The following is a 144,179-nucleotide window of genomic DNA, read 5'->3' on the forward strand; positions in this document are numbered from 1 at the left end:
GAAGTGTGAGACGGTGGAGAATTTACACCAGTGTCCTGTTATACTTTAGATAGCAAGGAGCAGACGGCTGAGTTTATTAAACTCCACTGAGACATCGGTGACGCAAATCTGAAGGCTAGACTGTCCCATTTCACAGCCTCGCACTTCTGGGCTTCTCGGTCTTCGAAGGACCCGGCCCACGTAGACCGTCCGCGAAGGCCGGGTCCTCGGAAGGATGCGGCCTACGTTTTGGGAGACAGCTCCTATGTGGTGTGTTCAAGGAGCGTCAGCATTGGCATGGTGAGTTCAATGATGTAGGACAGCGGTCCCCAACCCCCAGGCCACGGACTGGAGTCGTTTGGTACCGGGCCACGAGAGTTAAGGCTCGGGTGTGAAATTTATGGTTTTCAGGGTTTTTATCGTTAACTCGGTTTCCCTGGGTCTTTTCCCGTGTTGTAGTTGTGTCTTATTTTGAAAGAAATATTTACACGTTACCATAGCGACCAGAGAGCATTAAGGGGCAGAGAAGAGGATGTTACTCACACAGTGAATTCGTGTTTATTATTATATTTACAAAATACCACAGTTTTTGTCTTGGTCGGATCAGTTTATTTTATTGTATTTATCCGAGACACCTTAAAGGCTGGTCCTTGAAAATATTGTCTGACATTAAACCGGTCCGTGGTGCAAAAAAGGTTGGGGACCGCTGATGTAGGACATATCAATGTCTATGGCAAAAATACTATCAATAAATGAACCATAACACTCTAGCCAAGTAAACAACATGTAAACAGTGGGCTTTCTAACAGCAAAGAAGTGCCATTTTGCGTTAGAGTGGAGTTTACTAAATGCTAGCTTTTGGTTTGCTAGGTGAATTACTGATGCACCTTGCTAACCATGTCAGTGCTAGCCTTAGCTTACCCTTTGGAACAGGATGCACCAAAAAGAAAGAACCAAAATGCCAAACTCGTGGATTCTAAACTTGGTATATATGTCAGTCACAATGAAACTCAGCTACCTGCAATTTGTTTGATGTGCTAGGAAATTAGCTGCTATGTAGCCCTGAATTACTAGCCTGAAACTAAGTAAGTGTGCAAATTTGATCACTTCCTAAATTAGCTGCAATAATGACTCAAGTGACGCTACTTAAAACACTTAACAGAGTTAACACAGCTCCCTCTGGATCCATCCAAGTCTTTACATAACTTTTTAAATTGTCATACTGTTATATAGTGATGTTTAAAACCAAAAGAGCTCCTTTTAGTGCCCTGATGAGAGGTACACATCTGAAGCACTTTCAGCATTGCTCTAAATTAATGTACTTTTACCAAATGTGTGAATAAAATCCAAGAGATGTTAAGTTTAGATGTTTTTCTTGAGACAGTTTCTACGCTTTTCATAGTGTACAATGACAAGCAGGATTACTCTTTGGAAAAAAAAATGCTTTTAATAACAGTTTCCCTTGAAACTTTATTTCCTAAATGCTCGAAACAGCATGCTGACTTGTCTGCTGTTGATACTGGCACATTTATATCGTGCTATTTGGAAGGTTAACTCAACTGTGAACAAAATTAAGCATTGGTTTTGAGTTGAAATAGAAGAAATAAACTGATTATAATTACATGATAGTAGAGGTGCCAGTGAAAACATGGTTTACTCCCTTCGCTTTCCATCATGACCACCGTAATGGCGACATCACAAATAGTTGCTGCCCTCTTTTCATTAATTGGTCATTTGTCATTGAATAGGAAATTATGCATAATGGCACATGCCTTTTATGAAGCCTTTTCACTTGCCTTTATGGCCAAGGTGGACACATATGGTCTGATGAAAAGCACAGTTTTTCCATGAATGACAAGAAAATTGAGTAAATCAGACATTCTCCAGAGGTGAATGCAAATTAAAGGTGGCTGGAAAAGATTGGGCCTTGCTTAATAAAAGGAAAATGCAGTATCATGCCAGAATATTTGCTAGGGCTATAGCAATAAAGAGCAACGTCACAGAGCAAATATGGAATATAGAAACTCGTTCGAAATACATTTCAATACACCTACCTGGCGGACCGTCTATGTTCATGTGAACTAAGCAATTTATTATCAGCGTTGCACTACACCCCATCTCTCAATAAACTCATACATAGTCTAATATAAGGTCTATATGCTTGCGCTGTACTATTCTTTCATAGCGTTGATACTTAGTAGGAGGAGAAGCAAACTAGTAGCTTGGCAACATCATTAGCATAATTGCATCATTAATTGTGAATCCTTTTCACTGTGAGAAATAGTAGCTGGTACCGGGTGTAGCTTGTAGTCAAGCGAAAGGGTCCACACACAGCGGTTTGTAGCGAGCCAAAGAAATGCCTGCTGCCTCATTAGTGCTAGATCCCTGCAGGCCTCCTTTTCTGAATACAGGGGGGGTCTGATGCCTGTGAATGACAAACCCGTGGTGTTTGGTAGAGTGGAAGCATTCAGGTGAAAGTTATTACACTTTTCTTCCCACACTCAGCCGCATAACTCAGCTTTAGTGTTTCCCCCACAGGGACACTCCAAGGTTGATTGTATCTCTCCAAGTAAAGCAGCTACCAAACCTTTGTTTGAAGAAGTATTCCCAAACTGCTGTCTCCACTATAATGAGGACACTCTCCCAGCATTCCTGGCTGCTTTTGCAGCGAAACAGAATGGAAGAAAGACTGTGTGAAGAGGATGAATGAGTGAGTAATTAGGAGTGTAAGGCTGATCTTGAATTAGCAAAGGAATGACAAGTGTGAAAGCCAGCTCTTTATTTTAACACAGAGAGAAACTTAGTGAGTGGGCAGAACACGATTCACAGCGGGCAGCATCAGCTTCATTCAGGCAAACAAAGGAGAATGTGTAAAATTACCCCACAATTAAAGGTTGTTCACATCGCTACGATGCTTTAGCAAAATATTTAGTGCCTTGCTGAGAGTTAGCACAGGTTAAAAAACATACTAATCGAACACAAAGGTAGCTAGCAATGCAAAGTTTTATTTTTTATTAGACAGACATAATTAAACCAGCATAGTTAGAGTAAGACTAACTGTTTCCCTGTCTTCAGTTGAGTTACAGCCTTACAGAAGTTTGCCTCTTGGCATTAGTTCAGTGAAACAGCTAGCTTTGTTGCTTCTGCAGATAACATAATCTGTCTACCAGCACCTCGAAAGCTCACAGCACAATAAAGAAGAAATGTTGTTCACCTTGCCTACTTTTAAGCAAGTGGAGTAACGGAATACATGTACCAGCGTTACATATTTAAAATACAAAATATGAGTAACTGTATTCTGTTACAGTTACCGCTTAAATAGGTGATAATTAGAATACAGTTACTTTATTGAAATAAATGGATTACACAGCGGTCTTTTCTTGTTTCATATGTTAGGCTATTCTCTCTCTAATTCCACACATATAACACACAAAAAGAGGCTCTAATGTAAGCGTCCTGTTAATGTTAGCAGCGTCAATTGCATAGTGAACCCGAAGTCAGCACAACAGAGCCAGCAGTGCACAGGCAGGAGTGCATTTCTTACTTGGAAATTCCGACACCACTTTACATTTAAAAAAGAAAGGGATGGGCCAAATCTGACCGTTCAATGCAAACTCTGTTTGTCAGCAACCAAGCTGCTCTCAGCGTCAAAAGACTCCAACCTAAAGAAACATCTTGCAAGTACGTTTAAAAAACTAAAAAACTAAAATAACATTACCCTGCCGCAATTACCTTGTTTTAGTTGTGGTAGCTATAATCATGTGCAGTTCTGAAAGCAGACAGAAATAAAACATATTACTGATACAAAAATAGATTTTTATACGAGATCACTGCAAAAAGTGCAGCCTTACCTAATGTGCACCCTAATGTTACTCATTTTATATTAAGATTCAAAAATCAAGTTGCTATTGCTTTCAGAGCTGCACATGATTATTTGCAGCTAGCAAGTTGTTAATGCTATCCATCAAGCCTAACAGTCTGCAGTCTATGAACTAACCTCAGCTAACGCCAGCTAACAATGTTAGCTTGGTGGCGAGTAGCCTTCAGTAATAGTAATAAATCACACATCAATATTACATTCATGTAGTTGTAAAGAGCTTGACAATACATCAAATACTCCAAAGTATTCAGAATACGTTACTCACATTGAGTAACTTAACAGAATACATTACAAAATACATTTTGGGTCATGTATTCTGTAATCTGTAGTCGAATACATTTTTAAGGTAACCTTTCCAATACTGCAAATATTCAAGTTAGCATACTAGTACAATGAAGCAAAATGGCAAAACAGCATTCCCAAAAGGACTTTTTGGTCTATTTCAGTGTGCACACACTAATACGGTCTATTGAGAGCGAGATGAACACAAATGTGTTTTGTTAAAATAATTTTGTCCCAAAAGAAATGCAGTTCAAAAACTAAAAATAGACAATTGTTTAGTTTTGGCACAAATAGAAGCATTCTCTTGCTCCTCAGGGCATTTCACACACCTTCATCATTAAAAAAATGTTAAATTAAATATTATTTACTTTCACAAGAAGCATTTATGAGATGTTGATGGTGATTTTTTTTTAACCTTTCATTGAAAACATCCATGTATTGGCTGCAGTTTTTCGCTTGCAAAAGAGTCATACAGGGAGAAATGAATAATCCTCTGGCTCCCTAAAATGAACTGTGCACATTTTTTTTATCTGCTGTGTCAAAGGGTTACACAAGACTGCTGTGATGTTTGGTTCATTATTCACGAATAATAAATAATGCAACAAGTGTCACACTGGGTCAGCTGCACATCGACTTGTGTTTGGAACGTTGCACGCAGTTTGCATTTAAGAACAGTACTTTTGTGTTCCATGCACCGGTGTGGAATTAGGCTTCTGCAAAGTATCAAACATAAGAGAGAAACAAGAGACTCGTGATTTAATTTTAAATACACAAACCTATTCATAATGAACCATGTCCGCATGAGAATGTGGTCTCCAAGTCATGGAAAACCAAGCACACTATAGGCTTGTCTGTGCTTGTGTTGGATGAAGGCTGTGATGAAACACAAGGCAATCTGAGATTTTTGCCAGTTTGTAAGCACTCAGGTGTGGGTGAAAAAGAGCCTTTCAAACACGTCTTGCTATTCTACGGTGTAGATCTTCGCCTCTCAGAAAATTGGTGCTATTTTTTCATGTTCCTAACAAATGGAGCGTCATGCCTACTGGGAACCTTTTAAGAGATAAGCTGCATTTATTTCCCAAATGATTTTTTTTCTTGGTACGAAGCCGTGGACATCTGTTAAAGCTGATTACTGAAGCAGACCTTGTTCATGCATTTGTGCTTTTCTCCCCCGTGTTAACCTTTGGGATTGTTTATCCAAAAAAATGCGAGGAGTGAAAGCAGTGATGGGAAAGGATGCCGATGATAAAACACAGATGGTGAAGCATCAAATTCTTGATGATGATCGTGCAGACAAGTGTGTTTAGCAAGTCAGGAGAGCAACTGGAAACTAATATATTTGATTCATGTGCAGAGGTGCATGCCACAGCCTTGAATCTGGGTGCAACTGTAAGTCATGCTTGATACCGTCAGCTCTGAAGGTTAAGCCAATTTGTTTTAAGCTCTTACTGCTGCAAAGACGTATGCCTTTTGTCAAAAAGTGTGATACCGATAATAAATGCTAGCACAAAAGTCTCACACTACTTGAAGTAGACACAAAATGTAGTTGCCTCTTATATTCAGCCCTGCAAAAATCCATCCATCAATCTGAGAGGCAGGGTACATGCTGAATAAGAGTCATGCAAGAAAAGAATGGTTATTGCCATGTTTGTCCTTGTTTGCATCCATTTTTTAATGCAGTTAATAATTTCTCTCCTCCACTGTACCTTTTCTTTCTACCATAGCAAATGAGTAGAAGGTGTTTTTCTTTTTCCACGATCCTTCTAAGAAACAACAGACTCTAAAACCACAATCACCTTCTGGTAATATTTTCCTTTCTACCCTAAATTAAGCTAACTTTTGCATGTGGCAAACTGTTGAAATAAGATAAGATAACCTTTATTAGTCCCACACGTGGGAAATTTGTTTTGTCACAGCAGGAAGTGGACAGTGCAAAAGTTATATAGCAAAATTAGAATACAATAAGAATACTGTATACAGTAGAATAAATAGAATAAAATATACAATAGGATAAAAATAGAATGCAAATGCTTTATAGAACTGAGTAAAAATACAACTATGTCAGAAAAAGAATATTGCACTTAGTATTATTGCACATGTGTGGATGTGTGTGTTTGATCAGTTAAAGTCTTTGTTGTGGAGTCTGACAGCAGTGGGGAGGAAAGACCTGCAATCTCTCCGTCCCACACCGTGGGAATACAATACTGAAGGAGCTGCTCAGTGCTGTCACAGTCTCCTGCATGGGGTGGGAGATGTTGTCCAGCAGTGATGACAGCTAGCCACCATTCTCCTGTCACTCACCACCTCCATTGGGTCCAGAGGGCATCCTAGAATGGCCCTTCTAATCAGCCTGTTCAGTCTCTTCCTGTCCCCGGCAGAGATGCTGCCACCCCAGCAGACCACACCGTAAAAGATGGCTGAGGCCACCACAGAGTCATGTCAGGAAACCCAAACGACCTATCTCCGCACTACAGCCTGCTCTGCCCTTTCCTGTAGAGGGCGTCTGAGTTATGAGTCCAGTCAGTTTGTTGTTCAGATGAACACCAAGGTACCTGTAGCTGTCCACAGCCTCAATCAATCAATCAATCAATCAATCTTTATTTATAAAGCACTTTTCATACAAAAAACTGTAGCACAAAGTGCTTTACATGAAAGAAGCAGCCCACCCCACCCCTCCCATTCCCCACACTGTCATTAACAGAAACGGTCATGGATACACACATTCCCCCCACACACACACACACTTAAAGAGAAAATTGCTCCATACCTTGGATTAGGGCTGGGCTGTATATCAGAAAAATATCGATATATTTTTATCATATAAGATGTGACAATATCGATATAGTCTATGTTACGTTATAACTATACTTGTGGAGCCGCAAGTTTGCCTCTCTTTCATCCACTTTTGTCTCTGTCACTCACCTCGATCGCTTCACCTGCAGGCAGCGACAAGATGGACACGGCAAATCTCTGTTAACGAACAGAGGGACTGGACGGCGTCAACGTGTTAGCAAGCTAACCATGCTAACGAGCTAGCCACGCTAACGCCATGCACGGCCTGAAATCCTTTCATTTTCCCAAAAGTTGACTGCGCCTTTTGTATGAATTCTGGTTGTGCTTGATGACCGCGAACCGATTTTATGTGATACACAGCGCTCAGCAATCTGTCAAAAAATGTTTTAGTCCGACTTTGATGGCTGCACCGCTGATGGACTGTCGGACATTACGGCTACCGAGGAGCCTCATAGGAGGATCGTTGCGCTTCTCAACGTAATATTACCGTATTGTGTGTGTATAAGGACCATAAATGGCTCCTGTTCAGAGACATGGTTACTGAAGCGGATTTCAAACTGAGGCTGTCAGTCACGCAGTAGAAGTTGGGAACAGAGCAGCTGTGAAATCTGTCTATGTTATTATGCTCAGCGTCTTTTACATTTTGACTGCACAATTGTGAGCTTTTGTTATGCACAAAAACAACATTGTTTTATTTTATTTATAGAGCATCATTATTTAATAAATGCTCATAATTTATTTTTGAGTAATTTTTCATGTACATCTATGTTGTGTATGTTAATAAAAGTGCCTGTGTGACATCTGGGACACAGCTTTGACTAAGAACTCTCTATTTGTTCTTACTTTATTTCTTTAAAAAAAATATCGAGATATATATCTTATATCGCCATCCAGCTAAAAAATATCAAGATATGAATTTTGGGTCATATCGCCCAGCTCTACCTTGGATGTTCAGTGGTTGCAGTGGAGGATGTTTGTGCCTGCGGAAGTCTACCACCAGCTCCTTGGTTTTACTGACGTTGATCTGGAGGTAGTTCAGTCCACAAAGTCGTGGGTTAGTCCTCTGTACTCCTTGTCGTCCCCATCAGTGATGAGGCCGACTATTGCAGAGTCATCAGAGAACTTCTGCAGGAAGCACTGGGTGGAGTTGTGGGAGAAGTCTGCAGTGTAGATGGTGAAGAGAAATAATGGGTCCCCCGTACTGCAGACGACCCTGTCCGACACACAGCCCTGAGTCCTCACATACTGTGGTCGGTCGGTGAGGTAGTCCAAAATCCAGGTAGTGAGGTGATGGTCCACTCCTGAGTTCTCCAGCTTGTCCTTCAGAACCGAGGGAAGAATAGTGTTGAAGGCACTGCCTCTGCAGTATGCAAACAAAAGCTGAGCTCACATTTTGAGTGTCTAAACAAACAATGAAGGACTTAACATTTGACCAGAAAAGAAGCATGATTTCAAAATTAGAGGTCTACATGGTAAAGTTCTACAGCAGCGGTCCCCAACCTTTTTTCACGGACCGGCCTTTAAGGTTCGCGGATGAATACAACAAAATAAAACCAGTACCAAAAAAAAAGAAGATTTATTTAAACACACGGGAAAAAGACCCAGGAAAACCAAGTTAATGATAAAAATGATTAAAAAAAACCAAAAAACCGATAAAAACCAATAAAAACCCTGAAAACCATAAATTTCACACCTGAGCCTCAACTCTCGCGGCCCGGTACCAAACAACGGTTCATGGCCCGGGGGTTGGGGACTGCTGTTCTACAGTATGGACAAGATCAGCATAGCAGCTGGATCCACTTTGGTTTAGTGCAGAATGTGATAAGAAACTCGATCTCTGTTGAGTAATCCGGGCAAAGCTTCTCAGATCTCTGATGCTAAGATCGCTTCGTTAGGTTATCTTCCTTTGATTCGTTGTTTGTTCACTGATAACATCAGGCACATGTAAAGACCTCTCAGAGGACGTTGACATGATGGCAAAATGTAAAAAAAACAAACTCGTTTGCATGTTGGCTCCTTTTCATCTGCTATACAAATTATCCCCCCACAAAGATATTATGTACTCATATGAGGCAGCAGGCACTGTTGAATGTTTGTGTTTACCTTACAGATTTATACAATCATCTTTCCTACAAAGTTCTAACAATTTCAGTTGGACTGGGAACAGAAGATGGTTTGAATCTTTTACTGATTGCAATAGTTTATTTCCATGAAAGCAAACAACAGAGACACACATCATTCCCCCACAGCACCGGTGTTTATGAAACAAAGCCTGTGAGCTGGTTCAGGCCGTCACTTCAAGGCCTTTGCTATTCTCATATAACATAATCTTATGCTATATCTCCAAACAAGAAGATCAAACTTCCAAAACCACAGAATGGAAGAGTGAAAGTTTGGGTGTGGGAAAATGATTCCACTATTGTTTTCTTCAGTGTCACGTGCCAGTACAACGGCACAAATACTTAAACCGTTCTTCAACACAAATCAGTCATGTTGGTGACGGTGCTACAGCATCACAGATGGCCAGTTTGTTCTCCCCACTGACACCTAATGCTTGGTGAGACACATCATCAGTTCTAAGCATTATTTCTCAGTCTTGGTCAGAGGCTATTTTCTTGTATTTTAATATGAACAACATTTTCTGAGGCAGCACGGTGGCACGGTGGTTAGCACTGTTGCCGCACAGCAAGAAGGTCCTGAGTTCAATTCCACCATCAGGCCGGGTCTTTCTGTGTGGAGTTTGCATGTTCTCCCGTGTTTGCGTGGGTTCCCTCTGGGTACTCGGCTTCCTCCCACCGTCCAAAGACATGCAGCTTGTGGGGATAGGTTAATTGGATAATCCAAATTGTCACTAGGTGTGAATGTGCGAGTGAATGTGAGTGTGAATGGTTGTCTGTCCCTGTGTGTTGGCCCTGCGACAGACTGGCGACCTGTCCAGGGTGTACCCCGCCTCTCGCCCTATGACAGCTGGGATAGGCTCCAGCGCCCCCCGCGACCCTGAAAAGGATAAGCGGAAGTGAATGGATGGATGGATGGAACATTTTCTGAGATATGGATATTAACACAAGGGGCACCCTATTAGTGTAACTGGAAAATAATGCTTTTTACTGTTGATTTTTCAAGATACAAGACACAATTACACAACCCTCAGAAGAGTTTGGGTCCTGTCTCTGGCTACTCTTTTGCACCTCTTTTTCCTTTTATTTTTGTCTTCTTTTTCTGTTGTTATTAGTTTGGATTTGAGAATTAAACTTGCAATAATGATGCTCCGTTAGGTTAAGGTGCTAGAACTGCTCGGGTGAGTGTAGACAAAAGGCTATGGTTTGGGTTGAAATGTTAAAAACATCTTCTTTCATTTGCCCTTCTCAGCATTTTCTTTGTTGCCACACTTAGTCTTTCTTGGTCACCATGGTTACATGTTCAGCAATGATGACGAGTACAGTGACTCGCTTTAGTGAATGAAGAATCTGAACAAATGGGTTTAAGGTGACTCTGACACAGCCTGACCGAATGAGGAGTTAGGAGTGTGTCAGGGTTGGAACTGTTAGGTTTTCCTTTAAATTATTGTCGACACTCTACAATTGAAAGTGCCCTGAGATGATTATGAGAGATGTGAAGCAGGGCTGTGGATAGTATCGTGCAAAAGTTTGGACTGTCATTAAAGGACATCCCAAAGCTCTTCTTTGTTGTGTTCTCTCTCAAGATGATCCAACACTGCTTCTGTAATGTTGAGGTCCGGGATCCGGAGAGGCCGATCAATGACTGATAGTGGTGCACTGGCCGTTTGTTAGGGTTCACTGTCATGGTGTAAAAGGGACACCACATTTTGGCTAAAATGCAGGCCCAAACCATGCCTCCGCCATGTTTTACAGATTGTCACAAACACTCACTGTTGTACTTAATTATGCCGATTTAAGCCAAAGTTTTCAAATTTTGATTTATCACTCCATGCGACTGATTTTCATTTCTTGTGTAATCTGACACACCCCAGCCTTTTCTTCCTGTTTCCTGAGAGTTGCCCTTCCACTGAGACCATTTCTGATGAGGCTTTCAACCTAATAGCTCTTTCGATATTGCCTCATTGGTGCTAATAATGCCGTTTTAATCCTGTTATTTTTAGCCTTTTTTTGTAGGTTCAACTAAAGAATTGGGAACAAAATGTGCCTAAAGACACGATTCAAAATTGGTTCTTTGCTAAGTTGTGCCTCAGTGTTAACAAACAACCAAAACATTTCTCTAAAATGGTCTGGTGCAAGGACTAAACTGAAGATGAGTGAAAAAGCAGACAATGTCCAGTGCTCAAGATCAGTTTAGAAAAGCAAAAGAAAGTCTGACTCCTTGGTAGCAAAATCTAAAGAAGGTGGCTCCCACACAGACCTTTGGACAGCACTGTAAATAAAATTAAAACAGATTAATTTCCATATTATCTGACTAGCTAAACTGCTGTAATTGTGGTGGGTAATCTGGTGTCTCAACAAATGCCACTGCATGCGCCTGTGGAACCGCCGAGGAAAAGGCCACCAAGAAGAAAATATAACAACACCCTTGAGACAGCTGCCACGGTGGCAGAATATAATTTTGTTTTCATTTCACCTGCACATTAAATCTTTGTTTAGTCATTTGTGAATCACCATCACCTTTCACATATGGTGTCTAGCACTAAGAGCTTGGAAAGTCTGTCCAACATGGTCCACAGATGTTGATTTGAAGGGTCATTTGCTCTTGAGGTTCTATTAACACAAGCGTTTTAGTTGACTGACCCAGCAGTGATTTATGATCTTCTGGGAATTCCAGGAAATTGTGGTGAACATGTAATTGCTTGGGAACATTTTTAGCACCTCTCAGGTCACTGGACATTGTTGTCGGGTCATAGGTCTGGCAAACCAAATGGCACTTGGATCAAAAGGGTTGTTGGATTCTAGTGAAGCCACACCTACTTACATGCTGTCTACTAATGTATTCAGTCTAAGCAAAGCCCTAAACCCGACCGTAATTCATACAGAGAAAAAAAGAAACCTAGCCGCAGAGCGCAGAGCAGCTCTGCCTCTCCACCACCTCCATCCTCCTTATATATATTTCCACCAGGTGTCTGTCACACAAAGAGCTGCTCTGTGAAGCCGACCGTACCTGGGATAATTACACAGCAGCGCTTGCACAATGAACCTCTTTGTCCAGATCGTGTAGGTTTTGATGTATTCAAAGAAGTTTGAAATTAATCAAGAAAAGATCACACTTAAATTCAGTGCTTATAAGCTCATTGGGGTGTGTCAGTTTCATGTGGAGAAAAAAGACCACTAGCAATGTAACAGTGATAGTAGCACACAGGGTGGCTGCAACTTCTAAACTGTGTTTGCTGCAATACTTTGTTCTTGTCTTGGTCACAAAGCTTGCTGTCCACAGTATCTTTCATAGGTTAAACCACATTTGCAGAAGTACAACAGAGCAAAATGTTTTATATCAAAGATGTTGATGAGTGCACTCTGCGATGACAAAGTGTATTCTGTATGTAAAGAAATCAAACAACCATCCTTAAAACATTGCTAAGATAAAAAAAAAAAAGAGTTACTGTATGTTTCTAACTAACAGAGAAATCTGCTTTGGGTGCAACAGATTTTTAACTAATAAAAAACCACACAAGTTGTAAAACATCAAATCAGTTTTCAATTTAGGGCCAGCAGTATGTGCCCCTAGAAAGTCCTATTAAAGCAGGATTCACTTTTAAAATCCTATTAACTGGTTTAAAACACAAAACAGAATTTCCCAGAAAAATGTAACTGGACTCATCATTATTCAGACAACACTTTGTAACAAAACACAAAGTTATAAAAACAGGCCTTTTTTTAAGGTGATCTACCAGGATATTGTCACAGTCCGGGTGAGTGGCTGGAAAATTCCACTAGGCTCCCGAGTCACCTGCTCTCCACACCTGGAGCTGGTTTGAGGCAATCAGGCCTGGGAGATTTAAGCGGCACGTTGACGTTCCCTCACTGCCAGTTTGTCAACTACCTAACGTTGGTAACCATCTCTAACGAGTTGTGTTGTCATCGCTAAGTATTATACTCACCTTGTTTTCTTGTGCTACAGTTTCCTGGATTCACCACGACTCATACCTCTGGCTCTAGCTCAGCTCTTGGACTTCTGGATCATCTCACCACCTCCCTTTGGAAATCTCTCAGTGCCTCACCTGCCTGCCCTCCTGCCACCACTGTTTCCTGGAACCTGTGGAACTCACCCGGACTCGCATCTCCTTCCCACCGAAGCTTATCTCACTCTGTCTTCAAGTAAGCCATCAGTTTAGTTATACTTACCTTCTCCTGGACTCAATAGCCATTTCCACGCTAACACCTTTCTCCTCTCTCCTCAGTGTGACCACTAGACATTACCTGATTCGCTCCAGTGCCCCTTCCAGGCCCACGCCAAGTTCTCATCACGTCCAATGCCACGTTGTGTCAGTTCATGTTATCATTGTGCTTACATCTAGTCAAATAAAGGTTGTTAAAACTCTCTGCTGCCTCCACTCTGGGTTCTCTGCTCTTGGGTTCAGTTTTGGTACCAGCCATCAGCAGTTTTGACAGATATAGGCATTTCCTAGGACACATGGATGCAATCCGTTTACAAGTGTGTAGTCACAGAAACTGGCTTTTTAAGGTTCCTGGTAAGCTGACTTAATCTAAATCCATGCAGTTAATTCTTTAGAAATAATTTTACCAGAGAAGATTGTAATTACCTCTTGTAGTGTATGTTGCACCACAAATACGAATATTACAAAGGTGACTTCTAACCAAAAACATTATGATTTGGGAACAGTTTAATTGTCTTTGTATTAAATCATTGCATTCCTATAATATGCAACACGTAAGATATTGTTATACAGTCTTAAAGTTTGTCCATATAAAATATGGTAAAACAGGGATTATACTTTTCATGTCCATGATTCCAGTAGTTCTACTCGGGTCCCAGTGATGTAAATTTCATCACGAGACTGTTAGTGTGAGGGTTTGTGTGGATGTGTACATACCTACCTGGTCTGTGGTAAATTTACATTACAATGCACCAACTATGCATGCTACCTTGGCAGTGGACAAGCAGACATCAAGGAAACATAACAGCAATAACTACTCGGCTATCTGTGAGTGTAATCTAGGCTTCAGACTTTTTGTTGAATTCAAGTGCCTGTAAAGCTGCTGACAGCCCTAATATCAATGATGGTAAGAAGTGAACCACCAGTTGTCTCAGTTCCAAAACAAATAAGCAAATATTATTTTACCAAACATCTTCTGATTGCTTCCACGGCACCCTTTTAAGTCTTCCTCCCAGCATGGAATAACACATCAACTCCATTCATGTGATGACTGATATTATAAATGAAAAATTGTTACTGTACACAACATCTGACTTTAGGAGAGGAAAATATGACATTACTCAAAAGAAGAAAAAGTGTTTTTCTGGTGTCTCATGACAGCAGACAGCTGGACCTCACATTGGATCTTATTATTTCAACCCCATTCAATACACAACATGCATTTTTCACAAACCTTGGACGGTGTTCACAAGGCACCGCCTCATCAGTCTTGCGCTCATGCTGTAAATGACCACAATCTACAACTTTTGCATTTGGTATCTTGTGTTTGACTGGTTTGACAACAGATGCAGTAGTACTCTCATGATTAACATGAAACTACTTGCATGGCTGTGAATGGTAAATGTCACACAATCAAAGGCAACAATTACAATCAGTCATGTAGCAAAAAAGAGCATATCTTCAGTTTTTTTGGCCTTTCCATGTGAGAAAAGAGGCTGCATGTGTGTGAAGCTAACTGAAACAGATGTGAATCAGGTGTAATCTCAGCAAACAGGGAAGTGAAATGTGGCTTTGCATGTAAATTGGGTTACTCTTCATTGGCTCAAATATTAACTGTAATGGTTTGTGCATGCTCAAACGTTTAAAGGTCCAAATGCTTTATCGAGACTCTGTCATAAGCAGATTCCAAGTCTTCAAGAGAAACGATGATGGTAAAAACAATTACACAAGAGAATGTGTTGCAGGAAAGGTATTCGTAGTATTTTTTTCTCAAATCTTTTAACGTCTAAGTTGGTGGTCAGTGTCACTGATTTCTAATTCCAGTGGTAAATTGTCATAATCATCAACACGTGAGAATTTCATGTTAAAAGTGTATCAGAAAAGGGAAACATATTGTTTGTATCAGAATTAACAGCCCCCTGGATTTTTCTGGAGCTCAGGCAGGTCCACTGGTAGATGTCCAAACCGCAACTTTGAGAGGTTTTCCATTGGAATTCATATCAGATCTGTCAGGAGGCCTCTAGACTGGAACCCCAGTGCTTAGCGTCCTGAAGCCTATTTGCAAATTACCTCCTTCACCAGTCGAGTGTAGAATAACACATAGCGGCCAGCCATCTGTCCAAGACCAAGCTCCCTGGGTCAGCTACTGCAAGGAGAAGGGATACGGGGCAGGACTAAGGAGGGTGTCAAATCTGGCTAACCAAACCCTATTGATATGAAACCTGTTGCTGCTTTTACAGTCACCCACTGGTGTCCCATTTCTCTTATTATGGGTGTTTTTTGAAGGAAGTGTCCAGAGTTGTTAGCAGTAGACTTTCTTTTACTGGTTTTTGACATCCGGGTATAATAAAGCAGACCATAGGAGACTTGAGTGTGTGTCCGTGTTCTAAATTTGCATGATGAATGGTGGCAGTGGCTGAGTGTGACAGGTTGCCTGCTATAATGGGTCTCTGAGGAACCTAATCAGCCATTCCCACTGCACTAAGGATAAATAATAAGCTGGTCAACTCTACTCTAAGGGGGTCCAGCCACAAAACAGCTGACTGATGGCACTTTTGCAAAAAATACTAAGAACTCTAAAGAATTACATTGATAAAAAATATATAGAGAGAGAGCACACAAACCAAGACCTCAATTCAGTTTGCAAGTCAACATTTTAGAGTACACAGGCATGGATTTGCAAGTACAGAAAAAGACTTCAGCAGAAGGGAAGACAGAATCATGAGGGTAATTATTTAAGCGAGAGAATGATTGCTGTGCTGTGTTGCTTAAAGTATGGCTGCAGTAAACTGCAGAGGAAGGAAGCCGGTTTCTACTGGCCAACATATCTCATTAATTCACTTGTCAAGTGTATGTACAATATGAGCTAATAAAATGAGAAACAGCGCAACTGAAAAAAAAAACCCATGAAAACTTTTTATTAGCTCATTGAGGTCTGAGGTCAAAGCTCTATGGCTGCATCTCAACCAATCCCTCACATCCTCTTGTCACACCACCTGCCACACCAACCTTTTGCATGTTCAGCCTTGTTTTCTCCTGCTTGACTAATCCTGTCACTCTAAATCTTAACAAAGGCACAATGAAGCTTCTTCCGACCTTCTCCATGCTTCTCCATCAACACTCTCAAACCAAACATTGCATCTGTAGTGCTCTTTCTTGGCATGAAGTCATATCAGTAGTAATAGTTACTACAGCTTCTCACAGCACCCTTGTTCTTGAAAACTTTTCTTTCTTAGGAATCCTCTCACTTTTGATGAGTAAATGAAACAGTCTAAAAAGTTCATTGCCCTCTCCCACAGACAAACCAGTCACCTTTCCACTCTTCATGTTCTTCGTGGTTGGCCTCATTTCTTTCTTACTAATCCTCTGCACTTACTAATTCACTAATTTTCCTCCATCAGTTCTGTTCTCTTCTCTAACATACTCTTTCCATGTTCTGAACTCATTCTCTTCACTCGTGATTACATTTCCATCTCTATTCTTAATCACCCTATCCTGCTGCTCATCCTTTCCATTGTGATCTCTCCTTCTAGCCAATTAATTCAAGTCTGTTTCTCCTTTCTTAGTGTCCGGTCTTGCATACAACTCATTATGAGCCTTTTCCTTTTCCTTTGCCACCTCTCTGTTTGCTGTATGCCCAGCCTCCAGTACTCCTGTCTACTTTCTTCATCTCCCTGACTATCAACCTTTTTCTTTATCATCTTCTTCCTTTGAGTGCTTTCCTGTATTTCGTCATTCCATCGCTATGTCCACCTGTCATCTTTGCTTTGGCCAGAGAATACACCAAACACCTTCTTGGCAGCATCCCTCCCCATTTCATTTCATTTCCCAGTCATCTGGTAACACTCCACTTCATCCCAGAGCCTGTCTCAAAAGCATACGTCATGTTGGCAGAAGCTTCTGGAGATAAATTGCGACATATAATTGTAAGTGTCCTGTCAACAGCGATTATTATAAATACCCGAACTTCAGGGGATGAAAATGTGCTTTATGATTTGTTGTTCAGCATTTTGCTTTTCAGATAATATAAGGTACACTTCGTCTAAGACTGTTACGGCTGTAGCAGGGCCTCCTCCTTTAGTTGCCCTTGTGTGGGTGTGTCCCTCTGTCTCTGCCACCGTTTTTGGTACAGCTGACTCCCACCAGCAATTAGAAGTATTTAAGGCCAGGGAAAGGTGAGCTCCAGGGCCATATCTCATTATGTAATAGATGTTGAAAAAAATTGGTGGACAAAGCATAACAATATTTCTTTTTCTGAGACTGTGGCTGATTTAACTTTAGTTTCTTATATGCTCTAGGCAAGTCAAACATTGATCAACAATTATGTGTCTTCATGCTCTCTAGTTCTACAGCCTTCGCCACAGCATACATGTGCATATATGTCACTTTCTATTTGAACTGTCAGCATTCATCCTGCAAGTCATGATGTTCCAGCTCCAATGTACATCTTTTGCACCCATTCTCAAATTAGATTGGGTGCCACCAACAGCTTAGGCACGTAAAAAAACATAGCTGAGACTTAAAGTTACAGATTCTCCATTGACAGTCACCAAGTGGGTGTTTATTGGTGTTTACATACTGTGATTACTTTGTAATGTTTGATTCATTAGGACCACACTATGTAATGGAGGAAGGAGAAATCAGGAGATCAGTGGAGCCTTTGTTTAAGTGGGGTGGCTCTACTCCAGTGACAAGGCTACACTACGCTAGACAGATGGGAAACCTGCCCAGTTGTAGAGGCTTAGCAATTTGCGTCATGAATCACTCGGTGAAAGAACTTCTGTTTCATGACTCAGATACTGGACAGAAATGCACAATGCTAAGGCAGTCAGATACAAAAGGATGACGCATAAGACTAGTTGCAGGTTGGCCGGCAGATGTAAATAAAATATACACAAATAAAGAGACTTGGAACAAGAAAACAATGACAGAAGAATAAAGCCAATCTGGCAAAACATTAGTTAAGAGGAGCTTGTAAATATATTGAGGGGCTGATTAGGTGGAAACAGGTGAGATGGAAAGTAATTAAGATCAGGTCATCTTACTGGAAGGAAAGCAGCTCAAGGGTATTGGCAGGGTTGGAAATAACAATGAAGTAATGAAGTGAAAAGACAAAGGCATAGCAGAATGACTGAGTGCAAGAATATCACTAAATTAAGACTCGAGCTGCCTTCTGAAACTCTATTAATATTACTTAGTTTGTTCTGATGGGGTGCTGAGCTGGAGGAAAGACACCACTTCTTATCTATGAATACACAAAACTATCACCTATCATGTTAGTGCAAATTACTACAATCTGTTTTGGCACAAACACAAATGTTGGCAAATGAAGACACAATACATTTGAACTTATCCTGCAGAATGTGCAGCAGAATGTTGAAAAAAATAATAACTTGCAAATCACCTCTCAGTGGATATTAGGTAGAATAAACAAAGTCTAGGGTGCATATAAGTAAAAACTGTTCCAGGTAAAGAGCTTCTGGCAGCAGCAGCAGTGGCAGTAAATAAGAAACACATCTGCATTCAGATTGGATGTGAGCATAAAGACGTCAAACTGGCTTCCAAATCACTGTAATTAAATGTGATGTTTGTGGTGAACTGGCTGACAGTTAATACAGCAGAAAGACGTGTGACTTTGAATATCCTTCCAGAAAAGATTCACAATAGTTATTAAGAGCGAGTCACTGTGTGGTTACCGTGTCCTGTTACACCCTTCTGAACAGAATCTCATCTGTCACTAAAAATAGTACTGCCTCCATACAGCACTCTTATTCAACTATGGAAGAACAGAAAGGGAAATTACATGTATGACATAACTGTGACAAAAGTACCCAAAAAGTAAATAGATGATAAGGCAAGCTTGCACATTTGGATCTGCAGCTTTTTCTTCAAAGGTACAGTATCAACAGTGTTCCCACATCGCAAGTCTAGGGCTGCTTATGGACCTCTTGCAGTTGACTCTAAATTAAACTTGTGCCAAGAATCAAGTAAAGAAAGTGTTTAGCAATGACATACAGAAAAGAAAACAGTTGATAAAACAGAATCTTCCCAGTTTTGTTAACCTATTGATCCCCTATCTAACGAGCGCTGCAGTGGATTAGTAGCGCTGTTGGTTTAGGCGACCGAGGACCGCCGCTATAGCTATCAGCATGTGTTAAATCACCTGGAATCACCCGGGTCAGATGAGTAATTCCTTTTTATCATGCTGCTGCACAGCAATGAGTTTAGAGCCCACACTGGCTCACACACCACTCACCGATAAATATTATCCCACGGAGTCCTTTCCTCTAAGCCTGTGAGCCGAACATGTGATGGTCTGAGTGGAAATCCAGCTGTGTGGGGAAGAGCCTGTTGTTTTGACAATACACTACTGGATCTTCCCATCTTGTCTCTTTCTCTGGAACTAATCAATCCTGACATCTCGATATGCACAGACCGCACCTGCTTCCTCCTTCGCCTCCACACAGACAACACACGCACACATTTGTGCAGTCGTAGTAGAGCTCTAAAAAAATATGGTATTATTACAGCTTGAGCATTTGGGGAAGAGGTAAGACAAAGTACATTGTGTCAGTGTAGAAATAAAAAACGATACCATTTCCTCAGATGTGTGAGTTTAGAAAGCCTCAGGGATTTCTTTGTTAATAGCTCTCTGTATGTCTTCAGAGGTGGCCATTTGCGGGAGATGGGGATCTGGGTTGTGTCTCAGACTCCTTTTTTCTGCATACATTGTCCACCTGCACAAGCACACATAACCAGCCATGCAAGATCGCATACACGCAGGCATGAATGTGTGTTCACTGCAGTAGCTGGTATCTATAGGGATAAAGTCTATGCCCTGTTGGAGTGGATCAACAACTAGCAGTTATTAGTTACAACTCCTTAGGGTTTTGGAGGATTGTGTGAGACGTGGCACTGAAAATGTAAATTTGAGTTGTGGGAATCACGCGCATCAGCAACTTCAGTTTTAAACTTTTAATAACACACAGTGTCATAGTGCCTTGTCAGTATGCTAGTGTGAAAGCTAAAGCTGAATGTAAAGCACTGTAAGTGTTGAAAAGAAGATTTATGGCGTGGACGACAGAGAACCACCCGATGTGCTCATTTCCTGCGGAGTGCCAGAGCACTCTGTACGCTAATTTCAGTGATAACATCAAAAACTCATTCCACTTGGATATTATTACACTGCATGCATACATGCATGAAATCCAAAAAGTGAAGGATTTGACAATGTCACTTTGATGAATGTTTTGTCATTTAATACTAAATGAATGTAGTAGAAAGGATAATTTGGGGACAAACTTGCAATTTTGTGTGAGGAGAATATTAATCGAATGTTTTATAGCATTATGTTCTTATGTGGCAAAGAGAAAAGAACAAATCATTGCTGAATATTATGTCTCTTCGAGCATGCTGTCCACTCATGGTTTGCTCACTTGGTGCTTTCTGGACACATTAGAGAAAAACCAAGTACCGCATTTTCCGCACTATAAGGGGCACTTAAAATCCTTTAGTTTGCACAAAAATTGACAGTGCGCCTTATGTTTGAACTCTGGTTGTACTTACTGACCTCAAACCAATTTTATGTGGTACACAGCGCTCAAAAATCTGTCAAAAATGTTTTAGTACGACTTTGCTAAGCTACGAAGCTGCACTGCTTGATGGATTGTCGAAGCATTATGGCTGCCGTAGTCAGCAGCCTCGCGGAGTAATCTGGGTCCTAAACTCTGTCTGCTTCAGGTCCCAAAGTCAAACGAACACTGCGGCATCAATGAGAGTTAAAAACTGTCTGAATTCTTTCATCTTTAATAAAATGATCAATGTTGCTGCTTTACCAGGTGTAACAATTAAGTTTAACATCCAGGCATCCATGAAAACAGAATTTATTACATTTAAAAGAGTTAGAAGTTAGCAGGAAGTTAGCTCGCTAGCTTCCACCTAAACATGATATAGCATGTTCTGACTGAGAGATGTCTGAAAAAATTCAAGTGTACAGCTCTGCTATCACTTCCAACATAAATGAAGACAGAAAACTAAACAGCAGTGACGTTTGTAGGGTTACTGAAGTTGGGCTAGCTGGTATATAATGATGTGCTACGTGATCGCTAGCGACACAGCTATGTTAGCATAACATAAACACAGTGAAGCTGGAGGATGAACGCTAACTTTTTCCGCTTGATAAAAGTTAACATGAGGGTTCCCGATGGTTAGGGGCAAATACAATCGCATGGCAGGATGCTGTAAACGGACCAAACTTCAGTCAGGAGAACAACTGAGATAATCCATCCACAATACGAGGTTAGTCATTAATATACTGCAACAACATGGGAATAGAGCAGCTGCCAGAGAATTCAACATTAATGAATCAATGGTACAGAAGTAAAGGAAGCAAGAAGAATGAGATGAGTAAAGTTTGACTTATCTGACTGTTTTGTTTTGCTTAATGCACCTTATGGTCCGAAAAATACAGTAAATAAAACTACAGCCGACGGAGTCTACAGACATGCTGGGGACTCTGTATGACTGTGCATATGCTGTAATCATTATATCAGCAGAATGCAAAAACCCGTAAAAAGGTGGTTTTAGTGCCAATCATCCTATTAACTGCTTTTGTTCTACAAACTATGAAAACTCAGGTGAAGAAGTTTTTTAAAGTAATCTGCATACTTTACCATATTTCGTTTTACCGCTTTGCGTTTAGGAACAGTAGCTCCTGTATAAACAGCTGCAGTACAACATGTGCTGTAAAATGCCAAAGAAAGACAATTTCCTTTCTGGACATCAAAACGCTTCAATAATATGAGGCAAAATCTAGATCTCATGGAGGAGCTTCATCCTAATGCCTCTTCTATCAAATAATAACAGTGGGTATTGGGTCCAGAGGGGAAGACTTCTCTGCATCACGCACAGTGAACCACTCTAAACAAGCTTGGTCGGGTGCTGTGAGCGCCTGGCTCAGGTGCTTGAGATCAAAGTAGCGATAGTCCATCGGCACATACCACGAAATGTTTGCTTGATAACAGCAGGCAGATTTTCCAGATCACAGCATAATAAAATGAATTCCTTTCTCCCAGTTTGAACAGTTGGAGAGTGCAAGAGGTCATATCAAGCAATGAAGTGCACTAAAGTCATAAGAGCAGAAGTCATATGACTCTGATTTCTTTGGGGCCAGGCTTGAGACAATCCTTTATCTCTTACAATGAGAGAAATGTGGAGCGTATAAAAGAAGCAGGGAAACCATTTTTACATCTAATTAAATATAAAAGCAATTCTGACATACATTGTTAAAGAAATGTCGCTTTTAGCATGAAATATAAATCAGTTCTGTATAATTTATACTACGGCCATGTCACTTTATATCAGTCTAAAATTCTTGATTGAAATCAATTTGCAGGGTTTTTTGCACCACATAATGACATTGTCAGTGATTTGGCCTTGTTGGTACCACAGTCATCCAAGCTGCAAAGTACTAATGAGAACTTGCACTATTATGTGCTTGCATAAACACCCACGTGTTGAGAGCTTTAAAGGCAGACGAGAACCCAGAAACACTACTGTTTGCTTAAAGGCCACTGACACAGAAATCCAAAGTTATGTGCTCACTGTGTGTCTTCTTACCTCATTTTAGGAACGCTAGCTTAAGTGTTTTGGCAACACTAACACAAGTGAGGAGAGAATTTCATTCTACAGTGCAGGTGCTTTTACCTGGATTCAGGTGCATTACTACAGTGAACATGTCTTAACCTGGCAGCTTTAACTCTAGACTTTTCACATCTTTCAGATGTTCGGTACAGATTAAAGACTAGGGTTTACTGTGGCTTGTGAAGTATTTTCTCCACAAGCCTAGAGACAAAAAGGTTTAACAACTATGACTAAAAATTATATGGCATGTGCTTTATAAATAAACTTGAACTTGACAAGTGAGGAGAGAATTTCATTCTACAGTGCAGGTGCACAACCTGGATTCAGGTGCATTACTACAGTGAACATGTCTTAACCCACTTTAACTCTAGACTTTTACATCTTTCAGACGAGTGCACAGGGTTTACTCTTAAGTATTTTGAGACAAAAAACAACTATGACTAAAAAAATGGCATGAAATAATTAATAAGCACATTTAAACAATTATTAAACATTATTTATTTTAGCTAGCTCACTTGTTCAAACCTACTGAAAATTCAGTGCCTGGACCTGGATATTTTTATGCTACTTTCTAGTCATAATCTGTCCATTTCCCTTTTTTCCATCCGTCCGTTCTCTTTTGCTTATGCTTGTCAGGATGTGGGGGGGGGGGGCTATCCCAGCTACCACAGGGTACACCCTGGACAGGTCGCCAGTCTCTCACAGGGCTAAAACATAGAGACAGACTCACATTCACACCTATGGACAATATAGAATTACCAATTAACCTAACCACACTAAGTGCACACTAAGAACCCACGCAAACACGGGGGAGAACGTGTAAACTCCACAGACCCTGGCCAGGTGTGAGGCAACAGTGCTAATCACCGCGCCACCATGCTGCCCCTATTTTATTATTATTCCCTTCCTTTATTACCACTGGTATGATCAGAAGTTCAAGTTTGCCTTGTTTTAATGTCTGCATGAAAATCTACTTGTCTGGTTGCAGACTCTACTGGAAACACGGCATTCCCTATTTTAGGGAATGGTAACTATGTGAACTGACGTGTAATTTCACGGTTAGCAAGCTATGGGAAAACATTCAAATGCCTACCGTTTCATATAGCAATAAATAAAACTACATCGCATTTGTGGCTTGACTCCACAACCCAACAAACTGTCAAATTTTGCTATTTGATGCAGAGATTAAGTGAAGCGCACCTGTGTTATGAGAAGAAGAGGCAAACTGGACTGGACAGTGCAAGCAGCGTCCACGCATTCCAGCTCGATAAGGAAATCTGGGCACCATGGTGAGCTCGGTTCATGGATGCAGACCTTCCAAGCAGAACATGTGAGAAACATCACAAGGCAGACTGCTTCGTTCACAGGGAAGGGCCATTTACTTGTCAACGGGGTCTGAATTGTGGGACGGGTGGAATCGAAACACACCGACCATATGTGGCTCCACACTGCTACCCCTTCCATATGGGAATATTTACATGTCTCCTTTGTTGTACAAAGATCAAAGCAGAGGAAATTCATTTGAGTTGATTTTATGACACATTTTAGCAAATTTACAGGGGGCAACTTTATATACCCTGTAAAAGCTGTTCCACAGCATGGAAGATCACCCCATTAAGTCTTAATACAACGGAAATTTGATGTTAAACTTGAGCTGTTGCTCCAAAGTGTGAGTGGCAAAACCTTAATATCAATCTGTGACCGACACTATCAGCAATAATGGCTGCAGAGGCACTCCTCAAAGCAGAACACCATAAATTTATTGTGGAAAAAAACAAACAAACAAACAAAAAATTAAGCAGACAAACAACCAAAACAAAGAAAAACACCACTGGGAAGAAAGGTCTACTCTGGCACATGGTTCATTTTATAATACAAAAAGGAGAAAAAATGGGGCTACAAAGCTTGATAATTTATACAAATACAACAACTTTCAAAAATAAGTTTTAATTTAGTAAACGCTCCGTGAACAAGTTTCTGCAATAGCCGGCCGCTTGAGATCCCTGAGCAGAGACACAGAGTGAAACATTTTTTTTCTCAAACACCTTCATTAAAACAAGTTGTCAGTGTTTCTTCATGAACACTTTATATATACATGTGATAATAACACGATATGTCTGATGTGTGTGACATACGGTGCTGGGAATTAATGTGAACTGTGAATCTTAGTGAAAATTTCACTGTCGCCATAATAGTTAAAAACAGAACGGTGTTATAGCATTATGACTGTAACAAATGACTTAAATTCAAAAAACAACGCTGCTCTGTATTTACCCACGATGGGCCACATAACTGGGTATTTACTCCATAATGACCACAGAAGTAAACATAACAGCTGTCGTTTCCTTCTTTTTACATCTAAAAACACAGTACCAGCTGGTTCTGCTGCTAGTTAACACAGAGCAATAACTTAAAATGAAATAAACAAAGGACACGGATAGCTGAGAGGTTTGTGACCAATAATAAACAAATTATTACAAAGATGGTACATGCTGATACCTCTGGGAAGGTGCTGTTTCACTTGCTGACAATAAACAAAACAAACAAATTACACAGAATATGTACAAATGAGACTGAAAGACTGACAATGTGAGAAATACTGTAATAATGTAAAAAGCCAAACTTGCTCAGTAACACAGAGTCAAATTTGTGTCTGGCTACTTTTTTGCTGCTTTTGATGATTTTTTTTGATACTATACACAATGTAGGTATATATTAGAATTAATTTATACACACACACACTAAACTTACTTATATCAACATAAAGGCATTAAAATATTTCCCTCAAATGCACCATGACTGTGCATTGTTCTGTGGTTAAAAGGTGTGCATCAGCATAGTTTTTGTATTTGGTTAGAAGAACTCCTTCATCTGCTTAAGGTCCTTACACACTCTTCTATAAAAGCTTCGGGCATGTAGCAAGGCGGTGTACCTGAATCTACAGTACCTACCTATTTTTTGTCTGTTACTTCCACAGGAAGGTAGCTTAACATTTCTATGTATAGTTTCTTAACTGCCATGGTGACTTCTTAACCAAAGCAGAGAAGATCTGTAATGATAAAAACACTTCCTGCTACACTCATGAAAAAGATATTACACCTTTTAAGTCATTATAATGCAAATTTTCCTCCACTTTTTGAGCTTACCTGCCAAAATATGCTGGGTTTTGCAAAGCGGAACGTTTGCAGAGGCTACCGTTGTGCTGCAATGGCTAACAAATTAAATTCCCTTTTTCAAGTTGTCACCGAATATTAGGAAAGTGCTACAAATGGTTTGTAATAATAGCAAAGTGTGTATATTCTAATGAACAAATTTCATCACCGAGACTATGAATCGGTACACAAGCTGGAGATTTGAGATGAGTTGATTTTGAATGTTGTTAGTTCTTCATGTACTGTCTTCATGATCAAAGCGGAGTATCTGGTCAAACCAAGAACTTCATTTAATGATGATGGAAACTACCTGCTCCCCCCCAGTGCAGCGTTATGAGATTCTTTCCTCTCTTTTATCTCTAATATTAAATTTTACCCAGTTCAACAATTCTTTTTGAGAAACTTTTGAGCAGAATTGCTTAGTTTAAGTATAATTCATCTCAAATGTTAAAGGATGTACCTGGTCTTACTTCAAGTGCTTTTGTTATGAAGGAAAGAAAAGCCTTAATTTTGAAAAAAGTACTTAAAAGTCCAAATACCACATAACGTCTGCCAAACTGTGAGCAATGATTCTGAGGAAAGCTGCTGGCCTGAGGTGTATGCGAAGCTCAGGAGTCATTAGGAGAGCTGTGTGGTACAGTCACGGCCTCTGTGAGCAAACATTCTCCCTGAGTCTCTTCCATCTTTCCTGGATGAGAAGAGCAAATGAGGAGCATGTAGGCTGTCCTTTTCCCAGGTCTGGTGTGCAGATGGCGAGTAGGCGGGGTCTCTTGAGCTCAGGGGCTTGTGGTCCTCAAGCCCTGTTTCTCCATGATGTTCCACAGCTTACGCAAATTGGACTGGGTGATGGCATCATCTGGTTTTAGTTGAAGTGCTCGGAGGTAATTGGCTTCAGCTTCTTGCAGCTTCCCATTGAGGTGGAGGATTGCCCCAAGATTCATCAAAGCTGCAGGGTACTGAAATTTAAGAAGAAAAAAGAGAGCGAACTTAGTTATTTTAGGGTAAGACCAATTGGATTCAGAGATTAAGCTTAAAAGACAATGCAACAGTTTATAACCTAGTACAGTTGGTACTAGCATACGGGAGCTAACCTACACATAAGGACAGTGTTTTAGCTAGAGACATGTTTTAATAAAAAATTCAAATTTTACTACATCCATGGGCTGATAAATAATGCACATAAAGTCCATCTGTTCACACTTTGGGATGTACATAATTTAATGGAAATGGAAAAAATGAGTAACAGTAACTTGTTTCTTATGACAAAAGCAAGAGAAAATGCCCGAGGTGAGGCTTAAATAAAGAAAGTAGTTTTTCATCACATGATGATTTAACACAGTGGTTTGTGTTCGTCTGATCACCCAGACCCTGTTTGGAGTTTGGTAACCATGCTGCTTTGCATGTCTCTGTGTCTTGTCTGTGGCCATAGATGTCAGGGCGGGCGACCGCGACTTTGAAGTGGGTTGAGATGAATATACTGTTTATTCCCGTTAGTGCCGAGGGGCAAAATCATCAGCGGTGCAATGAGTGAGTCATGAGGACCAAACTACAGGAAATGTGTCTGGGGTGCAATCATGTCAGAAGCATGGGATATCCAGGGCTAGGGAAGGGCCACATCTGATCACTATTTCAGTTTGAAATGTGAAAAACAAGTCTAATCGTGTAGTGAGGCTACTGCTGCGGACTATTGTGATTTCTATCATTGTAATTCCTAGGATACAAGGATGTTAAAATTAAAAAAAGAAAGAAAACTTTTTTACTAAAACAATCATCACATCCACCAGTTACTTAAAACAGTGCATGATTATGATATTTCAAGAGGTGAACAATTTCTTTTGGTCCATTAGGTAACCCAAAGTATTTCTCTTGTTGAAAAAGCGAATGGAGAAATCATAATAGAGGAAAACTGAACAGATAACACTCTGAATCTATATCAAGATATAAGAAACTTTCCAAACAAACAACCCCAGATGAATAAATGAACAGTTTACATTCTTATATTAATGTGAATCTGGAGTTTAAGCTTCACACTTTTAAGCACAGAAGCTCTCCTAAGAGTGTTGGCCTTTGTCTCATATATTCCCAACTACGAGGAATTATGTGAACGGCGCCGTTTGCTGGACTGTTCGCTTACAAAACATTTCACTGTTTTTCCAGTGCCAGGGTAGGATGAGTGATGCTCCATGCATGATTTCCATTTTAATGGGAAGGAGAGTGCTTTTCTCTTTGGCAGAATTCAACCAGTATAGTCCAACTATGCCACTGTCCCCTTGAGAGAAAACCATTTTCTGCTGTAAACACACAAAATGTAAAACATAGAACACATGCCTGGCCCAAAGGAAGGACTGACACGACCAACACCTCTACTGTAGCTCGTTGGAGAGGATCTTTTTTTAATTTAAAGCATCCTGGCAAAACTAAATTTGTTCTGCTAGCAGCCAGGGTTCTTGAATTTAATGGTTGGGGTAATTCTGAGGCTGGTCGCACTTTAAATGACCTTCTTTTTGACCCATCATTGGATGTTTAAACCACAGAATAACCGTCAGGCTTCAGTTTACAAGTTGGTGCATTTTAAAAGTCAGAAAATTGTGAGTCAAAGTATTTTTTCTTATACAGATGGACACAGTTGAAAGTAAAAGTGAGAGGGTGACACATAAATAGAGCCACAATCTATTGATGTGTTGTGTGTTAACAAAAAACCCCAAAATGTCATTGCCCCTGTCTCTGTCTGATACATGTGTGAGTTCACAGAAGCAGGTGGGCAGTAAGCCTTTAACAAACAAACTCTGTCCAGCCGAAGTCAGGGTTTGAATGGATGGGATCCTGGAGAATAGAAGTAAATGTTTTCCAGAAAGCTAACAAAGCTTGTATTCACACTTTTTACCGCTCCCCAGGACACTTACTGATGAGTGGTGTAACATGTGAAACACTGTGCAGTGACTCCTGGGTAGAAAATCCACAGAGTGCTGGTTTTCTTCTTAGCACAGCTGCAGCATAGCTTCAAAGATTGCTCTTTTCACCCATGCACAACTTAGCAATCCCTGAATTTTGTTTCCCTCCTAAGGTCTACCCTGCAGACTCAAAGCTAAAGACTACTAAAAGCCTTTGCTTCTCCCCCTTCTTCATATATCTAAGCCGTTTGTGATTTATACCCCCGTTTCTGCATTCTTCCTAGCCCTTGCAACACACTGCAGAACACTGGCTTGTCAAAAGCTTTTATTTTTTTCTCATTTCCTGCTGCTCTGTAACCTCTCCGCCTCCCCACCCTTGCTGAAATCGGCATGCAGGAGCAGAGGCATGTCCAGATGCAGAGCATATTAGCCTAGACTGTAAAGCAACATATGCTACAGAGGTTGTGAATGTTCAGTGTAAAACCAGGTGTTGAATGACCTGGCTGTAATGACTTTAAATAGCCATTTAAGCAAAGACTATCAATATAAAGTTGGAGACTTTGAAAGGGCAGATGTCATAGGTTATAGAGAGCGACTGATGCTAAGCAAGCATCCAACCGGATTTAGTTTATCTAGATTGAGGGAATTGTAGGACTGAAGGATTAAATCCTTTGAATGGAAGGAAGTGTCCTCTCTCACTCAAAGCAAGCAGACATATGTGCCTAATATAAAACACCAGGGCCTTTGGAGAGCAAAGAGTCAAGTCGCAGTAAAGCATGAAATGACAAATGAAGATAGACAGTGTACATGGCTTAAGTCAAATCACATTGGAAAGAACAAAGGATAAAGGTAAAGAAGATGGATGAAGATGCTAAATTATAATAATGCCTCAGCTGTAAAGCAACACAAATAACAAAAAGTTTCCCAAAAAATGGACCCAACAGGGGCAAAACAGTGTCTCTGCATGTGGACGAGGACTACGGAGTACACGAACATCTCAAGACTTTAATTTATAGACGAACTGAACAACACTGACACAGAAATGGGGTTTTTTTTGCATTTCATACACTCTTCAAACAGTTTGAAGAAAAACTTGTTAACTCCAAACTGGCTGTAGTTGTGTATGTAAGAGTCCCTTATGGATTAATTACAAGATCCTGATGGGAGTCTCCATGGTGATGTGTGTTTTGCTGTTCAAATGTATTAAATCACAAAATTGATGTGTTATCAATAATGAGTTTGTACTCTTTAAACCTTGCAGAACCCAGTTATGCTTTAAACACATGCACACGATTCTGCAAGGGTTGATTTCTTATCTAAAAGTACTCGGAAATCATCCCATCATATATCAAAAACTGCAATATTTGATGTACAATACCGACGGGATTCATTAAAAGCTATAAAGTGTATAATTTTTATTATTATTGTTGTTATTTAAAGAACAGTATTTCACATCTCCTCGTTCCTCACTTAGCTGGGGACACAGAGAAAGAGACTGCAGCTCTACCTCAGTCTATTGTCGGCAATGTGGAGCACAATAAGTGGCCTCTAAACATCTAATCAACGATGGCTGTGCATTTTGGGTGGAGGCAGTTGACAGTAATTATTTAGACATCAGAAAAAGTATCAGTGGGAATGGTCAGGGTTTTGAACAGTTAAGCTCTTTGAATTTCGTCATGTATGGAAAAAACATCTAATTCCTCTGTTATACTCAAGTTTTGGTTGCTCCATTTGTCATTATTTGTTTGCGTTATACCAGGGTTTATGTGGTCCTAACACTAGACTTTGCTTTGTCTGTATATCATTGTTCAGATATAGTTGATCATTAATCGCAAACTGATTTCTTTTAATCAAGACGCAGGAATAAACAGGGTGACCACATGCCAAACATACTTTGCTCCTTCTGTGACCCTCACTTAAACAACTTGACCCTCCCTGTCAGAGCTCTCAAAGACTGGATCCCATTCATTTTCAAGACGTCACCGTCCCCTGACTCAGTGTTATTATCATTATTCTTTTCATTCTGCTTACCCTGGCCTCTCCTTTGAAGTTGGTGATGGATGTTGGACAAGCAAATCTCTGGGCTTAGTAAAAACCTAGCATTCATCTGTCTGAGATCCATTGACAATGCATGGTGTTGTGCAAAAGCAGATCAGAGAGTAATAATACTGGAAAGCCACCCAGACTGCGATTGCGCATTGTCCATCAGAGTAAATAATAACGGGGGAAGATTAGCTAGCTGCGGTTTTACTCACGTTGGGTCTCAGGCTCGCTGCTTGTCCGTAATACTTCTCGGCTGCCTCATTTAGGCTGGCTTGTCTGCAAAAGGAAAACAGAGAGGCGGTCATTACTCATTTTTATTGCTGCTGGCTTCGGATGAGGCCTTGAACCCCTCGTGTTTACTAGCGCTCGAGGGTCAGTGAGAAAGTAACGCAGAGGAACAGCATGAGGGATGAGAAAAGCCAATCCAATCGCCCGTAGGCTTCTCGTTCGATAGCATCTTTCAATAACATCTGCGCCGAGCAGTGCACTGCAAGCACTTTCTGTTCTAATTGAACCTTGAGGTCAGGACTTCTAGTTCATTGCATATCAAGAAACCGAGGCTCATCTGGAATATTCACTGTACATATCTGTTTACATTTAGTCTGGAAAAATGTGGGTTGCAACACTTGATAGATATTGAGATAGTTAAACTGTGCAAACACCATTAAAACACAAACGTAATCATACCATCAATAAAAACCCCCAAACCAAAACAGGACAGCAGAGTGTACAGATCGAATGCTCCGAAATACGCTGCATATGCCAAACTGTGACAAAAAGGATTTTTGAGCAGATGGCTTGTCGGCATGAGTCCCTGGAACCAGAAACACACTGTTCCCGAGGACACGAAAACTACAGTTACAACACGGCTGTGCTGCATCATCTTCTTTCATAACCCACTGTACTATTGCACATAAACCGGTGGCTCCTCGTTATTAACTTTCTGGCATATCAGAAATCACCTTTATGACACACAGCTTTAGGCTGTGCACTTATGGTAACAATTGCCCAATTAAAAACAATTTAACACTGTAATAGTCAAGGACGGAGTCAACAGCGGCCGGCTGTGGAGCCCCTTAAGTCGGAATGATCAAAGGAAGCGAGGCTTTTATACCCACGCTTTCATTCAAGCTGTCGTACTTTATTATGAGATCGTCATCGGGGTAGTTCCAGAGAAAAGTCTGGACCTGCGTATACATCTATGTTTTGGTTTTGTGAAATCTTAATCCTTTAATTTTAACAGATGAAGGAGATGATTTATAATTCAGAGTTAGAAAAAAATAGCTATACCTTTATACATTTATTTTATATAGGAAAAAAAAATCCCCCAGAAAAACAATGCCAAGCGAACAGTCGTGCTCGTAGCTCTCAGAGGCTAAAGTTAGTCACAGTACTGGTTTTAACTAAATGCTAACGCTAACGGGTGTCTACATTAGTGAACATTCGGTGTCAGTCCATTCCACTTCACTTCAGCTTACACCATGAATAAGGAGATCATTGTGATACTATAGAAAAAAAAATCACCCCAGTCAGTAGTCGTTTCCTCTCAAGACTGTTTGTACAAAACTTGATGGTAGTTGTTGAGATATTCAAGTCTGTGACCACAGTGGGTCAACTGACTGACACTGCCAAAGTGTTGTAATTGGATCTTAAATGAGTTATACGTTGTGTTTGCTTATATATTCAGATATACAAAAGAATATGCTATGGCTGGGTTTCTCCCTTTTTTGTTTCAAAAAGAAGCATTTTACATTCCGACAGGGATCCAAACACCAACTTGAGTTGCTGAATTTGTCCTGAGATTATAAATGTGGCTTTCACATCCAACCACAACCATATGTTTGTTTGCCAGCATAATATTTAGAAAGCAGATCCTTCACAGAAGAAAAATGCACAAATCTAATTCCATAATATCATTATCACATTTATAAACACATTAAGAGAGGAGAACTGGAAAGCTGCCACACTGTAACCAGCAGAGCTACAGGACCTCCTAGAGCCGTCTGTGGGTTGTGAGAGCACTGTAGACAATGAAGGCCAACCACTGGAATAGGAGCTAGTGTAAGGCTATACCAGCACAGGAACTGGGAGAGAGGCTGATGAGAAAACGAGGCATTAATGAAATAAAAAAATAATAATAAAAAAAAAACCTTGAGAGGAATAAAAAATTCTTGACCATATTTAAAAACGAGTGATCTTGTTAATGATGCCATCTAAAAAGCAGAGATCACAACAAAGACAAATTCTGCTGTAAGCATGACATTGGACAGCAATTTCAACGCTTAGTTGCAGTCATCAAATATTTCACAAAATTTACATTTGGTCTCATAGTTGGCATGCTTAAGATTATGGCACGATAGCAACGTACAGTACTCAGTAATCTCGCAGATATGGTGTTTAATAAAATTACATTGGGCATATGGTTAGTTTGGGAATCTATGAGGTAAACTGCGAGTGGATAAAGTGCTTGTGTGTATTATAATGTTTGCTTTTCCCAGGGCTGCCTTTGGAAATCTACAGATTGTACTTTACTCTACGACTTCACAGTGTAATTTTTCACTTTCACTGGCATTTGACATGCTCATGGGAAGTACAAGCATGTACCTCTTGGCCTTACTATTGCCCAACTTTTCCTGTCCTACATTCGTAGTGAAAAAAATAAAAGAACTCTTAAAACGAAGCAGATGAAAATTATTAGTTTGAAAGCAAAATAGTCAGAACCAAAAGCCCAAAGGGGTAATAAACGACATTTGCAAATTTGAGAGCTACTGCTCCCCCTTTTAATCTCTTCCCCTCTCCTGTGCAGATTCACTTGTGTCCCCACCAACCGATGGGCTTTCCACATCTATGTCCAAGACAAACACATAAAGAACATGAGCTGTGGAGGGAGTGAGACCCCATGCCAAGCAGGCGGAGATGAGTTCAACTCGAGCGCTGCTTGATGCTCTCTTAGCTGCCAGGAGTCTGGACTCTGGAAGAGGCTCTCTATGCCTGAAACTGCTGGTGGTGAAGATACTACACGATCAGAGGAGGTACGCTGAACATAGCTGAGTGGGAGTGCACTGATGTACTCTTAAGCACAGTAACTTCGCAGATCTCTGGTGAGTCAAGCGAAGCACTTGTCCAAGAGTTATCTCTTTCTTTACAGCTGGCAGTCGTAGTTTTGACAAATATGCAGAGAGTTGCCCACGATGACTAATTAAACAAGGAAATCGCTACACTGGGTAATATAAAGTTGGAGGTTTATTCAGGGGGAGGGGGCACATAGCTGTATTTATACAATCCCACACATGGCTCTCATTCACAAACAACAGTTTGTGGGCTTTCCTACTTAGCCTCAACAGCTGAACTTTCCACTAATTTGTAATCATGCTTTCAAATATGAGCACCGGCCAGTGGTGGAAGACTGAGACAGAGTGGTATATGTAATTTGAGAGACAGCACTCTGAGATATATAGCAACACTACGCACTAAGATAAACCAGGAGTTCTAGAGCTGGCACTGCAGCAAGAGAAGAGGATTACAAAGTATAGCCAAGTAAATCACTGAGGCTGAGGAATGGTGTAAGCCCCTGGATAAAACGTGCAGACAGTAGACCTCCCTCTCTCATACACAGCTTTCTTTCTACTCAGCCACGGAAAACTGGGCCCACCCATCTCATCTAGGCAGAATAAAATACACGCAGTGTCTTTATGCATGCTCTTGCACTAAGGAAATCATCAAACCTGAAGAAAGAGAAAAAAATCACGCCAATCAAATACATACCTGAGCATGTGGGCTGCATTGAAGACCACATCAAATTCCCCACTGTCAAGGCGTGCAGCTGTCTTTGCCATCTCTGCTGCTTCAAGCAGCCGTGACTCTTCCAACAAAAACTGACCTGGCAGGGCAGAAGGGAACAGCACCATTATTAAAACACTTTGGGATCCCCACAGGGGCACGTAGGGATACACGGCCTCGCAGTGTTTCTTTTGGCCTAGGCAGAGGGACAGACTAGTCTGCCCTTGTGACAATATGATGAAACATTAAATATAAGTGCAGCATAAAATCTCTCCTTGGCCATCTTTCAGACTCATTTGTTCAGATTATCAGCCTTGATAGATCTGTTCCTTTTGGATGAAAATGTTTTCAGCAGGAGGGCTATGTCTTATTACGGGTGCGCCTGCCTTGCAGTTAACCTCTGTGGACCAGCCTAATAAGAGGGGATTATAGGAGCCTGACAAGGCCGTGAAGTGCGGGGTGGACCCCTCGGTAAGAGCCAGGTTTAGGGGGAATTAATACACTGTTGATTTTGGTAAGGTCCACTGCTGTGCCAGGATGCTAAACCACCAAGTGAACCCAAGCGCATTTTTTTAATAACTGTGGATGAAACTGGAGCATTTAGTACAGGACAAGGCAAGAGCTATATTTTAAGTGAGTTTTTAGGCTGCAACTGTGCACTAAAAACCTCCAGATCTGTAGTTTTGGAGTGTTTTTGATACATGAAACCAAATCTGTCAGAGACAAACACATCAACTAATAAAACGGACCCGACTTTGATAAACAACAGCTAAAATAATATGCTTTTACTTAATATATAATAATTTTATCTTTTGCATCATTTCTTAATTGGAGAAAGTATGGCTGTACAACTTTGCCAGTTTAAGCTCATACCCAGAATGTTGGAGGACAGATTTTAAGTTTTTGGGCTTTTTTCTTTCCTTCGAGCAAAACTTCAGGTTTGAACAGGTGAATAAAAAGAACTCGGGCTAAGTAAATAACTTATGTTATTTATGTTGAGTATCCTAACAGTTAAAACTAACATTAATGCTATATTATTTACAGATAATCTTACACAGTGTATAGATAGAGAATTAAATGGGACCAAGACCTGAGCCCTGGGGAACACCACGCGAGGTTTTCATGTGAAAACTAGGCTGGACAAGAAAAAAATAAATAAATCAAAGTTTCTTCAGAGCTTACCACATTTACAAAAAAAAACAGAAAATGTATGTGTAATAAAACAATATATACACAAGTACACATACTTGCATTTACAAATACGAATATATAAGTAAATACACACACGTATGTGCTCAGACAAAACAAAAAAAAGAAAATAAATAAAATAAAACAGAGTCTAAATGACAATTATTAAGTCTGAAATGGAGTAGGAAGAAGTATAACATACTTATTAATCCCTACCCCATGCTCAACATTCTATTGAATCCCACTTGACACTTTTAATTTACTAAGTAGTTGGAAATGCAAGTCTAAACATAAAAGTATCACCTATTAATGCTATTCCCAGGCATATATGACAAAATTCTATAATGGAAGTAATAAATTTACCTTAGTAACCAGCAGAATAGATGAATGAAAGCAATAATCAGCTAACTTCTTCTTTACTTATTACATTTTTTTTAAAAACTAAAATTCAAAAGCCCCAAATGAGGCAGTACACTTCTAATAATGCTGACTGAAACTTGGCAAAAATGACATTGAATAGCTCTTGCAGCACCATTTGTAGCAGGATAGTGTATGCCTTTTTTAATACGAAAGAAAAAAAAACAAGCATTGCTGCCTAAGGCAGGCAAGTGAAAATGATCAAATAAACACAGCTAAATTAAATTCATGATTTTAGTGCACTCTAAGACCTTTTTTGAAGAGTCTTCTTCAGGCCTGAGGACACTCTGTGAAAACTGCAGTCTCAGAAACAAAAACATTTTGAAAACCAAACGACTTAGTCAATCTAAAGTAATGAAAACCGAACAGTATATGATAGATTTTATGCCTGCTGATGTGTTTAGCTGTAAATAGATATATTTATAAATTAAACCATAGCTGTGAACAAGAAATAGAAATTAATGGATGCATATTTTTACTTGGGCTAACAGAAATAAGATAAATGACGTTATATGGATGTTCCATATGAATATTATATCTCCATGTATCATTAGTACTGTTTAGTAATTTCTTGAAATAACACTGTCTCTGTGCTTGGATCAGTGCAATCCATATCCTCATTGGCTGGATAATTAACCTACACACACAGTACTCAACAAAATCCAAAACTCCCCATTAACCAATTACCTTAAATGTCACTTGCGACCTGGTGCAAAGATAGTGAGCGAAGCCATCATAAAGAAAGGCTTTAAATGCTTTTACAAACTCAAAGGTAATATGAAAGACATTAAATTCAGGAGGTAATACTGCTGATTAATGGAAAGCTTGAGAAGAGGCATACGCTAAAATTGTCACGTTCGGTACGCCCATCAAATCAGTGAACAATCTAAGGAAATCAACCCTGCTTCCTGTGAGTCTTGACTAATCAAAAAGAATAAAAAAAGAAATGGCAGAAGGGTCAGCCAACACTGTTGTATGAACAATCGGCTAAGGTGCGTAAGTGCCCGTCTTTGCACCAGTGCAGCATGTATGCGTGAAATTACCAAATCAAATATTTGAAATGTAAGAAGAAATCTGGCCTGAGTCAGACTGGAGGAAAAATATATATCTGTGCTTACCATAATGCATGTAGCAGTTTCCTTTTGTGGGATCGAGTTGGATGGCCTTGAGGAAGTACCTCTCCGCTTCTGCTTTCTGCCCCTGAGAGAGATGGATTAAACACAGTGTCATTATTGTTTCAACTGCTCCTCAAAGCTACTCAGTCTAAAAACACCACACTCGACTCAACAGCCAAAATACCTCTGTGTATACCTAATGTCCCTCTTCCAACCACAGACGTACTTTAACAATAAATCTTAACAAATAGACATGAAACACACGGATCGCTACTGTTATTGTGTCAGGCTCATGTGTCATCCCAGAAAAGCAGACACTGTCACGTTTAGCACAGCAGACCAGACAGGGTAAAGTCTCATTCATTAAACAGATTATCTTTGCAAATAGCACTTCCGGAGCATAGTTGCAGATTGTCAGCGTGTGTGGCCTAACTGCTATAAAACAAGACAGCGAGTAGGGAAGCAGGGCAATGGAGAGGAGGGAGGAGAAAACAGAAAGGCTTGTGTCTATAGTGCGTTTAGCCTCAAGTACAGGGGTACTGCACACAGACACGTTTGATTTTTGATTTATTTTTGTTTTTATGTTCCAGAAAGAATCCATACCGGAGGGGGGGCGAGCATAATACGATGAGAAGAAGACACACTGAAGCCCTGCGGACTGCAAAAGCTTCCTCAGGCCCTTTACACTGTGACATGTAACCAATCACAGCTCTAACAGAACCGAGCAGCTGGCCAATAGAAGTGCCAACTGGGACTCTGACACATCGCTGATCTCAGTTGGGCACCAGATGTCATCTGATCAACAATTAACCATGTGCACTCATCAATAAAAGCTGATGCATTAATAATGCAGCCATCAGTATGCATTTTAGAGAGAGATTAAGCCTTTCATGAATAATATATATATGTTCTTAAGTTGGAGTTGTACCAGACTAATATACTAAGGCATTACTGGATTATGCAAAGCCAGTAAAAACAACCTGAATGAGTGTGACACTTAGTGCATAACTTTAATTCAGTCGTACGGAAGGAATGGGCCCTATATCGTATTAATGACAGCAGACTTCATTTTCAGTGAGCGGTAGATTCAATAAATACAGAAATTTCTAATGTAAACATCTGAGTGTAGTTTCCATTGATGCTGCAGAAGATTAAGCCTGTGCCAAGGATACGTTTAACAGAGCTGATTGTGTCCAAGTTCCATTCTGAAAAGCATCACTTCTGTGTATTTTTATACCTATATTCACAGATGGAGGAAAGCAAACATTTTACCAGAAGCTGCTTTTTACAACAAAGACCTACAGTTATTAAACATCAACAGCTTAAACTTTGACAGACTGAAATGGGTTTTAGTTCTAAGTGCATGAAAGATGTGGACTGTGACACATTAAGAATATTAACAGAGACCATACACAGAATAAGCTAGATGTTGGTAGGACCACAAAAATGTAACAACTTTTTTCTTTTTTTATAATTTGTTAAAAAATCATTTGTTATAGGTCAAAATTAATAACTATGCTACCTTTTTTAGTTTCGCTGAAGATCCCCTTAATCAGGCAACAATCTCTTTTTTCATCTTTTGGATTAGAAGCTATGATTATGAGTGGCAATAATTCTGGGATAACTACTGAATAGCTTTCATCTAAGGTATGACCAATGCAGCATGAGAAAGGGATGGAAGGAACCCGTCTATAAATGATGACTGTACTCTGTTTATTACTCCAGTAAACATATCACTTCACTGGTTATTGTAAAACAGGCAATAAAGCAGGATGTGCTTTAGGACATGAGCTAAAGGTGTAACCAAGTTGCTGCCATATGGAGATGTGGTATGTTGGGTTTCTTAGCCAACAAAAAGATACTTTGATGTGGCTGTTTAGGTTTAATGTTAAGCAGAATTTATTTAAAGTCTGTTTGTCATTGTCCAACACTAGTTTAGCATGCAAACATACAAACGTCTGCTAAGTACATGTGAATACAGTTTTGTCGGATATCTACTTATTATGCGAGGCTACTCATTGTGTAATATTCTCCTGTTTGTCGCACACTCGCTGAGCTCATTTGTGCACGCCACACACCTCAAATCTCCTGATAACATTGGGCGAACTGCAGATGTATCCCTGGCTCTGTGAGTGTCGAGGTTATTATGGATGAAACCTGTATTGTATTAGTTGTGGAAATGACAAGTGAATGACTGAATCCAATATTGCGAGCATTATAATTATAATTATGCACAACCAACAACACATCCTGCTCCTTTAGGGTGTCAGTGGAGGTGCAGGGGGGTCAGCAGGGCTGAGAATGCAATACTGATCTGTGCGATTAACTCTCCCTTTCTTCCCCTGTTTGTCCTTCTCACCATCCACACCATCTCTTTGCTCTCTGTGCCTCAGCAGCCACAGAAAGGCTCGCTCCGCCACCCACCACTCACCCTTCTCTGACCCTGCTGCTAAACCTTATATTGCGGCCTCTCCCAGAGGGATTTGAACCTCAAAGTCCCTGACAGCATCTGAAGTGTCTTCATCACTCACAGTTGTTGCACAGGGAGGGCAGAGGTGGGAGATGACAGACGGCTGCTCTTCCTGCACTGCTTTGGATCATACTTAAACGCCGGGGTCGGTACATATTAAACGACAGCCTGTTTTCACGGGTAACATTTTTCTGACACATTTCAATAAAATCTTTCAGAAATGCCTTTAAAGAATAGAGTCACTGTAAGCTTATCCAAGTAACTTAGATCCCTTCTTTGATCGCACTTTCATTTGCACTCAAGGGATCACAAGGGTTCAAGACCCCTAAACCATCCATCATGGTCAGAGAGCTACAGAGATTTATCCCTGAAGATTTGAACTCTACTTTCCCCCAAATCAATAACACTTTCCTAAATAAAATGAGTTTCTCCTCACAGCTCACAGACTTCTTCTCTGAATCAACTTTACCAAGTCTTAATACTCTCCTTTAAAGTATTGAGTTATTCCCTAAAAACCGTCCTTGCTGATGGGATTTGGTTCCACTGAATTTTTCACAGGAATCATGTCAACTTAATAAGTGAGTTTTATCTGCGTTGCCAGTTGATCTATTCTTTCAGCTGGAAACTAGTCAGCGGACAGAACGGCAAATCAATCTACCGCCAGTGTGCAGAGGACTAATAATAATGATCCACAACTGTACAGCACTTCAGCAATTCAGATGAAAGACAGTTTGTGGTTTTTCTGAAGACTCTAAAAATGCAGAAGCAGTCGGCCCATCCAAGCCTACAATCTGTACAAAACACACTAAAAAAAAAACACATTCTTTGTTTTTTTCTTTAGGGGTATATGCCAAACTATTTCCTGGCTGGGTTCAGTAACTTTTGGCACATAAAAATCTTATAACACCACAAAGTGTGGTTTTTACACCTCAGTTTTTGTATGGATTAAACAGCCCAAAAATAACGTGTTAATTAGTGATCCTCAGAGCCAAGCTTTTTATTTCCAATTCATGTGCTATGCTATGCTCACTAGCTACTGGCAGTAGCCGGTGCCATACAGATATATAAGTGGTAACTGACTTCAAGTTTATTTCCAAGGCTTCTGGTTTTATATGTGTTGACACAAAAAAGGCTAACATTATGTCTAAAAACTGTGGAAAAATTGGTTTGCTTGTTAAATTCCTCCACCTATCAGTGAGGATATTCACAAAATGATGATTGAGGAAAAACTATAAATGAAACAAACTTGAAAAGAATTCTGTTTCCATGAAGGAAATAAAAAGGGCCAGGGCCAGGAAGAGTGCAGCCGTTTGCTGGAAATCCAGATATCACTGCTGCAGGCTCCTCTCATTAGGGCTCAGGCAGTGGACGAAAGGGGTGTCTGCTGATCACAAGGCCTCCACCCTTTTTTTGACCTTCTACGCAAGCCTCTATCTGATTTGTTTATTTGTTTTCTGACAGTCCTTTTCAGATCTGATTACTTTGTTTCTCAGCTCTTTTCCGAGTATGTATGTCTTGCTGCAGTCTATCACCGAACGACTGCACGACTCCGCCGCAAGACCAGCTCCTCGTAAACTCAAGGACTCTGGAAACTGCTCCTGTCCCTGAGACGCCTCCATTGTTTTTTTTTCATTAGTAAAACACAAGACAGGTGTCACTTTCATTTGCTGACCTGGAAGATGCCGGGCAGTGTTAGCTTTCTTTCCATAGAGTGTAGAGATTCGAGTGCTTTCTAGGCAGTTGATTAAGGATACTGTTGTAGTAGCTTTTAAATCCAGTAACAAACGTGGAGGCACGACAAAATCAGGAAGTCATTTCATTTGTTTAAACTTTACAGAGAAGCTAAAATGACCCTGATGACATCAGTGTGTTTGTTTTGCCCTGAAACTTGACGTATTTGCTCCAAAGCAAAGGAAGATGCTATAAAACAGCAAAAGTAGAAATGAATGTGTCGGCTAAATTAATCTCATAAACCAAACCCTAAATGTGGGACACACCTTTAAATAATAAAGTTGGTCGCAGGGTAGTGTTTAATCAGAACATTCACTACAACTTATGATAGCAAATTGAATGGAAACACAGATAAGGGAGGATCAAAACAAAAACAACGTTACCGTCATTGCGAGAAGTTTCCCATAAGTGAGGTGTGCAGGAATGTGGTCTGGCTTGGCTCGCAGCGATTCTCTGTACCAGAACTCAGCCTCAGTCAGCTTATTCAGTCTAATGTAGGCCTCCCCTGTGATGGCAAAGACAGCGTCACACGAGGGATCAAATCAAAAAAGTGTCCGAGGTTAAAACATCACACAGCTGTCTTTTATTCTTTTGAGGATTTTTATTACAGGGCGGCAACAAATTCAGACTATAATCCAGTCATCAAACTTAATGATTTTTCTTCTGGCACTTTCATCATATTTTAAACATATGGAGCAATAAGAGGCTTTGGAAGATGTTGCAATTGCTTAAACATGTCAGATTCATACTGAAGAAATTATTGTTGCTCTTATTTCAGGGTTTTTCCTGAAGTAATTCATTTCAGCAAAGTGTGCTTGATTATTACATTTCGGCATAGCAGAAATTCACCGTAATGCTTACAGAACAATAGGACAAGATTTCTCCTGTTGTCCTCCTTCACTCTTCCTGACCTGTCAGACATCATCCGATACCTCCCCCACTGCCACATCTGACCCTCTGCCTGCTAAAGCAACACCTGAAATAACAACACTATCCAGCAACCCTCGCATGGGTGGAAAAAACTGACTGGCTGGTAACGCAACACAGTTAAAATCAACATCATGATGTATTTTAGGGGGAAAGTGTGAATAAATCCCACTTGTTAAAATATGACTTGTAATATGGTTTATATTTCAATCTACAACAAGTCTTATGAACTGCCAAATGACTGAAAGAGTTGTTTAGACAAGAGGAGACTGAGGTTTGAATTCAGTGGGGATTCAGATTAATCGCTTTACTGAAAAGATAAGCAACAGGTGACATACGCCTGAGCACAGCCTTTTAGTCTTATGAAAACACACCTCCTCATATAAGTGATAACGCTACACAGTGATACCTCTTTCACAGAGACGTATGCATGCATGTAAAGGGGATTCAGCTGAAATAGTTACTGTAAAAAGAAGCACAAGGCTTAAATTAATAATTAATTATATATAAATTTTATTCCAAAACATGTAAACATACTGTATTATCTCATGTTATATAGTGTAGTGGTTTACACATTTGGTTAACAAGTGAAAGATCCCTGTTTTGATGGTGAGAGGAGCCAAAAATTCCTTTGGGGTTGTGTCAGGTGTAAAAATCCAACATGCAGCGCTACCTGCTGCAGCGATCCCTTGTGAATAAGCCGAATGTAGCTTCTGTTGTTCTACCATGAGAGCCTCATGCTGCATGTTTCAGTGTGTGTTTCCATCATATTGAAGCTACATAATAACAAAACTCCCATCAACAACAGAGTGGATTAGGCAGCATTACACCAAGCTTACCATTTCCATTCGGTCACAATGAAAACCTCTGTGTGTAAAATTCCTACACTGGTCGTTTTTTAAAAATATATACTGAATTATTAGTTTGAAGGTTAATAAATAATCAGCGTGTTTATATAGAGGATTATCTAACCTGCAGTGATTTATAACTGATCCAAGGCGCTAAGCTGTTTAAAAATGCACATATTGGTCCGTTTTGACGCGACCTCTTCCTATATTGATTGGCTTAAAAGCAGCCAAATTACTTGACTCCATTTCCTGGCAGCAGACCTCTGTACCTCTGAGATTAGCACAAACATTAACGTGCAATTAGAAGTGACATCAAATCCAAGGAGCTGAAAACCAGCTCCTCGGAGTGGAACATTCCTCAGCCAACCAGAAAGAGCTGGAGCGAGACCAGCAGGGTACAGATTACCACCCAGGTCCGCCTCTGATGAAAGCTTCTGCTCCTTGGCGTCTGACAAACAGCATGAGAGCAGTGCAGTGAGTGAAACTGAAAATAGATATGAGCAGGTGTGCCAAATGTGCAAATCAGCTCAGCGAGGAAACAACGCTAAGCTGCAGAAATCACAGATCTGTGGCTCGGTGCCTCCATTACAGGCGCAACGCTGCTCCTTAATGGGGCCTGAAGCTTTCATCAACATTTTGACATAATCTCAGGAGCTCCGTCACATTGCATTTTGCCAACACATAAGCAAACCTGTGGCACTGCCTAGTCTGGATTACTTATTGTTCCAGGTTTTCTCTGTGTGTGTGTATAAGTAGCTTCATGTGTGTGTGTGTGTGTGTGTGTGTGTGTGTGTGTGTGTGTGTGTGTGTGTGTGTGTGTGTGTGTGTGAGAGAGAGAAAAACAAGCAGGAAGGGCAGAGAAAAAAGAAAAAGCAATGGAGTGAACAGATATAATGAGCCTGAAAGCAGCTGTTCTACAGCTGTAACGTAACAAGCTGGGTTGCTCTTGCAGTGAAAAGCATCTGTTTAACATGACACTGTAAAGCTTCCGATTGTCTACTTAAACCTCTGTCTAACTGTATGAATCAGATCAGCTGTCTCACACACTGCCTTCGTTCATTTAAATTAGTAAAGTTTGCTTCACATGTATTTATTTTAACTTTTGTTTTTGACCAAAAAAATAAATCTCAGCAACGCCAACAGAAATCCTGGTTTTGGTTCATATTACTCATTTTTATGACACCGTGCCTTACAAATATTTTTTCTTTCTTTATTTTTACAGGATATTACAGACCTGAATAGTGATTTTTTGAAGTTTTCATGTTTGGATTTTTATTGCCTTTTATAGTAGCCTGCTCCGGAGATCTCATTTTTAATTTTTATGCAAGGAATAAAGAAATAGAGTCAAAAACAATACACAATATGCAGGAAGTACACGGCCTTTGTACTTTTCTTGTGTTTTGTGAAGCAGAAATGTGTGATGACCAGCTGATAATACCTCCACAGACTTTTTTCTTCCACAGTAAAAACAGGATCTATTATGCTCGTGGTCCTGAAACACGAGCAGCTCTTACCCATCATGTTGTAGAGGCTCTGCGGTGCAAACTGTCTCGGCATTTTCTGTATTGCTTCTTTAAACACAGAGAGGGCCTCCTGCGAATGAAACAAACGAAAAAGAAGGTTTGGGACATTTGCATTAGAGAGCACAGAGACCCCGCTAGAGAAGCCAGCTCTGGGGTAACTCGTCATTCCTCCCGTGCAGCCGGGGCCATGACAATATGAATACACAGCGTGGAATTGGGGGTCGCCAGAAGGCTGCTTCATACAGAGCTGAGCACAAAGGCTCTATCCTCAGTGTCACGGCTGTTAAGACAACTAGAGCCGTGTCGCTTGTTGACTTTAGCATGTATAATGTGTTGGTCCAGCAAGTCACCTCAGACTCCCTCAGAGTTTAAATGGCAGAAGGACCTGAAAGTATTTTATTGCTGAAGCAAATGTTGTGGTTAGAGGTCAGAGGAAGTGGGAATGCTCTGTTCCTCAAGGATGCCAACAATTTAAAAAGGCCTTTATTGAATCGGCCGTAGTACCACTTCATTCCTGATTGAATCAGCAGCATCGGTGCGTTTTTCAATATAATTGTACAGCAACTGGAAAACCAGTTACTTTAGCCAGCACTGGAGGTCTTTTGGGGCATGAAAGAGAAAATTTGTTAGAAACAGCCTGAGGAGGATCTGCACATACGCTTTGGCGCCTATGACTGAGACCATTTTGTTACATGTCCATATCAAAGTAAGCTTTTTTTTTTAGTTTCCCCAAAAGGCTGCTTGGGTAACTGCCTGCATTTTGTCTCAGTTCACTGTGGTATGAAATTTTCCAACATTTACGTATGCAGAGGAGTACTGTTTCATCTCCCATGGTAGCAATGGATCTGTTTGTTAGACAAATATATAAAACAAAACACAAATATGGGACAACAAAAGATTTATATTACTGGAAATGCAATCAAGACATTTCCTTTTCCCGTTTCAGGGGCGGGATTTGGGGGGGAATGTAATTCACGAAAATAAAAAACAGTATTCTTGGCTCCACTTGGTGTATTTTATTGTATCCTGAACTTTTATTATGACATGCTATAAGGTTATTATTGCCTTAAATATTTTCTTAGCATACGAGATCTGCAATCTGTCATTACCTCCTGGTGTCCCTGTTCGTGGAGCAGTTTGCCCAGGTTGTACAGGCAGCTTGTGACTGAGCTCTTGTGGGCGTGAGGGTCCTTCAAATTCTCATCTGGGATGTCAGCACAGGTCAGGAAAGTGCGTTTGGCCTCATCTAGGCGACCCTGATTCATCAGGATTATGCCTGTGTTCAAGTAGGCTGCTGTTGGGATCAAACGAAACACAAACAGAAAGCTTAGACTGTTGCTGTCGCTTCACTCGATTGATAAAAGCTCTTCCTTTGCTCAGTGATAATTGTCTTTACAACGATAAACTGGCATCAGACGCTCCAGTCACAGTGATATCAAGCGATAATGCACATAAGATTGTAGTGTGGATCACTTATCTGGGATCCAGGATTCCTTCTCCCAACAAAGTCCTTGTTTTTGTGTGTGCAGCCTCCATTGATTTGAAGCAACGGCTAAAAAAATCATTTTCATATGAATTTCATTAAACCACTGTTGATGCTTTTCCAGCTTTACTGTATGTTTGATATTTGCACACGTCCCGCGGGATACTTTGAATGTATGTTAAACTTTCTCTTGAACGGTCAAAGACGGCATCTAATGATCAATACGCAGCTGAAGGGTAATTAGTCTCTGTAGACCTTCTTCTCTAAACAACTCCCTGTCAAGTCTGGCTGCTGGAATAAATTAACTTGAAACAGGAGATCAATCTGGACATATCAATTCAAAAACAAATAGCTGGGAATCAAATTCTTTTTCATTTTTTCCCCTCCAACGTCCTTGAAATTCATGATCCTGATGCTTATAATGTTTTACTCCTCACTCTTCCACCTTACAACAATTTTACCCATTCTGCTTAGCGTTGTGCATTTGGTGGTAAATACCTAAACCCTTTTCCCAACGACAGGCTCTGCAGACGATGGAGCACAGAGAAGAAAAACACAGAGACAAAGGAAAACTTTTCCAATTTCGTCACCCTCCAATAAATGATTCTCTCTCTCAAAAAAGTGACACAAATCAATAGTGCCTTATCAAAGAATGGGATAAATGTGCATGTCAAGTATAAATGTGACAGTTTGGCCCAGTTAGCTCCCAATTAGCCGGTGAGTAATGGTGTAACCTTGAAAAAACACACATTAGCTGCCACATTCTCATTCTGCCTTCAAAACGTGTGCTGCTTAGGGTAATTAATTAACCTTGTTATCAGCGTTAACAGATTGGATAATTGCACGCTGAATGGAAATTTTCTAGTCTAACTGTGATCTTGATTAGGTGTATAATTAATCTGGGGAATAAAGGAAGAGACTTTCAAGATTGTCTGTTTATCTGTCACTGATTGATGCGCAGAACAACGGGGAGCTAATTTATTTCATGATCAGGTAAGAATGTGAGTGATTTACACTAATCAGGGAGCAAAGAAATATGACAAAAGAAATGGAAAAACTGCAAAGAACTCGTGGTGAGAAGACGAGACAAAGAAGAGGAGGACAGGACAATGGAGAGAAAAATACGTAAATGAAATGTACAAAGCAGGAATAAAATAAGCAGAAGCACCATGGCTTCAATCATAATAAATCACTTAATGTTTATGCTTTATCTGTGGACATATCGGGCTTTGAAACCAGTCGCACAGCTGCACCGAAGGTTTAATTCAGCTGTACACACACTGGCCTTTGGCACCTCTTCCCTTCCCTTCACATAACCGCAGCCAGTGTTCGCTGTTGCCTGGACACAGCACAACCACGACCACAAGTGCTGGAGATTGTCAATAAAAAAGGAGAGCTGTACTTACAAGCCAGAGTTGGCCGGCTCCCAATGGCCAGCTTATAGTAGTGAAGTGCCTCTGAGAACTTGTTGCTCTCCTGTAGCAGCAAACCACTGGAGCAGACAAAAGAAAAGACAGTTCTGACAATTTAGAGCTTTAAAAACTCTAAAGAGGAGATCGCTTCAGTTAAAAGCCTCTGTTATGATTAAACACGAACATTAGCCAGCTGATAAATGTGAAGGGAACAGTTTCGCAAACCACAGACATTTGATCACACTGTGAGTATTGGCCGGTGTTTTGTGTTTTCCCCTCAGACTAAAACAGCATCATTAATAATGCTGTCAGGCGGACAGCACCCCGGGGAATTGAAAACAAGACGGCACTTCCTCTGAGAGGAGCTCTGATCAATGTACACATGAAAACGTTCATTCATGTTCTTAAGACAATGAGATGGTTATAAATGCACAGTAGCATCAACAGATTAAAAACAGACAAACAAATAAAAAATCTGGGGCCAATATTTGAAGAGAATATTGAATGCAACAATAAGTGTGATTAAAAACACTCACAGGTTATAGAGCATGTCAGCCATGTTGCTGCGGTAATACAGGGCATTTCTGTAAGCCTGCTCTGCCCTCTCCATCTTTCCCTGGCTCTTCAAGACATTTCCAAGGTTCCCCCATGCTGACGGGTCACAAAGGATCACAAAAGAAGAAGTTAATCAAAAGAAAAAGAAAAAAGTCGGTGAATTATAACAGCAGGAGGAACATTTCTAAGGCAAGTAATCATTTTCTTTTGTTATTCACAGCCTCATGCTGCCATGGCTTCAGTGCCTTTTAACCTCTGAGGAGGACGTTGTTCTGCAGCAGCTGGCATACCAAGACAGTACTGGTGAAGAGAGATGGCACACCGGGGGAGCTTTGTGTATAAACCACCAGTTTTTCCAGTGTGTATGAAAAGAAGACCACCACAGCGCCATTGAATAGCTAACGGCATTAAATAGCAAAGAGCAGTAACTGACAGGAGATGTAAGGCTGCCAAGATGTTTTGTACATATTGTGCAGATACTCTGCAGTGTGAAAATACATCCAGAAAACATGAACTAAGTAATAAATACGAAGAGAAAAGGGTACAATAATGGGATTTTATGCTTAATGGCAGCGTGCAACATTAGCTTCTCTTCACTTTGCTTTGGAATAATTTATAAAGTGTACAGTATTAAAAATAAAAGACTATTATGACTCAAAAGATGAGCCTAATGAGGTGCATGCTGCTCTAAATGTGTAAGAGTGGTATTTTTTTAACCTTGAGGTATTGTTCCTTTTCTCCTCTCTACTACTCATTCAATAGAAGGATAAAATCCATTAATGGGTGGTTACACTGCTCTAATGTGCAGCTTTTATAACTCACAACTGTTTAGTGTAACAGGAAAAAACATAAAAGCTTTCTTCATTCACCTGTCCAGTTATGAATGCTTGCATAGTGAAAAAAGTGTCTTAGACATTCTGTGTATTCAGAATTTCACACTTTGAACAATCCAGTGTGTGTGTGTGTGTGTGTGTGTGTGTGTGTGTGTGTGTGTGTGTGTGTGTGAGAGAGACTGGGCTCTTTTCTCATCTCATATTAACTTTATTGAATGTGAGTCGTGGACATTTCTGCTACTTGGTTCGGCTGATGGCCTGCCAAAACAAACAGCTGTCATGCCTCAGCGCCGCTGCAGAATCTGAAAGGGAAATTAGCTAACGCAACATGCCCTTCTGCTGCTTTGTGGGGCCCTGTCCTGCTTCTCCGCTCAGCAGCTCCAAGAGCTTCGGTTTGGATAGGAATCAGTGTCTGATGACCTTTAATATGAAGCTTTAGAATATTTGATCTTTTACTGAAGGTGCCAGTCACAGATGGTGCCTTTCCAATTAAACAGATTGCATGCCAAGTATAAGAAAAGTGTCAGATCAAAAAGTACAGCTCTGTTGTATTCCTTAGAATAATAGTAGACTCGTAAGAATATTGAGAATTAACATGTGTTATTTGAGTTATTCAGGATGATAGCAAACTGATGGACGGTGCACATAATCAAAATCAAAGTGCGTATGATTTTACATGTTTACATATATACGAATAAAGGCACACATCTTACCTTTAGCAGGATTGACATAAATCCCTGACTTGTAGAGCATTTCTTCATTTTGCCAGTCCTGGTTCCTCAAAACTGTTTTGACACCAAAAAATAGAACCAGTGCTGCGCTGGAGTACACCAACATTGTTCTGGATGATCTGCGCCGTAGTCGGATGTAGAGGGACCTGATCCCCACTGCAACCAGCAGGCAAAAGCCCATACTCGGGATGTACAGTACTCGCTCGGCTATCACAAATCCCACATAGAAAAACAAGTTTGTGGCAGGTAGAAAAGGGATAGCCAAGAGGCCCAGTGAGAACACCACAACATTTTCAGTGGTAGGTAGAGGAGTCCTGCTCTCATAGTGCTTTTTGGTGCCATTTTGCGTATTATTTATGTGAGCATCCGTATTGGAATTGTTCACGTGCTCATAATCATTATAACTGTAACTGTGCCCATTACTGTTCCCATTTCTGCCATTGGTGTAATGATGCACTTTGCCATTAGTGTCCTTTCCCCTGGGTGCACGATGTGTCCACAAGCCGAACCAAGCAAGCAACAACAGACCAGAATAGAAGACTACTGTATGAAAGTTCCTCCAGTCAGCAAGGCTCCTGATCAGAGGCACGGCATCCATCGACCAATCGAAACTTAGTGTGTCTGGGCAGAGGAGGAGCCAGAAGTTAACAGCAGGAAGGTAGAAGAAGGTCAGAGTCCTGGTGATGAGCGAGGGCGAGTCAGCCGCTGGGTTGTCAGAGTTGGAGAAGTTTGGAGGTTTGTTGCCCATCCAGTAGAAGCGACAGGCCAATAGGAAGAATCCCCACGCTGCCAGCACAAACATGTTCAGCAGCAGGTGGGCGTTCTTCCTCTGAAAGACAAAGAAAACCAAAAGCAGAGATTATACCTTCAATCTGCAGGAAAGGAAAGTAGGAAATGACTGTGTTATAAAATATACTGCAAACATAAAAGGCTCACACCGCAACTGTTTTCTCAGCGGCTGCATATTTACGACTCTCAGCCCTTTACTTTCACTTTGACCCAGACCAACGAGTGGAATAATAGAATCGCTACTTTGTGGCCTCCACTACAGACGCAGCGAGTCATCGGAAAGTGAATGATTCAATAACCATTTCTAAAGTGTTGACTCGACGGAGCAGCTTTGAAATGTGTTTAATCAAAATCTTCAGTTGTGCTTCCACAGAAAGCTGTGAAATAAAAGCAATTAAGTTTTGTGACACCTTTTTCCTTTCTTTGAACTTTATGCCTTCCAAGAGGAGGAACACCACATAAAGTTTTATTAAAGCAGGAACATTAACACTGTGTCAGTTTGTGAATTTTTCAAAATAAAGGTGACCTTGCATCCTAACGTTCTATTTATGGCCTTTGCAGACATAACAAAATAAACACAACTATATAAACTCCATTCATCGTGTTATAGGCTTAATATTAAACACTTTCCCTAATGTTGTGTGGGAATGCTGATGCAATATTTATAGCATGTTTGGTTGTTTAATCATTTGCTGGCACAGCGTTGAAGAAAGACTGGCTCTGTTTCTCCACGAGCCCGTTCCAAAGTTAGGACCAACCAACCTTTTTTATGTGCTAATGTTGGAAAGTCTAACTTAAAAAACATGTTTGTGTCCTACAGTAGAAACCTGTACACGGCCTGGAAATAAAATTAATAAAAAACTGAAAATATTATTTCAGACCCCAAAAGCAAATAATATAGATCATCAAAATATGATCTATTGGCTGATAGCTTGCCCAAAGAGTCTCAGCCACCTGCATATAAATCACCAGGGCATCATAGCCCTTGATGCTGTAATCCAATTATTTAAGCTGAAACCCAAGGCAATCCTGAACCCACATTATTTTTATTCCAGTGAATGTGATCTTTCTCCATCTCCACATGCCAAAGGGGATGATGATGTCTCATCTGTGATCATAGACATCATGCCACGACTGCTTTGGGGGTTGTACTATTGATTTTCTCGCCTGTCCATTGTCATTTCAGATTGTATCTGTGAAGAAAGGCTTCAGTAACCTCTGGGGACAGCTGTTGTCTGCTAATGATCACTGCAAATACTAAGAGCTGTCGCTGCCACACAAAGGCAGCAGGAAATTAGGCTTAAAACACAGCAGGCGACACCACAATGATCTACAGGCAAAAAATATTACATTCAGTGAATTCAGTGAGGGTGAATATAAAAGACACGTGCATAAAAAGCAAACCAACAGAAGTACTTTGCAACAACTCCCACTGGTGTGATACAGTGAAGAGTTAAATAAATCAATTCCCAAATGGCTTCTTTCACCTTATGCAACAACAACAACAACAACACAGACTCGCAGCTGAATATTGGATATATTATTCAAAACAGTTTGGGGAAATATCACAAGCATGAAAAAAAAGATCTCGCATAAGGTCAGCTCTGTCAAACCCTTCACTGGAGGCCTGACATCAACCCCCAGCGATTCAGTATTTTGTGAGGATGTGCCAGGATATGCCACTGTTGGATAAGTCGTTTAGGCACTTGGCAACAAAAGGTCAGATCCAGATTACAGTTTCTCATTAATCTGAGCAACTGCTGAAAGCGTTACGGTCAGCTCCCTGTGGAAATCCAGGGGAGACAGTAGGATGAAGAGGAATTTTCATTAGATGCTGTTAAATGGCATCAAATTAGGGAAATGAAACAATAAATCGCTGTGCGGGGTCCTAATAGATGAACCAAGTGAAACAAAAATCAATCTAGTTTAGATTTTATGTTGAAAGGCTAGACAAATTCATAAAAAAACAATGCCAATTATTTTGACCTAACCACCTGTCTGTGAGACAATAAAGGTTAAAAGGTCTAGTAAAGAAAAAATAAACCATCTATAATCTGCTCGTTGCTGGATGAAGCACAGAATTGGTCAAAATAAAACAAAACAATAGGGAAATGAGACAGATCCCCAAATATGCAAATATGAAGCTACAGCTAGCAGCTGATTGGATCAATTACACATAAAAAAATAAAACCGCTTTTTTGATTCTGTTTTAAACAAAATCAAACAAGTGAAAAGTGTTAACTGGGGAGCTTTAGAGTCAGTATTATTGAGATGTATCACCTTTGCACAGAATCAAAGACTTTTATTTTGTCAGTCATAGTTCATATTTATTGCAAAGACATGATAGTTCCAAAATGAACAGAATAACTTGTCTGTCTCATGAAGTTCTTAGCAAGCTGCACGCTGCACATGTGAATGAATTACATGCTTTTTAGCTTTGGGTAGCACTGAAAATCAGATGCACTTACACATATAGCAGTCCTTTAAAATGATTGCCCCACAGCACAGATTTAAAAGCTGTCATCTGAACTTCGTATGAACTCTTCCTCTCCCCAGCACTTTTAATCATCTCTAAAATCACAGAAGCTGTGTCCAGTTTTGAAAGAAGCAGGTGAGCAGGAACCCTACGAAGAAATGAAGTGGACTGAAATGGTCTTTGAGGCCCAGCGGCTGTACTTTGAGCAGAGTTTAACAGAGAGGCTGGCTGAGCAGTGTTAATACATCTCAATGACTGCTTCAGGGAGATCCAGCTGGGATTTATGAGGATCTTCGACAGACTCTTGAGATGACTCTGGTTTAAGCACGCCTTAACTAGACGCTACCAAGCTGCAAACGTAAAGCACTGCAGGAGAAACAGGAAGAAAAGCTCTGTCTATTTTTGACAGATTTTTCAAATCCGAGTGTCCTCGGTCGCAGCGCCCGGTTCACACAACACTCGAATGTCCTCTGAGGTGGTTTCAGCGCCTTTAATGAATTATGCTGTACTTTTCAGCAAATATTTTTTGTCCTTGGCGTGATGCAGATTGCTGTCTACTGGACAATGAAGTCGCAACTATGTTTCAGTTCAGTCCGGGTTCACCTGTGACAGCCCTAAATTACTTCTAATCGTTCGTACCTGGAAATGTGACAAACAGATATTCCTCGTCTCTTCCCAGAGAGCAGCTAATGCTCAGACACCTCCTCCTTAACCACGTCCATATGCCAGTGCTGTAGACTGAGGCGGTGTTTCATTCAAATTCTTGTGCTGCACTGAGGTTTTTCTGTGCAAGTCTTCGGGCAGCACCCAAAACATAAAACAGCCCTTCAGTACACATTTGTAACTCTATTACTCCTCCTGGCATACTTTACCAAATGCATTGACCTTTGAAAAATATATGTGGCAAAAAAAAAAAATGTGAAAATGCTCCGAATATATTCTGGGACATGAACCCTGTCGCTATAATCTCTGGAATAAACAAACATGTGCATCTTCTATATTATGCCTCCAGTTAAAAACGTCTACTGTTCAAAGGCATAAGTTCAGTTACTACCAGGCAACGGCTCCCAGGGCGCTACGGCTCTATTATGCAGGAAAACCAAGGCGTTCCCGCTTTGTGTCTTTTGTCAATAATCCAGTTTAGTCTGAAATAAGTGGTTGAACACAACCCTGTAGGAGGCATGGGGCAGTGTTTTTTCTTCTCTTTTGTCTTTTAGCAGCAATCAGCTGAGAACTGAAACAATTTAGGCTTTATAAGGCATGCGTGTGAATAAAATATCCTTGGAGATAAAATGCAAAACAGGCCAATTACAGAATCCCTATTTGTGCCTGTGCCTGCCTTTTTCCATGTCTCCACTTTGATTAGGTTCATTTGACTGAGAAGAAAACTCAATCAGGTTTTTTCTTTTAAACATCCATTTAGTTTTGTGAATGAAGGTTTGTGGCAAAAAAGTGGAAAGACCTCAGGGAGAAATTTAATTAATTTGTTTGGAGAAAAACGCTCTTTTCTCAAGGTGCATACAAGCCTTTTTTGTATTTGGTAAATGGGCATTATACTATTGCTCAAGAGAATTCAAAAAAAAAAAAAAATCGATCACACAACACATATAGGTAGCCTATCAAAGTGCAGCGCTGTGACTGGCTTTCACTTCAGCGAGCACCTAAGTGAAAATCCGGTGAAAGAAGTGGCATGTCTGACCTATCCCCACCTCTTCATCATTACTGAGATCAATTGTCTGCAGAAGGCCTTTCATCAAGATCCTGCCTCACATTGATAGACTTGTAATGGATGAAAAAATGAGCTCAGGGTGCCAATCAGTGAGTATTACCTCTGTCACACGCATGTGCACACACACTCCCAGAAAGCTCGAATTTAGTACGAGTCCCTAAAAAGTCTGCATAAACCTTTCTGCAGGCTTGATGGATGGATACATTCTGTGCTTGTGCCTTTGATCTTTAACTGCTGGATCAACTAATCAAGCTTGTGGTTGATGGACCACAAATTTACCATCTATCTCTCTGCTGCTGCAGCTGCTGTGCTCTCCCTTTGTACGACAGACTTTGGGTGTAAAACCTGATAGTTAGCAAGAAAGACAAGATACGAGCCTGTCCATTTCCTAACAGTGCGTTATGGATCACCAACAGATGGCTGATGATAAAGCTCAATTAGCGGTTCGCAATTTTCCTTCGCACATGCAAGAACTGTTTTATTTTATTATTTATTTAAACCTTTTATTGTATTCTATAGTAAAGAAATGTATTGAATTTTTATTTTTACAGATTGCAAAATATGCTCTTAGGCTTTCTTGTTTAAAGTTACATCCGTGGCTCATTTTCAAATTCTTAAACGGTGACTCCACAGCTACAAATTTTTGGTGATTGTTAAATTATGCACAGGCACATTGAAATGTATTGTAAGATATAAGAAGTTAGTTGGATCAAGCTGAGGACTTGATCTGAGAAAGACAACTGCAACTGTGAGCATGAACAGTAGTTTCAATTCTATTCTATTTATACAGCGCCAAATCACAACAACAGTCACTTCAAGGTGCTTTATATTGTAAGGTAGACCCTACAATAATACATACAGAGAAAAACCCAACAATCATATGACCCCCTATGAGCAAGCACTTTGGCGACAGTGGGAAGGAAAAACTCCCTTTAACAGGAAGAAACCTCCAGCAGAACCAGACTCAGGGAGGGCGGGCCATCTGCTGCGATTGGTTGGGGATGATGGGAAGAAGACAGGATAAAGACATGCTGTGGAAGAGAGACAGAGATTTATAACAAGTATGATTCAGTGCAGAGAGGTCTATTAACAGATAGTGAGTGAGAAAGGTGACTGAAGAAGAAAAACTCCATGCATCAATTTACCTGTAAAACGGTGACTCTGTCTTATGGCTGCCTGATAATCACTGTAATACTGGTCATTACTAAGATGATGATTAGTATTATTCAAAACACATGGAGTACATTGCAGTGAGAGAGATATGTTTGTAATGAAGAAGGAGGTAAGACAAAGTGGGAAGGAGGCCTACAGGAGGGGAATCCCACCACACTGGCACTGATATGTTAAATGTGAAAATAACATTTTCATTTGTAAGTTCAGTGGAATCACCTGCTGTGGAAAAACTTGGAATTTATATGATGAAAGCAAACAAATGTGAGCAAGAATATTTTCAACCAATACATGACAAAATATGCCAGTTCACGCTCTCTCGGTCAGCCTTTATTAACCATAATCACTGCAGCAACATGGGATCCATTTCTCTCAAAACCGTTAAGTCAACATTCCAGCCTCACTCGCTCTGTTTTACTCTAACTGAGCCTCTTTAAAGGCACTTACTTTAAAAGGCTAAAACATGTCATCCTTTCATGCTGAAATCAGAGGTCAGACAGAGTCACTCTCTCCCATTTATTCTGTCATCAGTTGCAATCAGACATCTATAGATTTGTAATGGCACAGAAAAGGGGAACTTTATTCTGTCCGACCAGACGGAGCAGCTGAGAGGATGACATCTACACGTAAATCTTGTAGTAAAGGGAGGAAGGTATTGTGTGTATCCATGAGGAGGATGACAAACTTCCTGAATGAAAAAACAAAATTTCATTTCATTCACCAACTTCTGCCGTTTTGCATCTGTAAAGTTTTCCCCAGTTTATTTGCTGGGTCACATGTGAGAAACAAAGAATGAACCGACTCTAAAATCACCTTCTATACTACTCTGTATACACACTGGAAAAGGCAAAATGCTCAGGCTGCCCAAACAATAAGAACATAATGACAATGGAAAACCAAAGTGGACTCAAAGCCTTAACATTTCAGAGATGATATTTATTGAGTGAAACCACAGAAATGGTTTGAAAAATAAACCGACTGTTCCCGATTTCTGGGCTTTCATTTCCCATATTTATTTGTACTGCAAGGGCCAACCAGACTATGTGACCGCTACTGCAAATTTGCTGCGACAAGATGCTGATTCAAGTATGAAACTTTAAAGATAAATGAAAAAAAAAGTAAAAATGTACTGTTTTTAAAGAATGTTGCCAGTTGTGTCCAGACTAGATTTATTCTGTACATGCTTGGATTCTCTCTCATTACTATGCATTTGGGAGATAAGAGCCATTGTACTGTTGGGTTTAGAGCAGCAGTAAGCTCCTACGGTGCATGAATGAATGACTCAAAGCCAGAGCAGGGGTCCAAATCTAAGCAGATAGACTGTCAGAGGAATGTCACATGCTGGTTGTAGAAAATTGCTCCAATTGCATTCTTTCTTCTGTCAACCACTTTCTGAACCACTCTGTCTGGTGTGTCATGTTACAGTTGCCCACAGAAATAGTGACAGCATGCCATTTGTTACTTTGTATACTGGCCAGTAATAAGCATGAGAGAAGCCCCCCCCCAAAAAAAGATGACTTGTGTAATAATGAGTTGACACAAATGCCAAATAAAAAGCAGTTAAGAATGCACTGAGCTGAATCATCAGTTGGTTTTGACAGCTGTTTGTGAGTCTAGCGCCTTTCACACATTTGCATTAATCTAACAGTATTTGAATGAGTCAGCTTTATGTCTGAATGAGCACCTTGCTCACGACTGAAATCCTCATATTGCACTGCTACACTCACATATCATTTTCTTAAATGGGAAGGGGACAAATTTTTGGTTCATCTGCACAAATCTGTGTGTAAACCATGCACGACTGTTTACATGACTGTGTACAAAAATATGTATAAAATTATAAAATATGTATAAATGTATGTATAAGCACACATCAGTGACTGACACTGAACTGGGCAATTTTAGCTTGTTAGGCAAATGTGTAATGTTTTTTCGCCTTTTTTAATGTCTTTTTTTATTTACAGTGAGTGTCTTAGGGGAAATTCAATATGTTAGATTTTTTTTTAAATTTATTTAATTTAAGTGTATTATTTAATTCAAACTATCCTCACTGCCGTGGAGACACTATGGAAGGGTGTGCGTTGCCGGTTTTCTTCCTCAGGCACCGTTTCAGGTGTTTCAGTCAGACCTTCTCCTTCATTTTAGCAGTACAGGGTTCATTCTTCTCTCAGCACTGTCAGCACTGTACCCAAAGGTGAAACTGCTTCCTTATATTGAGAAATGGGGTGTAGAAGCATGCAGATAGCACAGGGCTGTTGATTTAGAATAATTTTGATTCACTAACATACCACAGTAAATATGCTCATGTGCACATTTCTTGAATACAACAATAATTTTGTGTGTGCACTGAGTACAAAAATTTCTACACATTAGAAAAAGGAAAATCTTGGAGTGAGCCTCCTGCTCTCAGTCGGCCACAGAAACACTTCAAAATGCTCTTTTAAAAAAGAAAAAAAAACCAATGAACAAACAAGCAGAAACAAAGAAAATCGACCCATTTCAAACATGTCGGCACCAACAATAATCAACAGACATCAAGGAGTGCGCAACAGACACACACCTCACCGGCCTGAGTACACAAAGACTGCTCCAAAAATCACCTTTCATGTCTGAGTTGCGTTCACCACGATAGTGAACTCTATCACAGTGAAAGAGACATTCTGTGATAGGGCAGATTAAGTATGACTGCAAACATTATATGTTGTTTTTAAAGCAGGAGAGCAGGACACTGTACAGAGGGAAAGACTGAGGTTGTGATGAGTACAGTCACCAGACCTTAACGGAGTGTTTCAGCTCATTGTTTCACACATTTCACAGAATGTATCATCTGGTAAAATCCATGGCGAATCATGCAATTACTTTAATTTGTAGTTTTCAGCAAAGACACTAAATCAAAAATGGCCAAGCAGAGAATGGGCTCCAGAGAGTGAATTATTGATCAACATTACAAAGAAAAGGATCAAACAGAAAAGGAAAAAAAGCGTTAATATTGCAGGCATCCCAGACATCTTTCCGTAGGTCTTCAGTAAAATATCTCCGTACAGCGGTATGGTCTGAGATTACCAATGAGTCAGGGATTGACAGAAAAATTCACAGATGTGCTGGCACAGAAATCAGGCAGGTTTGACATCTCTTTTGCAATAAAAGGATTTTACGATATTACATATTTTTTTCAGCTAAGTTAGTATGTTCTAAATAAAGGTATCTTTAATCCATTGAAGCCTCAATACAAATCACATTGTTGAGGAGGCTTCGTCTCACAATCTGAACCCATGTTTACAACTGATGGATTGTTCAATGTGGCTTGGCTTTACCACTGCAACCATCAATCCAGCGTGTCATTACAGAGAAACTAGAACTGGGTGTGGGCCAGATTCCATCCACACCAAACGGATGACTGAATGTTTAAGGACAAAAAAAACTGCAACTCAGCAGCTAAACAAGAAGGAATGGGAGATTATTAGAGAGAACAGCAAGAAATGAGGGGCAAACAGCTGAAGAGCAACACTTGGCTGCGTTAGCATGCCCAACAATCTGCATGTGCTTAATCACAAATTCAGCACACTGGAAGAAAACTCTGGCTCCACATGAAACTCTTTGTTTCAATACTAGCTGAGCATATAATCTTAGAGGAGAACAGCAGCTTTAAATGGACATAATTAGATCAAAAAAAGGGAAAAATTTACTGAAGTAGTTTGGAAGTGAAAAGCTGAAACAATCAGCTTCGTGACTCCACGATGTCATCTTTATGCATCTTTCAGAGGATAAATTTCACCTACAGTTTTATCTTATGTGGTTAGTGCAGATAAAACAGTATTATTTTGGTCTCATATGCAGGTGTGTGACTTTTAATGCAACATGACTTTGGGGATGGGGGAACCCCCCAAACCTTAAAAGAAAACGTGATTTGCATGCTTTGAAAAGTCCCAGAGGGATCCTTCATGACTGACTGATTTGATGAGTTCAACATCACCAGCTTGGCATCTGGGTCTATTCCTAAATAGCATCCAGTGATTGAAGGCTCATGGGTAGCGACAGGCCATCCAACAGAAGTATCTCACACAGACTCTGCATCCTAAATTCTCTTCAGCAGACCCGGGGTCTTCCTCTTTGTCCCTTGGCTGTCCCATCCATTACCATCGCTCTTCTTTAACACTTCTAACACATTTCAGCTCCCTTCCTCTTTGCAGATGCACAGTTTCTCATCAGTTCTTGTTCATCTTACTTGGAACGCCCACGCTGATAATCCTAGATTTGGACCTCATGTCATTTGTTTCTCCTGCTTCAGTTTGTGTACAGTGGCAAGCTGCCCAGGTTATGCATGTGAATGATTTTATTTATGGCAGCAGTTTAAAGTTTCCTGGATATCTGATTACACTTGTTTTGATTAGACTTCCTAAAAGCTGTATTTACTGTACTAAGAATACAAACAACTAACTTGAGAAAATTTCCCAGGAGTACTGTAAACCTGCCACACCACTCTGAGCCATTCCACATTTTATATTTTGACTGTGATTTGATTGTTTTGCATAACCATACCTCACAAAACCTCTGAAAACAAAGCGTTGTTGTAAACAACTATATTATATGTAAAACTGAAGGGTGTAATTTTTGGTGACCATTTTCAATTTTACCTAATTAATTTAAATAACACTGAGTCAAGCGTTTCAAAGAGAGGCAAAAACAAGAAAGTACATGAGATGAAGTGCCTATATAAGGCCTTACAGAGGGTTACGCTAGTCCATTTATATCGGCACGTTAGCTGGAAGTCTAGACGAAATGTCATTCTGGCTGACTCATTTTATATGCCAGTTGATTTGCTGAGACCATAAAAGGATCCATAAATAGGAGTCACGGATAAAAACTGAAAGAAGCAGTACTGAAGGTTTAAACTATAGTTTGCAAAACGTTTAAAGTATCAGTCAGCCTTACTGTACTGTATCCAAGGAAGGAGCCAGCTTGCTTTAAATGTTGACTAAACAAAAAAAACATGTGAACAAATACACTGAAGTTAATTACATCACAGTGACTCCCTGTAATACGTCTGGCTGAATAAATTATCCCTTCAGAAAGCTTAATGATTTTGGGAAAACAGAAGGAACAGTAAATCCATACACATCTCCATTAAGACAGGCGATGTATGCAGCTGAAGGATAGAGTAGGACACTGGTGCTGTGGGACGTTCCTTTTTAGAGCCGAGGTCTTACATAACGTACCGCTATCGATTCTGCGACACGCCGGCTACAAAAAGAACAAATGGTTTTCAGCAAGAAGCGAGAAAAGGGACAGTGTGAAATATTTCAAGCCCCATGCACTGTTTCACATCTGTTTTTATACCAGCATGAATCTTTTTTGTTTTTGTCAGCATAGTCAGGGCCGCCATATTGGCTGTTGCTGGCAATGGGCCTGTCAGGTCCACTTATGTTTAATGATCGGTACGCTGAGCCAAAGCCAGCCAAAGTCAGGTTCCATCACTGTGGTAGCACTTGCACCGTTTTAGCCCGAAGTGAAAGATATTCAAGGGCTGAAAGCCCGCCTCAGTAGTCTGTGTGTGGAATTTATCTCATATTGCACTGCTAGCATGTGAGCTGGTTTTTGGCGTTAAAGAGACGAGGTATCAGCAAACACTTCCAGTATTTTGTTTTTTTTTAAATAAGAATGCTGACTTTTGATTAAATGTATTGGCATCACTGAGTTGGATGAGAATATCTATGAGAATGTTAACAGAACCAAAATGTAATTTCAGCAAGTGGTTAACTTGCAATCCTTCTGAAATAGGATGTCAAGGTTCAAGTGAAAGCTAACAAAGTTAGCCCTTCTAAAGCTCTGGTGCTAACATTTTTGTTTGCTTTTAATTCTATTGTTTGAGATCAAAGGATGTTTTCCAATGTATTGCTCTCTCCTGGTTAACATTTAAGCTAACCATTTCTCTATTTCTAGTCCTTATGCTGAGCTAAGCTAATATACTGGCAGGTGTATAACAATCTTATAAAAGCAGTTCATGTCTTTAAAAAAATATTATTTCCCCCAAAATGTCCAACTAACATCATAAATTATGCAGCCTAAGCACTAATCCTGGTTTTCTATGAATGTGTTTACATTATCTATGCTTCCGATTAACCGTCTCCCAATCAAGACCAGAAGTGGCGATGTATTTCCCCACGTGAGAAGCAGGTGGGTGAGGGCAGGGGGCACTAGCTGAGCCCACCAGGCTCCATCTATCACACTGTGACAGGAGTCATTAGAGCATGGAGGAGCATCTGTGGAGCCCCAGGTAAAAATGTATGGGGTGGGCTGTGTTTCTAATGCACAGCAAGGGTATGTATGGATGTCACATTTGTATGCAGGCTCTATAAGTTTCATACACAAACTGGCATGTAGACATGCATTACACATGTACATGCTGTATGTTTGCACGGACCTCACATCTCCCACGTGTCCCTCCAGGCTCATGAGGTCAGGCCTTGCTGAACCCACCACCTGCACAACACCTGAGCCCTCAGTCCGAGAAAACTTTCAACCTTCAGACACGTTCCACCCACGCACACGCTTTATGCTCGTGCATTTACCATACAAGTGTGAACAGAAAACAGGAGGTGAGGAAAAAAATGATGCTTGTGATTTTGACAATCGCTAAGGGCCAGCTGGGTCTCATCCTAGATTTAGAAATGACTTTCCAGTGGTTTCGTTGTCAGATGTTGAAAGTGACTGCAGAGGAATGTCTGTTTCTTTTAAAGATGTAGCTGAACTCTTGTGCACTTGGGAGTTGCTATCGCTTGTGCAATATTGACATAACATCAGACAATTCCTCTTTATCCATTTTACACTCTTAAAGCATCAGATTCCGACACCGTAGCTTCAAAGGATTGCTCTTGACACAGTCATATCAGTAGTGTCGGGGCCTTAAGAACAGCATACTTTCAGGAAGGTGAAAAAATATCAAGACTATTTTTTTGGTTAAATAAGGACATGTTTAATATGGCCATGATTCAAAGAGAAGAAAAATGGGCCCTTAAATAAAAAGAAAAGCATTTCATGAAGTATACGGCCTAACAGGTCCTGTTTTTCTCCACTGTTAGAACTTGCAAACAGGCCAGTTTCACTGTCTTCAATTTTATTGGTGAGCTAACAAAGAAAGAGCACCAGGTCCCACGAACAAACACTTTATTGCATTATGCTATGGAATAAATTCGTCAGATCGCATTAAAAAGCATTCCTTCCTCAGCTAAATTAGGACACTTAATTGCGTTTCAGTATCTCTTATTGAAAATGAGCCTATTAGCTAACGCTGTGCAGGAAACCGTCTCATAAAAAGCACGTTTTTCCACATAAACTGTGGTTACACCAAACATGCGCCATTGCCAACTATGTTACATTTGAATGCTATAAACTCATTGCCTTTGGAGTAGCAGGATACATAGCAACACATGGCCATAAAAGCTTTAATCAGGCACAAAGCAACTGGTGAGTATCAACGCTGTAAAGGTCAACTTGAGTAAACAATTTAATGACATTTTTTTAATTTTTTTTCTAGTATTAGGAGACACCACGTGTCTTAGAAAGAACTAATTAGCAGCCAAGGTAGGCAGAAGGCAGTAGTGACAGATATTAACACAGTAAGTGTTGGTACAGTCAACAGTAATCGCACACAGACTAATGACTGCAGGGAAGAAAAATAAGTGGGGGAAGGTGAGATTCTTCAAAGAAACATGTCAAACTTTAAGTTCGACATTTTCACAACTGCTTATCCAATGTTACATTCTGGAGGTGAGGGTGATGGGACGAGGGGTACGCCTGCAGACACCATGAATCTGGCATCAACGCTCATGCAACACCTGTTTTTTTAATTACTGTCTGCGCATATTGTTTCCCTCTAATCTCTTTCATTGACTTTCTTTCAGAGCAGCGAGCAATATAAGCAGAAAGAGTCCTACACTTTGATTTTACTCCAAATGCAACATGTGTGAAACATTCAGTGTTCACAATGCACAAAGCCAAAAAAAAAAAAACCAGATGCCTGTAGAATTGACAAATAAATCAAATTAATCAACAATACTTGGTTTTCTCTCTTTGCAGATTTTTTTGGTGCAAATTGCAAAAATATGCTCCGTACGTGCTTATCAACCCTGCAACTTCCAGCTTTAGCAGCAAACCTATTTTCTTGTATGAAAGTGTGTAACCAATAGCAATTGAATTACAAATATGCATAACCCCTTTTTCCACATCCAGAGTTTTACAGCAGTGAATGTGCCCAGAAGTTCATTTTAGTTTCAGTCTAAAGACACTGGAACAGCTTCTATATACAAAGCCTGGTAGAAAGAACTGTGTTTTATTTGGGGGGCAAAACTACAAGACGACACAATCTGTGAACATACACGATCAGATGTTTTGAAAGGAAGTATATTATGAGGCTCAGAGAAAAAGACTTTACTCCAGTTTTACATATTGCATCATATGCACATAATTCTCATGCACCCAGATCTGTTATGCAAATTTCAACACATTAAGAGAAAAAAAAAAAAATCAGTCAAGATAATACCCATGCATTAGCTCCTGCCTCTGATTTGTATGCAGAGAGTCTGCAGTCAAAGTCTCGATGAGATGAGTTATGAACCTACATGGAATTACAGTGACGCTCCGAGTTTCGACTGCCTGCACTCTTTAAACTGCACACAGAAGCCGCAACGACACAAAGGGAGATTTGCAGCAGATATAAAACTCTAATGTAATTGACTGTGCGCCACAATCAGATAAGCAACACTAAATGTCAAATGACTCCAGCTGAGTGGAGCTTGGCGATAAAATATATAGCGCCCATTACGGCGTGTCAGTCATTCATCGAGCCAGCCTCTTTAACCTGAATGAAGAATAGTTCCTTGAAATCAAACATGGAAAAAGCAAGGACAGGGTGACAGATCCTTTCTCTTGCTTTTTATGCCTACTTTCCCTCTTATCACAGAATATTAATGTGCCACTGTGGGTAGTTAGCAGCTGGATTTTCAGCACCTGATAAATCTCAACCTGTAATTTAAAGCTCAAACTGTATTTATTTTCACTGCGATCATCATTTGCAACGCTGTATACAATTTAAATTTCATATGGGCGGCTGAAGGCTCAACTCGCCCTGAGGAATAAGTCCCCCTCACGTACCATTACTCAGAGTGACTGCCTCGCTCCACGGAGACGGAGAGAGACAAATGTACACGGTGCAGTAATGAACTGTTTGCCATTTGGGTAAGCGATTGGGTCACGAGACTCGCATACATACGTACTCACGAGAATACAGTACTACAGCATTTCATCACAGATGTTCATATAAGATGGAAACGTCTCGAGTTAACGGGATTGAAGTGATGATGACAGGTCTCTGGCTGTTCTTGCTTTTAAGTTGTCTGTGGTGTGACGAAATGATATGCTACGATAATGATGGTTGTCAGCTAAAGTTAGGAAAATCAAAAATATGCTTTTTTTACAGTCTTGCCTCAAAAAATCTTTGTTTTCCCAGTGTGCCTGACAGCCCACAGCTCCTTATTTGTCTCCTCAATGCACAATAACCCACTGCGACCTGACTTCTCTTTGTCTTGCAAAGATCTAACTGTTATTTTTTCATACTAATTTTAAGCCGTTTTGACTTCAAAATGAGTTACTGAGCACCTGTGACACTGCTTTAAAGAAAGGTGATTTGAATGTTTCAAACACCACAAGGATACTCGGGCAAAGTTTACTGTTAATGGCGTGCCCTTATAAATCGCATACTTTTAAGTGGCTTTGCAATTCTTGAAAAACAACGACAACTGCAAGACAATCTTTGAAGCAAATGACAGATGTGACGTCAATTCAGCCTTATATTCTGTTATGACAGCTACAGTAAAAACAAACAGATTTGTACTGAGAAAAGCTGACACACCACACCACACCCATTGTAGCAGCGTTACACAGGTGTGTCCTCTTTTATAGAGCTGATAAAAAACCTTGTATTCCCATTTTACATGTCTCTGACTGGCTTAGCACCAATTAAGACAAAGTAATAGCAATGGGAGAGACGGCCTTGATTCGTCAGTTCCTGCAAAAACAAAGAAACACATGCTGCAGGAAAAATCTTAACAACTCTCTTTTTAATTTTGCAACCTTGTTTACTTCCAAGAAACACATTACTCTTATTCTATTCTAATATTTGTAAAAAGCTTGAAACAAACAAACATCCACATGTTCCAGTGGAGTTTTTCTTCCCGCAAAGACAATTGGATCAGCAGGGTTTTTGGACTTTCAATCAAAAGTAGTAAAACTGTCAGCTTTGAGGCATCATCTCCTGTAGCCCCTTTGGCCCTGCTTCCTTTCTGGTCCAGCCATGCCTGACAAGCCATTAGAAGGTCTGTCCGCCTGCCGCAATGGATGGGCAATATTCCAGACAACACCAGGAGTCTGATAAGGCTTAAATCATGAGAGGACAGCTTGGAGATGAAGCTAGAGTCCCTCAACCATCATTTTTAGACTATGCTGCACACTAAAAAGGAGAGGCTAAAGGAGAAATATCTCATTTTCTTCTTTGGCTTTTATCGTTTCATCTGTCTGTCTCATGTTTTACATGCAGCCTTGCTGACCACAGTCCCTCCTTACCACACGGCATTTCCAAAAGAGAGATCCCCTTTCATTGGCTCCTCTGGAACACTTGTCACATCTGTGCACATGTCTCATTGAATTTGTGATGATGGGTAGGGATTCAGCGATGTCACAGGAACTAGACAGCAAACAGTAAATACTTCTGACAGGAGCTGTTGGGGGAAAAGGGCTTCTTAATGGCTGGATGCTTCAAAGGCGACAAGGAAATATAAAATGACCATCGCTTTTTGTTATCTCAGCTGTTTCTCCTGAAAAATATTTTCATTTCCTGCTCTTTTTATCTCTGCACGCCGTCTGAATACACACACACACACACACACACACACAAAATGGAGAAAACCTCCAATGTTCATTGAATAAAAAAAGCCCACTTGTGAGAGGATTAGTAGTTTGCTAATCATTCTCACCCCGAGTTCAGTTCAAGCTTAGATTTGTCCTTAATCTCGATTACCAGCTTGTAACAGCGTGAGCGTTACAAATCTAAGCAGATCAAACCTCCAGGATCAAAGTTCTAAAATGTGCAATGTGGTTCCATTTTTTTTCCTCTGTTAAAATAAGTAATTTCCATCATGAAGACATTAACATAATAATAATTTGTCTCAAATTAGGTTCAGTGTTGTGACAGCTTACATTAACAAACAGCTTTAACAACAAGCTCAGATCAGGGATTTCAGGGAGCGATTCAAACATAAGAGGAGCACTGAGAGATCCTTCTGAATCACTGCACAAAGAGACGATACTGAAGGGGGCAGACCAGTTCAGATTAAACATGGACTTCAGTTTTAAAAGGCTTACCGTGTTTTGCAAACATAAATGACCAAAAAACTCCAACAGAAAAAACAGTTTACCTTGTAAAGGAGCACGATGATCTGTCGCAGTTTGAGCCTGTGGAAAACGCAGACGTCATACAGCGCTGATACAGCCAGAACGGTTACTCCGAGCTCCTTCCAGAGCATGCTGCAGGCGGCGCAACCCAAGCTACCAAGGAACCAGGCCACGAGCCGCCAGGACCCAGCACGGCCCCGCAGCCTACAGTGACGTATGTAACACAGCAGGGACAGCAAGAAGAACAGGGCGGCACCTTCATCGGCTCGGCCGACGACACCTGACACTGCCTCGGTGTGAATTGGGTGAGCGGCGAAGAGCAAGCCAGCCAGTAGGCTCCACAGTCCTCCTCCGAGCAGCAGGCGAGCGAGTGAGGTAAACAGGCCTGTCACAGCCCCATGGAGGACCACATTAACCAGGTGGTAACCCCAAGGCTCCAGCCCACCCACAGCATGATTAAGGCGGAAGGAGAGGGTACACAGGGGTCGGTAAGACTTATGGCTGCCGCTGTGTGTGAGTAAGGTGCCCCAGAAGTCATCGTAGAAGATGTTTGTCCAGGGCGTCTCTGGAAGCAGGTCCTGATTGGTCTTAATTGCACGGCTGTAAAGAGAGAGAGTGAGAGAAAAAAAAAAGGTCAGACAAGAACTTCTGATTACAAAAAAACCAAGACAATAGTTCTCTACACGGACAGATCAATCAATATTTGATCTGAATGTTGCGCTGACTGCTACAAAGACTACTGGTCTTTGAAAATCAAACGTGAACTTTAAGTACTGGGCAGCTTTGCCACCACCACTTTAAGCAAGAGAACCACACCCAAACCCACAAATACAGACATCCGGTGTGTAATTTTCTGAAGTTAAGAAATAAGGTAGACCGAGACGACACCAGTTCAGTTTCTGCTGCAGAGACCAAAGGAACAGAGCTTAAAAAATCGAGGTAAGTGTCCATGAGTAAGTACAAATTAAAACATTTAATGTGTAATTTTGGCCTGTGCTGGCAGCCGTGGCCACCAAATAAAAGACCAGTTAGACATCCCCTGACAGGGTTGAACCTACATGACCTATCCTAATGCTGCTACATTAGCCACAAGCTGTGTGTCAGTGGTTGTGGGCACGGCCGACAGGGGTCAAGTAAGGGGGAAAGGAAGGCACATTTCTCCCTACGGGAGTCCTTACATAGATGTAAACTGATTTCCTATCTGTCCTGTCACGCTACAAAGTGTCTGACAGCGCGTCAAACCTCTGCTGCTTTTTATCTGCTGATGATTTATCGACTCTTACAAAAAACAAAAAAACAAAGACACCAAAAAAGCAAAAAACATAGCGGTGTAATTGTAAATGTGATAGGTGGTTCATGACAAGTGATAACAAGCCAAATGCACCCCATTGTAGTCTCTCCTCACAGTAGTAACAATTAACACACGATTAGTCTGAAGACAGATGGGAGAAGGTGAGACGGAGTGTTCAACACCTCATGACAAGCCGTTTTTTAAAATATATGATTAAAATAAACACAAATCTGAGAAGAATGAATGTATAAAAAACCCCAGTTCTCTCAAAGGTAATGAACTGCTTCCTCAGCCACTCTGAGACTTTAGGCAGAACACTTCACCTTGGCACAAGCCCAGCTCTCAATAGCAGAAAGCTCATGAGAAGTTTGGTGAGGTGCAGTGGGCATTTCAGCATTCATCAAATCACAAAATGATCCATCACCCAGTCTCTGTGAAACCGGTGAGCAGAAATAGCTCCACCTATGATGGATCTAAGGAAACAAATACTACCAGGCTACAGGATGTTGGAAAGGGCATGGAAATAATCAACAGGGATATAATAGAAATGCCTTGGATGTCAGCAGACAAATGACTGGATTTTTTTCAATCTTCTCCAGTCAGACTGAAGAAGCAGGCTCACGAGTCAGTAGCCCAACTCTACACTTCACCCCTCAGACACGCCAGTTTGTTTTCTCTGGCCCATTTGTCAAGCGAGATCTTCATTCCTCTGCAAAATGCTCACATAAGAGGCATTATGGTTCAATTACATCTCAAAGCCATTCTGGATAGAGTGTACTCTTTTTCCATTGCATAGTGTGGTGGAGCCAAAGAGGCCAGATACAATATATATCGCCTCAAAACCACACCAGATTTTTCTGGCAGCAAAGCACAGACAGAAGCCGATGTGAGGCAGGCAAAGACCCACTGCATTTACGCTCTTGGCTTCCTGAGCCACCGTGCCAGGGCTCACTTCTCAGATTGTCTCCTTCTTATATGTCACAGAGGCAAGTGAGCAACTAACACACTGCGGTCAACAAGCAGGGAATCGAGGAATACCGAAAAAGATGGAGGTGTGACATCACAGTCCACTTTGCAACAACTACGCAGACATGCCCAACTAAATGAACACATTTGCAGTATGGATACGGTCAGTTTCTATGGTGTATTTCTAATTAACTCCACTGCTTGTCATCATCATCATCATCATCATCATCATCATGAAGCCCCATTGCTGTACCAGCTAAGAGGCCAGCTGGAGAGGAAGGTTCAGTTTCTGTTGTTGGCTGGGCCCATTCCTCGGTAGAGCTGGCAGCAGGAAGGACCTCTCTGTGCACTGCAAGCCTTTTCCAGCCGAGAGCACATTCCTCCTCCAACCGCCAGCCTGTACTCTGCCTCCCGAAGGAACAGACGGATCATGTGGCCACTAACAAGAGAAGCCTCAGAAAAACTTTTCTACCTCCCATTACTCTTTCTCAATCATCTGCTTCTGGCTACCATCCTCAAGTTGTCTGGATCTCATTCATGTGCTTTAATCTGTCACATTTGTTTTCTTGTCAGAATGTGGACTGTAACCGAGGGTCATGTCAGAAACTGCACTTTTATCCCCATTGAGATTTGTTTTTTTATATGAGCAAAGTTTTTGATTATTTACAAACGGCGTGTTTACTTACACAGCATGAAATATTTAACAAGAAGAAAAAGGCTGTTGTATAAGGCTGGAGTGTGTGTTCTACTACGCATGCTGCAACCAATTGGAATAATTGTGGCGAAACTAGAAACCTGAGAGATGTTAAAAACATTTCCTAAACTCAATATTTTTAGAAAAGCGTAAGGTCACCAAAACAAGATGTGTGTGTGATCCCGCTGAACAGAGAAAATAAAGACAGCATGGAGTCTGTTTATATCACTTGCCTGACTAACTCCTCCTCATCGCTTTACAAAAATGATCCTTTCCATTCTAACACCACTTCTGAAAGCTGAGCCGGGGCACTGACCGATTCGTATACATCAGGCAGTCTTTCTGGTTTGTCAAAGACTCTTTGCTCATGGTCGACTTAGAAAGAAAGAAAAAAAGGCCCGACTTTTGTTTGTATGTCTACCTGTCTGCAGAATCTACAAGGCTGAATTTTGTGAAATATGGTCGAGGGGTCACGAGCAAGGGAAAAACCCATTTTGATGCTGTGTTTTGGAAATATGCAAAGATTATTATCATGGGTTTGCTTACAAATTACATATTAAAGATGAGTGGACTACTGGCCTTGGGAGAGGTCTGCTATGACCACGCAATGCAATTATAAACCCAGAATAAAAGCAGCATATCCATGAGAAACCTCCCCATCTCCTTGCTGTCTTAGGCAGATCAAGAGAGAAGAGCTACTGGAACAGTTTCATTTATAATAAGAATGCAGAAGAAGCAGGGTGGAGAAAAATAGCCACATCTAATGACTGCAGGATTCCACGTTAACAGGCCATCGAAAATTCAAGATTGATTGGCTCTTTATGGTTCAGAGACTAAGCAGCACATAGGAGACGAGCCTGGATATTAGAAAGGAGACTGAAATCCAAGGACATGTAAAGGGAAAATCCTGATGACAAGTACTCAATGAATTTGAGATGAAGCCATGAGGGAAACACAGCTGTATGACCAGACTACCCTCACCCCCTTTTTTTAAATCCTCCAAAGCCTGAAGGAAAATGACATAAAAACAGGCAAACCATTCTCCCCACAGAATGCATGCAGGCTGGGCATGTGACCAGAAATAAATTACACAAGAGTAAAGGTTTTTGTAAAGTACCAAGTGCCTCGTTGCCTATAAAGAAAAATATGCAGCAGCATTCAAGAAGTAAATAGGAAGCATATCAATAACCAATTTTACAAAGTGGAACACTTGAATTTTACTAGTAAGAGGCATCTTTGTACGAGTCAGGTGTTCTCATCGGATTCTAATTGAACACGGCTGAAACATTAATTCAAATCAGGTGATGAAGATCAAACTAAAGAACTCCGGCCTGGACACCGGTACACTGGAGACAAAGTTACCCTTTTAGAATAAAATACTTATTAAGATTTCAGCTTCTGACAGCATGTAAAAAGAAAAGAGTTTGGCGAAGATCTGCCAATTTTATGTCATCGTGGAGATTCGATATCTAAACGAAGCCCACTGGTATTTTCGATCTCCCCACACAGACACAGTGGTAGCCCACTCTGTGTTTCCCAAAAGTTCTTTCCAGTTTTCCTTCTCATGAGCATGCTAACAGGTCATTCTCCCACTATGGTACTCTTCGTATATGCATGAGTACATTTTCTACTTTTTAATTGACTAGAAGGATAAATAAAGAAATAAATAGCGCTGTTTATAAATGGGGACGGTTGCATCTGGAAGGGCATCTTGCGTAAAATCGGTGCCAAATCAAGCATCAACAACAGGGATCATCAATAACTCTATAAACAATATTAGCAAGAAAGCGTAAGGCTATTTCAGCTGAGCAAGACGGGAAAAACGAGTTATTTGATTTGGCTTGCTTTTACATCCCCACACATTCTGTATCTTAAACCAAATTTCATTACCACTGCAGTTTAAAAGAGTCAGTGACTGATTTCATAGATTTTGCATGAAAAAAGAGGACAGTTCAAGAAGACAAACAGAGCCAGTGCCATTGTGGGGTATCTGCTGAAGCCAACACACTACTGGGGCCCACCATAAAATCCCCATTGTCACAAATGAATAGCTTCTTTCTTCCACTTGACACATGTGATTAGCATGTTTATAATACCATTTCTTAAAACGGCCCGACTGAACATTACGGATGTTTCGGTCTTCTTTATTTTAATGTAATTGATAAAAATTGAAAATTGGAAACGAGTTCAATAAATATTACAAGAGAATTAAGAGCATTGCACTGTCGTTCCTTACTGTGGATCTCGTTCAGTCACTTTAATTGATGAGGGTAAGGGTGAATGAGCCGGTGGCTTTGTAGGCAAAGTGACGCCTAGAGATGAGGGAAATCATGGTTCCTGCCAATTACGTGGATATAATTTGTGCCTCGCACTATAGTCTCCTATGTATGTTGAAGAGTTTAATTACTGGTGGTGTACCCAAGTTTATATTGCCCGTTTCCTTTGAGTTATATTCTTACTTTCTTCTAATGGACATGCACTCCTGTTGATAGTTTGCTTTAATCTGTGCTTTAAAAACTATGTTTAATACGCACACACACAAAAATAATGATGAACTCATTCAAAAAGATCTAAGTGGTCTTCAGAGTGTAGCAAGTAACACTGTGCCCAAATCACCCAGCAGCACTCCTAAGCCTCCCTAGGTCTTCCTGTATTTGCATTGCTTCACTGGCACAGTCATGGACCCTTACTCCATTTCATGGCACAGTAGACAAGCAAACACTGGGACACTGAGTCTGAAGTGGGCCAGGCTCGTCCAGTGAGCCTGCAGAGAGCTCACTGAATACTCCTGCCTGCTGCCTAGCATCCCTGATCAGCCTTTCAGTGGGGTACAGGATGGCCACAGCAGGGTGTGAGCTGAATACTGATCAGCTCAGCAAACCATCCAACCAACCAGTGAATCACACTTCTACTTGGCCAAAACAGGACTGACAAAATAAGAATCCGGCCAATCTAGTACTGCATCTCAAGGGTGTCCTTACTAACCTGTGCATTTAAAAACAGAAATAAAAGACTACCTATTAATTTTCCCTGAATAGCTTCGGTTCAAGGAAAAAATGCATCACAAGGATAAAATATTGTCTTTCTATTTTAAAGAATGTTGTTGATGATCTTCAAAAGACAAAACCGAACTTCAATCACTGTCCAAAGCCACAGTATTCTGAGTAAATCATCTGAATGTCACATTTTCGGGCCAAGTGTAAAGTTGTGTGATGTTTATGGTTTATTCCAGGTGCAAGAGACAATTATGAGGAGCTGCCCATGCAGAGCAGAGTGATATACACTCTGATTATTGCATCTAATAAATCTGTCAGCATGTGCAGGGCTGTGAGAGACAGCAAAGAGCTGCTGGGTCACCCCTGTACTCCTCTCTCTCTCACACATCCCTCTCTTTCTCAGGCACTAACTCTTTTCTCTTTTGTGTCGAGTGTTCTGTAAGGAACTGCTGCTTTTGTATAAATGCTCACTTTAGCATGTTAACATGTTTAAAGTGTCAGTGCTAATCTGAAATGTTCAATCGCACGCCGTCCCTTGGGCTTTTTACGAACTTAAGACAAAATCTGGAAATGTTTCCATTAAGTTTAGTTCCAACTGAGTGTTTTAAAGTAAATGTCACAGCCCAACAAGACTAAAGTTGTTATCCTCAGACTACTCCAACTGCATTTCCCCCAACGCTGACCCATGTCTAATGCCGCGGTAGTCACCCAGGCCCTGCTTGGAGGGGGCCACTTCACAGCACTCTTCCTCACAACAGGGGGCTTTTGTCGTGCTCTGACCTTCTTGGGCACACGGTAATAAATTAGTTTGACTTGTTCCTTCTCTCGTGTTCAGGGTGCATCTCTTTCACACTGCGAAGCAGCGGAGAACCTACTCTGCGTCACTTTGCGTATACGACCCCTTCAGCCATCATTAGGCTATTTAGGCATCCTCGCTCGGGTTGGGAGTATGATGAACCATGGAGCTTTTCATTCCAACCCACATCAGATGGATGGAACAACCACAGCAGGATGGAAAAATCCTGTGGAAGAGTTCATGTATGCAGAACACATGAGTGAATTTGCTCATCTAGCTAGCGTTTTGCCATCATACTTCCCTTTTACATGAAGGCATTTTACGAGACTCAGCAGCCCCGAAGGTTGAGCATGAATCACGGAGCATCACTGCAGAGACCTCTGTTCGGTGATGTTTATGGCAGGGGAGCTTAAGTGCAGGAAGGGCCTTTGAGAACGCCAACAGAGCAGAAAGGAGAAGACATCTTTAGTACCCCTAGCATCTTATATCTTCAGCATTTGAAACAGCTGCGCCTCGTCTCAGATCTCACAGCTACGTCTGTTTAAATATGAAGAAGATCCTTTAATGCAAGCGTGCTCACAGAGCCCGTCTCTGGGCATAGCGGTTAGTGGCTATTTTCAAGAAGTCTTGTGCGATCAATCAAATGCAAACAAATATGACAAAGCTGCAGAGGGCGGGACCTTATATGCACTAAACATGCTGCAGTCAACTATTTAAATATACAAAGAATCGCTGCATTAATGAATGGCAGAATTCAAGGATGCAGCGCTGACTAATTTTATTAGATACTATGCAGGCCAGTGTTCTCACACTGCTCTCAACCCAGCCTTCCTTAGTGCTCCCATTTGGACTCCAGTGCTAATTGAATGCACATGTAGCAGATTCACAGAGAGAAGGAGAGCCCAGATCAACAGCCACGTGATAGTAATGAGACTGCCGTCGGTGTTAATGTGGAGGGATGGGCCTCTGGTGCTCCGTCAGGACTCAGCACAGACCTGTCTACGACAGACTGGACTGCGAGTGCTCGAATTGCTGCTGCATTAGTGTTTGCTTCCCTTTAGATAACCAGTGTCAGTGTAAGACTGTACACAGTGATGAAGAGTAATCGGTTATTAATTTCAACTTAAACTGGAAACGAAAAATTAGTTTGCTGAGTTAATACTTTGGGTTTTAAGGGATTGAAGATCAACAAAAGTCTCAGCTTCTACTTGATAAACGAGGTTTGTCCATGAATGTGGAAGATGGAAAAAATGACTGAAATAAAACGAGGCTCATCTCCGTGGCCTGAAGTCGTCTATTAATACAAAAGGAGCTCACTGTAAATATCTCCAGCGTTGCTTTCCGTTGCGTGAGACTGCTTTGCATCGTAAACTCATAAACATATCCACGAAAAACCCAAATAGCCTCTCATGTGTTTTTAAATGCTTTGTCTTCCACATGGTGTCAATTTGGATTTTTGTGAGAGGCTCATTTACGCATTTGAAATTTTACAGCCACCAAATCGCACAAACCACACTGACTCCTTAACTGAGGCCTGTGCTTTTTACAGACCCAGAATTTCCTCATTTACTTTTCCACTTTGAAAGTGCAAAAATCAACACAAGTAAACAAAGTGATAGGGCACAGTTAAGCCATACCTTCAAATATTACTGAGGAGCTTATCTACTCTTGTCACACAGGATTTTTGTACAAAACGTTCATCCTACTCAACTGACACGGTGAATAATTTCAAAAGCACTTTTCTCATCTTGATTTTGTTGGACAGTCTTGTTTTCTCCTGGGTGGCAGCGGTTAGCACAGTGAGCTCACAGCAGGGACCCTGTGCCTGGGTACACCAGCTTCTTTGTGTAGTCTAAATATATGCATGTCATTGTAAATAGTCCATAGGTGTGAGTATAAGAGTGTGTTTGCTTGTTTTTCTGTGTGAGCCCTGTGATGGACTGTTGGCCTTTCTCAGTATACCGCACCTCTTGCTCCATTCTCATGTAGGATGAGCTCCGGCCCCCCGGCATGGCTGGTAAGAAAATGGATGGATGAATCTGTTTTTTTTTAATCACAGAAGAAAGAATACTGCTACACTGATACAATTATAAGAGCAAACAGAGAAAGACCCATAAAATTAAGCATAACAATCTAATCTAATCTTTGTGCCTTGAAATAGAAAAAAGGGAAACCTCCTCTATTAACAGTACTGTTTCCTCCCATGTCTTCTTCATGTCTTCTCTGTATTGTATTGTCGCTCCTGTCACTGCTCCACAAAAGACTTTCCACAGCTAATCTTTTTCTCCAAGTCAATAACATTCAGAGGCAATTTTCTTCAGTTCCCTTTGTCGGGCTAAATTGAATTCCAAACTAAGCTGAGCTGCTCTGCAACAGTCAGCACTACTGGGCTTTCCAAAGCCAGCTGCTGAACACAGACACTCCCGGGTTACAAAGTACAAAACACTGAAATAATATCAATAAAGTAACAGCTGACGTTGATGAGGCTGTATCATTAGCTTTAATCATTAGCTTTAGGTCAGCGGGCTTTGAACTAAGCAGAATCAACGTGAGCAGAAATCAATGTGTTTGGGTGGGTGTCCACTTCTGAGAGCAGGTATCACACAACATCAATCTATAGTGTCTGTCCTAAGGGCAGATCTGGTTGCTAAAGAGGCTGCGTAAATAATCAGTCATGTGACTCCACAGGGGGAGTTGCTTGATTGGATCATTTTCCCTATGGCAAGCTCATATTTTAAAATAAATAAAAGATAAATGCTACAGATTTACAAAAGTTTGTAAAAGATGGTGTGATGTAACAGACAATGCAATGTTGGTCAGTAAAGAAAGTTTTACACGGATGCCAAAAATTCATGTTTTAAACCCGTAAACGGCGTTAAATCGTTAAATGCTGCCGACAGCACAGTGACCTGAACGGGTTAAACAAGAAATCCTTTTTTTCAAGGTCTCTTCTACCCAAGAGGCAGCAAGTTCTCTTTGAGGTTTTTCTGTAGTGTAATTCTGGTTAGCCACTAAACAATAAAGGAGCATGTGGTGCAGAGGTCTGATGAAATGAACAACTGTATGCCATGCTTTATTCTTCAGCCAGACTGGCAGCACCAACAAATCATAACCATTCGTATGGTAAACCAGAGCAAACTGGTAAATGACTCAATGAGATCCATAAAATGACAGTTTAAAATATCTACAGAGAAATCCTGCTAAAATAAGAATAAGGTTATAAATAAATTGACATAAATTAACATCCCGTATGCCTCGTGTTAATAAAGCATCAGGATGATAACCGTTGCTAGCTGCAGGCCTTGACAGAAGTTTTCTAAATTAGCAATAATGAAAAAAACCTTACTGACATTTGTGTCAAACATCAAAAGGCTCCAGTCTGCAGACACAAGGAAAAAAAGGAAACTTAATAAGGTTTGCACATAAAGATTTACGCTTGCAAAGTCAGACACTGCAGTGAACGTGGAGACATGAGGGACAGATATAAAGGACGCAGACGCAAGACTGATGCCTGTTTTTTGGCTTTTTAATTCACTCAAGTATGATAAATATGTCTACAGGTTTGATCGAAAAAGCTGTGATGGGAGTTACTTAACTGTTGCGGGCTTCTACGTAGTCTGACATGCAATTGTACATGAGATTTGAATTTCATTATTCACTAGCATCATAACAACAACTAAGGAGATGGTAATTTAGCCATTTTTTTTTTTTTTACATCAACCATCAATGCTATCAGCTCATCTCAATAAACAGTCCAATAAACAGCAACACCTCCAGAGCAACATGAAACTAAAAACCTTTTCCCCCCTTCTTTACTTAGGCTCTGTTCACTGTGACAGAAAGACATGTATTCACTGCATTTCTGAAATACTTGTTGGTGACATATTGTAGGGGGATCGAACAAAGCTGAGGGAGTGGACGCTGGGGCATCGGGCCCCCAGATAGGAGGACAAAGGATCCCGCATAGCTCCAGCTATGTGAAAGGGTCCTAACAAAAGGCTGAGAAGAAGAGTGCTTTATGAAGCTGGCTGGAGGGAGAGGAGGCAGAGTCGGGGTCTGTGCCCACAAACCGAGGCCCCCAGTCTTGGTGAGTTACTGGAGCACGACCATGTGTGGTCCGTAATCACACCCAGCAAGCAGCAAGGACCACGCCTCCCTCAATAGAAAGACGGATGCCCCCTTCCTGATTGCTTCAAGACCTGGTAAGAAAGGCTCAAGGAACAAAGGAACCTGCCCTGTTGGGAGAGGGCCATTCAACAGGTCGCAGGAGCATCCCTGTCTGGGTTTACTCTTCTCCCGAGGAGGACAATAGATCTGACAGGTGCTGGAGGAAGAAAGACGAGAGAACGCGGCGAGAAAGAGACAGATGGGTGTGCAGAGGTAGACGACGAGCTGAAAAGAAGAAGACCTACCTAACAAGCAAATGGCTTTCAGAGGGGAGAACAACAAGTAGTCGTGGGCAACGTTTTTAATTAGCATGAAGCCAACAACGGAAACCTAGTTATAGGAAGACGCCTCGTCAGCGACGCTGCCCATTGTTTGTTCCATTTGTTTATAGAAATTCCTGTCAAACAAACATGTTCAAAGTTATCTAACAGCCTTGTCAATATTTCCAGCCTCACACGCTCAAGCAGAAACACTTGTCACAACATGACAATAAAGCGATGACTCATCCTTCCGTTTATTCATTTGTCTTCATCCTGATCGGACTGCAAATGCTGCAGCCCTCAGGAGCAGGAAACAGATGGAACAATGTCCCTCATCACATCATAAAACCAGCGACGCAGTTCAGGCACTTCAGTGCTTCGTCTGCGTCAGCTGCTCTCCGTACCGTTTCCAGGTCATCTGCCAAAAAGGGGGAAGGGAGCAAGAAGTGTCTCTTCTCAGGAAACCTTTCCTTAAGGAATTAGGGTCAACGGCAAGGAGCAGCTGACCTCTCGAGTGCTCGGGATCAGAAAACGGAGCAGAATGGAAGGAAGAATGGGAGGACACTTACGTCATTCGCTATCCCCTCCTGCCCTGCCTTTGGTGATCAGGTCACTTACACAAGAGGCTTTAGAGCCGCATTATCCGCTGCTAACAGTTCACAGAGCAGCGAGCTGGTGATGCTGCTCATGAGATCCTGCAGTCCTCGTCCTGGATGTTTAGGCCGTATCTTACAAGTGTCACTGGGTATCCATCAGCACTGAGCACTGTGTTGCAAATACACAACACGCACACTTCAAGCAGCACTCAACAGCTTATTACACAGAGTGATGGATGCCTCAGAGTAGCCTGGATGTGCTCAGGAAGCTCAGCAGTACTCCTGTTTCCATGCAGCACGCCATCTGAATTCAACTCAGATAAGGTTAAATAAACTGCAACATGGAAAATGCTTTTTGCTCTTGGATAGGGTAGTGCGTCTCAGTGCTGTAAAATATGATATTTAATGTTACGCAGCTGTAAAAGCTCCAGTTTTAGCTCCAGTGCTACTCATAATTGCATTTAAGTGAAAAAAAAAGTGAACCATGTGTTCACACTCTGAGTAACAAGATCAACAAGTCACCAGAGGGCCATTCATTTCATACGGAGCGCAAAGAGGAGCAGAGAGAGCAGGGAAGCTCACGCTTGTGCGAGAGGCCTCGGACTTATTAAAAGGCCACCATATCTGCATCTTTCAGGGCCATCGGCTCATGAATAGGCCACGGCTGTATGTCAGATAACATCTGCAGATATGTCAGAACTGACGCTTAAGTCAGACAAAAACAGCGATTCTTCGACTGGAAATGCCGCTAAGATACTTTTTTAATGAAAAAAATGACCCAACTGACTATTTTGAGACAAAAACAACACAGGAGTACATTTATTCATGCTATCTTTAAAGCTATTTTCTGTCTGTTTTTCCAGTGTTTTGTAAAGGTCCTAGGTTCAGTGGACCCACATGCACATTTCAAAAGATCTCCATGAAGTGATTTTATCATGAAGTGGGCAAGAAATATTGTTACAGAATATTATGATGAAGAATTCAAAAAGATAGTCGGCTTAAGTCCCCCACATCTACAGAAGAAGGTTCTGATCTTACAGAGATAACTCATCTTCTTTAACTAAAAGTAACGAAGAGTAATGCCTATTTTAAACAACAGATTTGGTCAAATGGATTGTCTTTATCATAAAAAAATGTATTTGCAACATGTGATCCAGATCCACACTGTTTTGCTCCACCCCACCGTCTGGCTTTCATCATGGAAAGCATAAAGGACGGGGCCGTCACTGGGATCGCATCCTTTGGAAAGGAAACACCTATATGACAGTTTAGTGCTAACTTGGGCAACTAGTTAAATACAAATATAAAAACAATATTTGGTTTACAAACAACAGGCATTAAACGGGCATTGTGAAACATTACCAAGGGTGTGACCACCCATGTCCAGCATCTGGGATTTAGTTTGGAAATGAGTCAAACGCTATCCGGCTGTGTGCAAAAAAACTGCCCACATGTTCTTCCTGTGGTGCAAAATCAAAGCTCTTCCCTCTAAGATAAATATCATCCAGCAGAGTATCATACACATCTTTCATCACAAGGCCAAATGTGGAGGGGAAACAATCATTTTAGAGTTTGTGCAAACAACATACAGGCTAATTTCCAACCGTCTGGGAATTTCTGGGGAAGAACAATAAAGTCACCCCAGCCAAGAAGACTTCACTGTATCTGCTTCCAGTCACTCCAGCGTGCTAACCTTTGCTGCATGGCTTATTTCTCTCTGGACTGTCTGAATAGCCTGGGAGACGCTGTATCACACCATCAAGACAGGAACATTTAAACAACACTGCAGAGCCAGCTACCTCGAAAGCCTCGGCACAATCTGTCTGGCCTAAGACGAGGTGACACGTTCATCCTTATTCAGCCTCCCTCACTTGCTATCATTTCACTCCCACCTCGCTGTCAGATAAAGACACGACATCCAGATATAAACCGAAAGAGGAGATCAAAGATGCTTGAGGTTAGCAGGCCAGAAATACCGTTCTGAGGTGAAAGTTGCTCTCCAAGTATACGTCCGAGTAACAAACTGTCATTTCTGGTATGTGCTACTGAATATAATTGGCTGGGAAGCTGTTCGCAAAGGTATATTTTCATCTTGCAGCACCTCTAGCTATAATTCATGCAGTACACTCAGGCATATGCAGAATATTAATAAATCAAGACAAAAATCATCCAGAGTGCTGCTTTTGGATGTTTCTTAGACACCGGGGAGTAATTTGTTATTGCAGGTGGCCCCTTACAAGCCCAGTGTTCCTTCTCAAGTATCCCAAATAAAGAAAACAAAGGCTCTCAGATTAGAACTGCAGTGGGCTTTTTTCCCCCTTCGCCTGCACAGGAACCTCAAAACACAGAAATTGTAGGCTTGGGTAATAAAAAGAATTAAAACTGTAAATACAAACAACTTTTGCAACAGTTTATTCCCACTCTAACATTAAGCCGATGCCAGATTTGTGTGGTAAACACCAAAATACGTAAATTCGCAGAAGTAGATTAGTCCATTTCCCCCATAATCCCTTTGTTGCCTGGAAGGAGGGATTTGTGGGTCAAGCCCGTGGCGATGGGGGGTGGGTGGGTTGGATGTTTCCACGTATGGAGAAGCTACGATGCTCCAACCAGACAAGGAGATGAAGCATCCATGCCCATTCCCCCTCCCCCCACCCGCACACATCCAGACACACAGTCAGGCGCATGCATACATCCTGCCTCAGACAGACCAGGAACAAACCATAATGGCACAATGACCTACAAACCACAACCCCATGGGAATTATTCACAAGCTTTCAAATCAGATAGCATTAAAAGTCCTCTGCAGCAGCAACACCGGAGAGAGGGGGGCATGTAACTCTACCCCACCCCGAGCGCATTCTAACACACCATCATTTCATGATCTCACAAAAGGCCTGCTAAACATATGCTTTTGTTTCTGATCCCCTGCATACTCTAGTCATGATTAAACGGCTGCGGTCAATGACTACATGAATCTGTAAAAGCAAAAACAACCTAAAAAACAACAGTGTGCTACGTGTGTGGCATTTTTCTTTTCTAACGCATCAATGTGGAGAAACAACATTTAACATTTGTACTCTCTATGGTTGAATTTATAGAAACAGCTTTACGTACTGTATGTTAGTAATTTGTATCCGCTTAGTGTGACACAATTACTGCTTAATATCACACAAACACTTTACACGCACTGTGAAGGCAAACGAACGTTGTGTACAAGCGAATAAACTGGAATTGCAACTGAAAACAATTAACACTTTTACCACATTTCCAGCAACACTTTTAATTGTGGCTGTATAAAAATTGCTGTTTATAATGCGTCCAAAGTTGGGGCGGGGAAAAAAAGCAGCGCGTTCACGGCCCTGTTCACACAGTGGTCAACAGCTCTACATCAGCCAATAAACTGAGAGCACCTTTCAGGTTTTCTTAAGCTGTTTGAGCGTTTATAGTATAGAACTCGAACAGACAGCCGGTCCAAGAAATATCGTATTGACGATTTCATTTTCATGGAGAAAAAAAGATTTGCTACTGGAATATAAATAACCGTCTCCACGCGCACACACAGCAAATAAGCATTACCAGCTAATTCCTCTTTTCGCCGTTCTCTGATGGACCACCTGTTAGACATGATCCTCAATAGACTGGGGACTGAGAGGCCGCCATGGGGCTGTTCAATCAAAAAATCAGACTCATCCTGGAGGAATCCAGCTGTAAAACACACCCTCGCTGGGAAATCACTCAAAAGAGCTCATAAAAAAACCCACACACAAGCATTTACTCACATAAGCTCCTTCTCTCTCTCTCTCACACACACACACACACACACACACAGCAACAGTATACCCAAACAAGCACACATTTTTAAATTCTAACTGCTTTCCAATGAACTCAGAGGCAATTGCTATCGCCGGTCCTCGAGGATTCAAAGGCCCATTATCCAGCAGGCTGGGATTTGATTTTCTGTTCGGGTGGCTCCGGCGTGACAAGTTGCTGGTGGAAATAGATTCTCTCACCAGGGAGTAAGAAATAACTTCCTTCCACAACAGATTATTTCTTGTAAACATTTTGCAATTCCGTTCTTTTGATGCTTCTGTGTCGTCAGCGTTTATTTGGAGACTACTTGATTCTTAAAGATGTTCATAAATTAAGCGTCGAAGTAGAAAATCTGTGGAATTGGCAAGAACGGCACAGCTGATGGTCCAATCCATTTAGTGGCCATCCTGTGCCCTCCCCAGGTAACCTCACCTCTGCAAAGAGTGCTGACAGTATTTACACATTTCCTGATATCTGCTACATGTGAGCAGGCGATAGAGGCCAAAGTAACTGGAATGTTTATTTTAACAAAAAGTATTTTTATAAAACAAAAGATGCTAATCTGTCCAGATTTTAAAGGTGTTAAAAAGTAACAGATGCCGTTTCTTTTTACGTCCTCTGCTGGACTGTTTTCTATCTATCCAACTCGCCTTGGGAAGCAGGATCACCTACGCCAGATTGTGGACGATGTTAAGTCTCCCACAAAATATTTCAAGCTTCAGGTTACGCTGTTTTACATGAGCACGGGAAGTTTTTCCAGAGGTAATGAGAATCTGTGCCAGCTCGGAAAAAGTGCAAAGCGCACTCAGCGGGCCCCAGGGGCAGACAAAACAGCATTAAGTATTAAGGTTGCTTAAATGGAAAGAAATTCACTGTGTCAACTCAGTTTCCTCGTGAAGGAGCGGGAAAGCCAGAATCTCAAAAATAACATGTTGACAAAAAGAGCGCGTTTAACGTGTGGCATTGACCAAAACGGCGAGGTGCTGAGAAATGGCACTGGCTCTGTTTGTGATCCTCTGACTCAAAAGAGCAAATTAATAGTGATGAAATATTCAAGTCTATTGTGTGACTAAACATGCATCCCTTCCTGGATGATTGAGAATGCATCAAGACATGCAAGTCTATTGTGTTTTTTTTTAGGTTGTGTGGTGACTGACTTTAGGATATTTTAAGTTAAAGAGCTTTGGGGCACTTTGTTGGACAACTAAACCACCCAAAAGCTGCCTCGGGGTCTGGAAAATGGAAAGAAGATGTAAACAAAGCAGCAGGATTCAATTATATGAACCTGCAGGGTTTTATGCCTTTTTTGACCTAAAACAAGTCCGTGAATTAAAAATGGGAGGATGGATTCATTTCAGCCTCCTACCTAGTAAGTCATATATAATCCAGAATTATGGTTAGGTCAAACATTTTTGGCTGCATACTACATTCTCTATATCACCTCCCTTTTATATCTTAACTTATGACCCAAGAGCAGACAAATACATTTTTCTTTTTAGAATAATGTTATACCCACACAGGTGTTGTCATGGTGCGTGGTATTTTATCAACCTGCACAACATTTTGTCCAAACATGAAATCTTAAAAAAAAAAAAAAATCTATGAAATGTTAACCCAACATTCACGGGAGCCTCTTTAGCAAAACCACTTTAGACTGAAATGCAACAAAAACTAGAAAATAAAACAAAGTTTGGAGCATGTCTCCCTACATCGGGGGTCCAGGTCTCGAGGGCCGGTGTCCTGCAGGTTTTAGATCTCACCCTGTGTCAACACACCTGAAGTTCATTACCAGGCATCATGTTGAGGAGGTAATTTAGCCATTTAAATCAGCTGTGCTGGATCAAGGACACATCTAAAACCTGCAGGACACTGGCCCTCGAGGCCCAGCGTTGGACACGCCTGCCCTACATGTTTTCACTTTCTTAATCTGTTGGCCTTTTTGAATTCAGCATTGTACCTGCTATTCGTGAGCATATTGGCTTCTTTACATTGGTTCTTGTCCAAAGCACCCCTGGTCAAAAGTTCACACCCTCTGTCCCACCTTTGCACCAGTGCTACTTCTGTGGTAGCTTGTGCCAGTTTCAACTTTTCCCTTTTTCCACCAAGGGAGGAGTCAGTGGCTAACAAGCTGTCCATGTTCTGCTTCCAAAAATTCCTCTCCCAGTTGGGTAAACTGGGATGCTTACAGCTGCTTTCAGTGGGGTGAGGGCTGAATTATTCTAACAATGATGAACTTTATGAATGCAAGTGTGAATTTATAAATGGATCTATGTGTCCGGTGCTGATTGTGTAACTACCAGCATTTTTTTAATATGGGCATTTATAAATACACTGCAAATGGCAAACATGAAACATATATTCAGCAGAGGTTGATTATGGTGGTGTCTTAAGAACCCAATTAGTTTTAAATCAAGCACTGTCGTAGAGTTGCTAGTGTGGCTATAAACTCTTCTTGTTAAGGAATGATTTTCATGTTTTGTCAATAGGTTCTTTGCAACAATGAAACCAAAGCAAGTGACATTGAGGTCATTAATCAGAGCTAATTCTGGTCTCGGGTGTTTCTTACAGCTTAGATGATCAATCAGTATTGCCAATTGTTTGAGCAGTTTAACAAAAGACTCACACAGAACCAATCTGTACAAATCTGTGAGAGTAAGGACCAAACAAATGGTCATTTGCCAGTGTACCTAGTCATAATTCATTTAGTGAAGTTCAATTCCAGCTCAGTGCTAAAGATGTTGATGGGTGTTAGTGAAGCTCTGCAAACCACAAAATCAAGTGCAGTAAATGCAATGAGACTCTGTAGTCTCCCAACCCTGTTATTTCAGTGAAACAGAGTACATTCCTGGAGCTCAGCAGATATTAAAAATTCAAGTCATGCAAACTGGGTTAAAATGCCACACAGCACACACATTTTGTTCAGCTCAGTAGCCAGACTTCTGCATTTGTGGCAAAGAAATACCCTTCTGGCAATTTTTAGAGTCAACTGGCAGCTGTGGACATCCAGAAGGAAAAGACTGCTAAACTATGACTCTCTAAATTTATGGAAGTGTCTCATCATTCTTACAATTACAAGTGTGTTTTAAGGTGAAGTACATTTAGGCGAGAACTAAACACACGTATCAGTCGTGTGGAGGCAGATAGGATGCACACCACTCCTCTCCACCTCTAAAAGCTTCGAAGGATTGAGGCTGTCAGTTGAGAGACCTTCAGCAAAAGGTCTTCAGCAGCAGCACTTGAGGTGTGCTCATGGACTTTATGAGGTGCAAAGTGAGCTATTATTCCCTCCAACCCTTCAGCTGCCATTCCTGAAAAATTCTCTCAAAACCCCAAAGAAAAAACTTGTATATGGATTTTTATGACTTGAAAAGTGCACTTGCAATTGACCTATCCCCTCTCCTGGCTGAGAAATGCTGACTGGGAAGATGATGTTGCCAAATTCCACACTGCATGGCTCGACTGTGCACTACACCCACAAACAGATCAAAGACAAAATGAAGGTGAAGCCAAACCTAAAAAACATGCCCACAACATCGCTGCCTCAGTGTCCTTTGTTTGTTTTATTCATGTTACACCAACAAATTATTCAGACCTTGCCTGAAGGCAAATGTCAGTATACGGTGGAAAGTGGACGGACACCACGTTCCTCCACATAAGTCTACGATCCAAACACGTGAGCTCAACGATTTCTAATAGTAAAGACGGACTTGAGTTTGAATCCTTTCAGCAACCTTTAATGTGGGATTTCTGTGTGATGTCTCCCTTTATTTGTGGTGATTCCATGTCATGGTGCTGGATATTAAAAGGCTATTTTGAGCATCCACATTGCATTTTATATCCTTGATATCACTTACAATGGTGGGCAGTTAAAAGAATTATTCTCGGCCTTGGAATGGAAAAACCACATGGTCAAACACATGGCCAGTAAAAACAAATGGCCTGTGTCACTGATATAAGTTTTTCTTTTTTGGTAATTAGATTCCAGCTGTAATGTGGCAAAATGGCCGGTTGATAGCAAAGGCTGAATGAGAACAAAGAGCTGCAGCAACATTTCCACAGCTTTATCATGTAGTATTGATCTTCCTGTTGGGTCATGGGTTTTCCTTTTCCCTTCTTCCAGTCAGCTATGCCTCAGGGCTGTAGTTGGCATTTCATTTCACAAAGCCAGGAGGGATGCTGCCTCATGTAGTACCAGCCTTACTGGATAGCTGGTTATAAGCAACCAGTTATCCTTGATGTAGGGACCCAGCACAATGACTTAGTCAGCCAAACCATTGCATTTTAAGATAGTTTTTCTCTGATCAATTAAATTATATGAAAGTTGAGACAGAACTTGGTAACCTGCATGTTTAATGATACATTAATTAACTATGTGTTGACTGCAAATAACCACAAGGAGCACAAAGCCTGCTTTCAGTTAAAATAGAGTTAAAATTGTTAATGATCTGAAAAAATTAATCCCAAATACACAATATACAGTATATCTGCAAACATACCCATTAGAGCAGCAAATTAGTGAATTAAAACGAATCCTGGACTATAAATAATTTTTAAGGAAATCACTGAACTCTAATTTAGAAACAGAAACAGATACTTTAACTTCCTTCTGAGTCAAACTCGGAAATTTCACGAGTTTCTTAAAACCAAAAGAAGATTTAGCTATACCAAAACTCTCGAGGTACAGTCTGCTGAACACTAAGCTCTTTTTTTATATATATCCAGCTCATAAATGTCTAAATTGCCTGAATAGACGTACTGTACGCTGCTGGTCCCAAATAAACAACTCTAAATCCTGAACAAATAAACACAGTCCCAACACCCATAAACACATCACTGCCTGAGCCTATAATGCAGACCAATGCTGCTGAAAACAACGCAGTAAATATGAGCTCTCAAACACTGCAGCCGTACCAGAGAAAATACTGTTTTCTCTGAAATGATGCTGGTGCTATGCCAGGAAATTTTTCCACAGCAGTGCATCTAGTTATGAACGACGTAAATGAGATTTAGTCATCTTTGCTGAAAGATTGAGGCAAGTGTTTTTGCATTACTGGAACGCCTTATTCACCTGTATCAGCTTAACAATTACCACGAGGCATCGCGTGTTATTTCATATTTTTCCAAACATGCAACACTATCTTCTCTACTTAGAAAGTGTGGCTGACCTGTTAAGCATTAGTGAATGAGGAGAGTTTAGGATATCTTTAGAGTATCCCCCATTTTTATAAAAAAGGGAAAAAAGCAGAAAATTGTAGAATATTAAGAACACAGTTTATCCCGAGGAGACTTAAGGCGAATTTTCCAGTAAAACTAATGCTGGCTACTGCACAAAGATGGCAGGAGATTGATTCAGATCAGACAGCGGTTGCACCACACACGGCTAAACTTGCATCATTGTGGTTTTTATTACGTTGACAAGGTGAACGCTCTCAGCTGCTCCAGATTTTACATCGTCTTGTCATGCTGCAGTGAGTTTTGTGTTGGTATGATACAAAATCTGCCACAAGCTATTTATATAGGAAACAGCTGACCTGAAATCATTTGTGTTGCTGTTTATTCTCAACAAACCACAATATCTATGCACATGTGAAAATATTTAGAACTCGGCATCCACGTCATCTGTACTGAGGTTTATGAATATGCGAGTGACCTCTGCTTCAGGGTTTAGAGCTGTCAGAGAGCGTAACTGTGCTGTGGTCATAACGCTGTGCATACACACAGAGGAGAACTGGGTTTTCATCCCGTACTGGGACGGAACAGGTCGATGCTTTGATCAATGTTTTAAATAAGAACACGATGTTTGACCAGTTCTGATATCCTTTCATCTCACTCATCAATGCTGTGATGAAACCTGTGCTGGAGATCAAATGCGCCTCACCTTCAAGGCTTTCTTTTTCAACTCTAAGAATCATGAATATAGAAAAGCCTGATGTTTCTTTTATTTTACTTTTCTCCTGTATAGGAGAACTATCCAGACTACAGCACATGCACCAACATGAGAAATCCCTCACAAAAGGACATGGATTTAATAAAGTAAGAGAAGTAAAGCAGTCAATTAACCACAGACTGAAAGATTAAACAATCTGCTTTACACTGTGGCTCAAGCAGATGAATCCTCCTTACAGTAAAATAAGGGTTAAAGTCTGACAATAAGCCCCTTTTAAAAATAACATTTAGATATATACACATATATATAACAATTCTTTCTACCACAAAAGATCTAAAATTGTGAAACGTTTAGATATTGAATTTGTTTTTCTGCTGGTCTGTTTTATTACAAGAGAAAGCCAAGCTTCTTAGGGAGACAGTCCATACTCAGGAGCTGGAACTGTGTAGTGATGGTACGACACTTTGCCTAGTAGACCATGGAGTACATTTTTCTTGTATTTTTTCTTGTGAAATACTGTTATTTTACATTTAGCATCATCTTATTTTTACATTCATGTTTCCTCTTAGTTGGCTTTTGTATTTGATTTGACCACCTTTTAGTGTCCCTTCAGGAGAAGCCAACGACTCGCCTGCTGATCATGTTTAAATATCCCCAAAAGATGATTCTGTTCATCTGGACGTCGCGTTTTCAGTCATCCAAGTGACTTCTTCAGTCTCAGCTGACTGCAGGTTTCCCCAATCTCTTAAACAGTACATTGCAGTGGTTGCTGATCAATGGTCATGAAAATTTATATATTAATGATGAAGGAACTGACCTCCCAGCCCATTGTTCCTTGTGTGCTGCTAATTTCAGTCATTATGCAAATTTACTGTTTATAATATTGGGGAAACCTGCAGTCAGCTGAGACTGAAGAAGTCACTTGGATGACTGAAAACGCAACGTCCAGATGAACAGAATCAACTTTTGGGGATTTACTTACCTGGATGATTGAGGATGCATCAAGACATGTTTAAATATATCTGAATGGGTGTAGATTTGCTTGTGTTTACCTTTAAAAAAACAACATTGAGATTAAAAATATGTTCTGATCGCATCCTTGAATAAAAAGGTTATATTTTTTGAATTGTCATTTTCTCTATCAGTCATACCGTGGATGTTATGTTACACAGCACAGGCTACTTTTGGAAGAAAACCAGAGGTCTTCTTATTAAATGCCATGAGATCATTCATAATGATAATTATGTGATCATGGCAGGGCTAAGCATGTGTCCTTTCCAACAATACTCAGACAGCATATTTTAAAACTATTAGGCTTTGGCAACACTGAGCATGAGTATGAGATGACAGGAATTTGAGTAATTTGTTCAGGAAGTGCATTTTTTTAATTCATATTTCTATTCTAAATATTTTCTATTTCCACGTAAAAAATGTAGATTTTTTTTGGATTATTGCAATAAGAAGGCTGGCCTTGTCTGGAGCCCAAGCATAGCTTAATCACGGCTCTCAAAGGGGAAATTGTAATTGCACGGAGTGAGAGCCAAGTTTGTAATTTAGTGTAAAACACAAAGTGCCAATGAAAACAACAGCCAATTACACTGAAAAAAATACAAATCTGCAACAATAGCCAAACTGAGAATCAGGGATAATTATACGTGTTAAACAAATAAATACTATAAACTAGCCATGAAGACAACTGTAAATTGTGTCTAATAACTGCGGCTCAGTAGAAAAAGTGGAAGTTGTACTGACTAATGCTTTCTTACCCTGATACCTTCTTTTATGTATTTTGTGTACTTATAAAAGTTGGCCTGTTTAAGGAAAGCTGGGCCTAAATAATATATTTCAATAAGCTCAACTCTAAAAAAAGAAGATGAAGAAGAAGAAAAGCAAAGCTGCAAGTAAGTAAAACAAGCAATTTATCGGCACTCTTCTATCAGGTATATGAAACAGTTGTTTCGCTCCTTCACAGAGGTCTGATTTTCTGATTTCCAAATACCCATAATTTGCCGATGTCAAGTCGTTACCGCAAATTAAGCAGGAAAACATGCCAGCGTGTGTTCCTGCCAACTCATCTGTTCATGGTGACAACTGGCATCCATCATTCATCCACAGGATTTACTGCCAAACGTCTCCAACAGTAAAGTATCAGATACACAGTAATCCCCTTTATAAATCTGACCTATAATTGTTGGCTACATGAAACAGATTATTTTACATTCTCGTGTTAGTGCGTCTCTTTGAATCAAGCCATAAAAAAAAAAAAAAACAGGGAAAATGACCACACGTGTTAAATGGAGACGTATGCTACTGTGACACTGCAGACAACAGAAATATAAGTCATTAATTTTTACACTACAGGGTTACACTTCGCTGAATGAATGAATACGATTTGCAACGGTTGGAGGAAGAAATAAATGACATCCTTATTCATGTAATGAGCACCGTCCGTCTGTGGCACTCGCAGGGAAACTGTGGGAGGATTTTTCTGTTTTCTCTTCACTAAAAATCAATAACCTCTCAATGAGCTGGTGGGCCTAGATGTGAGCTCCTGTGGAAAATCAGCACTTCGGATTGTGTTGTTTAGCCAATTAGAAAACAGAAGCACCAATCAAGGTCTATTCTCCTCGAAGAAAAGGGGCCACGTCTCAATGGAGTGCACAGGAAGGTAGGTTACCTGCCTGCTTTACTTTAGCTCTACTTTACTCGTATTGTTTAAGAGTAACCAATCTTATCAGCTAAAGTAGAGCGACGGGTATAATTAATTAGGAAATGTTTAGGTGTTACATCAAATGAACGGTGGAAACAGTGAAAGTGCTCATGTTCAGTTCTGATAATGCATTTTTCTTTACACAAGTGAAGGAAATCTGCCAAAAGGATAAGATTTCTCAGTTCTTCGCAGAGAGAAATTCACTTGCCTCAAGACATTTCTTATTATAATTGTCATTCTTCTCGTGGTATCATTTGTCTTTTTCCAAGACGGTGCAGTAAGCTTCTGAAAAACATAACATTAATCCGAAACACTTGCTAAGTGGTTCAGATTAATGTTATGATAAAAAAAAATTGGCAAAAAGAGAAAAGACTGGAGGTTTATGAATGATTGTTTGTTTGAACAGATATGTCGGGTGGTTAGGGTCTTCATCTGGGACCCCAGCAGTCACTCACACTAATGAAAACAAAGCTTGCGAGCCAGCAGAGCTGAGGATGGATTTTCTCTTTAACTGCTTCCTAATTAAAAGAACCACTGATGTATCTACCATGTGGTGGCAAGAAGTGAGTCTTCTGTAAATGCTGGACTCTTTTGGAGCAGCCACTTAGGGGTTTGGTTTGGGGCACACTTGACATTTCATCAGGTAAGTATTATAAGGCACTGCATAGTTAAATCAGGAAAAGACCTGCACACAGCAAAAAATGTAGACTTACCACCAAACTTTCACAATCCAGAATCAGACTTCCATTTACTGCCATATTATTGAGAGCTTGATATGGTGGTTTTCTTTCTCTGTGGTTGGAGAAAGGGGGGAAAAAAGGCTGTCTTGGACACCTTTTCCTAAACTAAATGTTCTCTGCTGACCAGGAATAAACCTGTGCCAACTGTGCGAATCCACCTTGTGGTGAAGATGAAGACCTTACTTGGCAGAACGGCTGAAAAGGGAAAGTCGCTCACGTAAAAGGTCAAAGTTGAAGAGAAACACCTCAGCCGCAAATGCCAAGGGTCAGCACCGTGAGCCAAAACAAACCGCTGAAATCAACCCTGTAAACAATCACGATCCCATCAATCAGTCACCGGGCTGATTGTGTTCACAATGACAGAGAGAGAGTAAAGCAGAGAGAAACAGTGAACTACAGACTTGGCCCCGTGCGTGAAATACTATACAACACAAGCTGTTCTCCATCTGGAGAGATGTCAGACTCGTCTGCCTCACTGAGCCATGACAAGCTACATTAGAAGCAGTCAATTCACACCACATTCGATTGGATTTGGTAATTCCACCTTTACATGTCCAAACACAAAAAAAAAAATTAAAAAAATATGCCCCTGATGGCCCCACAGAGGTATTCAAAATACAGAAAATCATTTATTTTAAAAAATAAAGAAAATAACCTGAATACTTTGCAGGTGTAGCTGCTGGTGAAAGCACATGTACCAAAAGAAACAGTAGCAAAAAACAAAAGTAGGAACCTACTTCTTTATCTTGTATGGAGCTTTCATATTGCACACAACTATTTAGTGAACAGCCCCCCAAGGCTAAGATTACAGCTCTGGATTGGATTCAACTCTTGCCCTCTCCCAGTGAAGCTGTTTGATGAAAGGCTTGGCAAAGGCCACATCCAAGTGTGGTGGAGTTTTCTTCCCCCCCTTTTTTTTTAATTCACTTAAACTATATGAGGTCCTGGACCAGACTGGTCGTGTGGTTGTAAATAACCTGTGGTGTCCCAGAGGGTGGCATGCTGCAGGCTGTTGTGCTTTGCACGCATTTTTTCTGAGCGCTAAAACCACACTCTGGCTTCCCAGGGCTCAACAGTATCAATTAGAGGCAGCTTGTGAAAAGATGTGCTTCCTCCGTTGCTGTGGTCTGGTAAGAGGTAGGAAGTGAGGGAAGAGAGAGGGAGGAGGCAACTCGTACTGCTGGGACTGTCCGGGTCCGCAAGAATTCAGTCTCCAATTTGCTCTGTCAGCTTCTCCATCCACATATATAGAAAACGAGTGCAACAACACATAAACAAGCAGTCCTTCTCAATTTCCTTTTTCTCATCTGAACTGTGCAATAATCTGTCCTCCATACAACCTCAGCTCAATGGCAAACAGCACACAACTGCAGAATATGTGCCACAAAAGGCTTCTGCTATGTCCCGGTGTTAAAGGTCCAAGGGGAGCAGCAGCTGCAGCAGGTTACCAACAGTAGCTCGACTGGCCAGACCACAGGCTCTACTGCACTGCATCTGACTCACTCACTGCACTTAGGAAACACCAGATACTGTAATCATATGTGAAAACCACTTAAACCACAATAATAACAGAAGTCAGAGGATTTCTAACACTTGTTTCCCTTAAAGGAACGAACCTGAACCTGACGAGAAGCAGAAAGAAATCCTCAACCCTGCAAAGTTAAAATAACTGAAAAATCCCGCTCATAGTAACAGAGCATTGCAGGAACACACCATCTAAATGCAGCAAAGGTTACGTCACAAACACTGGAACATAAATACAGTCCCGATCAAAAGGTTAAGACCACTTGAAAAATGGCAACAAAAAAAAGTTTTATATATCCATGGTTGGAGCTTAACAAGGTTCAAAGTAGAGCTTCAACACACAACAAGAAGGAATGGGAGTGAGACAAAACACTTTTTTGACCATGCAATTTATTGAAAACAACGCTTTACCATGTCGCTTTTTTAGCAATAATGGCATCTACATTATGAGTGTTTAGTCCATTTAAATTGAACTTGGGTTCGTTTTCCCCCTTGGTGCGGTGCGTTTGTGCAGGTGTGAGCACAGCACTCGGGTGTGGACCAAAACAACCGCACCAAGACCCTTTGGAGGAGGCGTGATGGTACGGCTCCGGACGAACTCTGGTGCGCTTTGTTTGAACGTGATCCGACCCCGATCTGAACCCACTACCAGGTGTACATTACAAGTACTATAGATGTGTTAAGTTCTGTACAGGCTAGCAGCTAGCCATAAATGAACATAAATTCTGCGCTTTCTAAACATTCTCACGTACTGTAGTTTTAGTGGAGTTCACTTGGATTTTTCTCTGTGTGAAAACCAACCAAACCACGGAGAAAAGCTACAAGTTTACTAACTCATCAACTGACTCGGACCAGAGTAAAAGAACTATGGGTGTGAAAACACCCTGAGACAATGAACTTTAATTATACTTTACACTGAACTTTGTTCATTATTAAAATATGGTTCGAAAATGAAAAACGGTGTAACTGCTATGATGATCAATTTAAACAAATAAATAAAGAAATGGAACTATTTTTGTATCTGGCAGCTTTGTTTAAGCAGGTTATTCGTTTTCACGTCCGAGTGCACTGACAGACGTGATTTTCCAGCAGTACAACCAAGACACTGGATAATTTAGCTGGCATATTCATAACAGTCGGGCTTCTTTGGGATCACCAACCGTGAATCCTCTGACCTCATTCCTCTGTCTTCTTACCACTTGAGAACAGCCAGAACTTTGAGAGCATGTAACAGAGCACGTACAGCCGTAATGGGATTGCCCAATTGGTTCTGACAGGTTTGGTGCACAATGCTGCAGCAGTTTTCTGCTCTGTTCAAACAGTGACCTCTGGGGTCTTGATTCTTTGTCCTTCATAAACAACAGGACAACACAAACGGGGATTAATTCCCCTCTATTTGGCGACAAATGGTCGCCTTCACTGGGTCCAGGGAGAACAGAGGGAGCACACAAAGCTTTCTTTTAACAATGAACAAAGGCACTGGCTCCGAACCGGCCAACTTGTGTCATAACCTTATCGAAATGAGCCAGTGCTTCTTGCCACAGAGATGGTGAGGCAAAGTGAAAAGAAGCCTTTTCCTCTTCATTGCTGAAAAGGCCAAACTATAGCATCCCTGTTGGATATGGGGGACAGGGAGGTTTTTGTTTCTAATAGCTTGGGGTTCTCTGCTTACACGCCCTCATCCATAGTGCTGTTAATCCCATTAATATGAAGAGGGCCAAGAGCCTGAGAGTGGCCATGGCTTAAGAGCCATCAGCCAGCATTAGCCCTGGAAATCCAATCCCTTGTCTAGACCCATTACCAACTTAGCCCAACAGAGTTTAATCATCTGAGACATATTTATAATGATGGCAGCAAAACCTATAGCTGCCCTTTATCAATCGATGCGCTGATTCTTGGCAGCGTCAACGCCTTTCTCACATCATTGAACTGTGGTCGTGAATGTCTGCCACACAAAACTGACCGTGGGTGGGATTCAGGTTGGTACTACACATTGTTTAAGGCAATTATTGTGTGTGTGTGTGTGTGGTTCTGTCTGCAGTACACTGTGCCTGCAAGATCTATTAACCAAGACAATCTGTCAACTTTAATTAAACAGCGAGCCAAGGCAATGAGAATACTCAAAGTGGACTAAGGTCAACATCTTGTGTAGGATTGTAAAGATTGATCTCTAATGCCTCAATCCACCACCAGGCAGCACACCTGACAGCTACATATGGACCATGTTTCATCCCACTGCATGGCAGTTGGGTGATTACCCTGCTTCAGAGCCTGATTATTTTAAAGTAGCTTGATCTGGCCTGGTGAGAGGACAGAGGTGGCTTTCAAGAACTCGTGGGCATGCTATGTATTCATTATCAGCTTCAATCTTATAATAAAACAATGCATTCCCTGCATTTTAGCATGCAGATATCACAGAGTGCCATTTGAGCAGGAGCATATCAACTATTAGAGGTATTTAAGACTCATGTATGTATCGTGTTTCTCCAATGTCTAGACACCATCTGGACCTGGAGGTTATGCATGTCCAGAAGCGAGGGAGGAGCATGCTCCCTGTGTAAGATGTCAGTCAGGATTACATATTAGGTTTAAAAACCTGGCTTAGCGTTACAGCCTGTTGCTGTGCACAACCTAATCAGATTCAGTAACAATGTTTAGAATATTTAGGTTATAGCACATTGAATGCCTTAATGTTCTGTAATGAATACAGGATATTTTAATAGTTGTAAGAGAAATTCAAGGACACTTTGTTGTCATTGGTTTCTGAGGCTGTACTCACAGCACAACAATGCTGTGAACTAAATGCTGGGCTGGAGCCTATCCCAGCTGGCATGGTACACCCTGCACAGGTCACCAGTCTATCAGCGAGAGACAGAACACCTTTCACGCTCTCATTCACACCCGTGACCAATTTAGGATAAACAATTAACCTAATATGCGCATCTTTGGACTGCGGGAGGAAGCCAGAGTACCCGGAGAGCGCCCGTGCAGGTACAGGGAGAATACGCCAAGTCTGCACAGAAAGACCCCAGCCGGCCGGTGGATTTGAACCCTGGCTGTAAAGCAACAGGATTAAACCACCAGACCGCTGTGTCATGGAAATATTATTCATATGAAAATGTACCTAAAATATCCTAAAAATGGCATGACATGAAAACTCAGGATTGGCAAAATCATCAGAATTTATCCTCTAAAGACCATGAATACGAAAACAAAATTTCACAGCATTAAATTCAAATTGATTCTTAATCTGTCTTGTTGAAATCTGCTTTGCATTTAAATAACAGTTAGTGGTTTACAAGAAGTCACACAAAGCATTGTGGGAAAAAAAGTTTCCAGAAAATCCAAAAGTTCCTTGGACTGCAAACGCCGTACAGGAAGTTGTGGCTGAAGCATTCAGTGCATCAGCAGATCCTGCCGTGCCACAACCACACGACCGTTTGCTGAATGTTTTTTACTGGTTCAACAACAACCAGAATATTCTTTGTGCGCACTTTTACATGTTAGGACGTCCACCAATAAAACGCTTTCTCAAGTTTAGTCTCTATTGCATGTTTTACAGATATGCAGGTCTTTCTGTCTTATTTTCCCCTTTCTGTCCTCACCACAGTGAATGCAGCATAAGAGCCAACATTTTTTAAATGAACTTCAGGAGTTTCGGTGCAGTAACAAAGATGCAGCGCGGCCATTTCTGGGCCCGATGACCGTGTGAAGGAGTGAGAGTAGCATCGTATCTACTCAGCTGTTTCCTATTAACCTAAATATGAACTCACTCCATCGAAGACGCATGCTTCGAGCAATTCTGTGGGGTTTTGTTGGTAAGAAAAGAAACTCACAAACATATCAGAACCCCTCATTAATGGTATTTTTAGAAACAAACGAATTTCTGCCAGGCTAGCTTATCTTGCAATTGTGGTGAGCGAGAAAATAACAATTTCTACCCTCACTGGCTTTCTGTCGAAAACGAGAGCTTAGGAAAATTGAGATCCAATCAATCTGTGGTTGAAACTGAGCTGATCTTTCTGGGCTGGTGTAAAGGAGTCATATTTTAAAAGAAGAATCGTCTTTCTTCCTTTCCTCTTTCTGAAAGAAAGAATCTGAGAGATGTTGTAATGAAGATTTCAAAAAGTTGTCACATTCACCGCACATTGGCAGCGCTCACACGTGGAATGTCAACAGACTCACGCTGGAGCTAAAAATCTGTAAATGATAATCAGAAACATTCCTGTTAGAATATTTATTAGAGAAAGTGTGGAACCACCAGGAGTGAGTAGGATACCTCCCACATGTGTCTTTCCTATCCTGCCAGCAGATTATACAGTCTGGCAGTCGAAGGAAGGAAATGCAGGGCCCAAGGTTCTTACCGTTGACAACAGAGTCACACTGAAGAAAACCATTACAGCTCTTTCATCTGTGCTTTTTAAAATGAGCTCTTTGCATTTTTAACTTGATTTAAATTTGCAATAAGTCTTATTTTAACATTTCCTGTCATGAAAACAACAGGTCATTTATATATATATATTTAATATATATTCAATATAAATAATATTTGCAATAACTTTGAAGATAAGAATCATTACATATGTTAATGTCCAAAGAACTTCAAGATCATTTACCACATGTTAGAAAAGCCCTGGCTGAGTGGAGAACTCTGCCCCGTCAAAGGATATTACAATATGTAAAGTCTTTTAAACTGAATTTAACAGAACAGCACTGCAACCTAAAACAAACAGATTGAGGAATTCTTCACATTTACACAGAAGAGCTTTAATTGTCTTCAACTGAATTGTTCGGGAATTAAGGAAACCTGACTCCAATATTAATTCTGCCTCACTTTCCACCTAGCAAACCTATTCCACGACCCTGTGCTAATGTTTTCAGTCTGCTACTTGGTGCTGGGAAAAGCAATTGAGGAATATCAATCTGTTGTGATGGAAAACCATATAAAAGCGGTGAGAATGAATCAAAGTAGCTAATCTGAAGGCCGTAACATAAACAATGAGCTGAAAAATGCTGGAAAGCTCTGCGTATCACAGAGTTAAGTGATAATTATGTGCAACTTTGTCATTTTGGTTGCATTACACAAATTCGATCTATTCTAAACAGTGATTATAGCTCCTTTGAAAAACTAAATACATGAGTTTTGAATACATTATATTATTTTGTCATGAAGCTATCTTCACCAACTGTGTCAGCATGAACTCTGTCTCCATCCTGGCAACTACAAGCAACAAACAAGCTCCATTTGAATCCACTTCAAATGCTCCCTTGAAACTGGTGAAGGGAGAAAAACCCTAAACTCCTTACCAAACGGGACCATCTGGAGACACTGGATGATAGAAGCCGGGGGCCTAAAGGTTTTGGGGGGTAGCTGAAAGGAAGACAGACAGAGGGGAAAAAAAGATGCAGAGAGAAACAGCAGCGTAGCTACATCTACGAAACCATGTCGTGAGTCCCTCTCTACAGGCAGGACGATAATTACAGGGCGCAGGCTAAGAAACCCTGACTGGGAAAAAAAGTAAAGATATTCAGGCTGCTGGGTTGCCGCCCTTGGGCCCTCAAGATAACCGCAATGCTAAGCAGCAATCCTACAGTATAGGCTATGAGAGTAGGGTTCAAGATCACTGCAGTGACACTGTGCCAAAGAAGAGACCGCTATGGGTATGGACAAGCCTATACTGGGGCAGGTAGGTCAAAGTACTCTGGTCTCCACCTCAGAGGCCAGATACAGGTTTTCCACACGTCTCTGAAGTTAAACTTGAAGAAAACGTGAATACATTTGAACTAAAAACAAATATTTAATAGTTTCTTTTTCCTTAACCATATTTACTATAACATTTGGGTGGTGTCAACATCAGTCACCACCCAAACCTCACATAAACTGCCTCAGCAAAGCAGGTTTTGGTTCTGCCCTCAATCCCAACTTCTCTAATAAAACTTTCAGAGCATGGAGCTATACGATGACTCGCCTTTACCAACTGTCTGACCATTATAAATCACTGGCCATGCCCAGGGAGGCTGCGTCCTTCAGCGTGACCCACAACCTTCACACATCCTCACACAGTCAAATTGTACACCATAACACGAGGGTGGAAAAATGAGGTGGGTGCAGTTCATCACATCCATCAAACTCCTGACAGTGAACAATAATCCATAAAGCCAGGGTGTGTGTGTTTGGGGGGGCGGTGAAATATACCTTAAAACAGTCCAGTGTTTACAGCTATTAAATGGAGAATTTGGCAGCTTTTTAAGCTTCATTAAAAACATCGTCACCTTGATTAACCTGCGCTCAACAGGTTTTTATAACCGAACAAAAGAATCCTGCAATCAAACCACGGAGGTCTTTTCATTATCACGGTGGTACCTGGTGCACACGGCTTACAGGGAGCCGCAGAATATTGCTCCAGTATTTCTCGTCTGACATTTATCTGAGCTCTCCCATTCCTTCACTCAGCCCCAACTGCAGATTACAGCAGTGCTGATATGAACTACGTGACGTATGATTCCCATTTTCCAGTGCAGGTGTCAAAGCTGTGTATGTGCTAATGATGACTGTGTCCCAGGGAGGGAAAAGAAAAGCCGCCCCTCCTGGGAATTTGGCCGTGGAGAGCAGGTCGCTCTTCCACGCTGTCATTCGTATCAAATGAGGAGCCATTACCGGCTGCAGGGTCAGAAAACTGACTTGCATGGAATTATTTATTTAGACTCTGGAGAAAAATAATTTAACATGTGTAAACAAAATTTTTTCCCCTCTCCTTTTAAATGTGAACTTCCTTGGTTACGGCCTTGGTTACCAGGCATAAAGTTTGCTTAAATTAATGTGTAACCACTGAACACACATATGATAAGACGCATGTGACCGAGGCACTCCTGTTACCACGAGAAGAATGAATTTAAAAAAAAAAAGTATTGCACTGCTACAAAGCGACTATGAATCCTCGGGCGTCTCTTCTGTGGCATCTTTGTGCCCCCCAGGCATTTTATGCACACTGCAATCTTGAATTCTGATTTTAAATCACAAACTGATTTAAGTCTAGGCACTGGTTTCACAGCCAGGAGCAAAGGAGAAACACAATCGATCTTTTCACAGACAGGAATCAATGTCGCCTTCTGAAAAACAGCTATATTTATTTTTTTCTCCTCAGCTGTTTACCATAAAAAGTTCAATTGAAGCTATAAATCTTTATTTTGGGGCGTGCCGTCGTTATATTCTGTAACTCTGGTGTCCTTTTAGTTTATGAAAAACAATATGTGAATGATGCATAAATTAGTGTCACAGTTTAAATAAATCCACTCTAAAGGCTGCAGGGTGTTTAGTAATGGCAAGCTCGAAGTCTGATTTATTGCCATTACAAATTTAGTATTTTCCATAATGACAGCATAAAGACATCATCTTTTTTCAAACCTAACCCAGCATTAGCAAGTCAGATCAGTTTGTATGCCCAGGACTGTTGTACTTAAAATGATACAGCACCGCTGCACACACCCTTCCTCTCTCCTCCCTCCCTCCCTCCCTCGCTCTCGGTGGAGCCCAGGGGGGACAGGAGACGGCTGCTAATTGCAAGCCTGGAACACGTGTTAAAAACAGATAACGCTGGATGTGACAGATAGCCTGCAATGGAACAAGATGTCAGAGACAGAATACTGCACGTCAGAGCAAAACCCCGGCTGGGATGGGCGAATTCTGTCACTCATCTGTTTCACCCAAAAAAACCTGCAAAAACCTGGAGCCAAACTCCTGCGGTAATAAATAATTATTTAACAATTATGTTAACATCTCCTCATAGAATTATCAAGGTTTGGCTTTCCGTGTCACATTCAAACTTGGAGGGGCTCTCCAACAGCCGGCTCTCACCTCTCCACCTTCCTATCATGTAAGTGTGTGAATCACCCGACCTAAGCACAAAGTGCAAAACGCACAGCAACACACAACTGTAAAAGAAAAAGTGTCATACTTTCAGCAAAAAAAGAAAGAAAGAAAAAGACCAGGGGGAATGTGCTCAGCAGGAAATGTTCTATATACAGAGCAGTGAGCAGAGATGTGCAGGAAATACACCACTAGTTGATGTTCAGTGTTTGTACACTAAGCTGTATTCTCTGTGTGCGCTCTACTCTTTAAAACACCTATAATAAATGCACAGCACTGCACAATATTCTGTTCAGAGAAAAAGCATCCCAGACTAACAACTATGAATACTGGCTGTATTAATATTGATAGGATTTTGATACAGTGATAGGAGCATAAAATGTGCATGCAGCTGACCCACATCAAGGCAATGGATGGAGAGTAGGGAGCCGGAGGCACTGACAACCATTCAGCCATCAAATATCAAAAGGCCAGCTATGAGTAATGCATTTCCCTGCATAACAGCGACTGAGCCCACAAACCAATGAAATGGGTTAGTAAATGAATAAGAAAACGCTTTGCACACTGGTGCATGTGTGGAACTGCTGCAGAGATATGAGGCACATTTTTTTCCTGTTGGGATCAATTAATTCCTCAGCACATCTCAAGACTTTGAGCAAGTCCAGACTTTGAAGAACTTATTTCTGAGGCGTACGGGCGCGCTGCCTATTTACGTCTGACTACACTTTTCAACTTACGGAAAAACAACAAGCTGTGATCCAAGAAAGATCAGCTGTAACACGGGAATGTTGAAATATTAGCCCAAAGGAATTATCTTTCAAGGCAGCTGCCACACATGTCACAAACAAGCACACGTGTCTGGACTGTGGACTCTGACAGTGACTTTCAAAGCAGTGGGACATTTCCATCACTCAGCTTCTCCTCGGAGCACAAACTACTGATACCTGATACCTGCCTTCGGGCGGACTGTTTGTAGTGATAGACACAACGCTCTGTTTTGATGCTGACGCAATGAAATGCCCCCTTCCTCCAAGTTGTAAATCATCGTTTCGCTACAGAACTGATGAGGTTTCCCGCTAGTGGATACAGCACCGTGCGTTTGGATGTCATTCATTCACTCAAGTACCTGTCATCGTAGCAGAAATCGGCGCCCAGAGTGTTGACATACAGGACCAGAGCCACGGCGCCGCACAGCAATTCTGCAAACATTTCTGCCTCGCACGCGCGCGGGGAAATACTAACAAAAACAAAACTAAGCAAACTGGGAAATAAGAAAAAATAAAGAAAATTAAAAAGATGCAAAGCGAGACACAGAGAAGCAGCGAGTCCCGGTTTCTAGTCCCTCTCAGTTCCCGTCTTTGTCAGGATGTCTCTGCGAAAACAAGTCCATTCTCTCCCCCCCATCATCCTCGCTGAAGTGCGCAAAGTGGATAATCCATAGGTGGCTTTCTTTCTAACCCATGTTGGGTCTGAGCCCGAGAGCTTTTTATCCCGCTGAGAGTTGGGCAGGAAATAAAACACGAGCAGCGTTTCGTGAATCTGTGACAACACACGCAGCACGCCTCCCTGACACAGAGGAGGATCAGCCTCCGATGCTCAGCGGCCGCTGCTGGCTAAACGTCGCGATTGAGACAGAGGTCAAGTTAGACAGTCTGGTATTGTCCAACATCCGGGTAGACTTTCAAAATAAACTTGTCAGTGAGGCAGCGCGAACAAAACAGATCTGCGATATAGTGTTAGGATGTAGATGAGTAGATAAAACAAGGAGTAAAAGACACATAGCTGCCTTTTGACCCCACATGAGGTTAATTTTAACAAAGCTTTATATTGTTCAGTGAGCTCCCCCCATATAGGATTTTTATATATACTCTTTTAATAATTGCATTAATCTCCAATAGATTCGATCCATATTTAGTTTTCTAATAACTTCATTTGTGTCAAACCTTTAGATTTAATATGGAGGCTCAATCTGCTTCACTTCCGCGCCAAACCTTCGCATTTCTGCAAACTTGACGCAGCTATGCTCCTAACGCATGTGGTTTGAGAGAACTCGAGCGCATGCGCACGCTCCCCTCCTCTAGAAAGGGGATAAATCACACTACACGATGCTGAGAACCGTTGGTAGGGGTCACTTAATACCGCTAAGAGTAGTCCATAATGTCAAGGTGGTCCTTAGAGTGTATGCTTCATAAACGAATATCATATTAAATTTCACAAAACCGATCCCAGCGGGATGTCACTGTAATCTGTGGCGCTCATCTAACATCTACAAAAGAGAATAATACATATTTGCTGGATATAGCTCTTATTGCTTACATAGGAGAATTAATAATTAAAGAAACACAGGCTTGCTTTGCTTTAAGAAATATTTCCCTCTACTTTAAATGTGGCTTCAATTTGCTGCACATATAGACATACAGGAAACAGCAGCTGAATAAGACACAAACATCCCGTGCGCTCGCCTTGATGGCGATTCTTACGAATTATGGGTGAAAAAATTACAGTTGCTTATTAAAAGCTACATTATTGTAATTTATGTCAGTCCAATGGCAAGATGCTGTGAGAGTAGAGACCTCTTTGACCTAAAAGGCAGACTTTCTGAAATAAATGATGAAGGGAAAATCTTTTCCTGCTTTTGATGTGAAGAGTAGATTATGTGTTTACCACACTGGAACAATGAGTCGCGACAGTGTGATTTCAGGAACTTCTTTCTCCTCAACCAGGGTCGGAAAAGTTGTAAAGCTGGCCCCAAAGGGACCACTAGAGGGCCCTTAGGCCAAGAATGTCTGTGAGAAGACTAAACAAGGTAAATTATTTCAGCCTCTAATATACAACTGAATGTATTGTCCTTAGCTAAATACAGAACATTTCCAATGATTTTCCCGTGATTGCACAAAATTGCCACTTTAGAAGTGAACAAACAAAACAAAGCTGGGTGTTCTTTTTCATCATAAGTAAATTCAGTTTCTGGTAATTATTAAACTTTCCCAGACTGAGTCTTTTATTATCAATTTTACATGACCAGCGTGTGTCTACATTTCCAAAAACAATACATTGCATCTCGAGATTAAAATGATCATCACGAACGTTAAAATGATTCTTGGACTTCCTTTAAGAGTATATTGCACAACATAAGGAGGTATTAGACCAGCGCCAAAGAAAGAAGAGAAGAAAAGAATAATTGTAAAAGTGTTGCAGACAAAGTCAGTAGTCTGGCTGACTGCTATTGATTCAAGGTTGTTTCAGTAGGCAAGCCCCATCTGTCAGGGCAACATTTCAATGTAGCCTTTCACAGGACAGCAGCAGGACACTGTGATGTAATACATTTCAGGAATTAATTAGTCTGATCAAAGTTTTTCTGTTTTTTGGCTTAGAGTCTACATTTCTCTGTTGACTGATTATTCATGCTCCTTTTTATTTATTTATTTTCATCAGGTTCAAAGCGCATAGATTACTTACCACACATCTGATCACTGGATCCTTAAATGAAATTCATAATATATCATTATGAACATAACCCACTTTATATATATATATATATATACTTTCTGTGTGAGATGATGGTAAGTTCTCAGCTTCACACATATAAATGTTTCACCAAAGTTAAAACATGTGCATCTGTGGGTGAATGAGAGAAAGAAGAGTGTCCTGGCAGGGGTGGAGGGAGTGGGAGTGTTGCCCGATGTATGTGACAGAAGAAGACCTCCCTGAACGGATCCTGGACGGTAAAAGGAATTACAAGGACACGACTAACAGTAGGTTCAACGCCACATCTGAGCCGCAAATCGCCCATGCATGGAATAAAAATAATGAAGCAAACGTGAGCATGCTAAAGCAGAAAGTGACACTAAATGCAGGCTTTATGAAGTATGGCTTTGCATGAAGCCAAGCAGCTTAATCCACTTTGTGGATGGTTTGGAGTAATATGCATTCTCCACAATATCAAATAAGAAAACATTTAATATCAACAGCATGTAATAAATATGATCTTTACCAGGGTTAGGAATGTGAACTGGAAAAAATCCTTTCTTTTATTCCTCGTGCGCTCTCCCACTTTTGTCTGCAGGATATCAGACCTCAGCTTTTTAGCAATCAGGGACAACATGACATCATTATTTTGAGATATTAGCTCCCAATATCATCTCGACACTGCTTACTCAGCAGTAAACTATCTTGAGCAAATTACTTTTCGCTTGAGAGCTGATGGTGCGTTCAGTGGAAACATAATGCTGAGTGGAGGTAAAAAAAGGAAGGTGTCCATCAAATGAAGAGGAGTGGCATTTCAATTAATATAATTTGTTGTTCTCTTTTTCACTGGAGAGTTTGCAAGTCTGTCCACACGACAGGCTCATTAACTCTGACTCAAACTGAGGAGAAGGAGTTTGATGGACTTTCTCCAGTGGATGGTGTCGTATGGAGCACTGGTCTTGGGAGATTTAAGGCGCTTGCTCGTGTGATGTCAGGAAGATTAGACTGAACTGCTTCTAAATATGGCGATAACAGTTCTCTCACACATAGATTCTCTCTCCAACACATTTTCGTGAGGTGCTGGTACATAGACAGAAACAGATCCAATTTAAAAAGCAATTAAATTGTGAGCAGAGAAGCAAACACTTTCTATTATCTTTAGGATGAACTTGCCCAAATCAGAGGTACATAACCTTTTTGAAGATCTGCACTCCCCTTTTCTCATCAAGTAACCACAACCAAGTTAGAAATCCATCCACATACTCTGCATCTTCCTTTGAACCTCGATGCCTCCCGCAGTGTCAGGCGTGCTGCTCTTCTCTTTTTCTCTCAAGTTTAAGTAGAGAAGGAAAGTCTTGATCTCTGGCGAAGAAGGAATTTTTTTTTCTTTAAAGCCAGAAATCTTTCTGAGAAAGATTCGTGTGATTTTCTATGTGAAAATTAAAACAAGCTATAGAAGAATAACTGATTTTAAAAAATGTGCATGCATATTACAAGCCATCTCTACTAATTATGTAAAATCTGGCAAGAATATGTTTGTATTGTTAACATTTCATAGACTTTAAGGATAAAAACATCTGCCACAACAACAGAAACGGTTTAAAGCCAGCATGAAAAAAGGAGAGGGGATTTTTTATGGCCCAAAGACATAAAGGAAGGAGAACAATAAAAACTGTCTACAAGAACAGAAAACCAGAGAATGATGGAGAAAATGAACCATTCCCATGGTTTATTTCGACACTCTGTGAAATGTATAATATTAAATGTCTTCTTGAATTTTTTTTATCATTAGCAACGGTGGCTTTGGTAACTTCCCTTTCTTCTTGTTTAGGAACCAAATTCTCCACAGGAGTAAGATGCCAGAACAGCAGCAGCCTGCTCTGGCTTTAAAAAAAGGAAAAAGAAAAACAATAGATCTTCGAGTAAAGCTAAGCCCAGGCTCAGCTAGCCAAGATCTTCCATCTGTTTATGCTATACAGACACAGGCATTGTCAGAGGAATGCTGTGGCTTTTTTGTGGATGCCATTTTTCCTGTTAACTCAACCCAAGGAAAGTGGATAACTGCAACTGATCAGGAGATCACTGCGGTGGCGGTGGTATACAGATTACCGTGCCAGGCTGTACGTGTGCTGCCAGCAGCACGCCGCCTGTGTCCTTTTCAGCACAGGGACAGAGGCGCTCCTTCTCATCTGCATAATGAAATTACCTGCAGCAAGGTCTTTCCACGGATGAATCAACATCTACACTCCAGAGAAAATCCCTGAAACCTTCGTTATTCCTAACCTCTGCCTCGATAATGACTGGTACTGGACCGACTCCACTGAACAATATAACTGTGGATTGTGTTTAATCTTTAAAAGCTGCAAAAATGAACATTTATGTCTTTCCATGGCACAGAAATGACCCTCTGCTTGAGCAATCTTGTAATATTGTCTCTTGATATTGTCCCTAGGATACTCCAACAACCAGACATGATTTAAGACCGTTTAATGGACCCTGATCCTTAACAAAGTCTCAATAAATAAGTGAAGGAAAGCAGCATAAGGAATATTTAAAATTATACAGAAAAAGGAAGAAATGGTTTGTAGAACAGGAAGAAGGAACATGAGAAGCTTCAGAAGTACCAAAGGCTCAGAGAAGAGCTCGAGGAGATGTGGAGGATAAGGTAACAGTGGTCCCAGTGATAATCGGAGCACTAGGTGCACTAGCTGTGGTGATTCCCAAGCTAGGCGAGTGGCTCCAGCAGATCCCGGGAGCAACATCGGAGATCTCTGTCCAGAAGAGAGCAGTCCTAGGAACAGCTAAGATACTGCCCAGGACCCTCGGGCTCCCAGGCCTCTGGTAAAGGACCCGAACCAGGTCCTTTATCAGAGGCCTAAACCAATAAGAACACTTAAAGTCTGGATGCATGTTAGGTTCATTTAAAATGTGCAGGTGTGAAGCAGATAAAACTTTGAATTCTCAGTAAGAGTCCAAATATATAAATATATAGTATTAAAATAGATAAAAATAAATGCATGGTTGCCTTTCCTCTTAGCTGTGTTTTGTTGTTGTTGTTTCAGTGATACTTTCACTAGTATCTAAAAAGGTACAAAAAATTACAACAGTACAAATAAGTACACCTTATTAACAGGATACCACCCTTAAGGGTACATTACTTTAATTTTCTGAAGGTGTCAAACAAACTCCCCAAGATTTTGAAAGCATGCATACGTTTTGGGAATTTCTCGACACTGAGGTTGGAAGTTTCAAAATGTGTATTTGTTTGTGAATGGGAATGCTGCTAGAGCATGTATGCATATTACTGATTATTGATTATAGTATCATCTTTGAGTCTAGTATCCTGAATATGTACAATATTTGCATTATATATATTATATAAAACTGCACCTTTTGGCCTCGGGACTGCATATGGAGAGTAATGTGCAGGCAAATCCAATACAAGGACATTTTTCTCTTATATCTTTGTTTGTTGTTGTTTTTTAATGGCATGAAAAAAAGAAAAATAAAGAATCATTTTAAACATTTAAAGATTTTCCAGTGAAATCTGTCACCCAAATCCCATAAACATATCACAAGAGGATGTTTAGAATCTTTTTATTGAAGACACAGCTGAATCTGTCCCAACAACCTGAACTATGAATCCCAGGACTGTAGTTGTGTTGTTCCACTGCGAGTGTCTAGATGTGTTGCACATGTATATAAACCAGTGTGTCTGTTTATAAGAGAGTGTGTTTATTTCAGGGTTTTTTTTCCAAGTGTAACATTTGATCCTCAGCCTGAGTGCCTCTGATGAGAACCACAGCTGATCGGAGCTAATGTGTTCAGCAGAGGATTGAAGAAGAAAGCCGAGTCGAAGATTCCTTTAAACGTCAGTCTCTTCTGCCTGCAGTCTCTCTGCTCTCTGTAGCTCCTAAATGCACGCCAGAGGAGACCTAACTATGAATAAACGTCTTGGTGATGACAAGGAATTCTGTTTTCTGACGTCTTGAGACTTACATAGAATTACATGGTCGTTGGTCGCGAGTCTCTCGGCTCTTCTGCAGTTAGGGAGACGTTTGGATGAGGGAACATTTCCTGAGTTGATGCAAACAACCAGAAGGAAAAAAAAGGAAACATGTTCATGAATATGACACTGGCCAATTACTTAAACAGCACAAAAAAAAACATGCCCAAATAAATTTGTACACAATTCACAAAAGGAAAAGTGCAGAAATTACTCATTATTAATGTCCCTGCAGCCCATAAAACCATGACAAACATGAAGCACTTAAAACTTAGGGCATTTAAAATTGTGGACCTTGAAGCACGTTGATCTTGAAGGATCTTAAGCAATAAAAAATTTCCACACAAAGCTCCTTTATTTGGCATTTTTGAAGTGTTTGTTGACACTTTGTCAACAAACACTTCAAAAGGTTTTATAGTACACTTAAGTGCAAAAGTCACCTCAAGTCACCTGATTTTGTATATTTTTCAAGGATGTTGGAAATAGGTGTTACAATGTTTTCATTAAAATTTGTACAAACATGAAAATAAAGTGCGTGAAGCAAAAACTGAGTTGTTTTTGTTTGTTTATCATTCTTAAAAGTTTTAAAGTTTGGTATGACCACCGTCATTTTTCAGCACAGCCTGAACTCTCCTTGGCAAGCTTTCTCATAATTTCTTTAATTAGCCTTCACAAATAGTCCTCCAGGCTTCTTGGAGGACATTCAAGGCTCTTCTTTAAACTGTGGTAGAGCCTCCACCCTGTTTTACAGATGGCTGTACACACTCACCGTTGTACTTTTCCCAACCTTCTCTGCACATATCAACAGCTAATTAAACCAAAAAGTTCAAATTTTATTTCATCAATCCATCAGACTCGTTGCAGCTGATTTTCACTGCAGTTCTTGTGTAATTAATTTTACCGCAGCCTTTTTTTCTTGTTTCTGTTCTTTAAGAATGGCTTCTTGACAGCGACCCTTTTATTGCAATCATTTCTGATGAGGCTTCAGTGAATGGCAGAGGAATCGACTGAAGGCCCCGACACATCTCTCAGCTTCTGTGTCTGTTCTTTGGTGGATTTTTTACTTTATACTGTTAATCTACTACTGATTGCATATTTTTTAGGCCTGCCACGCCTTCTTTTTTCCCCCACTTGTGCATTTTCCTCATTTCTTTTAAGGACACGCTACACATCATATCAACATATGCAAGATTTTAAGTAATGGCTCTTTGAGAATCACCTTGTCAATGAGTGGAAAACAAACAAATAAATAAACAAACAAACAAATGATTTAATGCCTAAGTATTTTATCTTTCACATTTTTATAAAGCTCAACTAAACTAATGGGAATATATTGTTATTATTATGGTTTATTACTACGGCTGCTATGGTAGCTGGGATAGGCTCCAGCCCCCCTGCCACCCTGATAAGAATAAGCAGAAGAGAATAGATGGTTGGTATTATTACTATTGTTGTTGTTGAGACTGTCTGATGGTAACAAATGAAAACTGTTTTTGTGTAGTTGCCACTGTCACGTATGAAGATGTGAAGCCAAGATGAACCTTCATGAGCTGGCGAGGTAATGATGGCAACTCGTCACTCTCTGAAAGTGACCCAGGCTTTCTATTGTCAGCTGTCCAAGTCAGTCCTCTCTGTGAGATATTTTTTGATGAGGCCTCACAGTTTTGGGCAGACCTCAGAAGTGGAGCCTTTTTGGAGCATGCTGGCCTGACAGCTGCCTGTTTGGCAACTTTTATTTTGCCTCTGTGCAGCCCTTGAGGACAGCCTGGCTGTTTGTTGTCAAGTTTGGAGAGACTGCAGAGTTTCACTGTGTTCCCGTCGAGTGGTAGGGGATAAGGGATGGTCTGGTGCTGCAATCCGTGTTCTCATGTCCTCAGAATTTACTTGATAGATGTATGTTTAGATATACTTCTGTAACTAGAGCAGCATTATGACTTCTGGAAAACCGTATCCCAGAAAATTTCCAAAACACCTAGTATCTGCTTTTAACCTCTATTTAAGAATCAGTCCATTTTTCAACCACATGATTTTGATATTAGCTCAAAGTAGCCATAAGCAGTCAGACAATATCGCAGAAACTCTAAAAGGTAAAATCATTTAAACGAGTTCCTGGAAGATGTTCTTGGGAAACAAGAATCTATTGTCAATAGACAGTCAAATAATTTTATCAAGATGTTCTTCTGATTGTCATCAGCACAGACATCCAGCTAAGACTGCAATCTCTGCACATAAAATGAGAATGTGAAGCACTCAGAGGGGTCTCGTGATGTGCCTTGCATCAGCAACACCATCTCTGTCAGTACGCTCCTGTGCTGTAAACATGCGCTATGATTTATAGCGGAGTGAACACATAGTCGGGAATGACTAGTCACTGAATTCTAATGTGCCCAAGCAAAGCCGTGCATACAAATGTCTTCCTCCTCTCGCCTTTGCCAACGCACTTGTCGCCCTATTTCTCCTTCATCCTCCTCTCCCTCTATTTCTCTTCTGTGCCCACTCTCCTGCTCTTGCTGTCGCTCTGACTTACTTTCATGCTTTCTCTCAGGAGACGGCACTCAGTCGACAAAATGTTCAGCCGCACTCATGCTTTTTACGTAGTGGAAGACAACACATAAGTTAGGGTAAGGCAAGTTCCTCCAGTTTCTTTGTCCTTATTTCGACTGCGTTCTTTTCTTCTCAGCTCAAGTAAAGCATTCAGAGCCAGGAATTCACATGGTGCTTCAGTGTTTAAGTGGTGCCACACACCAGGATATTAGGATGGATTGATCCGAAGCAGACGTGCGCTACCCACTGTTTAGGACTGAAAGAAATGCACTTCTGCTGTAATCTGTCCATATCGTGTGGTTTCGGTGATTATGTGTTATTATACTTCAGAGAAAACCAACATCTTTTTTTGGTAATAATGTCTATTACATATATGATGCAACAAAGAAAAATGCCTTTAGAGACAAACAAGTGGGATCAAATAAATACAAATGTTTTTAAAAAATCAGCTGTTTTCTTACAAAACACTTAATAAGTTTCATGTGTGTTTGGGCAAGAACTGAGATTTAGTGACACTGCACAGAGCTCGTCCCTGTCACGATGCCATGAATGCAGATTGTCATTCACCCCAAGCTTGATCGAACAAGACATGCTATGTTTGGATTTGTTGTTCAGAGATTAAGGCACCAAGAAGGGTCGAGATAAATGAAAGTGATAAGAGAACATACTGCATATGCTCCTCTGTAACTAGATGCTCTTACCTTTAGTGTTACTACTATGGCAACTGATCATGTGACCTCAGCAAGAGTAAAAATGAGACATAACAAAACACAGATAACGTTGCGTTTTCCTTTGACTTGGTTTAAAAATATGTCCTGAGTGCAACTGATCTAAACCCTATAATAACTAAACTCTAGTCTACGGTGCATTTTCTAAAACAAGCTAAGCACAACAAGCACTCAGGCACTCGCTGCTCTCGTGTTTGCCAGCTCACGCAATGCAAGGCCAAGAGATGACAGATACTAAACAAAGGCTGGCTGCTCAAAACACCACAATACCACAAGCAACTTCGACATATTTTCCATCAAATGTAATGAAATTGGATTTAAATGTCGCATGTACACAAGAACATCTGCCGGGTCTTACGTAGATGGATCTGACTGTGAGACAATTTGAGTTGATGTGCCAATGAACAACACGAATGATGTTTATTCTTTTCTTTTTTTTAAATCTCTGCCCCTCACTCTTTGGGCGTGTCAGACAAATGGAACTAAACTGTTACAGAAGACTGTTTTCTACTGAGAAAGAATAAGATGCAGTAGAGGTTGTTTCCTGCTGATTAGCATTATTTCCAGTCTGAAAGAATGAACCAGCCCTAATCAGGCAAAAAAACTAAAGCCAACATGGAAGTGCCAAATCATGCAGTTCCTCAAATAGCCACTTAAGGTAGAATGCCTATTGACTCTCATCCATCCATCCTTTTTCAGGGTTGCAGGGGGGCTGGAGCCTATCCCAGCTGTCTCAGGGTAAGAGGCAGGGTAAACACAGGACAGGTCGCTAGTCTGACACAGGACTAACACAGACAACCATTCACACTTATGGGCAACTTACAGTTACCAGTTAACCTAACCCCACTAACTGCATGTCTTTGGACTGTGGGAGGAAGCCAGAGCACCCAGAGAGAACCCACACAAAGACGGGGAGAACATGCACACTCCACACAGAAAAACCCCGGCCTGATGGTGGAAGTGAACTCAGGACCTTCTTGCTGTGAGGCACCAGTGCTAACCTGATTGCCTACTGACTCCCATAGTATCACAATACTCAACTTTGCAGTAAACTTATAAACATTTACAGTCAGATACCAAAACATCTTTGGCTAATTTCATGTTGTAGTATTTTATTTCTAGTATTTTATTTCTAGTCATCTGTCTGTTTTATATTACAGATGTACAATGATAACCATGCTTGCTAGCGTCTACTGATAATCTAGCGCACTATATGGTCACTTTTGGCTCCATAATCGTACAACTGAGTTTATACAAAGAGAAAATGTGTAATGGCTACAGCGACCTTTTGTACACAGAGTCTATGAATATTCCTGCAGAGCAGATAGTAGACTGTACTGTGTTTACCAGTTTACTGATGCAGTCGATCCAATCACCCATTACTGTAAATCAGAAATGAATAAGTAAGAGTTTCTGAGTGCACACAGTGTATGCACAAACCTGCTCATTGCCAAAACCTTGGAGATAATAAGAGGAGAGAAATGGCTCCAAGTCCAATTTGAAATTACAGAGTGTGATACAGCATCTCAGTGGCCTCGTATCACGAGTAATGACCGTGGGTGAAATTTTTCCACATGCATAATGATGTCTTTTGTCCTGCGCAGTTCTTTGGGTGCTGTGATATTTCAAACTGTTTATATCATCAACTTGGATTACACGGACCCTCTGCTCTGCAATTCCACCACACTTCCCTGTGATATAGGATACAGTGTCACTGAGGCTCTAATGGACTCTTTAATCTGCACATCTTTTCAACACAGCTGCCACACGCAGCAGACATGGGTGGGGACAGATGTGGAGGATGTCGAGGAAAATATTTTGACTGGTGATAAACAGTGGCTTGATCGTGTTTGGATATTTTTCCGCAACATTTCAGTTTTCAAGGAGATTGCGCTGGGCAGGTCCGTGTGTTTATTTGAGCTCATTTCTGTTCTTGACATCTGGAAGCGATTCAAAAAAAGATTTCTTTTCTTTGTTGTGTCCAATCAAATGTGGGCACGTGAGCTAGCTTTCTGTTTTTCAATGCTTTTAATTGGCTGTCTGTTTTTTCTATGACACACATATGTCCAATTTAACACAGCAGCATATTGCTGTGTATTAATGCTGAATTCTAATAAAGAAATTTGAATGCTCATCCCGACTTGTGTCATCTTAGTTAATCATTAAATGGGGATTTTTCAACAGGGGATTTTCCTGCTACTCAGTTGGAATCGCTGTATCCTCACAGATCGAGAGCCAAGTAGATTCATTTCCCATAAAATATCCTTATTGCCTTGAAATTCAGACTTTGACATGACACATGTGTAAACACTGCCTCTTTTATCATAGTTAGATAACATAATGTCTTGGTGGTCCAAGCGGAAGTGACAGACAAATCAATTAATCCTAGTGACTCCAAGAGGGTCTAATGGGAAACAGTCTTAATACATCGATCTGCTTCTGTTCCCTCGATTTAAACTGAAAAAAAAGAAAAGAAAATGTTCAACACCTTTATACAAATGCAAACACAGAGGTAACGAACCGCACGGTGTTTCTGAGTAACAGAGAAACCCAATCTTTGGTTCTCGTGTAATCTGAGCGCTCATTAATAAAACTGCTGTAAATGTCAGACTGTAAAGGTCCAAGTGTTGCTAAGTCATCACTTACTGTATTGTCATGAACACTAATGGTAGACCTTGAATCACAGGCTGTGCTTTCATGAAGGCAATAGCAGGTTAATTATTATGATGATGATCAGAAGGTGAATTTTTTAAGCAACCTTTTGTCCTTGCTGCAATCATTTCATGCAGGTTTCACAAAGTTCAGCTGAACAAATTGCTTTCATAACGGGGAGAAGAGCAGAGAGTCGTGAATAAACAAAACACTCTCCAAAGTCAATGTGAGCAAAGCAGGAAGAAACTTCCTGTATTGGGACCCCAGTTAAAATAATTTAAGCTAGGACTGATATCCGAAAAATGATCTGAATTTAAAAGAAGGAAATAAAAGGAAATAAAAGGGGGAAAAAAGTGAAATTAGCATGACATTAACCTGCTGAACTTGACTTATTATTGCAGTATATTATATGACAAATCTAATTAAAACAATTCCAGAGATGGTGAGTATAAATTCATGAATAAAGACATATATAGATATGCACTCAGAAATATGGTTCATTGGGTACATCTAGTACTGGGTTTCACCATCCTTCATTCTTCTTGGCGTAGATTCAACAAGGTGCTGGAAACTTTCCTCAGAGATTATGGCCGTGTTGACATGATGGCGTTATACATTTGCTGCAGATCTGCTGCTACACAACCTTTCTGAGGTGCTATTGGAGTTAGGTCTGGTGACTGTGAAGGCCATTTAAGTACAATAAACTCACTGTCATGATCAAGAAACCAGTTTGAGATGATTTGAGGTGTACCAAGAAAAATATCTCCCCATACCATTTCACCACCACTACCAGGCAGGAACCATTGATGCAACGCAGAATGAGTCATACAGTCATGTTGTTTACGGTAAATGATGATGCTGCCATTTGAACGAGAGCAAAAGTCTTGACTAACTATGCAACAATGTTCAAGCTTTCTCTTATCCAGTTTTGGCGAACCCACACAAAACTGCACCACATTCCTGTCCTTTCCTCACAGGAATGTGGTGCTGTGTGCTCTTCTGCTGCTATGGCCCACTTACTTAAAAGTTCAACATATTGTACATTCAGAGATGCTTTTCTGCATATCCTTGGTTGTAATGAGTGGCTGTTTGAGTTATTGTTGCCTTCCTCTCAGTCTAAGTCTGGCTATTCTCCTGCGAGGCTTTTTAACCCAAAGAACTGCTGCACAATAGATTTTTTTCAGGCCACTCTCATCTCCAGGAAAATCTTGACCTCAACAACCATGCAACATTCACTTTGATTTAAATCGCATTTGTCTCCACTTTGATCCCCGATTCCAACTTCAGGTCATCTTAACCATGTCTAAACACCTAAACGCACCGAGTTTCTGTCATGTGATAAGTTCATTAGATAGTAACACACATATAAGCAGTTGAACAGGTGTAACTAAAGAAGTGAGTGAAATATATATTATACATAGAAATATAACAGGCTATGTTAGTGCTATACAGAAAGTCAGTAGAATATATCAAAAGAAAAGAAATGCATGATAGTGAAATTATACTACACCAGTACATCATAGGATTATTACTACAAGGCGTAGCATGATGTATTGTACTATTGCGGCAGGGTGAAGGTTGCTACTGTTTATGCTACTACTCTCATGGCCCCATTCATTATGCATCATTTTGGTGATACATAATGAATGGGACAAGATGCAAAAGGTAAATGCAGATTGTCCACATGTTAGCCGTGCAATCAAACCATCTTTTCAGAGAGCTGTCCTCCCATAACCCTGGGCTTTTTCTTTGCCATTTGTCTCAGCACTTCATGCTGTTGAGCATCATCTAAACACAGGTCAGTTGCAATAATATCTTGATAAATAAGCATAAAAAACTCTTTGTTTTTATTTTAAGAAAGAGAGGGGAGAGCTTCTGTGGAGTCATGGGAAATGCATGCTATTCTAGAACCCTTTGGCATCTATCGATACCTTAAATTATGAATATATTTACTAATGTGTTTAAGATGCTGAAGAAGACCTCTGGGAACCAGTGAGTCTATTTTTTCTATTTGTACAGTGAGTTCTTCCCTTTGCACTTCCCATGAAGGGCCTTTTTTGGATTCAGCACAAGTTGTTAAGGGCATCTATTCCAATACTCAGACTTTTTCAGTTTTTTCACTCTATGTAGGAAGTGATTTATTTACAGCTGTTAGACACATGATGACAGCGGCCATCGTATAGCTGCATGCTTTCTGTAAGCATCACACAAAGCATGTGGAGTGGAAGAACAGCCTCACAAACAACAGGATGTGACAATGCAATGCCCCGAGTGGCCCTCTTTCTCTCGGCTTTAAACCAACATGCGAACATCTTGAAGCGCTTAATCAGATCAAGGCCTCCTTTTCCCCTCATGTAGCCTCTCTCCTTTAGAAGTGGTGGGCAGGCCGGAGTGAACATACTCCACCCATATGCAGTATCCCAAAAAGTGTGGATTGAGGTCCTTGAGAATCCAATTAGCCCCTGGCTAAATCTTTTGATGATGATGGTTTGTCCGTGGGGCAGAAATGCAGACAGATATATTTTTCAGAAATATGTTTTGACCTTTACTTAAGAATAAATAGGTAATTATACTTTTGATTGGACAGCCCATACAGTATCATACACCCAGTGGTAATTCTAGAGTCTGATGAAGCTCTAGGCAACAATTTACAGTAGTGCCCCTTCAACCAGCATTCATCACTGTTCTAAACAATCTGACACCAACAATAATAACCGTAGTCATATAAAACCACGGCCAAAACACTGTTCTAGAAATAGCAGAGACCATGTTTACTTCTCTAACAATTCCTAAGACCAAGCTGACTAGTTATGAACTGCTGTAGTTTAACTACTAGTATAACTACCAGGAAGGACTTCTTAAACCTTAATTCTAACAAGTGGCCACAATGAGCCTTTAGCACAAATCAATAAATGCCTCTGTGGGAGATATCTCCATTTTATACAGTGATCCAGTAAAATTCACACCTGAAAAACTAAGATGAAGCTTTACATTATAATGGATTTATTTCCTGTTCATTGGCAGAAGCGTTCACGGTTTCATGTGTTGCCAGAAGACGGGACGAGAATCAGAAATCAGGAGTTTCGTGGTAAGTAAACCTTTTGGGGTCACGCACTCTTTGCAGTGTAGTAGCAGAGATCACAGATTTCTCTTACATCCCTCACATTCACATTACAAAGCCACTGTTCATCCATAAATCTCACCATCTGCAGCCCATCTTCACACTCAAACACACAAGCCCATGTACAAGGCCCAAAACCATGATATCACTCCTGTCTATCTAATACTATAAAACTTGGGTTCATCTGTACACACACACACACACACACACACACACACACACACACACACACACACACACACACGTGAAATGTCTGGATTATATGCAAAAATGCACACATGCATGCACACACTATTGTGAGTGAACCAGAGAGGGGGGATCAGCCAATAAACAGTGAAATGAGTTAGGGGTGGAAAATTCTGCAGAGCCAGGCATCACATTTCTAAGCTTCAAACAGGAGTTTGACTCAGTAAGCTCAGTTCGGCACTGGCTGTTGGCTTCTGAGTAACTATAACTTTGTGTGTCAGACAGGTATTCATTTACCTTGGTTTTAGAATCTCTTGCATGCAAACTATATTTCACTTTGATGGTTTTCAGTCCAGTGTTTTCATATTTTCAGAAGAGCAAACAGGTGTAGGACCTGGCTTGCATCAAAATACAGCACATTCAGCAATTTTTAGATTTTTGTGCAAAGTAAAGATTTTGAACTGCCATATAAATAAAACACCTATCTAAGCCCAGAGCTTTTGTGAAAGCAGAAGTGCGTTAACAGACAAACATCAAAAGGTGCCCAGACTGTGACAAATGAATCTGGGAGTATGGGACCTGGCACTTAAAAAGCTGCTTCATGATATTTTCGAGGTGCTTAGTGACGGACAAAACATTCAGCGTTGATCAGCTGGAAAACCTGTTGCATTCACCTTAAGTATTTAAGACTGCCATGACCTGGATGACCCAGGAGCTACAAAGATATATACTTGGGGGAAAAAACATAACATCATGATCAATATATTGAATATAAAGAAATTATCTGTGGCGATTTGAGCGCTTTTCTTTCTTTTAACCTCCTAAGACTCGAACTCTTTCATGGCATGCATTTTTACTTTCTCTTTGCTATTTGGGCCGATTGGGACCTGATGAATGTAAAAACAAAGAATTATCTTTTTACCTGATTTTGCTCTACAAGGGCCTGATATCCACATATGAGGACATTCGTCTTAACTTTCAGTATAATGTCCTCCTAAGTGGATATCAGGCCCTTGTAGAGTAAAATTTAGTATTGTGGTCTAGACAACACAAAATGTGATGTCGCCAGGTCATAGGATGTTCAGTATAATCAAAAATGATCCCGTTATAACTAATCCAAAAAAGACAAACTGACCTCACTGACTGATCCATAAAACACACAAAGATGAATTTAAAATAAATTCAAAGAGGGAGCATACTGATGTTGGGCATAAAAAGGGAAGCAGTGAATCTTCTGACAAATCTAAGAGGGTTTTTTTCCCTACTCTATATGATCAGTGAGACCCAGGTGATAATTTCTATGATTAAACGAATGTAAATTTAGCACATTTTTGTAAACTGCATGCTAATGTAATACATTCCTGGAGTGAGCTGGTCCATTGGATTTGCCTTGGGAAGAAAACCATCAAGATTCAGCATTTTAGGTATTGGGATGTATCTAGAAGACACAACAGGCCCACTGACATTTAAAGGACACACAGAAATGAATGTCTTCTCCGCAGTAATTAGGCCTTTACTATGTGTTCTGTAATTATTGTAAATTCTATACTGACACGTGTATTACCTCTCTATTATCTCTATGTTTGTGTATGTGTGTTTATGCAGTCGGATGGATATGCATCCCAAATGGTGCCGGGCAGTTCTTGCAAAAGCAACCCAAGTCTGTCAGAGACAAAAGAAAAACAATGAGCCTTTTAAAAATTGTTTAAATGAAGGCATGAGATAAAACAGCAGTAAATGCATAGCTAATATAAAATACTATATATTGAGTGAAATGTTGACATGCTGTTGACATCGATATTTCATTCAGAGCAATCTTCGCAGCTTTGCTAGGACAAGTATCTCAAATAAGGAGATTATCTGACACGCAAACAAAACAAGCAGACTGCAAAAGAAACCTTAAATCACTGGCCATATGGGAGCCATCAGTTCTATTTGGGATTACATCATCTCCATAATCTACTACTCATACATACACAGAAATGGACTGTGCTTTTTGGAGAACATGAGATGAACTGTGAGGTTCAGGCCCCCCCAGCAGGTTTGGAAACAGCAGGCCCCAGGTGTGAGTGTTTATGAAGCAATTATATGACAAAGAGAGTTCCCCTTGCGACACACCCTGGTGTAGTGGCCTCAAACACAGTAAGCTTTGAACTGTAATAGGTTTCCTGTGATGTTTGCTGTTCTCCTGTGATTTGGGCCGTACGTCGAGAAAAGGTCAAAGCTTTGATTAATGCATGAAGACTAATTCAAAATCTCATTTTCAGTATAAAAAACTTAGTCTGAAAGTTTAAATGGAGGTAATTTGTTCAAAATCTGACCCTATCATCTGAGGTGCATATTCACAAAGGTCTTCAGCTAAAATTACATGTTTGTCATAACTGGGTATATTCAGTACTGCAAGGTTATGAACAAAAACAAGCATCTGGATGCTGTTGATGCAAATAATCGTGGATTCTCTGTGGGAAGAATAAACATGACATAAAAACATCCAGCAAACCCTGGTGAAAAAGTATGTTTTAATAATCACTCCATGGAACCAAAGAACAACATCTGGTAGAGTCCTGCTGGAGCCCCACAGCATCATCTGGTAAACCAGCTAAATTGCACAAAGTCATCTGCAATACGGAGGTCATGTGTTTCTAATTGGATTTGCTTGGATGCACAAACAATTTGTCTCAAGCTTCACAATTACAATTTATCATGAATAAAGAAGAGAAGTTAATCGAACTGTGGTGACGTTTCTAAAGTGCTCTGATGCCAGCAAAGCTACGTAACTAATCACAATGTTTCATATGAAATAAAAATTCACTTTGGTTTATTCACAGCGTCAGCTGCAATGTTATGACAGACAAAAATGAAACCCACTATTACAAGATGTACGTTAATGACAGATCCACAGATGGAGAATATCTAAGGACCCTTCTAGACTTTTTCTTAATGTGACCAATGAGGACATGCACAGCCACATGTTGTCCTTCAGCTGATGGCTTTCTCGTTAATAGTGATGATACTGTATACTGTGCCATTATCACTAATAGGGACTAGAATGAGAGATCATACTAATAAAGTTGCCATATTAGCTACTCCTCATTGGCCGCCAGTCCAATTCCCTCTCCTCACATACAAAATCCTAAATGATCAGACCCCTTTGTATCTTAAAGACAAGATTTCTAGAGCTTCTTGTGTCTCCAGAAGTAGAATGGCGTGCTGACCTTTCAGCTTTAAAGTTTCTCTCGTGTGTAATTGGCTCCCAGCTCGGGTTTGGGGGACAGACCATTTCTCTATTTTTACAATTAAGTTTAAATCTTTTCTTTTGAATAAGATAGGGATAGATCAACTGATGCTGTAGGCTCAGGCTGCTGGGAGACTTCCTGTTGTGCTAACAATAATCCTCTCCTATTCTAACTCCCCATGCATTTAAATGCCATTCTTATAGGTCATTAAATTTTGTTTGTTCTCTCCCATAGTCTGTTTTGCCCTGTAGCTGTCTCTCTGTGCTTTTCTTTATTGTCCTCCATCATCTCACCCTTCAAACCAGCCATGACAGAAGACTCCATTCACCTGAGCCTGGTTCTGACAGAGGTTTCTTCCTTTAGAGGATAATTGCAGGTTTCTGGAGATCGCTCGGATACTGCACAGGGTCTTTGCTGTATAATATTGGAACAATCAGGTTACACTCATAACAGTGTAATGTGTGGTGACTCCCAGTTATGATTGATTGTAAGTTATTCTAATATGCCAAAAGTTGTTTGTAGGCGTCTTGTGTCTGAACACCTGCAGCTTCACAGGAGCTGTAGATAACCCTGTGAATCCTATGTAACCAGGACTACGTAAAGTTTCTCTTTAAAGACGGGAATGTTTTAGATTAGATGTCTGGTGAGCCCCAGACAGGTTTTTTTTTGTGCTATTCCTAACCTCCGACTTGAAATTGGCTTTTCAGAAGTTCAGAAAGAGGTTTATGCAACACAAAAAAGAAAGAGCAAGTATCTAAATGTAGCCTGAATATCTACCAGGCAAATTATTCCTAGATGCATTTGCTGTGGAGGAGAATGAGAAGATGCATGTGAGGACACTTGTAAGCGTCCAGCTTACCAATTCTACGCAGTAAATATTATGCAGAGTTTTCGACTGTTTATTTTTACATAAACACAACTAGTTGGCTGCAGTGTTACACTCCATCATGCTTCTGAATTGTATGATCAAAGACTTCCATAAAACAGTTGTAAATGTTACACAAATAGAGCTCTAGATGCTGCGTTCATTTCAGTGTTGAAAGCTGTGCTTGAGAACCTCTTCATCAGGACAGCTTAGTGGCACAGTAGCACATTTATATTAAATGAAGAAAAATGCTCGCATGATTAAGAATATGAAAATTCATTCAATTTATGATGATCCCTCCCAAATTCAGCTTCATAAAACAGCTTGAATTGAACTTGAAACTTTCTTCTGTCTGTATTGTTTTTAATGAGAAACCCCAAAAGTCCAATATACTAATCAATACTGACTGTTAGCAAGATCTATTTCCCCCTAAAGGTTTGTGCACAACTCAAAACTAATGTGGTATTGTACAATCAGGACAGATTACTTTAATATGCAACACACACACACACACACACACACACACACACACACTGCATGTGCTGTGCATGTGTCTCTTAAGATTAAAGCTGGAAAACAAACTATGCTACTCAAATCACAGACACTAATTTTTGTGCTCTATGTTGAGGTTCAGGTTAATATTTATTGATCATATCACAGAGACACAAAAGAACACAGAGAAATTTTAAGTTCTATCTGAAGATTTGCTTATAATAAAACATGTATGAACACAGATTTAAACATCAATCACTTGCTTCTAGTTGTCTACCAACTTTTACAAAGCCGCCATGTTTAATCCCCATTAATAGATTATTTTTCTTCTTCTTTCTGCTGTTCCCTTTAGGGGTTGTCACAGAGGACTATCTGCTTCCATCTCTTCAAATCTCTAGCATCCTCCTCTGTCATACCAATCCCCTGCATCTCCTCCCTCACTACATCTATGAATCTTCTCTGAGGTCTTCCTCTTTTCCTCCTGCCTGGCAGCTCCATATTCAAGATCTTTTGCCCAGCATACGGTATCCACTATCCCTCCTCTGCACAGGTCCAAAACATCTCAGGTTTGCCCCAGAAGGTTGATTCTGTTCATCTGGAAGTAGTGTTTTCATTGGGAGAAAGGTTTTGTCACAGTGCATTTGCACAATCATACTCTGATGGAGAGAACCTTGGTCAGTATCCTGCCCAAGGATATTTAGCATGCAGACTGGGGCAGCCAGGGATCGAACACCAACCTTCCAATCAGCAGATGACCTGCTCTGCCTCTGGAGCTCCAGCCACCCCAGTGTAGGCTCGTGTGCAATACATCACAAGTCAAACTGTATATATGGTTACTCCACCTCAAATGGTACAATTTCCTGTGTTTGGGTGAGTTTAATTTCACACTCAATCTTTATGAGTAAAAGACTTACTTAGTAAAAGAAGTGTTTCATTTTTTTTAAATGGCAGTTTTTTCAATTTGCATTTTCCAGGAAAAGATTCCAAGACTGTTTGTAATGAAGCATCTGGCTAAACCATAGTGATGTGACGGAAATAAAAAAAATAAAACGGGATGTGAATTTCATCTGAAATAGTTAAGATAGACTGTGGTAGGTGTCCTGTAAGAAATGCTCAGCTGTGGTGTGTTCAAGTCAAATATTTGAGAAGCAGCGTAGACACCGAGAACTGGTTGATCTTTTCATCCTGTATATGTGGTTGTCTGAAGGTTCAGCAGATGAGCTGCTTGTGAGCCAAATTTAATTTACTACACACCCAGATGGAACACATATCAGCAACTCTCATCATTTATCTTTGTGTTTATACATTACGGCCCGCTTATCATAAACGTTGACCGTAAAACATAAAGAAACTGGTCACATGGGATTCATTATTACAGTGGACGGGCTTTAGGTTTTGAACCGATCACAGATGATGTAAACATAAAAGAAGCCATATTTCGCCCCTTTCCTTTGATGCTGACACATTCCTCCTCATCCTCAGTTTAAAGGGGCATTTGTAAGAGAAAATTAAAAGGATGCTCTCGCTTACATGATCAAACTAAGTACTTAGAGCATAATAAATCTAACCCAGCATGTTTCCCTCTTTCCAAAAACAAGAATTCAAAACATAAAAACAAAGACATTAGTCATTCTAATTAATGCCTTGAATAGTGAATTCAGTTCATGCTGCAACCGCAGCATTTCTCAAAGTCAAATACACCCTAAGGATATTGGTATGTCAGACACTGCATTGGTTCCACCTGCCACAAGTGATGGTCTGCTACATGACAAAGTCATGATCCCAGGTAAAAAACTGTATTTGCCCAGCATTTCTTTCAGTTTACATTTTGAATACTATTTTCCACTGTATGCTAATTATCTATTGACGCTTCAGTCATTTCTTTCTTTCCCACTGATGTTTTTGTAGCTCTATTTAATAATGAACAAGCATGGATCGTTTGACACTGACACTTTTATAATCTGTCAAAATAAAGTACATTCGTACTTAAAATGATCTAGTCTGATGGTAATGATGGCTTTGAGTATGACAACAACTGCTTGTCGTGCATATGGCGGGCCCACACGATCATAATAGCGAGCCAAAACATTCCCTTCTTCATGAAAAGCCACAATGTCTTAGTGTTACCATCTGAAACTCGTTAGCTTCCTACTTACAGAGGTTTTGCTTTCGGTGACTGACATCTTAAAAGCCCTAAAACTTGTTTTTAATGATCGACTCTTGCATGATAGCTGCAATACAATATCCCACAATGGTAAGAAGTGATTCTCATGCATGCAAGCATTTAACATCTTATGAACTTTTTCTTATTCAAAGCTCACACTAACCAAAGTTAGGCCTTTAATTATGTGCCTGTAAGGTTAGCTGTCATGGGAAAATAATATTACTTCTGTAATAGTGAGCTAACGTTGTTTTAAGCATCTCTGCTTGCTGAACTCAAGGGTTCTTCCAATGCACTTGTTGTTGATCTTTCAGTTGGATTTCAAAGATTCATGGCATTAAGGTTAGGTCAAAGTGTAACGTGAGTCGACGCACTTTTTTCTCAAAAACAAATTCCTTGTATTCATTCTCGTTTCAGCTGAATACTGGCAGTCGTATCAATGCAGAATGATCCCAAGTGGCTATTCATGTCATTTTTGTCTGTAACAGTGAATTGTAGAATTCATCATATCCAAAGGTCATCTTAGGGCTATCCCAACAACGAGAAGCCTGGGACGACCCACTCAAATATTCATTGTTTCAATAGGAGAATTGCAACATTTATGCGAGCATTAAAGAATATATTTTTGTTAATTTCATGATATTTGTACAACAAACTGTACGCTCCGCCTCAAACAGAGATTACATGCAGAATGCAGACGAGCTGTTTTATCCAGGTATAGTCCAGGAGAATTCATTGACCATGTGGTGTGCAGATTCAAACAATACATCATCATACCCTGAAAAACAGGACATTTGATTCATGGTTTCTTGCTCGACTTGATGGCTCTTATCTTTTGTGTGAGCATGTGTGTGTGTGTGTGTGTGTGTGTGTGTGTATGGGAGAGAGAGAGAGATCAGTCCTTGCTTTACAAAACCAAAACAATAAAAAATGGAAACATATGGCAAGATGGAATAAACCCAAAATGACCTGCTGTGCTCTCCACATCACCCACGAAAATGTATGTGCTTTCAAATGCGTTGTTAATCTAGTAGTTTCGTCAGTACGCTCTATGATCAACGTGAGGAAAATTAAGTGCAGTACTGCTTAGCTAAGAGCAGATGATTAGGTCCGAGGGCAGCCCAATAAGTAGGGCATAAAGTGAAGCTAGAAGAAATTTGTAATCAAGTAACAAAAACTGATAAGAGTGGTGATTTTTAAAAAGATCATTAAATTATTATTTTTATGTTCAATAGACATGATGATGTTGCATCGAAATTTTAACTAAATACTATTGTATTAGTGAGCCACAACAGATTACTGGTATTTCAAATACACGCTATAAAAAATCCACCCAAAGAGAAGCTGAGTGATCACAGTCAGAGATACATGTACATTGTGGGAAAAGTTGGTCTTGGGTTAAAGAAAGCTATTCCTGATGTAGGATTGGGAAAACAAGTTCAATAACTTTGCAGTGATTTTAAGACAACCACAAATATGCATTAGCTGCATAAGAATTGTGGTGGAATCTGAGACTTTTCTCAGAAACTGACAGATAAAATTGAATGTTTTTGTTGATTGAAGCCAAAAGCTGCCTCCTCTGTCACTATCAGATTATCATTCCTGCTATCTTTTTTTTTCTCACAGTTTGCACTTACTCTGCCAAAACTAGAGCTTATTTAAAGCCAGTTCCAAAGTGTTCCCTGTACTAGCAACACTCAGAAATGATTAATATGCTGTGAGCGGCCAGCAAAACACTGCCATTAACAGAACTTAAGGAGCAGAAACTGAAGTCAAGAACATGCAATTCATCATAGTTTAAAAATGATTTTATTTGAGGTGATTTCTTGGAAGGATGTCCTACGCAGACATCCAATACAACACGCATTTCATTTGTTTTATGTCAAGATTATATGCACAGCATGTTTAGAGTATCTGGTATGTTGGCCCAGTGTGAAAGTATGAGTAAAAGAATGTTTGAAGGAATATTTGATTCAAAGGGGCTAAACCAGCACAATGTACAGCAATCAGTCAGGTTAATGTCATGTCATATATGTCACACATATATACAATTCTGATTCAGGTTGATGCCAAATTAATGTTTTTATGTTTTTATCTTAAGTTTTATCTTAATCTTATATTACGAAATAACATTTAAGATATGAATTTACTCTGTCTGCACATAATTACCACTTCATAATTATAAGAATTTAGCACATGCACTAAGAACAATAACACAGTAACACACTGATTTTGCCTGTCTGACACCACAGTGGTGTACAGAGGGAACTTTAATCCATCTTAATTTAAGGGTTTTAGAAATGAAAACTGTTTCTGTTGATTGCTATTTTTATACATGTCCCCCCATTGGCAGAGACTCAAAGGTAATTTAATACTTAAAAATGCTTTGCACTCAGTGACTGTCTGAAGAATAGAACTCATGGACGTCATCAAATGTTGTGTTTTCTCCCTTGAGATGCTCTGCTGGGCTTTTACTGCAGCAATCTTCAGTTGCTGCTTGTTCGTGGGTTCAGATCAGGTGACTGACTTGGCCACTGAAAAATACAAATAAATTTCTTGCCTTGTGAAACTCTTGCGTTGCCTTTGCAGCATGCTTTGGCGTTATTATCTCTTTGCACCGCAAAGTGCTGTCCAGTCAGTTTTGCAGCATCTGGCTTAACCTGAGCAGAGTGTAACTGGTATGACTTTAGATTTTTTCCTGTTACTTTCTTTAGCAGGCACATCATCAGTAAGCACTAGTGACCTGGTTCTGTTGACAATCATGCATTCCCATGCCATGACATTGCTTCCACCACGTCTGAAAGACAATGTGGTATGCTTCGGATAATAAGCCGTTCCTTTTTCTTCTCCATAATTTTCTTTTCCCATCATTTCGGTGCGTGTTTTTCTGAACCAAGAAAAGAGAGAATTCTGTGATGATCTAGTCAAGTTTTCTTCCATGTCTTTTGGTTTTGTTGAGCTAGCGAGTGCATTCTTTGTTTTTTAAGATAGTACAAGATTGCTGAGCTGGTTACTCCTAAAGTAGTTAATCTTGGGATAGGTTTGTCTTCAGTTTTCATTCTTATGATGGTCTCCTTTACTTGCCTCTACATCTCACTGGACCTCCAGTGAATGCAAGTTCAACACCTGAAATCAAGTTACTTATTGAGGGGACAGGTCTTACTTTGGAGCCTCCAAAAATAGTGGCTTTTGTATGAAATGGCTGTAATTCCTAAACAGTGAATGGAATGGTTTTTACTAATAAACCCATTGAATTACAGCTGAAAGTCTGCTCTTGAATTATATCCTGGCTGTTTAATTTCAAATCCACCGTTTTTTGTGCACAGAGACAAAACTACAAAAACTGAGTAACTGGCCCAGTACTTACAGACCTAACTATATTTACAGTCTATTTAGCTGCACCTTGTTGTCTCGTATTTCTGCAGAACAAATGAGTTCACCACCATGACTCACACAACACAGTTTCCATGCGTTAACTGTAAGAAGTGAGCAAAAACTTCTGTGAAACTTGCAGCCCTGTAAATCTGTGTTGACACAGACATGGCAATCTATTCAAATAATCACTAACAAGTACCAGAATACTTCACACACAGTCTATTCATGGGAACATCTGCAACAGCTCCAGGATGTGGCCTCCAAAAAGGCACTATAGTTAGATTTATTTCATGGCATACAGGAATGGCAGCTACAGTAAGTGGCTTGGGTTTAAGATACCGAGAAGCGACAGCTCCCACTTCACACTTTGACAGACCTAAATCACATCAAACATTCAGCTTTAGATGGACTCTGGATTTACCGTACAAAGTTGACCGAGAATTATATTGCTTGCAGTGTGCGCTTTGAATATAATAAACTGAGACGGTCCAAACCCCTTATGGCTGAAAGGTCAAACCATGTAAGTGTTATGTTTTTTAAATTGCTTTAACTGAAGTAAACAAGTCACTCACAGAATAAAAACAACCTCACTGCATCGGTACGTTTGTCTTTTTATGGAATGAATGTAGACGTTTTATTCCAGGAATAGCCGGTCCTTTCAGCCACCTGGCTTCAAAGCCTACAGAATGTATTCAACACAGCTTCAAAGGACACTTGGCATAAATACATCAGGAAAAACATTTACCTGTAATGCTTGTTTACTACGTTAATCCAGAGGTCACTCATTGGTCTTACCAGCTGTTGCATGTTGGTTTTGATCAGTGTGAAATAATTTTATAGAAGTTTAAATCTGCATGATTAACTTCTTAAACTCTGAACTATTTCGGCCCATTTAGATTAGGCTGTTGTTTCCTAACTGCAGCTCAATCTTCCCTTCTTCCTCACCATCTTTCTTTCTTTTTTGTTATTTTAGCTGATTTGTAATTTGTTTTTATTATATTTTGGTATAATTCCATATCATACTGGATTGTTATTTTTAAATAATTTTTTAAGAAAAAAATGAGCTAGAGGAGTTGGGTGGGGAGAGGGAGGTCTGGGCTTCTCTGCTTAGGTTTCTGCCCCTGCCACCTGGCCCCACACGAGCCTCAGAAAATTACTGGATGGAGGAAAATAATGAGTTCAAACAAGCCAAAGTAGCTTTACTTGACCTTTGATTTATCCCTAGAGCATCACTTGGTAAAGTTACTCTGTGTAAAACCTTCTCAGAGTTAGTGTAGAGTAGGCTTTATGGACAACAGCAGTCAGTACTCTTAACAATCAATTAGATGCTGATAATCAATACTTGAAACCTTAGCAAGCACTTTTTCTCAAATGATGCTACTCTTAACAGTCAAATCATTCTTCACTTTGCTCTTCCCAAAGGGTGAACACAGCAGATGAATCAACATGATGGATTTGGCAAAGATTTTACACCAGATGCCTTTCCTGATGCAAGCCTTCCAATTATCCAGTCTTGGGACCAGCACTGGAAGCGAACTCGATCGTGACCCCCTCAGGCCGGGTTTTCATCTTCTCCCAAACCAGGGATCTTTCACGTGTAAGGCGAACGTGTTAACCACCACAACATGTAGCACATCACAAACAATTAATAATACATCCAGTAAATTACAGAATTTCTGCTTGAATAAAATGTCATGATGGACTGTAGATAATACTCATGGAGGAAAACTGTATTAACACTATTTTTTTTTGTTTGTTTGTTTAAAGGAATAATGCAATTTTTACATGCTGAAAAATGATTGATGTGAAAATGCAATTTAACATTAAAACATGAACAATGTGGATATATTATTAAACTTATATTAATTTGGAGTATGCCACGAACTTTAAATAATGTACCTTAATTTTGAAAATGTATTACTAAGGATTTGTCATTTTAATATTAAATTCAGTTTTGAATACATAGAACTTTAAAGAAACTGTTAAAAGATATTGCCATAAGAAACAAATGTAACTGCAGAATTCCATTTGGTACTATGTAATCAATTTGTAATACACTGCATGAGTAATTCCAGTGGTGATAAATTATAAGTTCATCGCTTGGGTTGCAGGATTTAATTCTGGTAAAATCCTAGATGTTAATAAAATATTATGAAACATACTCACCATCTGATTCCAGTCCAGCACAAATCAGTGATCTGAATCTGATGAATAAAAGTGAGCCATCACAGTTTGTGGAGCTCGTAATTGTCTCATGAGAACTTTAACAGTACAAGAACAAAATGTCTCCTGCAGAAACATTAACAGACATTAATAGAAAAGGTCTGTCATCTTTAAAAAACTGCAAATACCACTATTGCCAAGTCAATCTAGAAAACAATTTGAGTTATGAATAGCGGTTAACATTTACAGTTTTCATCCTCAGCCAAAATGTAATATATTCAATTGTTCTAAATTATCTTTTAGGTTTCCACTTGGACCAGTGGACACTATCCTAAATCATGACTTGCACAAATAACAGAATGTTTCTGGTGTAAAAGAGCTCCCTGGAAAAAAGGCTGACTTCACAGAATGCCTTGCTGCCATCAACTATGATATATGAATGGGAAATGTATCAAATCTGTAGCAAAGGAATGGGACACATAATGGATAACATAAATGAAATTCAGCTCTAGTTTGAGTGATATCCCTGAATTAATATTTGGAAGTGCTTTCACCAACTTTAGAGAAGCATGTATTTCGTCAAAGTACAATATTTAAGTTAAGTCACATTTGACAGACCAATGAAAGTCAACCAAATACTCAATCATTCCACAGGATGGTTACAATAACAACCTGTTATGCATCAGCCTCTCCACTCAGGCCTGTGTGAGGTTGTGAAGCCTTTCTTCTTTTGCCTGTCCCGCTGACTAACTAATGCCACGGCCTTCAGAGAGCCCAGCCAAGCACGTGGTTCAACTCCTGTGGTATTTGCCTTCTGGTCAGAGCAGGCATTTACAAGATGTGCCACCCAGTGAGAAGGCTGTGCCCATTCAGCACAGTGATTATCACTGGGAGGTCCAGTCCCTGTCTCTATCTGTATGTTTCTGTCTGTCTCATTATATGCTTTATCTGCAAATGGCTACAGGTAAATTCTTTGCACCTCCAAAGGTTCAAGATATAATATACCTGATTCACCCACCCCCCACCACAGAGAGCTCAAATTCTTGTTTGTTTCTTGATTTTCACTACGTGAACAAGAATTCATTTTAACAGAAGTTCAGGAAAAAAGTATCAGTGGGAGCCTGGCTGTAGAAAAGGAGTTGTAGCTCTTAACTGAAGGAACATTATCCCTTGAGCACAATATGGTTCTCACCACACTGTTATTCTGCTGAACTTCATTAAACATATCAAGGGAGCTTTGACACGGGTTTCATTCTGAAATATCTCACAGTGGAAAGAAATGTCCGATTTTTTTCTGCACTGACAAATAAAAAAAAACTGTAAACAAATTACATGAACTTCAAGAATCATGTGATCAGAATCAGAATCAGAATACTTTATTGATCCCTAGGGGAAATTATTTTGGTTACAGTGCTCCAGTACAAACAGTAACAAAGACAGTCTAAGGAGCTTGGAAAGAAAAGCGTCTGGACTTCTTTGAGTTGCTTGAAGACGTTTCACCTCTCATCCGAGAAGCTTCTTCAGTTCTAAGGGTCAATGGTGGAGAGTCCCAGATTTAAACCTAGTGGGAGTTTCTCCCCCAAAGGGGACAAAGGACCCCCTGATGATCCTCTACCTAATCACATGAGCCAAGGTGTGAAAGCGGGTGGGGGTCCTAATCAGCCAGGGTTTCGGGTGAGCTCATTGTGAAACCTGGCCCCACCCTATCATGTGATTTCCTGAGGTCAGATGGCCCAGGATGTGAGTGGGCGTTAAGGCGTCTGGGAAGGGATCTCAAAACTGGATTATAGATGGCGGACAGTTGGTGTCGTAAACCACCGCCTCTGTTCAAAGATGGTCGCTCACAGTGGACGTAAATGGCTTCTTTCACTCCTCTTTCAAACCATCTGTCCTCTCTGTCCAATATGTGAACGTTGGCATCCTCGAAAGAGTGACCTTTGTCCTTTAGATGCAGATGGACTGCTGAGTCTTGTCCTGTGGAGGTGGTTCTCCTATGTTGTGCCATGCGCTTGTGAAGTGGCTGTTTGGTCTCGCCGATGTAGAGGTCTGGGCATTCCTCGCTGCACTGTACAGCATACACCACATTGTTAAGTTTGTGTTTAGGAGTTTTGTCTTTCGGGTGAACCAGTTTGTGTCTGAGTGTGTTGCTGGGTCTGAAGTACACTGGGATGTCATGCTTGGAGAAAACTCTCCTGAGTTTCTCTGATACACCGGCTACATAGGGGATGACAACGTTGTTGCGTCTGTCTTTCTTATCCTCCCTCGCTGGTGTCTGGTCTTCTTTTCTGTGCCTCTTTGCTGACTTTATGAACGCCCAATTAGGATAGCCACATGTTTTAAGTGCTTCCTTTACATGTGTGTGTTCCTTCTTTTTCCCTGAGGCTTAGAGGGAACATGTTCTGCCCGGTGGTGTAGGGTCCTGATAACCCCTTGTTTGTGTTCCAGAGGGTGATGGGAGTCAAAGAGGAGGTACTGGTCCGTGTGTGTGGGCTTCCGGTAAACTTCAATGTTGAGGTTGCCATTCTCTTCAATGTGCACAGCGCAGTCCAGGAAAGGCAAACAGTTATCCTTTGTGTCTTCCCTGGTGAACTTGATGTTCTCATCCACGGCGTTAATGTGCGCAGTGAAGGATTCCACTTCTTGTCTTTTGATTTTGACCCAGGTGTCGTCTACATATCTGTACCAGTGGCTGGGTACTCTCCCTTTAAAAGAGCCAAGAGCCACTTCCTCCATGTAAAGGTTGGTTACAATAGGTGACACAGGGGAGCCCATGGCACAGCCATGTTTTTGTCTGTAGAAACCCTTCATTGTATTTGAAGTATGTTGTGGTGAGGCAGAGGTCTAACAGTGTGCAGATCTGATCGGGTGTGAAGTTGGTCCTGTCTTCCAAGGAGCTGTCTTCTTGTAGTTGTTTTCTGACAGTCTCCACTGCCTCCGTGGTGGGTATGCAAGTGAAGAGAGAGACTACATCAAAGGACACCATGGTTTCATCTGGATCCAGGGTAAGTTTCTGGACCTTGTCGGTGAAGTCGGTGGAGTTCTTGACGTGGTGTGGGTGTTCCCCACAAGAGGTGCTAAGGATGGTAGCAAGGTGTTGTCGCAATGTTGTAAATGGCTGAGTTTATGCTGCTGACTATGGGTCTGAGTGGGACACCTTCCTTGTGGATCTTCCAGGAAGGTGTCCCACTCAGACCCATTAACCATAAATGCAGGGTATGGCATCCCCTGGATAAAGGAAGAGAATGATATGTGAGGCGGTGAATGATTTTGTCCCTTTCAAGGTCTTGAAGGCAAGCTATAACTTTATTTTTGGTAGCTGCTTGAGGGGGTCTCGCTTGTGGGTCTCCCCTCTTGGGGGAGAAACTCCCACTGGGTTTAAATCTGGGAGTCCCCACCAATTGACCCCACCTTAGAACTGAAGAAGCTCTTCTGCCAACATTCACATTTTGGACGGATGAGAGGTGAAACGCCATCTATGTCCACTGTGAGCGACCATCTTTGAAGCAACTCAAAATCCAGAAGTCCAGACGCTTTTCTTTCCAAGCTCCTTAGACTACGATGACCTGGATGACTGAGAACCTTCACAGACATAGTAACAAAGACAGACAGTACACTAAGTAAGAAATAGCACAATATATACATGCATATTTATATACATTTAAGTCACTTATTGATAAATAGCTGAATAAGAAAGAAAGAATGCATGACACGAGGACATCCAGAATTCAAACGTGTATTATACCATCTGACTTTTTATATAACATAATGCATTTTGGAATGTCGACATTGTTAACACAATCTACTGAAGTTCAAATTAAGCAAAATAGGGAAGAAACTTCATTTACTTTGAATATGGCATGGTTATTAGTTCCAGATTGGCTGATCTGCTTGGATTTTTTCCATAGAACTACTTTAGGGTTTGCAGAGAATGGTCAGAAAAATGACAAAATATCCACTCACCTGCAGGTCAGAGGAGAATGGGGAGATGGGTGTGTAGGTTCTCAATCATTCAGGTGATGGTCATTGAGACTCATTAAAAAGAAGGATAAAGAACTCCAGTGGTCTTCTTTTTAAGCAGTCAAGACAAGAATGTCCAGACTGTTTCATGCTGATAAGAAGGCAACAGGAACTCAAATAACCACTCAATAAAAAAAGGGTCTACAAAAGAGCACCTCTGAACATATGTTGAACCTTGAAGCACGTGGGCTACAGCAGCAGAAGACCACACTGGGAGCCATTCCTGACATCTAATAAAAGGAAGCTGAGGCTGTAATTTCCATACACTTGACAAAATTAGACAGCATAATCGTGGAAAAAATGTTGCTTAATCTGATAAGTCTCAATTTCTGCTGTGACATCTGGAATGGTATGTCCAAAATTTGGTGTAAACAACAGGAAAGCAGAGATCCCTCTTGCCTCATATCAAGGTTTCAGCTGCTGGTGGTGGTGCAGGTACAGGGGATATTTTCTGGGCACTCTTTGGGCAACCTACCCAGCCTACCTGAGTATTGTAGCTGACCATTCCTATCCCTTTATGACTACAGTAAACTTTCTGATGGCTGGTTCCAGCAGGATAAGGCATCATGTCACTCATTTCAGCTCAAATCAAACTGGTTTATTTAACATGACAGTATGTTCACTATATTCAAATGGCCTCTGCAGCCATCAGATCTCAGTCCTATAGAGAGGCTTTATGATGCGGAACATCAGATTTGCATCATGGACATGCAGCCAACATATCCACAGTAACTGCATGAGCCTATCATGTTAGTACTATAGACCAAAATATTTGAGGAATATTTCCAGGAAGTTATTGAATTTGTGGCATAAAGAACAAAGTATTGAAATGGCCATTTTAACAGATATATAAAGGTGTCGGCCTTTCTGCCATCCTACAAAAACACAAAAGTTCTGTCATGACAAACATCAGGAAAAGCAGATTAAGCATTTTATCTGAAAAATTCCAGTTTTGGGTGTATTCCATTTATTCAATTCCCTTTAACACAAATCTCAGACATCACAAAACAGGTCCTCTTTATGATTGAAATAACACCTGCAATTCATTTCTGCAAGCAACCGCTCCGAATAGTTACCGAAAGTCCACAGTCTGTTGTTTTGTTGTTGCCGAACAACTTCAACATTGGCGACATCGCGGTCCGGAGTCTTTGCTCTGTCTCGCCATTTGCACATTACTCCTTTTCTCCTCTCTTGTTCTCGAGTCTTCTCCCGAGTGAAAAAACTCAAGGTCATGAACTCACGTAACGTAGCGTGGCGTGAAAATAATTTTAAACCTCTTCTCTTTTTAAGACATTCACATTCCATGAAATTATGTTTTAAAGTAACTGATTTTAAACATTTTAATACATTTATTTATATCAAATATTTATGCAAGTTTAGCTTCACCATGAACTGTAATTTTATCTTTAACCACTTATTTCATGGACATGCAGCCAACATATCCACAGTAACTGCATGAGCCTATCATGTTAGTACTATAGACCAAAATATTTGAGGAATATTTGAAGTTATGTTGGCCAGAAAATTGGCTTTTTTTCTAATATGTTTTAAAGTAACTGATTTTAAAACACAACTATTTATGCATTTTAATACATCCTTCTGGTACAGAATTTCCCTCCTGTGGGTTGTAAAACAGGACTCGTGAAACCCCAGGCCAACTAAAAGATAAAAAAAGATAATGTTTTCACATGCACGAGTTATGAAAGGCTAAAAATAAAGAACTTGGGGTTTTACACACCATAGTCGGTAAGAAACTGGGAAAATGATTCTGCTCAGCTCAAGCTGTCAGATATCAAATGAAAAAAGTATTTTATCAGAGTCAGATAGATCCCTCTTATTTTATTTCATCAAGCTGGAAAAGATTATCGAGCATAAATGGGAAAATAAGAATTTCTTTAAGACTCTGCTCACCGACTTGCTTTAAGAGTCTGGTTCAGGTGATATGATCTAAAGGCAAGCAGGACATGCTCCATCTCAAGTGGAAAATTAGTGTGGTCATTGGGAACATTTGAAGAACAATAGAAAACACATGTTCTATTTTCCTCTGGGAGAGGGGCCGTTTGCTTGGCAAGTTTCTTATGTGTAATCATATTTTCTAGGAGGGATTCAGGATCAACAGGGTGTGGAAATCCCCGATGCAAATATACAGTACCAAGATAAGTAAGAAGATTTTCAGCATTTCTCATCACCATAGGACCACTACTACTCAGTCGCAGATAATAAGAAGAGACCAACTATAGTCGCTATGTGATAGCACTGCCGCTACGACGGCAGCTTTAGAAGCTTTCCACTATTTCTGTTAAATTCTTCCCCTCTCTGCAGAAATCCTGTAAATGGAGCACATAATAGCTTGTCTTGCACAATAAGACTTTGTGCGATAAGAAGCGATACCGGCAGCATGCTTGCTTTACATGCACACTATGCCGTTCCAACTTGGCAACAGTCAGAAGCCAGTTTGCCACATGACTGCACTTCAACATCGTCACAATCTTGGAAAATATGTCAGATGGGTCAGATCTATCATCGCTGCGATGTAAAAAAATATATGGCAGCAACAGCACACAGAGGGACAACATGAAGGATGGAGCTGTTTGTGAACAGAAGTTTTGCTGTAACGGCAAATTAACCATAGTTCCCAGACAACAGCACATTAAAAACAAATCAACATTTCCATTTTAGATTTACGCTCCCACTGTACGAAGCAATGAGTAGAACATTTCTCTCTAAAAAATAATAGGACTTCACACAAGCTATCATGAAGGACTAGAACATTAAGGTTTTTCAGAGATGTGGAGATCAGAGAATGGAAAAGCTTAGATCAGGCAGATCATTAATTGATTCAAGAATTTCTACACAGCAAATTTTCATTTCTACTAAATCTCCATATCCAGAGTCATTAGTGAGAACTCAAGTCTACAGGTGCTGAGGCATGTTTTACATTAACATGCCTTTTTTAGTGTGTTCACTAAAAAAGGCATGTGACACATTTGACATTACAATAAACATGAATAATATGCCCACAAGCAATGATGACTTCAGCATGGCAACTTAAGTTGATCATTTTTAAAACATGGTTGCATGCATTTATGCATACAACTTGCAAACCAAGCTTGGTCGCTTTAGCTGACGACCCAACCCTCCACCCTCTGCAGCACAGCCTAAGCCAAAACACAAAAGATGAGTCTTGCATGCAGAGTTCATAACGAATAAGTGATGCCACAGTGGCTATGTTTGTCTTTTAATTCATCTTTTAAATACAGTTTGTGGTCCTCACCACTTTGTTGTCAACAGCTATACAAATCTTTGCTGAAATCCGATTGGTTTTTTGTGTTTGGCAACAAAAATGGCAATTTCATTTGGCTACAAAGTGCAAACTTGTCTGAGATGGTTGGTGAGAAGATTGTTTGCCATTTATATCGAAATTTGTGGTGGTGGGGGTGGGGGGGGGTTGGAATGGAAAATACTGTAATATCAATTTTTGCAGTGCCCTCTGGCATTACATTTCCACTTTATTTTCTCTTGTCTCAGTCTTGCTTCCTGGAACAGACAACTCAAATCCTAGACTGCATCTTCAGATGAGAAGAAAGAGAGCTACGAGTAAAGATGCACGCTTTGCCAAAGTCTTTCTGGCAATTGTTTTGACAAAAGAATTTATTCAAAAACAAATGTATTAGTTGTGATGATAATATAGTCTTAGAATGTAACAAAACATTGGACAGACAAAACAGCTGTACCACACATATTTATGTGAAAATGTCTTAAAATGTCATTCGGCCATAAACACACCTTCACATAATTTGAGCATGAGTGCTTAATGCAATGGCATGAATTATAGTAAAAGAAGTCAGGGAACTATCCCCAGTTATTGTTGCAAACAGACTTGTCTTTTAATTAAACCTAAAAAAAACAAAAACCAAGTTAAAGTCATGTCAAGGCCATGACAAAAAATACAAGTGAACCTTAAGAAAAAGGGCAGTGAAGGAAATGAAGCCTGAATGCCAGTCTTAAATGAAAGAGGCAAATGGACTGCCTCATAGCTGTCAAAAATGATCTAAATGTGGAGTCAGAATGGGAGGAAAAGAACTCTTTAAAGTATGGATGTGAGAGTTTTGAATTGTTTATCCAGACAGTGATTGTGAAATTATAAGGATCAAGTACTCTCCATAAAGTTTTGCAGTTTTTTTTTTGATGCAGCACAAAAATGTGAATGTGTTTTTCAGTTTTTCCTGGGATACATACATAATAAAAACCCAGACCCATAGTCTCAAAGACACAGCAAAGGCCAAAGCTTTAAAATGGAAATGCTGTCCTCATGCATGCAGTGAGACTAGGATATCTCTGATCATAGCCAGCATCATCCCAAAGACATTGAAAGACCACTAAAGTAGTGGCACAGATGACTCCAGGCCCCCGACCACACACCCCCTCATACTTTGAGATGCAGAACAGAATGAAAGTCTCCAAGTGTGATGTCAACCCTTCCGAGACCTTAAACCAGGGCTGTGTGGCGACAGTGACTATACACGTCATCCTCTCTTCTCCACCAGTCATCTCTTTTTGTGAATGTGCACTGGTTCTTCACTGTACTGGAAAAGATTTCCTATTGTAGTAGATTTCTGCATGGCTATGAGAACAGAAACTATCCAGTTTTTGTTTTAGGTATCAACTTTGCATAAAAACAATAAAAAACACATACAAATACAGACTTGAAACTACATAAAACATTGTGAAATATATTTACTTACTGTTGGAATCTTCATTCATGGAAGAAATGTGTGCTATGGCATTGATCATTACTCAGTGTCCCCCAGTGTAAACACATCTGGCTCCTAAATCTCAACTGAAGCATCACTTTGCATGCATCTGCTTGCTGCAAATCAGCCTTTCAAAAACATCCTCAAGAGGAGGACACTGAAAGCTCAAGGGCTCTCATCATTGTCACACATGTGGAACATCCATGTAGTTTCAGTCTGTGAAATGGGAAACTGTGACAAACGTGGCCTGGGAGAGTGCTTTCACACCTGTTTGGCTGCTGTACAGACACATTTTTATGGTATATTATAAGGCTTCCCCCTGCAGCTTAGACTCACTAGTTATAAAAGTAGGTCCAAACTCATCTGCACCATTTATTAGACAATATCAGGCCAGATGGAGAGCCAAGAACTTGCTGGAGTTTGTTGAAAGGTCAATAACTACTATAATATCCTTTATAAAAGCAGCTTAATAAACATAAGTTTCCTGTTTTATGATGGCAAAGCTGGTGTTGAAAAGTGTTTGAGTTCATGTCAGCAAATCTATAACACATCCTGTAGTGCCCTCATCTGTGACTCATTGGTATTACAACTGAAGAACAAAACTAATAGTCTGGTGTTGCATAAACAAAAACAATTTTGAAGATTTTTTTGGAAAAAAAGAAGATAGAAATTCTTTCATGGAAAGTTGAGGTTAATTTATCTTTTTTTCTCTTAATGAATGCTTTAGAGGTACTTTTATCTGTTTTTGCTTCACTACATTTCAGAGGTAGGTTTCATTACATGCACTCGATTTTTTTTTTTTTTGAAAAGTTACCCAACGCTTTTAGTGGTTGAAAGCAATCTTAAAAGGAAAATACAGATTAAATCGCCCAATGACATGACAATCACCTGGCTATCATTGGTGCCGCATCAGTACGCGCATGGTATCTTCACATAGTATGTAACATAGTTTATTACGTTTGCAGGAGGGGCAGGTCAGGAGCAGAGGTTCTGGCTGTCCCAATCTGGCTTTGGGGACATGGAATATCACCTGTAGCTCAGTTAACCCTGAGCTAGTGCTTGAGGTTGACCGTCTATATAGGTAGGGTTACTTCAATGTACAGCTTGGGCTCTGAAACTTGTCAGAGAGCGGCCAGACTATCACTCTGGAGTTAGCACTGCTATCTGGCTAGCTTCATTCAGGTGATTTTCATTGAAAAATATGTTGAGGTTCAAGACCTTGAGTTTCAGAGTACAAACAGGCCTATTTCAATTTTTTACATAAATAGGCCAAGTCTAGTTAAACTCCTAGTCTAGTTAAACTCGCCCAATATAAATAGAATAATGAATTTTCTGCTTTTTGCGGATGATGTGGTTCTGTTGGCTTCATCAGGTGAAGGCCTCCAGCTCGCACTGGAAACGGTTCGCAGCCGAGTGTGAAGCAGCGGGAATGAGGATCAGCACCTCAAATCTGAGGCCATGGTTCTCAGCCGGAAAAGGGTGGAGTGCCCACTCCGGTCGGGGATGAGTTCCTGCCCCAAGTGGAGGAGTTTATATCTCTCTTGTTCGCGAGTGATGGGAGAAGGGCCGGAGATCGACAGACGGATTGGTGCTGCGGCTGCAGTGATGCATTGCAGGTCCGTCGTGGTGAAGAGGGAGCTGAGTGTAAAATATGTTCAGGCCCCTTCACCTAGGCCACGAGCTGTGGGTAGTGACCGAAAGAACGAGATCGCGGATACAAGCGGCAGAAATGAGCTTCCTCCGAAGGGTGGCTGGCCTCTCCCTTAGAGATAGGGAGGCATGTCCCACCGGGAGGAGGCCCCGGGGCAGACCCAGGACGCGCTGGAGAGATCATATCTCTCGGCTGGCCCCGGATGAGCTGGAGGAGGTGGCTGGGGAGAGGGAGGTCTGGGCTTCTCTGCTTAGGCTGCTGCCCCCGCGACCCGACCTCGGATAAAGCGGATGAGGATGGATGGATGGATGGATGGATGGATGAATTTTTTAGTTTATAATTTTGTCCTTGATAATTTTCCAATTAAATTCCTTCATCAGTGTCTACCATAAACAAAAATGTGAATACCACTCACACAATACGATGGATCTTGTGTAGACATAAGGATTCATTACAGGTAAAACCAGTTTCTCATTCGGGAAAACAACGACACGACCTCTCTTTTGTGTCTTAAAACAAACAGCGACTGCAGGGCACATTCTCTTAAAATGAATTTGGGTTATTTCCTCATACTTTACAAAGTTAGTGTAGTATGAGGAAATACTGCTAATACTACCAAGAAAGATAACACATCTTACAAGATGTATAAGTTTCCTCGCGGCTGATGGTGGCTGCTGAGCGGCTGTTTACCACGTGTGGACTTCCTTGTTAGCGTTGCTACGGTTACCAGCGATGACTTGGCTGAAGTCCCTCCCTCCGAGTTTGCCCCGTCAGTGCTGCTCACTCAAGTTCCTTTACACACACACGCAACCACACAAGGGAGTTTATAGTAAACAGTGAACTTCATATGAAGCGGATGACGCTGATACAGCGCAAGATATTTATTTTCTTCTACTTGAATTCTACTTTTTAGTCACCGGTACGTACTTTACCCATTCGCCGCTAAATACTTAGTAACAGGTTGCACATTCTCGTTGCTGCTAGCCAAACGTTACAACTGTATGTTTTCGGGAAGTCCTCTTTAATATGTTCATGCAATACGTTTGTTTGCACTGTTGTTATTGCACTACTTTTATATTGAGAAGATTTCAGTTGCCACAGGAAGTTTTACAACATCGGAAATGAAGTAAACATTACGTTTTAACTTGTCAAGCCACACGTGAACTGAAACCCGGGCTATTCTTTTCTCTTAGTTTTGTCTCGTTTACCACAAGCGTTGTCCCCGCTTTCTTTTCGCTATATTTACAATGTGCATGTGACGATTAATTTGACTGCTTGACAGGTGTAACTGGTATTTATTTAACAAATTGAAGTTGCACATACTCCACCCTGTGGCGGAAGATCGACGGTTGTTATATTTAAATGCCGATGACTTTTTAGGAAGTTGAGTGAATATTTTTGTTTGGCAGCCTGTAATACGTGAAATATCCTGACGACACATGTAGCGATATAAAAACATTGGACGACTTGGCAGAAGACGGGAGGTTATGACCCACTGAACTTAAATACAAACAGTCCCAGTCGTTAGTTTTAAGCTGTGCATTAAAATGTATTTTCTGTAAATACAGGTTCAAAATACAAGTGTGACAGTTTATCAATTTTTATAAGAGGAAGAAAGCAGAGGACAGTTTACATGTTGTGAAATATTCTGAAGATGTGTTGCAAAGTCCACGTTTTTGTTTTGTTTTTTTAGTCAACTTGTTAAACATTTTCTCATTATTATTACACTTTATATTTAATTGTAGTTGACATGAACAGGTCTGAGAAATGGCACCTCAGTTTTTGCCAGTTATTGATCTGTTTCAGGCTAGTTGAAAGAAGGGAAAATAATGGTTAGGACTGTTGTGGTTAGTTGGAGACCAACAACTTAAATTGTCTCAGTCTAGCCCTGACCACAATGTTTGCTTAAATGTTGCTAACTGCTGTAGCTCTAACAGCTGTTACATGCCAACCCCAGAGACAGATAAGGCAGCTATGCAAAGCAGGTAGGTACCTTTTATGTGTTTAAACACTGGATCTTAGGAAAGGGACAGTTTTCTTTCTAAACAAATATTATTTTATTTGCAGTTCTGATAATTGACATGCCAGATCTAAAATTGGCAGTGAAAACAAGGATCCAGGCATTACATAGGTAGTTTAAAAAAAAAAAAATAATTTATTTGTTTTCTCTAAAAGAATAGACAACATTTCCAAGTTTCAACACAGGAGGCATTAACCTTGTGTGCTTATGTGGTTAAAGGCTGTAACGATTATAGTCAATATCATTGTTAATATTATGAGCCTGAGGAAAAAAGCACTACATCACCCTCTTGAAACAGCAATTCACCTTAGTTCCCTTTCTTGTTTCCTCTGAAATTCTTAATCATTGTGTTTTGCATAGACCTCGTGAGGCTTGACATGATAAATGTTACACAAAGTGTAGCATATTAAACAATAGCTAATATTGCTTACCACTTTATGCAAACATTGAGAGGCTGGAAACCAAATGCTGTAATAGATAAATGTAAAAAGTTAAATCTTTGGTAAAATGTTGACTTTATCGTCAAGGTTTGCCAAACTAGTTTAGATTAAATATAATGCAGACATTTTTAAGTCAACTTTATGAGCAAAGCAAATATGAATCACTTGACTTGCCCTTAAGTTTGAAGGTCCTTCCATGTGGGTTTGCCAGTGTGTGTCTGAACCTGCTTTCTCATCTGTTCATTTACCTGCCTACATGCATGTCAGATTTTTCCTCTGTCTGTTCCACATGTCTGCATTTGCGTAGGTCATCACACACAGCTTCAGAAGCTGCTGTTTATAAATTGATTGAGCAAAGTCACGGTGCACAAGTTGAAGGCAGTCTTCCAAACCAATGCACACAGAACT

The 144,179-nt window shown here is 40.5% G+C and overlaps 2 protein-coding genes across 2 annotated transcripts in view; one reads left to right on the plus strand and one right to left on the minus strand.

The window, feature by feature from the left end:
- Positions 1–24,615: 24,615 nt before the first annotated feature.
- On the minus strand, positions 24,616–103,502 carry tmtc2b (transmembrane O-mannosyltransferase targeting cadherins 2b). Its single transcript, XM_031725980.2, has 12 exons — positions 103,019–103,502; positions 67,609–68,185; positions 49,959–50,805; positions 48,394–48,508; positions 47,852–47,937; positions 46,072–46,256; positions 44,954–45,032; positions 42,048–42,169; positions 37,467–37,548; positions 34,729–34,843; positions 31,176–31,239; positions 24,616–26,985 (listed from the first exon to the last, which is right to left on the minus strand). The coding sequence occupies exons 1-12, from the start codon at positions 103,099–103,101 to the stop codon at positions 26,806–26,808; spliced, it is 2,535 nt and encodes an 844-aa protein (XP_031581840.2). The 5' UTR covers positions 103,102–103,502; the 3' UTR covers positions 24,616–26,805.
- Positions 103,503–142,047: 38,545 nt separating this feature from the next.
- Positions 142,048–144,179, plus strand: part of cracr2aa (calcium release activated channel regulator 2Aa) — an 11,513-nt gene continuing 9,381 nt past the window's right edge. The window contains exon 1 of the mRNA XM_039615797.1: positions 142,048–142,230. The gene's annotated coding sequence lies outside the window, so the exon portion shown is untranslated. The remainder of the gene's footprint in view (positions 142,231–144,179) is intronic.

This window comes from Oreochromis aureus, linkage group 7, assembly GCF_013358895.1.
Source record: "Oreochromis aureus strain Israel breed Guangdong linkage group 7, ZZ_aureus, whole genome shotgun sequence".
NCBI lineage: Eukaryota > Metazoa > Chordata > Actinopteri > Cichliformes > Cichlidae > Oreochromis > Oreochromis aureus.

Bases quoted from the DNA above. Each gene is read 5' to 3' on its own strand.
- tmtc2b (XM_031725980.2), bottom strand. From the start codon at position 103,101: ATGTTTGCAGAATTGCTGTGCGGCGCCGTGGCTCTGGTCCTGTATGTC. The intron at 48,509-49,958 runs GTAAGATGTGTG...GTGACCCGTCAG, and splicing joins TTATGTCAATCCTGCTAAAG to CATGGGGGAACCTTGGAAAT. The intron at 47,938-48,393 runs GTGAGTGTTTTT...TGTCTGCTCCAG, and splicing joins GCTGACATGCTCTATAACCT to TGGTTTGCTGCTACAGGAGA.